Source organism: Chiloscyllium plagiosum, unplaced genomic scaffold (genome assembly GCF_037043375.1).
Source record: "Chiloscyllium plagiosum isolate Xiang-an unplaced genomic scaffold, Cpla_swu_hap1 HiC_scaffold_10, whole genome shotgun sequence".
Lineage (NCBI taxonomy): Eukaryota > Metazoa > Chordata > Chondrichthyes > Orectolobiformes > Hemiscylliidae > Chiloscyllium > Chiloscyllium plagiosum.
In genome coordinates, this window is record NW_028270148.1 from 63300372 (window position 1) to 63444550 (window position 144179).

General features: G+C 41.3%; 1 long non-coding RNA gene across 6 annotated transcripts; it reads right to left on the reverse strand.

Annotated features, from left to right (window-relative positions):
• Nucleotides 1-35576: 35576 nt before the first annotated feature.
• LOC122553226 (uncharacterized) lies at nt 35577-95732 on the reverse strand. Of its 6 annotated transcripts, XR_015758455.1 has the most exons (6): nt 53435-53493; nt 52635-52774; nt 46982-47059; nt 46129-46207; nt 44251-44311; nt 35577-40781 (listed from the first exon to the last, which is right to left on the reverse strand). It is a non-coding gene; the product is annotated as an uncharacterized LOC122553226 (long non-coding RNA). The 6 variants fall into 6 exon arrangements; XR_015758457.1 differs by lacking the exons at nt 35577-40781; nt 52635-52774; nt 53435-53493 and adding exons at nt 54233-54307; nt 95697-95732 and having other exon boundaries at nt 40797-44311; XR_015758456.1 differs by lacking the exons at nt 35577-40781; nt 52635-52774; nt 53435-53493 and adding exons at nt 54233-54307; nt 95340-95688 and having other exon boundaries at nt 40798-44311.
• Between the last annotated feature and the right edge of the window lie 48447 nt (nt 95733-144179).

Here is a 144179-nt window from a genome sequence, read left to right on the forward strand (position 1 = left end):
CACAAAAGGAACCATTTAGAATTCTATTAACCCTTGGACACTACAGTGGTTCCTTCTAAAGGTGTGAGTAATGAAATCTTCTGACAAAATCGGAGATTGGAAGGACACCACAGGAAATTTCAGGAGAATTAACACTTTTTAAAAAGTCATCCATGGAATGTGTGCATAGCTGGCCACGTCAACATTTACTACACATTTGCCTAGACAGTAGCAAAGTGTCAACTGCATGTGGGTCTGAAGTCACATGTAGGTCAGATCAGGTAATGATGGAAAAGATTCTTCCCTAAAGGACATAAGTGATCCTAATGGATTTTTATGATCCTTGATAGTGATTACATGTCTTCCATTTATTCCAAATTTTTCTTGAATTCATATTTTGCTAGCTGACATATTAGGATTCAAACTCTGTCCCCAGGGCATTAGTGCGGGATTCTGGATTATCGGTCCAGTGGCATTACCACTACATCACTGTCTTCCCCTATGGAACAAACCTCATCCAAGTTAATGTAGTGACAATCTTTGGTCAATTTAGAACTCAAAGAAGAACACTGCAAGACAACATCAGAGAGTGGGCTTCTCAGTCAAAAGGAGCATGAGGAGAAAGGGGAATCCACTGAGGGACTGCCGTACTGAACCAGGACACCAAGTACCACAACCTGCAACTCTGCAAAAGTGAAATAAAGGAGTCTGTGCTCTCTCTCAGAGTCCACCAGTAGAAAAAGTACCAACTAACCAACTATGTAGACAGGCAGGAAACTGGAAGAACACAACAAGCCAGGCAGCATCAGGAGGCGCAGAAGTTGACATTTCAGGTGTAACTCTTCTTCAGGACTGGGGGTGGGTGTTGCTGGGAGCTGCAGATACTAACCAACTATAGGAGCCATTACAGGTGCTGAATTCAGACTTCACATTTTTCACCCCTTCACCTCAGAAAGAGGCCTGCAATAATGACAAAGTATTTTTAATTGTTGTATCTGTTTTCTAGCTAATAACTGGATCACTTTTTGACTTTGTAACTTTCAGCAATAGGGTATAATAAACAAACATTTAAGTTGTTTAAGAACTTAAACAGTTTAAGAACTGTGGGCGGCACGGTGGCACAGTGGTTAGCACTGCTGCCTCACAGCGCCTGAGATCCGGGTTCAATTCCCGCCTCAGGCGACTGACTGTGTGGAGTTTGCATATTCTCCCCGTGTCTGCGCGGGTTTCCTCCGGGTGCTCCGGTTTCCTCCCACAGTCCAAAGATGTGCAGGTCAGGTGAATTGGCCATGCTAAATTGCCCGTAGTGTTAGGTAATGGGTAAATGTAGGGGTATGGGTGGGTTGCGCTTCGGCGGGTCGGTGTGGACTTGTTGGGCCGAAGGGCCTGTTTCCACACTGTAATGTAATCTAATCTAATCTAAAATAAAGCTTTGTTCCTGGTTAGCTTTGAGGTGGAACATTTGAGAAACTAAAACCGGCCTCAATGACCAACATAAATTCGTGGTTCATGGACCACTCTGCAGATGAACCTGATGTGGTCAGAGCCCTCGTTCAAGTGGTGATGGATGGCATTCCTGAAAGACTTGTTGCTCCTCTGAAAAATGCACAGTTTTTTTGGTAACTTGTTGCCCTGTCCCATGGGAACGGTTGGGCTGTGACTGCTGAACTGAAGCTGGGAAATAACCTGAGTAAACCCAGGATTAAGGAAAGAAGCTCTGTGGCCTCACCTTGCTGTTCTCAGGCACTCTAATGAAAACTACAGGATATCTCCTGGGGCTAACACAGATAATGATATGTTTACATAAACATACAATTACTGCCATCTTATTTGCAAATGAATTAATTGGGGATATTTCCATGACACCAGTTCTGTTGCTAAACATGCCATTTTCTGACATTAAAGTGATAGGCTGAATTTTGTTGACTACCTGGTAGACCCGTTTCCTGCTGGAGTCTAAAGCAGAAAATTGGGACCTGCGACAAGATATTGCTGGCAGTAATGGAGAAGCTCCATGGCTGCTATTCAAATAAAGATAGTGTAGTGATTGTAACAAGATCAGCCAGATGGACCTCATCGAATATGTGTTCCCTGATTGGGGCTGTTAATCTGGTCCAGACAGGGAGTACTGGCTGATGGATATAAACAGGAGTGTCAGAAGTTCTGCTCACTCTGAGAGCTGGCTGTGAGGGAGCCAGACTAGTGTCAAGTACTGTGCACATGTAAATAAATGGTGATTTGATGACAGGACACTGGCCTCTGTGGAGTTATTTCAGACAGGTATTAACAGGGCCACAACACACTGCAGCACACCAGAACTGCAAAAAGAGGAAGAGGAACACCTATACAAGGTATTCGCAAAAAATGGATATCCTCGCAATTTCATCAACAGATGCCTAAGGGAGAGACAACAGGACGAGGACATGCCGCAACCCAAAGGACTAGCCACACTACCATACGTCAAGAACATCTCTGAAATGACAGCCAGACTACTGCGACCACTAGGACTTATAACAGCACACAAACCAACAGCCACTCTCAGACAACAACTCACCAAAACGAAGGACCCGATACCCAGCATGAGCAAAACTAACGTAGTGTACAAAATCCCATGCAAGGACTGCAGAAAACACTATATAGGACAAACAGGAAGACAGCTAACGATCCGCATCCACGAACATCACCTAGCGACGAAACAACACGACCAGCTATCCCTAGTAGCCACACAAGCAGATGACAAGCAACATGAATTTGACTGGGACAACACTACCATTATAGGGCAAGCGAAACAAAGAATTCCTAGAAGCTTGGCACTCATCCACAAACTCCATCAACAAACACATAGATCTGGACCCAATGTACCGGCCACTACAGCGGACAGCTGAAACTGACAACCGGAAGTGGCAAGGACAGGCCACTATAAATGCCGGAGGAAACACCACAGAAGCGCTTCACAGGAGGATCCCAAGCACTGAGGATGTCACCTAGACAGGGGACGAAACGTTTGCAACAAAAACTTCCAGCTCGGCGAACAGAACCACAGCAGGTATTAACATTCTTTCTGGAGGATTGGATGGCCTTATGCAGGCTTGGGTGAAAGGGTAGACTCAAAAAATGAGCTTCATAAAAGTGGAGAGAACTGGTGACTTTGTTTGACTGACCTGTTGAAATGGCTGTAATAAATTGTTCATTCTGTGATTTATGTTGTTATTGTCTTCATGTTTATTTGCAAAAGATTAAGGTAGCTTAAAGCATTTGTCATTGATACATCAATATTCTATCTGATTGACACTTTTATTGGTTTTCAGAACAACAAGTTTATTTTTCAAAACAAGGTTTATGAATGGGTTTTTTTTTCTTTTCTGAGTCATACCACACATTTTATAGTTACTATCTGGTTAATTAGTTCTGTACATGGTGCACAATGGAGAATGGTCACGGGAGGATCATGAGCTTACATGGCTATGGGTGGGAGGTATAAGGAGTCAAGTTGATGGGTGTATGGCATAAGTTGACATCGGGACTATAAGGGGCCATGGGATTGTATAACGACATAAGTTGGAATGGAGGGTCTGGAGGTGGCACTAAGATTGCATGGGGGTTGAGGGAGTATGAAGGATGAAGACTGGAGGGTCTCAAAGCCCTTAGTACAACTGGAATGTTGTAGCTGACCTCAGCAATTGGCAGCCCCATGTTCCAAGCCTTGATACACCTCCCTTGAGTACATAGCACAACATTTGGGGATCTTTCCGTCAAACAGATGGTCTAACAAATCAGGGAAATTCCAAAATTGTATGACCCACTTTTGTGACAAAAGAAGTCAACACTTAAAAGTGGCCTGATGGAAATCTATAAAATTATAAATGGACTTTTCGGGGTAACCTTGGAGAGAATGTTTTCACTTCTGATTAATCCAAAACTAATGACCATCAATACCAGAAGGAAAATCCAATAAGGATGTACTCCTTCTTTACTCATGAGCATAGTTTGAAATCAGTTGGAAATTGTATTAGAGATGGGGGAAATATAAAGATAGGAACGAAGGCTTAGAAAAGGAACATGGAATGGGAGGTGACTCATATAGAGTATACACACCAGTACAAAGCAGTTATAGAGCAGTTGGACCGAATGGCTGGTTTCTGTGCTCTATTTTCTATTTAGAAACATAACTTAGTATTTAGAATTAATTATTATGAATTGAAATCTAAATACTTAAGTACAACTTTTGTTTGATTTCAATGACTGGTGTGTGTGGATGATTGGCAGCATTTTGCTCGTTTTATCTACTGTCATTTTATAACTTAACTGGAAAGGAAACAAATGCAAATACATGCTTTTGGGTGTTGAAGAATATGCATTTGTTCACTACGCACCACCCGCTATCTTAGTGTATAGGACCTACAACGTGAAAGAAGGCCCTGTGGCACAGATGCTTCTACAATCTTTCCAAGAGCCACACCGAAAATTTCTCTCCCAGACTACAGCTCCCAGGCAACGTTTGGATGAAATGTGAAAGAAATACTGTCAAGGCCAAAAAAAAAAGAAGTAAAACAAAGAAGCGATTGATCAAAAAAGTAACTTTTATGGCACTTGGAAAAATATTTGGATTGTAAACATAATGTAGGTTAAATGGTGGGAGATTAATTATGCATTCTCTACCTAACTGGTGATCTGCAAGCATATGCAAAAAATCCCAAAAAAAGTGGTCAATGTAATTTCTGAATGCTCAAGTTTCACTTTTTTTTTTCTGATTGAATGAGTGCAATATTGAAGTTGAATATAACATATTAAACACAATGGCAAGACAAGAATTTCAAGTAAGATAAATAGCATTTTAAAGGTCAGATTGCAGCCGCACTGTATATATATTATGTATTTATTTATGAATTTCATATTACGTTTGGGGAGAAATCACCCCAAGAATCTGGAAGGATGAATTATTCCTTATGGGATTACACTTAGGATGTCTGATAAGTGGTCCTATTCCAGGTCACCATCTATTTCCAGACTGCCATTGGTACTGCTAATGGTTGAAAGACACAAGACATTCAATGGAGTTTCCATAGAAAATACTGGGGACAATCTGCCTGTCTAGTTTCTCAGAAAGTTGAATTTAATGCCTGATCATGCTCCAACATATCCCCAAAATTACATTCAACTATCACTTCTGACATTGGCAATCTGTCAAGCGTAGGTGTCACAATTGTTAGTAAAACAAAATATTTACACAGTTTGGCTCCATGGTTTTACAAAATTATTTGCAATGTACTTGTACACTGATCCCCTGATACTGTGGTTACAGTACATTGAAGTGTTCATAACTACTGAATTTCATGAAGTGCTGTTCTCAGTATAGGGTCTTGTTTAATGGGACATACATCAGAGAATAGAATTAACTTTTAAATGATTAGTAATTGCAAAATTAGGAGGGATGCAAAAATAGGACCTTCATGCTTAATTCTTTAACTTATCCTCCAATTAAGCAGATGCACTCAGCTAGGTATCTCACCTAGGTTTAATATGTAGATTATACATTGTCCCTTTTCCTTGCATTGTGGGAGTTGGAACAATAGAACACTAGTCTTTTACCTGAGGTGTCTCTCCTAACTCTGATAACACTGTGGATGTGATGGATTCACTTCCTGTGCTTCTGCACACTTTAATGCTTGGTGCCTGAATTGTATGATGCCTTTCTGATCTCTATACTTCTTTCAATCAGAATTACTTCCTTTAAAGGTGCTCTACAGTAAAGTATACTTTTAATGAATAGCTTTGTGGATATTGATACAGTAATACTGACTCTTGTAGTAATATGGAGGCAGGTGACAAATGCTTCCAACTTTAAGAAGTCTTAAGCTCAATGTCACATCAGGTGTCAAGTTAAGGATGTGTGGTATGATTTTATAAGGGTTTTGCTTTTTCTGCAACATTATTGCATAGTGTCTTTTTTATTTTTCCAGTTACTCATTGCACAGTATATTTTTATTACTTTTCTTTTTGCAGAGTAAGTGGATATTTGAAACCGTAAAGTATTAGTCATAGTGTCTGTTGTGCTGACTATGTGGAGGTCCTGTGTGCTCAGGAGGGTACAGTGGTCTTTGAGGCATTTCTGTAACAGAGTAATAAGACATTTGCTTCTGACAGATATCCATCTGGAACATTCCCGATGCAGTAAGTCGCTGTGGTTTACAGTGATTTTGCTACTGAAATGTGTCAAAACCATAACACAGAATAAACGCCTTGGATGTGAGTCCAAATCTCACTGGAGCCAATGGGGGCTGCATTTACTTCTTGCTTGTATGTTTTTCCATAGACTTGAAGTTTCTTCGCATGTAAAGTTTGTAATCATTCACTTGTTAAATTGAATGACAATGCTCCAATTGTGGGCATCACAAGCCATCTGCTCAAATTAAGTGAATGTGTTCCAAATCTATACCAGGAATAACCCAACCCAAACATTTGTAAATTTAAATACTTAACCAAATATTCTTGCTGACGGTATTGGAATAAGTAACAGAGGATCTTATTGATGTGGATTTCTTCAGAAAAGTGTCGTCAATGTACAAAACTTGCAAAATGCACTTCTTTTGGTTAGCTATTAAATCTTATCAAGTAGCAGAGCACTTTACAGAGTAGTTTAACACAATTTTCATTCACTAATGGAAGAGATTTCGAGTTAGTAAGAAATGCTTCAATTCTGCTCAAAGGGAAAGAATGAATTGAACTGAAATCAACAGAAGGACATACAAAATAGGTATAGGAGTGGATCATATAGCTCCTCAAGCCTGTCAGCTGTTCAATACAATCATGGCTAACTCTGTGCCTGAATTTTATTTTCCCAACTATTCCCCTTATCCCTTGATTGAAAGAACAAATATCCATCCACCCAGCCTTTAATATATTCAATAGAACAGCCTGGTCATGTGGGACAGGGAATTGCAAAAATTCACGATTCTCTGATGAATCACAAACTTGATTGAGTTTTTTGAAGAAGTAACAACGAGGCTTGATGAGGGCAGAGCGGTGGATATGATCTATATGGACTTCAGTAAGGCTTTTGACAAGGTTCTCCATGGGAGACTAGTTAGCAAGGTTAAATCTCATGAAATACCGGGAGAACTAGCCATTTGGATACAGAACTGGCTCAAAAGTAGAAGACAGAGGATGGTGGTGGAGGGTTGTTTTTCAGACTGGAGGCCTGTGACCAGTGGAGTGCCACAAGGATCGGTGCTGGGTCCACTACTTTTCATCATTTATATAAATGATTTGGATGTGAGCATCGTTAGTAAGTTTGCAGATGACACCAAAATTGGAGGTGTAGTGGGCAGCAAAGAAGGTTACAATGGATCTTGATCAGATGGGCAAATGGGCTGAAGAGTGGCAAATGGATTTAATTCAGATAAATGTGAGGTGCTGCATTTTGGAAAGGCAAATCAAAGCAGAACTTAAACATTTAACAGTAAGGTCCTGGGGAGTGTAGCTGAACAAAGAGACCTTGAAGTGCAGGTTCACAATTCCTTGAAAGTGGAGTCATAGGTAGATAGGATAGTGAAGAAGGCATTTGGTATGCTTTTTCTTTATTGGTCAGAGTATTGAGTACAGAAGTTGGGAGGTCATGTTGCAGCTGTACAGGACATTGATTAGGCCACTGTTGGAACACTGCATGTAATTCTGGTCTCTTTCCTATCGGAAAGATGTTGTGAAACCTGAAAGGGTTCAAAAAAGATTTACAAGGATGTTGCCAAGGTTGGAGGATTTGAGCTATAGGGAGAGGTTGTATAGGCTAGGGCTGTTTTCCCTGGAGCTTCGGAGGCTGAGGGGTGACCTTATAGGGGTATATAAAATTATGAGGGGCATGGATAAATGGACAAAGTCTTTTCCTTGGGGTGGAGGAATCCAGAACTAGAGGGCATAGGTTTAGGGTGAGAGGGGAAAGATATAAAAGAGATCTAAGGGGCAACGTTTTCACGCAGAGAGTGGTATGTGTATGGAATGAGCTGCTAGAGGAAGTGGTGGAGGCTAGTACAATTGCAACATTTATAAGGCATCTGGATGGGTATATGAATAGAAAGAGATATGGGCCAGGTGCTGGCAGGGGGTCTAGATTGGATTGGGATATCTGGTCAGCATGGATGAGTTGGATCGAAGGGTCTGTTTCCGTGCTATACATCTCTATGACTCTAAGATATTTTCTTCATCTTAGTTCTAAATAATTGTTCTAAATAATTGACATTCAGGCAATGTCATTGTGGTCTAGATTCACAAACCTAGGCATTATCTACACTGTCAAACCCCTTTGATATCCTGCATGTTTCAATGTTTCAGGTAATTTCTCACTCCAGAGAATTTAGATTTTTTTTAGATAATTTTTTAGATAACACAGAAACAGACACCTTGCTCCAACCAGTCCATACTAACCATAATCCCAAATTAAACTAGCCCCACCTGCCTGTGCTTTGCCGATATACCTTCAAACATTTCTCATTCATGTACATATGTAGATGTCTTTTAAATGTTGTATCTATACCCGCAACCACCACTTCCTCTGGAAGTTCATTTCACACACAAACCACTTTGTCTGTAAAAACATTGCCCCTCACATCATTTTTAAAACTTTCTCCTCTCACCATAAAAATATGCCCCCTTGTTTTGAAATCCCCCACCTTCAGGAGAAGACACCCACCATTCACCTTATCTATACCCCTCATGATTTTATAAACTCTATAAGATCACCACTCAATCTCCAACATTCCAGTGAAAAAGGTCCCAGTGTACCCGACCTCTCCTTATAACTCAGGCCCTCCATTCCTGGCAACATCTTAGTAAAACATTTTTGAACAGGATGACCTAAAACTGGGCAGATGTATTCAACCTCTCAACATTGGGCAATCCTCTCAATATTGAAACATATTTGCTGAACCTTTGCTATACCAACTCCAGGCAATTGTATCTTAGAACTATCCTACTTTCCATATCCAATCTGTTATTATGAAGGCTCTTCCTCCTTTTCAACTTTGTTGTGTGCCTTGAAATATTTATTTCCCAACCTTTGTCACCTTGTAACATGTTTCTGTAATGGTAATTATATCAAACTTATTTATGTCTATTTATGTCACTAATTTCTTATCTTGTATAAATTCTTTGCACATTTGGGCAAAGTGGAAAGGCTGAGAGACTTGGGTCTGTTCTCATTGGAAAGGAGAAGGCTGAGGGGTATTTGATAAGGACATACATGATAATCAAAGGATTAGATAGCATAGACAGTGAAAGTCTTTCTCCTAGGATGATGATGTCAGCTTGTACTAGTGGGCATAACTACAAATTGAGGGCTGATAGATTTAGGACAGATGTGAGACACAGATTCTTCACTCAGAGAGTGGTAAGGGCGTGGAATGCCCTACCTGCCAATGTAGTTACCTCAGCCACATTAGGGAGATTTAAACAATCCTTGGGTAAGCACATGAATGATGATGGGGTAGTGTAGGGGGATGGGCTTAGAATAGTTCATAGGTCGGTCCAACATTGAGGGCCAAAGGGCCTGTTTTGCGCTGTATTGTTCTATGTGTCTTTAATTTTTTTTAACGTCTGTACATTGTAATTTGATGATGCCCTTTATTGCTCAATTCTTTGTTCTTTCCTGTCTGTCTTTGCTTGTCTTTACCCAACGTCACCGCTGTTATACTGTCTCATTAGTGAGAGATGACTGGTGGTGGTTTAACCTGAGGGTCCCCACATCTCAGGCGAAGGGACTGATTGAGACGGACGGTGCTTTGTGGTAACGTCAGCCAGTGTAGGAACTGAACCAATGTAGTTGGTATCACTCTGCATCACAAACCACCTGTCCAGCCAACTGAGCTAACCAACCCTTACAGTGATATACTGTCTCTATTTTTGTTTTTAGATTTATAAATCTACCTTTACATAACCCTCTCCATCCTTTTAGTTTACGGCCCTATTTACATTATTATTCTCATATCAAATTGTAGCTATATTCATTCATAAGAAGCACATTAGTCTAAACAGTAAAGTGAGTTTAGAGCCCTATGTATGGATGGTAACCATTAAAGGTATCACAATTCAGTGACAAGGATTCTGAAAGACTTAAAAAGTTTCACTTGGCTAAACACCCCTATATTAATTTTAATTGATGTTGACAGAAAAAGTATTCATTGAAAGTAAAACAAACCCAGAAATGTTCTGCCCAAATTGTTGAAAAGTGCAGTACTAATTATTCAGTTTGCTGTTAAATTTCAGATGTCCACAACATAGAAACATAGAACATTACAGCGCAGTACAGGCCCTTCGGCCCTCGATGTTGCGCCAATCTATGGAACCAATCTGAAGCCCATCTAACCTACACTATTCCAATTTTGTCCATATGCCTATCCAATGACCAGTTAAATGCCCTTAAAGTTGGCGAGTCTACTGCTGTTGCAGGCAGTGCGTTCCACACCCTACTACTCTGAGTAAAGAAACTACCTCTGACATCTGTCCTATATCTATCATCCCTCAATTTAAAGTTATGCCCCCACGTGCTAGCCATCACCATCTGAGGAAAAAGGCTCTCACTGTTCAACCTATCTAACCCTCTGATTTTCTTATATGTCTCAATTAAATCACCTCTCAACCTTTTTCTCTCTAATAAAAACAAAGTCCCTCAGCCTTTCCTTGTAAGAACTTCCCTCCATACCAGGCAACAGCCTAGTAAATCTCCTCTGCACCCTTTCCAAAACTTCCACATCCTGCCTATAATCCAATGACCAGAACTGTACACAATACTCCAAGTGTGGCCGCACCAGAGTTTTGTACAGTCGCAGCATGATCTGATGGTTCCGAAACTCAATGCCTCTACCAATGAAAGCTAACACACAGGATGCCCTCTTAACAACCCTATCAACTTTTTTGCAAGGTTTGTGAAGGTTTGTAGCTCAGGTTGAGGTTTCGGGTGTAAGTTTGGTTGCTGAGCTGTAGGTTTGATATCCAGACATTTCATTACCTGGCTAGGTAACATCATCAATGGCGACCTCCAAGTGAAGCGAAGCTGTTGTCTCCTGCTTTCTATTTATATCTTTCTCCTGGATGGGGTTCCTGGGGTTTGTGGTGATGTCATTTCCTGTTCGTTTTCTGAGGGGTTGATAGATGGCATCTAGATCTATGTGTTTGTTTATGGCATTGTGGTTGGAGTGCCAGGCCTCTAGGAATTCTCTGGCATGTCTTTGCTTAGCCTGTCCCAGGATAGATGTGTTGTCCCAGTCGAAATTGTTTTTTTTTCATCCGTGTGTAGGGCTACGAGGGAGAGAGGGTCATATCTTTTTGTGGCTAGCTGGTGTTCATGTATCCTGGTGGCTAACATCACCACAAATGCCAGGAACCCCATCCAGGAGAAAGATATAAATAAAAAGCAGGAGACAACAGCCTCGCTTCACTTGGAGGTCGCCACTGATGATGTTACCTAGCCAGGTAATGAAACGTCTGGATATCAAACCTACGGCTCAGCGAGCCAACCTACACCCTAAACCCTGTCAACCTGGGTGGCAACTTTCAAGGATCTAGGTACCTGGACACTGAGATCTCTGCTCATCTACACAAACAAGAATCTTAAAATGAGCCCAGTACTCTGCATTCCTGTTACTCCTTCCAAAGTGAATCACCTCACATTTTTCTGCATTAAACTCTAGTTGCCACCTCTCAGCCCAGATCTGCAGCTTATCTATATCCCTCTGTAACCTGCAAAATCCTATGTTACTATCCACAACTCTATTGACCTTAGTGTCATCTGCAAATTTACTAACCCATCCTTCTATGCCCTCATCCAGGTTGTTTATATAAATGACAAACAACAGTGGATCCAAAACAGATCCTTGTGGCACAACACCAGTAACTGAACTGCAGGATGAACATTTCCCATCACCACTACCCTTTGTCTTCTTTCAGCTAGCCAATTCCTGATCCAAACCGCTAAACCACTCCTAATCCCATGCCTCCGTATTTTGTGCAACAGCATACTGTAGATAACCTTATCAAATGCCTTACTGAAATCCATTTACACCATGTCAACCTCTTTACCTCCATCTACCTGTTTGGTCACCTTCTCAAAGAACTCAATAAGGTTTGTGAGGCACAACCTATCCCTAATCAACTTATTCTTCGCTAGATAATTATAAATCCTATCTCTTATAACCCTTTCCAACACTTAACCCACAACTCGAAGTAAGGCTCACAGGTCTATAATTTCCAGGATTGTCTCTACTCCCTCTCTTGAACAAGGGAACAACATTTGCTATCCTCCAGTTTTCTGGCACTATTCCTGTAGACAGTGATGACATAAAGATCAAAGCCAAAGGCTCAGCAATCTCTTCCCTGGCTTCCCAGAGAATTCTAGGATAAATCCCATCTGGCCCAGGGGACTTATCTACCTTTTACACTTTCCAGAATTGCTAACACCTCCTCCCTATGATCCTCAATCCCATCTAGTCCAGTAGCCTGTATTTCAGTATTCTCCTCCACAGCATTGTCTTTTTCTAATGTGAATACTGATGAAATATGATCATTTAGTACTTCCCCTATCCCCTCTGACTCCACACACAACTTTCCACTGCTATGCTTGATTGGCCCTAATCTTACTCTAGTCATTCTTTTACTCATTATATACATATAGAAAGCCTTAGGGTTTTCCTTGATCCTATCTGCCAATGATTTCTTATGTCCCCTCCTGGCTTTTCTTTGCTCTCTCGTTTGGTCTTTCCTGGCTAACTTGTAACTCTCAAGCACCTAAATTGAGCCATCACAACTCATCCGAACATAAGCCTTCTTCCTCTTGACAAGAGATTCGACTTACTTAGCAAACCACGGCTCCCGCCGTTGACAACTTCCTCCCTGCCTGACAGGGTCATATTTATCAAGGACCTGTAGTAGCTGATCATTGAATACACTCTACATTTCAATTGTGCCCATCCCTTGCAGTTAACTTCCCCATCCTCTGCACCCTAATTTTTGCCTAATCGCATCATAATTGCCTTTCCCCCAGCTATAACTCTTGCCCTGCGGTATATACCTATCCCTTTCCAGCATAAAAGTAAACATAACCGAATTGTGGTCACTATCAGCAAAATCTAACACCTGGTCGGGTTCATTACCCAGTACCAAATCCAATGTGGCCTCACCCCTTGTTGGCCTGTTTACATACTGTGCCAGGAAACCATCCTGCACACATTGGACAAAAACTGACCCATCTATAGTCCTTGAACTATTGCATTCCCAGCCAATATTTGAAAAGTTAAAGTCCCCATAACAACTACCCTGTCACTCTTGCTCTTATCGAGGATCATCTTTGATATCCTTTCTTCTACATCTCTGGAACTATTTGGAGGCCTAAAGAAAACTCCCAAAAGGGTGACCTCTCCTTTCCTGTTTCTAACCTCAGCCCATACTACCTCAGTAAACAAGTCCTCAAATGTCCTTTCTGACACATTTCAAACCAACCTCTTGCCTGCTGATGCCTTCTTGCGATCTTGAAATCTTAGTTCTGACTTCACCATTCTCATCCTCCCATATACTTGAACTACAAATTTGGTTGCCATTCCCCTGCTGAATTAGTTTAAACCCACTGAAGAGCATTAGCAAACCTCTCCCCCAAGGATATTGGTACCCGTCTGGTTCAGGTGAAGACCATTCTGTTTGTAGAGGTCCCACCTACCCCAGAAAGAGCCCCAATTATCCGGGAATCCAAAACCATCCCAGTAACCATGTGTTCAACTCCTCAAAAGAGAGAGATCCCAGTAAGATCTTATTCACATAAATCTGCAATACATTATTTCTTGGATTAAGTGATTGGAAACACGGTAATATTCCTGAATTGGTAATCCAGGGACAAAACCAGAAATTGCTGGAAAAACATGTCTGGCAGTAACTGTGGAGAGAAGTCAGAGTTAACATTTTGGGTTGAGTAACCTGTCCTCAAAAGGTCTGGATTGATACAATAGAAACATGAATTCAATCTCACTTGGGGAAGTTTAATGTTATCAAAAAAATTTAGAATAGAATGCCTCAATTTTAATGTTCGCATAAGAACTCATCGGTTCATTAATATATTTCAGGAGTGGAAATGCCAGAGGTAAAAACAATGACTGCAGATGCTGGAAACCAGATTCTGGGTTAGTGGTGCTGGAAGAGCACAGCAGTTCAGGCAGCATCCAAGGAGCAGTGAAATCGACGTTTCGGGCAAAAGCCCTTCATCAGGAATAAAAAGCAGAGAGCCTGAAGCGTGGAGAGATAAGCTAGAGGAGAGTGGGCTTAGGGAGAAAGTAGCATAGAGTACAATAGGTGAGGAGGGGAGGGGATGAAGGTGATAGGTCAGGGAGGAGAGGGTGGACTGGATAGGTGGAAAAGGAAATAGGCAGGTAGGACAAGTCCGGACAAGTCATGGGGACAGTGCTGAGCTGGAAGTTTGGAACTAGGGTGAGGAGGGGAAATGAGGAAACTGTTGAAGTCCACATTGATGCCCTGGGGTTGAAGTGTTCCGAGGCGAAAGATGAAGGTTTCTTCCTCCAGGAGTCTGGGGGTGAGGGAACAGCAGTGAAGGAGGCACAGGACCTCCAAGTCCTTGGCAGAGTGGGAGGGGGAGTTGAAATGTTGGGCCATGGGGCAGTGTGGTTGATTGGTTCGGGTGTCCCGGAGATGTTCCCTAAAGCGCTCTGCTAGGAGGTGCCCAGTCTCCCCAATGTAGAGGAGACTGCATCGGGAGCAACGGATACAATAAATGATATTAGTGGATGTGCAGGTAAAACTTTGATGGATGTGGAAGGCTCCTTTAGGGCCTTGGATAGAGGTGAGGGAGGAGGTGTGGGCGCAGGTTTTATAGTTCCTGCGGTGGCAGGGAAGGTGCCAGGATGGGAGAGTGGGTTGTAGGGGGGCATGGACCTGACCAGGTAGTCACGGAGGGAATGGTCTTTGCGGAAGGCGGAAAGGGGTGGGGAGGGAAATATATCCCTGGTGGTGGGGTCTTTATGGAGGTGGCGGAAATGTCGGTGGATGATTTGGTTTATGCGGAGGTTTGTAGGGTGGAAGGTGAGCACCAGGGGCGTTCTGTCCTTGTTACGTTTGCAGGGGTGGGGTCTGAGTGCAGAGGTGCAGGATGTGGACGAGATGCGTTGGAGGGCATCTTTAACCACGTGGGAAGGGAAATTGCGGTCTCTAAAGAAGGAGGCGCAACTGGTGGAACTGGTCCTCCTGGGAGCAGATACGGCGGAGGCGAAGGAATTGGGAATACGGGATGGCATTTTTGCAAGAAGTAGGGTGGGAAGAGGTGTAATCCAGGTAGCTGCGGGAGTCGATGGGTTTGTAAAAAATGTCAGTGTCAAGTCGGTCGTCATTAATGGAGATGGAGAGGTCCAGGAAGGGGTGGGAGGTGTCAGAGATGGTACAGGTAAATTTAAGGTCAGGGTGGAATGTGTTGGTGAAGTTGATGAATTGCTCAACCACCTCGTGGGAGCATGAGGTGGCGCCAATGCAGTCATCAATGTAGCGGAGGAAGAGGTGGGGAGTGGTGCGGGTGTAATTACGGAAGATCAACTGTTCTATGTAACCAACAAATAGACAGGCATAGCTGGGGCCCATACGTGTGCCCATGGCTACCCCTTTGGTCTGGAGGAAGTGGGAGGATTTGAAGGAGAAATTGTTAAGTGTGAGGACCAGTTCGGCCAAACGAATGAGAGTGTCGGTGGAAGGGTACAGTTGGGGATATCTGGAGATGAAAAAACGGAGGGCTTGGAGGCACTGGTCATAGCGGATGGAGGTGTAGAGGGATTGGATATGCATGATGAAGATGAGGCATTGGGAGCCGGGGAAACGGAAGTCTTGGAGGAGGTGGAGGGCGTGGGTGGTGTCTCGAACGTATGTGGGGAGTTCCTGGACTAGGGGGGATAGGACAGTGTCGAGGTAGGTAGAGATGAGTTCAGTGGGGCAGGAGCATGCTGAGACAATGGGTCGGCCAGGGTGGTCAGGCTTGTGGATCTTGGGAAGGAGTTAGAACCAGGCAGTGCGGGGTTCCCAGACTATGAGGTTGGAAGCTGTGGGTGGGAGATCTCCTGAGGTGATGAGGTTTTGTATGGTCTGGGAGATGATGGTTTGGTGATGGGGGTTGGGGTCATAGTCGATGGAGTGGTAGGAAGAGGTGTCCTCGCGTTGGTATTTGGCTTCAGCGGTGTAGAGGTCAGTGCGCCAGATACCACTGCGCCCCCTTTATCCGCTGGCTTGATGGTGAGGTTGGGATTGGAGCAGAGGGATTGGAGGGCTGTGCATTGTGAGGGTGAGAGGGAGTTGGGGAGGGGCTAGACAGGTTGAGGCGGTTAATGTCCCGGCGGCAGTTGGAAATAAAGAGGTTGAGGGCAGGTACTAGGCCAGCACGTGGTGTCCAGGTGGATGCAGTGTGTTGGAGGTGGGCGTAGGGGTCCTCGGAAGGTGGGCGTGAGTCCTGATTGTGAAAGTAAGCTTGCAGGCGGAGGCGACGGAAGAATTGTTCGACGTCACGGCGTGTATCAAATTCATTGATGTGTGGACGGAGGGGGATGAAGGTGAGTCCTTTGCTGAGGACTGATCGTTTGTCCTCAGTGAGGTGGAGGTCTGGAGGGATGGTGAAAACTTGGCAGGGCTGGGAGCTGGGATCTGGTGTGGGTGTGGAGCTGGGAGTGGGGGCGGAACCTGTAACTGGAGTGGGTGTGGTGGTGGGGGGAATGGGGGTGGAGTCATGAGCAGGGGTAGTGTTCCCCTCGGGGTTCTGGGGGTGGGGATAGTGACAGTGGGGTCTGTGGGGGGTGTGTCAGCAGAATGCTTTTGCCTGAAACGTTGATTTTGCCTGTCCTTGGATGCTGCCTGAACTGCTGTGCTCTTCCAGCACCACTAATCCAGAATCTGGTTTCCAGCATCTGCAGTCATTGTTTTTACCTCGTTGATTTTAACCCTACTGCGAATCCTCTTGCAAGGATGCCTGCCTTGAAGAAGTTTTCCTCCTCTCTCTACAAGAATCTCAGGGAGTCCCTCTCCCACTGCAACTCCCAGGTCATTTCCTCTGCCCTCAAGCTCTTCAACCATGTCGTGAAACAAACTCACTACCACAGCCACATTTGCTTCCTCAGTGCCTGCCTCCGTAACCAACTCATCCCACACGGACTCCGGACTACCTTTAAACCAGCAGAGTTCGGACCCGAACAGGACAAACAGTACAGACTACAGATTCAAAAACACCAGCAACGGTTTCCTTCAAGATCCTCCGCTCCACGCTCGCAGCAATGCGCCGGCACCTAACCTCTCTACAGTCAGCCCTGCCTCAGCTGAGGGCCACACTCTCTCAGAATTGCAAAGGACCCACTCTGTACTACATCCTCAGGAGAATTCATACTCTCAACAAACAGTATTTCAACTCCATCTCAAACATCAAAAACTGTAAGTACAACAAACTTTTATCTACCCACCTCCATAACCAGCGCTCCTCAAACATTCTAGAAGATTCCCCTGGCCTCGGAAACTACTCAGAAGTTATTAGCCATGCGGCTAATGCAGCTGCCACCCCCACGCTGATTGATGATGTCACTTCTGGCCCAATCATGGCCACTCCCACAACCACTTCCGCCCCTCACAATTCCTCATGCATCACACGTGACATAACCTCCGCCCCTCACATCATCGCTGATGTCACATGCTCAGTGACTTCCGCCACCCCTACTGCCGTGGTCACCACCGCTTCCGCCCCCACCAGGGCCACTCACCTGCATTCTGCTGACACACCCCCCACAGACCCCACTGTCACTATCCCCACCCCCCAGAACCCCGAGGGGAACACTACCCCTGCTCATGACTCCACCCTCATTCCCCCCACCACCACACCCACTCCAGTTACAGGTTCTGCCCCCTCCCAGCTCCACACCCACACCAGATCCCAGCTCCCAACCCTGCCGAGTTTTCACCATCCCTCCAGACCTCCACCTCACTGAGGACGAACGATCAGTCCTCAGCAAAAGACTCACCTTCATCCCCCTCTGTCCACGCATCAATGAATTTAATACACGCCGTGAGGTCGAACAATTCTTCCGTCGCCTCCGCCTCCGAGCTTACTTTCACAATCAGGATTCCCGCTCACCTTCCGAGGACCCCTTCACCTACCTCCAACACACTGCATCCACCTGGACACCCTACGCTGACCTATTACCTGCCCTCGACCTCTTCATTTCCAACTGCCGCCGGGACATTAACCGTGTCAACCTGTCTACCCCCATCCCCAACTCCAACCTCTCACTCTCACAATGCACAGCCCTCCAAACCCTCTGCTCCAATCCCAACCCCATCATCAAGCCAGCGGATAAAGGGGGTGCAGTGGTAGTCTGGCGCACTGACCTCTACACCGCTGAAGCCAAACACCAACTCGAGGACACCTCTTCCTACCACCCCCTCAACCATGACCCCAACCCCCATCACCAAACCATCATTTCCCAGCCCATTCAGAACCTCATCACCTCAAGAGATCTCCCACCCACAGCTTCCAACCTCATAGTCTGGGAACCCCGCACTGCCTGGTTCTAACTCCTTCCCAAGATCCACAAGCCTGACCACCCTGGCCGACCCATTGTCTCAGCATGCTCCTGCCCCACTGAACTCATCTCTACCTACCTCGACACTGTCCTATCCCCCTTGGTCCAGGAACTCCCCACATATGTTCGAGACACCACCCACGCCCTCCACCTCCTCCAAGACTTCCGTTTCCCCGGCCCCCAACGCCTCATCTTCACCATGGATATCCAATCCCTCTACACCTCCATCCGCCATGACCAGGGCCTCCAAGCCCTCCGTTTTTTCCTCTCCAGACGTCCCCAACAGTACCCTTCCACCGACACTCTCATTCGTTTGGCCGAACTGGTCCTCACCCTTAACGATTTCTCCTTCAAATCCTCCCACTTCCTCCAGACCAAAGGGGTAGCCATGGGCACACGTATGGGCCCCAGCTATGCCTGTCTCTTTGTTGGCTACATAGAACAGTTGATCTTCCGTAATTACACCCGCACCACTCCCCACCTCTTCCTCCGCTACATTGATGAGTGCATTGGCGCCACGTCGTGCTCCCGTGAGAAATTGAGCAATTCATCAACTTCACCAACACATTCCACCCTGACCTTAAATTTACCTGTACCATCTCTGACAGCTCCCTCCCCTTCCTGGACCTCTCCATCTCCATTAATGACGACTGACTTGACGCTGACATTTTTTATAAACCCACCGACTCCCACAGCTACCTGGATTACACCTCTTCCCATCCTACCTCTTGCAAAAATGCCATCCCATATTCCCAATTCCTCCGCCTCCGCCGTATCTGCTCCCAGGAGGATCAGTTCCACCAGTTGCGCCTCCTTCTTTAGAGACCACAATTTCCCTTCCCACGTAGTTAAAGATGCCCTCCAATGCATCTCTTCCACATCCTGCACCTCTGCCCTCAGACCCCATCCCTCCAACCGTAACAAGGACAGAACGCCCCTGGTGCTCACCTTCCACCCTACCAACCTTCGCATAAGCCAAATCATCCGCCGACATTTCCGCCACCTCCATAAAGACCCCACCACCAGGGATATATTTCCCTCCCCACCCCTTTCCGCCTTCCGCAAAGACCATTCTCTCCGTGACTACCTGGTCAGGTCCATGCCCCCCTACAACCCACTCTCCCATCCTGGCACCTTTCCTGCCACCGCAGGAACTGTAAAACCTGCGCCCACACCTCCTCCCTCACCTCTATCCAAGGCCCTAAAGGAGCCTTCCACATCCATCAAAGTTTTACCTGCACATCCACTAATATCATTTGTTGTATCTGTTGCTCCCGATGCAGTCTCCTCTACATTGGGGAGACTGGGCGCTTCCTAGCAGAGCGCTTTAGGGAACATCTCCGGGACACCCGCACCAATCAACCATACCTCCCCATGGCCCAACATTTCAACTCTCCCTCCCACTCTGCCTAGGACATGGAGGTCCTGGGTCTCCTTCACCGCCGCTCCTCACCCCCAGACGCCTGGAGGAAGAACACCTCATCTTCCACCTCGGAACACTTCAACCCCAGGGCATCAATGTGGACTTCAACAGTTTTCTTATTTCCCCTTCCCCCACCTCACCCTAGTTCCAAACTTCCAGCTCAGCACTGTCCCCATGACTTGTCCGGACTTGTCCTACCTGCCTATTTCCTTTTCCACCTATCCACTCCACCCTCTCCTCCCTGGCCTATTACTTTCATCCCCTCCCCCACTCACCTATTGTACTCTATGCTACTTTCTCCCCACCCCCACCCTCCTCTAGCTTATCTCTCCACGCTTCAGGCTCTCTGCCTTTTATTCCTGATGAAGGGCTTTTGCCCGAAATATCGATTTCGCTGCTCCTTGGATGCTGCCTGAACTGCTGTGCTCTTCCAGCACCACTAATCCAGAGTGAAAATGCCATCTTACTCAGTGGTACCTATAGAGGATTTGAGACCAATAGTATTCTGGATTGATTCTGAAAGAGCCTAGCAAGCTATACTCATGAATACTTGTTTAAAAGCATTTAGAGATAGGCAATACTGCTAGCCTTGTCCAGTAAGCACACATCCCAATGAATGATTGATAAAGAGAAAAGTGGGTGCAAACATGATGCTGCAACCGACTAGCAGAAATCTGCAAGGACTGATTCTGAAAAAACCTAGCAAGCTACTGATTTTAAAACTGCAGCATTTTAGATTTATATTTGTGTTCACTCACTATCTCTTACCTTTCTCATTGGAATTCTAATTTTCTCATTTCCAGTTCCATCTCCAACCTCCTCATTTTTGCTTCATGTAGAAATTGGAGCATAAACTTAATTGATTCAGTGCTTGTGGCCAAGCACAAGCTGAAAGTCTGCCTGTCCTTAGCAAAAGATGTCCAGCTGGTGAATTGTGACAGCACACATCTTAATCTGCTCATCTTCGAAAGGTTGGATGTCCTATAAATGTTTTCATTTTGCCTAGTGAGGTCAACCATTTCAGCCTAGGGCATCAGAAATGCCAGGTAATAACCAAGTCCAATAGGAGAGAATCTAACCATTATCCCTTAACATTCTGTAGTATTACTGTTGCTGAATCTCCCATTATCAATGTCCTTGAAATTAACATTGACCAAAAACTTGATTGCACCACTTTTATAAATGCTATGTCTACACAAGCATGTCAGAAGCTAAGAACCCTGACTCCCTACAAGGTACAAGTCATGAGTATGTTGGAATCATCTCCATTTGTTTGGATGGGTACAGCTCCAACAACAAGCAAAAAGTCACAGGAGAGGTACTGGAAGACTGAAGGATAGCAAAAGTGCTGAATTTGTTCAAGAAAGGTGGTTGGGATAAACCAGGGAACTATTGGCCAATGAATCTAACATCAGTGGTAGATAAACATTTTGGATCAAGGCCTGAGGGATAGAATTAATTTACACTTGGAGAGACAAGATTAATCAAGAATAATGAGCCTGGATTTATCAAGAAGAGTACATGGCTGACAGGTTTGAACAAGTGTTTCCGGAGGTTTCTAGGTGTGTAAAGATATGCTATTGATGTTGACTACCTGAGTGTTGCCTAACCAAATTTCATTCCCAAATGCCACATTAATGATTGAGATGGAGTTTTACAACAATTGATGATCGTATCACTTTTTACTGAGGCAAGATCTTAATTTCAGATCTAAAATTGAATTTGAATTTCACCAACAGCCATAGTGGGATTTGAACCCTTGCCCCAAAGCATCATTCTGGGCCTCAGGATTAGGAGGCTGACTCTTAATGGTATTGCCACTACACCACTATCATCCTACCAGTCCACCATTACGTCAAACTCACCTTTTCTCCCTGCCCCTCAACTCCTTCTCTCTAAGTAAATGGTTCGAAGTTGCCTCTGATCCCAGTTAAATTATCTTCTTTGCTAACCTTGCAGGTAATTATGTTAGAATTAACTTTTGTATGCACTGTTAAACTGAGTCCACATCTCATTATGTGATAGGTTTGCTGCCAGCATCCTGTTTAAGAGGAGAGATCTATATAGCCTTCTTGGTCCAGTGTGGTAGCACTTGTAGTAAGAGTAGCACTTAATGGTCTGGCTAGAAGATGATTTAGCGTTGAATGAGATATAGTTTATTGCATGTTACCAACAATTCCAGGTCACATTGATCTGATAGATACTGTTACAGAGACCATGAGGAGGATTTGGATCTTAAGTCTTACTCCTTTGAGAACTAAAGCTATTCTTCTATCAAGTCCATATGACATCTTCATTGTGTGGGTGGTGCTTAATGCACTCGTCAGTATGAATCCTTTTAGAAACTTACACTCCTAAACAACCTCTCTACCAATATAATTACATTTATCAAGATTTCATCTGCCCCCCAGACTTTACAAATGCAGGCATCTAGAGGATTGACTATTCTCCCAGAATGTGTTCTCTTTGAACTTGGAAGATTGATAGATCTCTGGGTTGAAGATTGTTGACTTTGGTTATTTTCCTGAAAGTATGAAATCTGAAAGTTTCATTTAATTGGAGGACCCTCTAATCTTCTGAATCTCCTTTGTGAAAGTGGTCTTTCCTGTTGAAGTAGGCAGTTGTCTTCATTTCAGCATCCTGGATCTTTGAACCAGGCAATTTCATTTTTGAAATACCTGAAACATTGCACATTGGCCATCCCTTCTCAGTGGTGGCATGTTTCACCCTGAGTAGGGTATCTTCATTCATTGTGGCAATGCTTGTTCTATTCTTCATAATGTAGGAAGCTAGGATATGGTAATGAAAGATCCAACAGCTATTTATTATAGCTCAATAGTGGATATACATATTTATATTCACAGGCATATCTATCTGTGGGTTAACATTCAGTTATAGAAAATAACATGCTTCCACCTGTCTAAGGAGCCTTGGTGAATTTCTGCAGAGCATTTTGTAGATGGTACATCCAGCTTCTTTTGAGCATCAGTGTAGAAGGGGTGGATATAGTGCCAATTAAGCAGGCTGCTTTATCTTGGATGGGGTGAAGCTCCTTGTTTTGTTGGAGCAAACACTTTGTGCTTCAACATTACATTAGCTTGGACTAACGTATTCATCCTCGGAAATTGCAACATCTCATTTTCACAGTTCTGCTAACTGAGGTCCGCTCCTGATTTGGTATGATCTCTGTTACCGTTACTGAGAATGCTTCCCAGAAGAAAAGAAAATGAAATTCTTTGCTTGAACTTGTCTCTTCTGAGTCACCTGAGTATCTAAAATCAGACTTGAATCTGTCATTATTATTTTTTAACCAATGTGTTGACCTCTGAGTTACATCAGTTAAAGATTCATTAGTTAGCTCATTGGTTGTCTCATTTTTGTGTGCTTCCTTCCAAACTTTGCTGATTCTTGCAGTCTGAACTCTGCTTAGTGTTGACATCAATGGAAAACATGTTTTTTTAATCCAGTATCATTGCAGGTTTCTATCTTGTTGACAGTATAAAACATATTTCTTATGATGACACAAAGCTCAATGGTTTCTGACTTCTGTTTGGGCTTCAGCATCTATCTTGGTAGCCCAATGAAATCTTCTTTCATTGGTCCTTTAGACACATTCTGCCATGACGGCACGGTGGCACAGTGGTTAGCACTGCTGCCTCATAGCGCCAGAGACCCAGGTTCAATTCCTCACCTCAGGTGACTGACTGTGTGGAGTTTGCACATTCTGCCCGTGTCTGCGTGGGTTTCCTCCGGGTGCTCCGGTTTCCTCCCACAGTCCAAAAATGTGCAGGTTAGGTGAATTGGCCATGCTAAAAATTGCCCGTAGTGTTAGGTGCAGCAGTAAATGTAGGGGATGGGTCTGGGTGGGTGCGCTTCGGCGAGTCGGTGTGGACTTGTTGGGCCGAAGGGCCTGTTTCCACACTGTAAGTAATCTAATCTAATCTAATCTAATCATGACTGGCTGCTCTTAACCCAGGTGTGCTTTTTTTAACTTTAGCTACTTTAACTTGTTCCTCCATTTGAAGAAGATTGAGGATAAGATACATATTCATACTCAAGAATGGGAATTCTTAATTATGAATGATGCATAGTTTTTTTTACTATTTGGCTTTACTTATGTCGGAGAGTTGGTTGGATCATACCTTTTATATTAAGTACTACATAGTTACACTGTTGATGTTTGTAGACAGTGGTGTCGTAAGCTTAGTTTACTGTCTGATCAAGATAGTGACACCAGTCCCAGTATTTACCTTGAAATATTCGAGAAGGCCAATGATATTGTTTATCTTCCCTTCATAAGATTTGTCTATACTTCTTTCAGACTTCTGCTTCCTTACCATCTGAATGGCTTTCTCTTGAGTCAAATTTCTTTGGGTTGTAATAAATTTAACTAAGGCTTATCAGCAATTATCTTATGAATTCTGACTTTAAACCACATTGCTGTATTTTTCCATTAATTTGTAGAGATCATTAATGAATCAATCTATAAACCCTTCTGCTCACTGAACTCATCTATTAGATCTTGCTGTGTCTTGAATTTCATTTGTTCTGAACTTTAAAAAAATCTCAAAGTCACTTCATATCTATTGTTTCTTTCTCACTTTAACAAGCTATAATGTAATCACCTTAACCCCCTATTATATATAAATGTCTATTTACTTGTTCAGCTATAGATTGAGTAACTAATTTGGAAGCTGTTTTGTATCCTAAGAATTGTTTTGTCCAAGATATCTACTTCTGTATTTTATTTGGCCCATCTTGGAAATTAAGACCTGCTGGCAATATTGCATTTGATGTTATGTCTTCCTAACGTGATTATTTGTTTTCCATAAAAAAAAAGCCTTTTTTTTGTAACAGGAGCGCAATTGTTACTTTGTGGTGCTGTTCTGGATTGTTTTTCTGACTTTGAGGTCAAAATGGAGGATTTCCACCTTATGCCCACTTTAATCATGGTTTTATGAAAAAATCCTGCTATCCATGACTTCAAGAAATGGCTTTATTTTGGGGGTGATTTTTGTTGTCAATGATTATAATAATGAATCATGTTGATTTCATCTTTCTTCCTAGATGATTGTTATTCACCCTTGATTCAAATTAAAGTTTACCATCTTCCCACCTTTGGCTGCCACCTTGCCTTAGTTGTTAGCACCGCTGCCTTACAGAACCAGAGACACCGGTTTGATACCAGCCTCAGGTGACTATGTGGAGTTTGCACATTTTCTCCGTGCCTATGTGGGTTTCCACTGGGTGGTCTGCTTTCCTCTCATAGTCCAATGATGTGCAAGTTGAGTAGATTGCACATAGTGTCCAGGTGGATTAGTGGTAAATGCAGGAATATGGGAAGACGGTTGGTGGGGGGGGGGGAGGGGCTTGGTCTGATTGAGATGCTCTTCAGAGGACAGATGTAGACTCAATGGGCTGAACAGCCTTTTTCCATACTGTAGGGCTTCTATAACAATTAAATGATGGATCTTTCTTGGGAGTGCTCTTTTAGACCTTGGCCAGATGACACAGCCTTGCTGCTTTGGTATAACTAATTCTTTATTTCCAGAAAGCTCCTAACTCTCATGCTGCATCACATCTCTAACCAGGTCAGAATCGCTTCACCACTTACTAGATTCTTGCTCCACAACAGCTTCCACTTTAAGATTCTTAAAGGTTTAGCTGTTTCCTAATGCTTAGTGCCTGCATGAAGACATCATATAAAGACACTAAAAAATCTACAACATGGTGGCATTTTGCACGAGTCTGCCAAATGAAATCCTCCCCACTGCTCACCATGTTGTACGTGCACTAAAACTGAGTCTGCACCTCACTATTTGGCAGGATGTTTTGGTTCATTCATTCATGGGAAGTGGGCATTGCTGGCTGGCCAACATTTATTGCCTGTCACTCGTTCCACTTGAGAAGGTGATGGTGACGTGCCTTCTTGAAACACTGCAGTCCACCTGCTATGGGTCATCCACAATGCTGCCAGAGAGGGCATTCCTGGATTTCGCTCCAGCGACAGTAAGGAAGGATGATGTATTTCCAAGTCAAAATGGTGACCAGCTTGGAGGGAAACTTGCAGTTGGTGGCGTTCCCATGTATCTGCCGCCCTTGTCCTTCCAGATGGAAGTGGTCATGAGTTTGGAAGGGGCTGTCTAAGGATGTTTGGTGGATTTCCATGGAGCATCTCATAAATAGTACAGACTACTGCTAGTGAGCTTTGGCAATGGGGGGAGTGGATGTTTGTGATATGTCACCAATCAAGCAAGCTGTCCTAGATAGTGTCAAGCTTCTTGAGTGCTGTTGGAATTGCACCTAGCCAGGCGAGTGAGGAGTATTTCATCACACTCCTGAAATGTGGATGATTGATCAGCTTTGGGGAGTCAGGATGTGAGTTATCAATACAGTATTCCTACACTCTGACTACTCTTGTAGCCATTGTATTTATGTGCTGGGTCCAGTTGAGCTTCTGGTCAACAGTAACCCCAAGATAGTGTGGGATTCAGTCATGGTAGCACCATTGAATGCCATGGAGAGGTGGTTAGGGTGTATCTTATTGGTGATGGTCATAACCTGGCATTTGCATGGCGTGAATGTTATTTGCCACTCATCAGCCCAAGCCTGGATATTGTTCAGGTCCTATTGCATTTGGATATGGACTGTTTCAGTATCTCAAATGGTGTTGAACACTGTGCAAGACTGGCAAACATCCCTACTTCTGACCTTATGATGGAGAGAAGGTTGCTGATGAAGCAGCTGAAGATGGTTGGGCCTAGGACACTACCCTGGGGAACTTCTGCAGAGATGTCCTGGAGCTGAGATGACTGACTTCTAATAACCATGACCATCTCTGTACATGCCAGGTATGACTTCAACCAGCAGGGAGTTTGCCCCAATACCTGTTGATTCCAATTTTGCTTGACTCCATCATGCCATACTCAGTTGAATTCGACCTTGATGTCAAGGGTTGTCACTCTCACCTCACCCCTGGAATTGAGCTTGATCCCCTGGTTTGGTGGCAATGGTTTAATGAGGGATATGCCAGGCCATGAGTTTACAGATTGTGCTGGAGTGCGATTCTGCTGCTGTTGATGGCCGAGAGCACCTCACAGATGTCCAGTCTTGAGTTGCTCGATCTATTCAAAGTCTGTCTCATTTCATATGTTGATAATGCTACACAACATGATGGAGGGTATTCTCAATGTGATGGACTGTGCTATGGTTACTCTTACTGATCACTGTTAAAGACAGATGCATCTGCAGCCAGCAGATTGATAAGCATGAGATCAAACATGTTTTTACCTCTTGTTGGTACCTTCGCTACCTGCTGCAGACCCAATCTAGCAGCTATGTCCTTTAGAACCCGACCAGCTTGATCAGTAATGTAGCTGCTGAACCACTCTTGGTGGTGGATATTGCAGACATTATGACAACAGATGAACAGACACTGCACAACAATCACCAGACAGGAATGTTCCCTCCCAGTCAGGGAACGCTTTAGTGGTCAAGGACATTCAGCCTCTGTAAGCATCCTAAAAGGTGATCTTTGAGATACACAACAACGCAGAATCACCAAGCAGAAACCGTTTGCTAAGTTTCGTATTCATGAGGGTGACCTCAACTGTGATCGTGGGTGCATGCCATGCTACATATAGCTCCACTATTCTGTGTTTGTAAATAATTCCTTATTGTTCTGTTTTGACCCGTTACCTGATAACTTGTGATTATCAATCTACCTTAATTATTTTGTAAAGTTTTTGATTACTTTTTATTTTGGTTAGGCCCTCAGCATGCGACTCTGATACTTACTCATGTTATTCCAGCCATTTGGTTTGTCTCTATGACCATCTTATTTTTGATTATTTGTAATTATTTCTCTGCCTTAATTAATTGGTTCATAGGTCATCCCTTTACTTGTTTATCAACTGTTGACACTTTACTCATGTTGTTTGACACTTGATCACCTTCAAAGACTTGCTATTCAGCCTGTCAACACTCCACTCACATTATTTGCACTCATCTGTTGACTATCTTAATTACCTGGAATTATCTTGCCATTATCTTTCTGCTTATATGTCCTGTACCCATGCCCCTTTGTCTACTTCACTTCAAGGTAAAATCTCTCCAAAAGTCTGTGATTTTAAATGAATCAGTCGGATTATAACCCAGTGTCATGTGACTTCTGACTTCCGATAGCTGTACAAGGTGTTGGTGAGACGACAACTAGAATTTTTCATGCAGTTTTGGTCTCCTTATCTGGGGAAGCATGTTCTTGTTATAGAGGGAGTAAAGCTAAGGGTTACCAGACTGGTTCCAGGGACGGTACGTCTGACATATGAGAAGAAATTGAATCTTTGGACAATTTTTTGGGTCTGACTTCCAATGCAGGATTCATCCTTTTATTTTCTCTTTTCTTGTTTTTTCCTATCTTCTATTTTATTTACTTACCTCTTGAACTCAGATGGCATTGGCAGTGGACCTTGCAGACCTTGTGTGAGCCCAGCGCAGACCATCTGTGAGCCCCGCATGGAAGGGAGTAGGCCTATCGCGAACATTGAGCATTTGTAAAACTGGAGCGTTGGAGACAACGGTAGCAATGGAGCCTGGCAGTGGCTTGGACCTAATGCAAGCCTGGGCAGTAGCAACTGGTGGCCAGTGGCAAAGGATGGTAGCAGCAGCGGTCGGCCACAAGAGATGGTGGCAGTGGCAACGTGATGGTTGGTGCTGAAGCCTTGTGAGTGGCAAAGCCTTGCGTTCCTGGGCAGGTGTTAGCCCAGCATGGGTAAAAGCACGCTCAGCATGGAGGCGAGTGAGACCTCTTGGGGAAGTCCAGCTTGGAGCATTTGCAGGCTCAAGATAGGACTGAAATGTTTGACATTTTAACTTTATTTCCTTATTTTTCTATTTTTATGCAAAGAAGACCGTAGTGCTGAACATTTTAACCTATTTCTTTACTTTTCTATTTCTGTAACTAAGGTATTGAAACTAAGGTTTTGTACCTAGGTACTTTGTACCTAAGGTGGCACCTTTTAGCGAGATTGTACATTTTCCACTGTACTTTTATACCCTGTACTTGAGTACATCTGACAATAAAACCTAAATCTTGATCTAAAATCTAACAGATGTGATATAGCAAATCATTGCAAGCAGCATCAAGTGAATCTATGCTCCATTTTTGTGGCCATAGCTGCTGCTGTATTCTGGCTGTTAAATTTAATAATCGCCAAGTCTCTTTGATAAGCTGCTGAGAGAGGATGAATGTATAGGCTAGGTGGGTGAGGGAGGAAGGTAGCAGGTGAGTAGGTGAAGGTGGCAAGGTGGCAGCTGGCCACAGCTAGTTATGGTCAGGGCAAAGGTCAGATGAAGTGGGGTGATTAGTGCCAGGAGAATTAGGCATCAGGAGTGAGAGGGCAAGTTGGTGGGCATGGTTAGGATAGCTTTGGAAGTGATTAATCTCTCTAATTTTGCCCAGGTCAGGTAAATAAGTTGGAACCATCAAAAGCCTTCAGCCCTTACTCAGTACTGGGAACTTTGGAGGGTTCTAAATGTCAGTAAATGACAATTTGAAGTTTAAAGTTTCCAGGTAGTCAGTGCATTGAATTTCAAATCAGCCTCCCAATGTATATCTCTCAGGGTACATTTGACCTCCAATTGTCAGGAGATGGTAATATCTGTTCCATGGCTTTACTCACCTGAAAGAATGGAAATAGTGGAAAATCCTGCAAAATCTTCTAAACGTTTTAATCAATGTTTAGGTTAGGCAAAGCTCTGAACCAACAAAACAACATGGGAACACCACCACCTGTAAGTTCCCCTCCAAGACACTCACCAATCTGACTTGGAAATATATCACCTTTCCTCCACTATCACTGGGTTAAAATCCTGGAACTCAACCAGCATTGTGGGTCTACCTACAGGAAATGGAATGTAATGGTTCAAGAAAGCAGCTCACAACAGCCTTGTCAAGGGCAGCTCGGTATAGACAATTAATGCTGGCCAAGTCAATATTGCTCGCATCACATGAATGATTTGTAACAAATAAATATTGCAAATTTTATTTTTGATGGACTGAGATATGGTTTCTTTCACAAAGCAAAGACTTGTTGTGACCATACCTGAATATTCCTTAAACCTCAAAATCAATCCTTTGCATGTTTTGTAATACAAATAAAATGTCCAATTCTGCATATTCAGAAAGTTGTTAATGTTAGTGCAGTGTGTTCTCACTTCACATATTTGGAATTAAAGGAATATATGGGGAAGAAAGTCACTGGACTCGAAACGTTAACTTTGTTTTTCTCTCAAAAGGTGCTGCCAGACCTGCTGAGTTTCTCCAGCATTCTCTGTTTTTGTGCTAGTTGAAGACTTAAATTCTCTCTAAACATTGCTATTTAACTTTTCAGTGTTCATCTTGTATATCTTGTACTTCATGGCATATAGCAAATCCAATTGATAATTGTCGCCATTGGTTAACAATCACCAATAGCAAATACTAAATTCCAGATTTTCACCATAAAGGAGATCATCTGCACCAGGGCAATATTGCTAGAAGATGTCAGAATCCTCAGACCTGCACCAAAATGGGCATTTCCTATTTTTGGGGAGCAAGATTGGGGGGTTGGCTGTGGTTCACACTTGCACTATTTAAATAGGCAGCTAGCCTTTTAATGATTGACTACCTCCATTTAAATTTGATTTGAGTTCCTGGTGTCTGGTACTTGGAATCTGGAGATTATGGAATATAGTGACTAGCTAAGAGTAAGTCTGTTCTTAGTGCATTGTTTTTGGATACCAAGAGTCCTCCTGTAAAGGGCTGAGGAATCCCCATGGATTTGGCTCTGGACTCAGAGATTCAGATAGTGCAGCAAAGACCCTTTGGCCCATTGGGTCTGCTCTGACATAACTATCACTAAAAGTGTAATAATCCCAATTTCCTGCACTTGTCCCATATCCTTGAATGTTATGATATTTAAAATACTCACCCAATTTTTTTGCAAGATTGTAAGGTTTCCAGCTTCCATCACCCTCCCAAACAGTGTATTCCAAATTCCCATCATCCCCTGAGTGAAAAAGCTTTTTCCTAAATCCCCTCTGAATCTTATGCCCCTTATCCTCAACCTATGCCCCCTCATGATTGACCCCTCAATCAAAGGGAACAGCTGTTCTCTCTTCACCCTGTTCTTACCCCTCATAATCCGAGACACCTCAATCATGTCCCCCTCATTCTTCTCTACTCTTAACAATAAAACAATCCAAGCCTTATAGTCTCTCCTTATAGCTCAATTTCTCCATCCCAGGCAACATCCAGGTGAAACTTCTCTGTACCTCCTCTATTGCTATCACATCCTTCCTGGACAACCTGAAGGCAGGGTCAGGTATCCTTTGGAACAGGGTGGGGTCAACATTTTTTGGAGGAGCATCATATGCCTTTTGAGATTATTAACTTTGGAGTAGAGTGTGCACAAAAGATGCATAAACCTCTTAGAACGAGCCTACGTGTCAAGAAGTGTCAAGCTGTCAAGAATTGTCAAGCGGCTTCAATCTTTCAAGAAATATTAAACTGTCATGAAGTGCGATAGGCATTTCTTGTGTCTGAAAATTGGTGAAGTTGCAGAGATTGTCCCAATTCTATCCTGAAGTTGCCTCAATTCCAATCAGAAATGGTCATAGATAGGCCAGGAAATCTGGTTCACAAGCGTAACAAATGAGATTGTTTCACAGTTTTGTAATCTCTTGAGACAAATTTCAGCTCTCAGGTCGGATAGAGTTCACACCAACCTATTAGACTAATATCTCTCACACCTTTATATTCCCATAAACAACAACAAACAGTTTCTCTGAGCAGATCTGTATCTTCCTCTGATCTGAAACTATTGTATGCTAAAAGACTAACACTGTTTTATTGTATGGGGGCTTTCACATTCAAGTTTGAACAGCTTTCTGTCATGGACTTTTTTAATTACAGAAGATGGAGAACTGTATACTACTATATCAGCATTTAGAATTTTAAATCAAATACATGTACACTAAATCTGAAGAACGACTTCCTGACTAACAGAACTTGTGATGCAAAATGTGGTGAGCATCTCCTGGACTTAATTGAATATTACAGCAGAGGAGAACACCAATTTTATGACCTTCACCAAAATGGCAAATAAGAATTGTGATTTTTACAAAGTGCTTCTCTGTCAAAGTGAAACACACCAACTGATTTTATATTAAATGTCCCCATTGGGCCATTGGTGACACAGTTAAAATAATGTCTGGGCTCTCCTGCCTTCATGTCTTGATGTTAAACAACTCTTTTGAGGAGGCAAAATAACACCCAGAAGAAAAATAAAAACAGAAAATGCTGTAAAACTTTATTTCAAACTTTTATTTCCAATCTCCAGTATCCACAGCTTTCGATATGGGAAATGGCGAGTCACTGAAACAAAAATGATCACGGGTCTGATGACATCATCAGTATTGACACCCTGGTTAAACAACTCTGCAGAAACCAAGAAGAGACCTAGAGGAGAAAGAGTCCCATTGCATGGCTGCATCCTGTACCAGCACCTTAGGTACACTCAAATTTGGGAGGAGAGAGGATTAACTTGCATAGATTTGAGTATTAATTGATCAATTTTACTGCTACTTATATAACCTTTATTCATAACCATTGATAAATGAGAGTTTTTTAAATTCATTATTTCTGTTTTATTTAGTGTTGCCGCATATTTTCTGTGAGTCCAATAACATTTTAAATCTTTTTTTACCCCAGGGATGAAAGCATTTGTTTGAAACTAATGACTGCTAACAAAGCAAACCAAAAATTAGCTAGTGTCACAGAGATGAATAATGTAGACTTGATCAATAATCAAACAAAATATTAAAGATGAATTCCTCAAAGTGTTAACCTTTACACATTATGAAGTGAGGAATAGAACTGTCATGAACAAATTGACTTTTCTCTTCTTGGACAGTTGGTTGAATCAGACATTCATAATTTGGCCACACAATGAATTGATGGAATATCATGTCTTAGGGTGATTCAATATTCAACAAATAATCTTTACTTATTAATTTTTGAATAAACTTATTAACAAAGTATATCATCGTGTTTTTATAAAAATGACAGCACACAAAAGCACAGTTGTCACAAAACCATTTCTGTTCTGTTTCGATTGTAATGTCTTCTGAAGAAATGAATAAATAATTACTGTCAACTGGAATTATTTGCCACAACTTTTTTGTCAGAGTCTCTCTTACATACATGCATGTCATTGCAAAACTTCCCAGTCTGAAGTCAGTGTTATTTTTTACGTACATCATACTTTAAAACACAGACCAATATTTCTACTAATTTAGAGGGAAGGTCAGGGTTGATAACTGTACAATTGCCTCTGCCGCTGCTTTTACTACACCAGTACAACTGTTGGAGCAGGATGCAAATGTTTTCCAATCAGCCCTTTCTTGCAGGAGATTTACAACAAAAGACTAGCCACAGTAAAATAGAAAAAAATCAGAGTCCCTTTGCACTGGTTCACTGATGCTTGTTTAGATGCTGAAGGCAATGCATTAAGAACTGATGGTGTCTGAATATTATCCAATCAGTTCCTGATGCAGTATCTGCGACATCAGAAAAACTGCTGTCACTGACTGAGGAGCTCAGAGTACTTTATATTTACCAGCTGATTCGAGTGCAATGATCTCTATTCAATCTCAACCAAATAATGTGTTTCACATCTTTTATGATAAGCATTACATTCTTTGCGTGCAAATGCTGAAAGAAACCTCAATTTACACATATCAGGATAATAACAGTGATAAATGTGAAATGAAATCCTTTATCTGCCTACTATTCATATGTATGAATTACAACAGGAAATCTACTGAGCAACTTACCCAGGAGTTTTTAAAGCTTCAGTACAATTGATCATCTGGAGCAAACTGCTCTAGAATTGCGAAATGTTTCACTTTTGGTCAAGATTCTATTCAAATGCATTGACATAACGCTGAATGTTAAATCTTTCATGCATCAATCTGATCGGCCTGCAACTTTTTAAACTTAAACATTCCATTAAAAAATTATTTGATATATTTAGTTGTGGTAATCCTGTGCATTTTTATCAACACAGCTGAAAGTGAGTTTAATCACCACAAGGTAAATATTTATAGTCAGCGTCTTGTCTACCAGCGATGATTAACACAATTTTAAAATAACAAAATAAACTTCAGTAAACTGTACAGAAACATTTCTTGGTTACTTTAGACAATAATCAGTTTTATAATAATTTTTAAAATGCATATTCAAAATGCACATTCAGATGAGTATGTATATCTGGGATTTTGGTTCAAAGTCAAGATTCAACCTATGTATCCTTTACAAGTTCAATTTTTGAGTTAATATCAGATTTAGACATTGACCTTGGGTAATGTGCTGCAGCTGCAGCGTGTAGGAGCTGCTGGACACCAAATTTATCCAGAGCCAAATCATCTGCAGTGTTCTCAGCTCAAGGAGCTTTGGAATTGAGTTGAGGAGCTGGATTCTGAACTGCAGATATTGTGTTACACCAGGAAAAGGGAAACATACGTGGATAGTTTGCTCCAGAAGGTAGTCACACATCTCAGTCTAGGTAATTCAACTTCAAATTAGTCCATGGTCACAGACAGGATGCTGTGACTGCAGTTGAGGATGCAAGGGGTCATATTGGAACAACCTCAGCCCCTACAATTGGTCAACAGTTACGTGATTCTTGCAAGTTGAGTGGATGAGAGTAGAGACTGTAGAGAGAATGAGTGAACTGACCATAGCAGTGTGACACAGAGAGCTATTCAAGTGGAGGGAGGAAACAGTAATGTTATAGTGGTATGGGACTGTGTAAATAGGGGAATAGATGCGGTTCTGTCCAGCATGAGCTCCAAAGATTGTGTTGCCTGCCTGGTGCCATAGTTAAGAATATCTCCTCCGAAAGGAGATAATCTTAGAGGGGGACAGGAGCAACCCAGTTGTTATCATCCACATTGATACCAACAACATAGATGGAACTAGAAAGAGGTTCCGCTGAAAGAATTTTAACAGTTAGGAGTTAAATTAAAATGCAGAACCTCTGGGGTAAAAATCTCAGGATAACGAGTTGAACCGGGGTAAACTGTCATGGAGAAAATAAAGTGCAGGAGTTAATCTCATGTTTCAGAGGTGTGGGTGGAATTGGTTTCAGTTTATTGGGCAATGGCACCAATATGGTAGAGTCATAGAGATGTACAGCATGGAAACAGACCCTTCGGTCCAACCCCTCCATGCTGACCAGATATCCCAACCCAATCTAGTCCCACCTGCCAGCACCCGGCCCATATCCCTCCAAATCCTTCTTATTCATATACCCATCCAAATACCTCTTAAATGTTGCAATTGTACCAGCCTCTACCACATCCTCTGGCAGCTCATTCTATACACATACCACCCTCTGCGTGAAAAAGTTGCCCCTTAGGTCTCTTTTATATATTTCCCCTCTCACCCTAAACCTATGCCCTCTAGTTCTGGACTCCCTGACCCCAGGGAAAAGACTTTGCCTATTTACCCTATTCATGCCCCTCATAATTTTGTAAACCTCTATAATGCCACCCTTCGGCCTCCAACGCTCGAGGGAAAACAGCCCCAGACTGTTCAGCCTCTCCCTATAGCACAAATCCTCCAACCCTGGCAACATCCTTGTAAGTCTTTTCTGAATCCTTTCAAGTTTCACAACATCTTTCCAATAGGAAGAAGACCAGAATTGCAAGCAATATTCCAACAGTGGCCTAACTAATGTCCTGTACAGCTGCAACATGACCTCCCAACTCCTGTACTCAATACTCTGACCAATAAAGGAAAGTATACCAAACGCCTTCTTCACTATCCTATCCTACCTGCAACACCACTTTCAAGGAGCTATGAACCTGCACTCCAAGGTCTCTTTGTTCAGCAACACTCCTGAGGACCTTACCATTAAGTGTATAAGTCCTGCTAAGATTTGCTTTCCCAAAATGCAGCACCTCACATTTATCTGAAATCCATCTGAACTCCATCTCAGCCCATTGGCCCATCTAGTCCAGATCCTGTTGTAATCTGAGGTAACCCTCTTCGCTGTCCACTACACTTCCAATTTTGGTGTCATCTGCAAACTTACTAACTGTACCTCTTATGCTCGCATCCAAATCATTTATGTAAATGACAAAAAGTAGAGGACCCAGCACTGATCCTTGTGGCACTCCACTGGTCACAGGTCTCCAGTCTGAAAAACAACCCTCCACCACCACCCTCTGTCTTCTACCTTTGAGCCAGTTGTGGATCCAAATGGCTAGTTCTCCCTGTATTCCATGAGATCTAACCTTGCTAATCAGTCTTCCATGGGGAACCTTGTCGAACGCCTTACTGAAGTCCATATAGATCACATTTAATGCTCTGCCCTCATCAATCTTCTTTGTTACGTCTTCAAAAAGCTCAATCAAGTTTGTGAGACATGATGTTCCAGTCAGATGGGTTTCACTTGAACTGTGCTGGAACCAGTACTGTTGCAAATCAAATAATGAGAGCTGTAGAGAGGGCTTTAAACTAGTTAAAAATGGTTGAGGAGGCTTGGAAGAGGGGCAATGCAGGATTACAAAGCACAAGGATATGGGAGCATGGAGTAAAAGATTCTATATGAAACAGTGATCATTAAATGATAGATTTTATTATTTTTTTGTAAGTGACAACTTAGGTTGGAAACAACTATACTAAAAACTTACACAAGTGTAATAATGAAGAAATGACAGCAGAGTTAGCGGGAGTAAAGTGGGAAAAGAAATGTAGCAAAAAAGCCCTTGGAGGAACAGTGGCAGGGATTTAAGAAAACAATTCATGACTCACAATCAAGATATATCCCAGTGAAGAAGAATGATTCTAGGAAAGGGATAAACCAAGTAAATGGATATCGGCCCCTTGGAACAGTTAAGTGAGTGGGCAACAACCTGGCAGATGGAATATAATGTGGGGAAAATGCGAGGTTGTGCTCTGTAGCAGAAAGAATAGAGGTGATGAATATTATTTATTAAAAGAGACTACAGAGAGCTACAGAGAAGGATTTGGGAGCTGTCATATATAAAGCACAAAAAGCTAGCACACAAGTTCAACAAGTAATAAGAAAGGCAAATGGAATGCTGGCTTCAATTTCAAAGGGAATGAAGTATAAAAATCAGAAAGTCTTGCTAATACTATGCAAGCCACTATTTAGACATGCCTAGGACACAGCAAAAGTTTTGGTTCCCATTATCTAGGGAAATATACACTGACATTGGAGGTAGTCCAAAGAAGGTTGATCCCCAGTTTGGAGATGTCTTCTTATGAGAAGATTGGGCCTGTATTTGTTGGCGTTGAGAAGAAGGAGAAATAATCATATTATAAAAAAAGAGATACTTAGGGGGCTTGACAGGGTAGATGATGATTTTGTGGGAGAGTCTTGGATCAAAGGGCATAATCTCATAGTAAAATGTTTCTCATTGAGGACAGAGATGAAGATGAATTTCTTTTAACGGGCCTTGTGAATCTGTGGAATTCTTCACTGCAGAGTGCTGTAGAAGTTGGGTCGTAAAGTGTGTTCAAGGCAGATAAATTTTTAATTAATAAAGGGAATCGAGTGTTATGGGAAAATGTAGGAAAGTGGAGTGGAGAGCTACCAGTGCAGCCATGATCTCATTGAATAGAAGAGCAGACGTGATGGGTGAAATAGTCTACTTCTGTTCCGATGTTTTATGACCTTATTGGCATCATGCACCGAAAGAAAAGGTTTAATTTAAGAGCCTTCCAGATGGTGAGAAGGGCCATAATTAGCCAAAACACAATAATTCACTCTTGATGTCTGGGCTATCAGAGACTAGGCTTAAAAATGAGGTGCGTATCAGAGTTCTGTAGAAATCATGAAATGTGGAAGTCCATGAGAATGACCCAAGACATTTCAACTTCTGATGGGCAATTCCCTTGTTCCTGGGAGTCAAAGTGAATATGTCTAGCTTTAAGTTACAGTTAGAGACTTGGGACTGAGCTACGTACATTAGAAACATTAGACAGATTAAAATTTAGTGTCTTGCCTGGGTAATTACACAGCTGTCCCAACTCAATCACTCACACTGACACATCCGCCTACCCTCCTGATCACCTTGATTCCTCTTCTGATCAGCAAGCCGGCCCCTGATATTATGACTACCCTCCCAAATCGGTGAGCGGGTAGGCTGAAAGTAACTCTATCCCTACTCATACCACCCAACTGCTCACTGTCTGACCACACAACTACCCTCTTGACCCAACCTAACTACCATCCTGAAATGAACTGATTGACTGTCTGTACACGCCTGCACACCCACCTACCCATTCATCCAACAACCTCAACCTTCCTCGAAAGTGGTATCGAAGGTAGACTGGACGGTGAAGAGGAATTTTGGCATATTTTCCTTCATCGGCCAGAGCATTGAGTATAGGATTAAATAAACTGAAAGAACTGCGAATACTGTAAATCAGAAATCCTTCTGAGGAAGGGTCACTGGACCCGAAACATTATTATCAATTTCTGTTCATAGCTGCTTCCAGACCTGCTGACTTTTTTCATCAATTTATGTTTTTGTTATTGAGCGTAGGAGTTGAGATATCATGTTATGGCTGCACAACTCACTGGTAAGGCCACATTCGGAGTACTGTGCCCAATTCTGGTTGCCCTGCCATATGAAGGATGTTATTAAACTGGAAAGGGTGCAAAACATATTTCCAAGGATGTTACCAAGACTGAAAAATTTGAGTTATAAGTAGAGGCTGGGACTTTTTTTCTGTGGAGCATAGGAGGCTGTGGAGTGACATTGTAAAGGTTTGTAAAATCATGAGGAGCATAGATAAAGTGAATAGCCAAAGTTAGTTCCCCAGTGGAGGGGAGTTCAAAGCTAAAGGGCAAAGATTGAAGGTGAGAGGGGAAGGATTTAAAAAGGGACTTGAGGGACAGAGAATGGTGTTTATATGGAACGAGCTACCAGAGGAAGTGGTAAAGGTGGGTAAGATTACAACATTTTGACAGGAAAATGGAGAGGAAAGGTTCAGAGGGAAATAGGCCTATGCAGGCAAATGGGCTGCTTCAGTTTGGGAAACCTGGTCGGCATAGATGAGTTTAGCAGAAGGTTTCCATTCTGTATGACTTTATGACACTGTCACTATGACACCCACTTATATTTGACTCCTAGTGTCATAGAAAGGGGATGGAGTTCTCCAAGGAACACTCTGTGCTATGTTTCTGGGACAGCTGGTTTTGGAAGAGCTTGGTAGAACAGCTTCTTCCTCGCTGTTATCAGAAACAATACTTTTCACTGTATCTCCACACGTGTCAATGATAAATCAAATTGAATCAAATGTGCAGTGTTGAGTTGGGGGAACTTTTGAGTGACACAGCAATTTTTGAGTGAGGATAATGATTGCCACCCATGGAAGTGGCAATTTCATTACATTACTAGATATTTGGTGTGTGAGAGGTATAAACTGTGCTTGAAATTCCTTTGTCCATTTTTATAGTTATTCATGGGATGTGACAGTTTCTGGATAGGCTAGTATTTATTGTTGTTCCCCAATTAACCTAGAGAAGGTGATGGGGAATTTCCCTCACAAACTGCTGCAGTCCTTAGGGTCTCGAAGTTACAGGTTTGAAGGGAGCCTTGGTAAGTTGTTGCGATATATCTTGTAAATCACCCATTGCTGCCACTGTCCATCAATGGTATAGGGAACAAAGCCATTAGATAGGGATACCAATTAAACAGATTGCTTTGTCTTTGTCCTAGATGACGTTGGGTGTCTTGGGTGTTGTTGGAGTTGTCCTCATTCAGGTAAGTTGGGAGTATTTCAGTGCACTCCTGCTTGTGCCTTGTAGATGGCAGACAGGCTTTTGGGAGTCAGAGTAAGTTAATTACTACAAAATTTTCAGCTTCTTACCTGTGTTTTTTTGCCACAGTATTTTTATGGATAGTCTAGTTCAGTTTATGGTCAATGGTAACCCCCAGAATGTTGAACATAGGCAACATAAATTTCACTGAGTTTGAAGGAGCACTGGTTAGATTCTCTAATGTTGAAGATGGTCATTGCCTGACACTTATGTGGTGCAAATGTTGCTTGCCCTTTAACCTCCCAAGTCTGAATGTTGTCTAGGTCTTGCTGCATTTGCCAATTAACTGCTGAAATATTTTTGAGTTGGGAGTGATGCTAACCATTGTACAATCATTAGCAAACATCCCTAGCACTGACATTGTGATGGAGGGAAAGTCATTGATGAAGGAGCTGAAGAGGGTTCAGATACCATCTTGAGGAACTGTCACAATAACATCCTTGGCTGACCTCCAACAACTATGACCATCTTCCATCATGCTACATTTGACTCCAACCAGTTGACAGTATTCATCCCGATTCCCGCTGACTCCAGTGTTGATAAGGGTCCTTGATCTTTGCTGGTTTGATCAATTCCAGAAGAATTGCACTGAAAATAACTGCAGTCTCTGTTATTTAACAATCATCATCATAGTTCTCTTGACACTATATAAATAAGTTACTGTACTTAGCATAATCCCAGTGACCACTGTGGGGGGACAATATTGGACACTCACAGTTGCCAGCTGAGATTAAGCCAACTTACAGCAATTGTTGTTAGTCTTGAAAAATAAAGTATCAAGTCAGTGGACTTCCACTTTTACATATGCCTGAAGTTCTGGCCATTCCCATATAGCACCATGCATATCCAGCAGATAATGGAGATTGTTGAGTAAAGGCTTCAGGATCCTGGAGCACCCTGGTGAAGATGTCAGAGTTGCATGTCACTGACCATAAATAACAGTGTGGGCAGATTTCTAAACTAGTAAAGAGCACTCTAGAATGAGTCAGATTCCTGATACACATGACCATGAATATATGAAGCTCAATTAGTCCTTACAAAATGTAACCATAAAGGTTAGAGCCTGGCATATCCTTAACAGTCAAAAAGTTGTTGAATCTTATTGGATGAAGCCATTTTGAGAAGGTCCTACCCACAAACCTTTGGATGTCCTCCAGACATTTTGGAAAAATAATGTCTTCATTCATCTCAATGAAGATGTCATTTGGTAAAGAAACTAAAACTTTACATTGAAAACAACACTTAAAACAGTAAAAACTTCAACAACTTTCAGCTTCAGTAATGCAACAAGAAGCTTTAAAACAAAGAATCTAGTTTTAAATCAACAAATAATTCAGCAAGGCAACAAAATGCATAATATAAGAAGATCAAAATCCTAACAATTAACATCCAAATCGCAAATAATATTGAAACTTCAAGTGCCTGTAAGGTCTCCATAGTCCCAGAAGCCCACAAAGCTGCTCTGTCAGGAGGAAGATGACTGGTGGTGGCTTGCATTGACTCAGAAACCACTGCCGCACATGGATCTGACAGGCAGCAGGAAAATGTAGCGGGAACATAGCTGAGGAAGTGTCAGCCATTTTGGCTATGTGCAATACTTAACACTTTTCTGTGGAAATTTCTACTGGCCATTATTCAATCAGCTTGGATGCCCATTTGGAATTTGAATTGCTTGTTTTGTTTCTACTTTCTTTCTTAGATTTCCTAAAGTCCAAGATGGCAACGGAGTAGTGACGCTGCATCCAAGGTCTTGGCCCAGGGCTTATCTGCTTCCGTCTGCTTTCTTTGTTTCTGCTTTTATTTTTTAACTTCTGCTTTTCACTTTTCCTTTTTTCTTTCATTTTATTTTGCTTTAATGCCTTTTCGGTGTCTTCAGCAAGGCTAGACCGGGCCCAGCCATTTGAGCATGTGCGGCAGCAGTGACAAGAGTCGGCTCCTTGGGGAGAGTGAGCTCTCAGAGAGATCTTGGCAGTAATTAGGGTGGGCCCAGCGGTGAGAGAATGGCACCGGAGAAAGCGACTTTGACGTTGATGGGCCCAGCGCAGGACTCGATGTGGTGGAAGCGGCACCGCCTTTCAAGAGTTTGGTGACAGCAGGGCACCTCTGTGGTCGAGGTCAGTCAACTGCAGTGATGTGGTTGGCCAGAGTCATTACTCCTGGTGGATTGACGGGACCAGCGATTGCAGCAGGGGTGATGTGGTAGGCCGGGTATGGTACACCTGGTGACACATCGCCGGCAGCCCCAGAGCGGGACTCCTGGAATGGACCGTGATGTGTTGGTGGGCCCGAACCCATTGTGGAGACACTCCTCCCTCCCACCAAATGTCAAGAACACAAGAAGGGAGGAAGAATTCTGTTGTAGTCATATTCTAGTTATATGTTAATATCTTCTGTACCTCAAAATGGTGCTGGGGTGTGACGACATACTTTTTACTGTATTTATTTATTAAATAAAAGTTCAATTCAAGTCAATTTGATTGGTATCTGATATAAATTTAATCTTTTTGCATTGGTAAAATTTCTGATTTCAAGAATAACATAAATTAGGAATAGTCATGATCCAATCATTGAACCTTGAGCCAACCCACTAAATGCTTTAACTCACTAACAATGTCACTCCTCTGTCATTCACATCTTGATTTCTACTTTCAGACCCTTTCTTATCCATTCCCATGGTTTACTCCAAATTCTTGGAATTTAACCGATAGACTTTAATGTAGCATGTTATCAAGCAGATTTTGGAATTCCATGTTGTAGGCTACTCCACATAAGAGAGTGAAGGGAAGTTATGCATACTTGTTTAAAAAATAATGATTGAACAATAAGTTTTAGATTGAATTAGCTAACACTACTGAAAATTACATGACTATGTATTCAATATAGTACAGAAAAGTTCAGCAGCCATTCTGGGTTGTATTTTCAGATGTTTCAAAATCTGTCAATGTCAGTGAAATTTTTTTTGCATGTTTTGGTTATATCTGCTAAACTAGGTGAATGTGATAAACGTTTCAATGAAGTAACTTAGACATGGCATTGAAGTGTAATGGATTACACTTAAGCATCTTATTATTTGATTATTTGATTCTATTTTACTCAGATCTACTGTGTGCAACATTTTGCATCAATTCACAGCATTACAGTTGGAACATGATGTAAATCTTCAAACTTAAGCAGAGAGGATGAAATGCTTAGTTTTCCCTCTAATTAAAATCTGATCTTGAAATTGGAATCTAAGAAATTGCCGATTTCAAATCTCAATGTTTCTGTGAATGTATCAGCTCTTTTATAATGGCATTCTCCCATTTTGTTTTTGAAAAAATATTATTACCTTTGCGGTTATTAAATTGCGGTTATTATTACCTTTGCGGTAGTTTAATAGGGTTATTCTCATTAAGAAGCTGTTAGTAGAGACAACAGACTACAGAATCTCTGTAGACCATTGTGAGATTGTGACAATACTTCACAGTTGCCTGCAGAGATTATCTAGTCTGCAGCTATCCAGCAGTTAGAGCGCACAACACATTCTTTTCCTTAGAAAAAAAAATTATGTCATTAAATTACATTCTGGAAGCAACCAACACATTCAATTTTGTTGTATTTTGCCAACCTCCTTTCAATCAGTGACACATTCTTGTACTGTTAAAATTTCATTGAAGAATGTGTGTTTTCAGAAAATTAAGGTTAAGTCTGCCTCCATTTAGCTAGATTGGCCCACAGCGGTTTACCAGCCATTGAGCCATTGATTGGCTCAGAGTTGAACTTTTCACCCCAACTGGGAGATGGACTCGGCTTCCAAAAGTTGCTGGCTATCATATGGCTGGCATCCCAATGGTGCCAAATGGGAGCAGTGGACACTAATGGGATAACAGATAGTCCTCAACATCCAGGAATCATGTTGCCATGCACTCAGGTAAATCCAGACATTCACCAGGTACAGGCTGACAGGTCCTGAGAGGGGCATGAGGCTCATGTACAATGGAGTGAGAGGGGTAACAAACAGAGGGGAAAATTACCAAAAGCATGAGCTCCAATTTGTACTGGGTGTGGACATTTCCATCTGCTGGTAAAATACCATGAATTAGCCATGATTGCTTGCCCCACCACCAATAAAAGTCCTGCACTGGCGGATAGGAAATAGACACTGCTCCACCATGGCAACTGAGTTAACACATTACAGCGGGTTCCAACGTTGCTCCATAATCAGAAGGTTGTGACATTAAATACGCTGTTAGACCCATGCGGGACTGAGAGACAGTTGCACATCAGATCCAGAGACGAAGCAAAGAGATTCAAATGAGTGCTGAAGACTCCAGTGCATTATAGTCAAAATTCCTCTCCCAAATCAACCTCACCAAAAACAAATTACCTCATTGTTCATTCCACGGCTGTTTTCAGAAATCGGTGTTCACAATGTCACTGATGTTTATCTGCAAACCAACAATGCCTGTATTTAAAAGGAATTCAGGAAGGTCTTAAGGACATTTCCGAAGCATTTAATAAAGTATTGCAGAAGTACATATTCTTTTAAGTTTTCTTTAACCAATATTTCCAAAACAAACACAGACAAATAAGTCTTTTCCAGTATAAACTAAATATATTATTAATTCCTGTTTTCTAGACTATATGCCACTTCAATTTAATGCAGCAGTTAATCTAAAAACTGGCTTGGGTTATTGCACTGACACTTTTGATGTACCCTTACAAGTTCAGGCTGCATAGTAATTACATTCTTATAATTTTAGATGCTGTCTATGTTAATGGTTGATGGTCATTAGAAGCCCTATTCCACTACACTCTTGCTGACTGAGCTGACCTCCCAGAATTTCAGCTTCTAAGGCTTCTTATTTACTTGTTTATTTTGTACAAATATTGCAAAAACTGTGGACCTGCTGCTGACCTTCATTATCACTGACTCGTTTCTACGTAATTCTTTTTCCGGGTTTAAAACAAAATTGGCAGGTCCTTCCTCTTGTTACAAAGAAACAATGATGCTAAATATTTAATTTAAACCTCATTGAACATCAAAGAAATCACTTGCAGGAGGGATCATCTCCTCCATTCACTCATGTTCTTTCAATTTTCACGAGGTAAATAAATAAGGAATGCTGATATAAGATGTAATTTTCAGCCTTTATAGACATATTTCACAGCTGGAGCATAACATGAAGCTAATGTTTTAACAGCATGGTAAATGTCATCTGTACATGGTTTGACATGTTCTGCCATCCATTTACATACATATCTGGATTATGGGGATTTATTATGGAGAAGTAATTACTCTCCTTATTAAGCCTCACAATGTAACCCAGTCCAGTGGACTGCTGGCTCATGCTAACCCACCACAATAGATTCTCTCTGACAGCTGGCACGTGTCTTTTCTTCACAAAGCCTCTCCAGGGTAACAGACCCCCACTGGTCAACCGTAACTGCTTTCCTGATGACAGTTAACCAGCACGTGTCTCATTGTTGCAGGGTCTTTCTGGTGAACCCTTATACCCTTGGGAGCTGTTCCTTTAAAATAAGGTCATGACCCTTGAACTTTCAGATGCTGCAACAAATTGAAAGATTAACACATTTGTTTTATAAAAATGGATTGTGTAAATCTTATTATGCTGTTTGGATGAAAAATAAAGGAGACAGCAAGACTCCTGTGTGGTGTTTAGTGCCCAGCTGCAGCTAATTGACATTTCTTAAGGACTGCAAAAGGTGCAGTGGACTGAAGAGAAATTTCCTTCATCACTTTTAATTCTTTTTAACAGGCAATCATTACTGAATAGTACTTAAAATTGAGCATCATTCTGACCAACATTATTTCAGTCTATTATTATAGCTAGCAGCTGCAAAATAAGCCATGCTTTAAGCAATTTCACCTATTCCCATATAGAACTATTTCTTGGCACCAATATTTGAAAATCTATTTTAATTTATTTCCACCATATTAGCCCTCCATACACTGTATGCAATGTAGCATGCACACCCTTTTGCAGTACCTGCCATTTCCTCTTACATAAATAAATCATTATACTTGTGCAACTCAGCTTTAGATTAAGCAAACTTTGTTAGTTTAAACTGAAGATTCTAAACCTTACCATATCCTTATTTCTGGTTAGCATTAATGCAGTAAAGTTGGTTCCAAAACAAACTGGCTCTTACAAGCTAAGTTAGAAAAAGGACAATTTATTTTCTCATTAATGATCCTACATTTTACGAAATGTAATGATTGTTAATAAGCCTATTCACTCACAGGAATGAATGTGTTGTACCTTTTGATTGTTACTGTTTGGAATATAGCCAAACTACTCAGGTGAAGATGTCTTCTGGGACTGCAATGAAATTATAAACCTTTTACACATTTACAAATTTGCTGCATAGTGAAAAACTTCCAGTAGAAACTTTAATTTCATATTCATAAACATTAAGAACGTATAAGCAATGAAAGTACTGTAGAAATGCTTTTTTTGGTAATACAGTTTAGCTTTAATGCAAAAGAAAACTTTAGGTGAATTGATTATTTTGAATAGTTCTAAAGTTAGGTTGTGACCTTTTCATGTTATTTCCATAAAATGTTGCTGCCTTGTTTTCTACTTTGGAGTGTACTTGAATAGCATACTTTTGCACCTTTTATTGAATGTTGACTATTATTTAATTGATTCACCTACTTATAAAAAGAAATGAGCTACTATAACTTATTAAAGTGTGCAATTATAAAATTGGCTACAGCATTAATTTCTTTACTACATTCACTTAGATAAACTATCACAACTCTGCATTGTGAGGACACAGAAACTTGAACACTCTCTTTAATAATACCAACACTTAGCAGTTGAAAGTTATATTATCTCATTGCCTGAGTTCTGATATACCATTTCTCAATCAAGACAGAACATTATAACATGATGATAATCTTTACATAATGAATGTAATTGAACTTTTGCTGACTGCTTCTTTATTATACTCAAGGCATGGAATATATCAGAGTTACTCACGAGGGGTCTGGCTCATCAACAATTAACTAATTGTTTTCAAAGGAAAGGTTTTTGTCAGCGGGGAGTTGCTAATCCACGGATCTAAGCCTAGCCTTTTCTTAGCTTGCTTACCTGTGTAACATCTCCAGCTCCATCCATTCCATCTTGCAGCAGTCAGTAAACTCTTTGCAGTGCAGACCTGTGTGCAGGCTACAGAAACAGATCGCAAGTTGTATTTAATACAAATGAAGAAAAGCTAAGAAAATGATATGTGGCAGACGGATTGTCGACATAGCCATTCCCCCAATAGCAGAAGTCCTTTTGATGGTCTGAACCCTCTAAGCTGTAGGCCCTGCTGAGCCCAGCAGGAGCCAAACACTGAGCACCATCTGCCAGGGCTTCACTGTTTTACTTAGTTTCCCCACATTTCCCCACCTCCACCTCCATCTTCATCACAAACTGATCTGAAAAGCTACAATGGAACAAAGAATTGGAGCTGATTGTATGGCAGAGTGAATACTTTTCAGCTGTGCTTGGTTAGTTTGGTTGCTTTGCTTCATGAACTAAGCCTTTTGTTCAGCTCCAGCTTTATAGCCACACTGGGGTGTGAGGAGGGAAAAATAAAAGCAATTATTTTTTTGTTATTCTGCAGAGCTTGTTTTGGAAGCAGAATTATCAGTTTTTTAAAAAAAGGCAACATAAACTTACACTTCATGATACACGAGATCTAATTCAAAATCATTTTCAAATTAGTGTAAGAAGAATAACAATACCTTGCATTTCTGTAGTGCCTTCAACATGGGAAGTATCTTGATATCTTTCACAGAAGTGTAACAGTACAAAAATAGAATCTGACCTAAAGACACAGATAGTAGGCAGAGTGACCGAAAACTTAGTTAATGGCAAAGGTTTGACAGAGAATAATAAAGGGGGAGGCCAGTGGAAGGTTTAGAAAGGGAATTCCATACAATGGAACCAGGGTATCTGAATCAGAGAGGAGTTGCAGCACAAAAGAGGCCAATCTACCTGTTAAGTCAGTGCTAGTTCTCTGAAAAAGCAATGCTGCTAGATCAACATCCTTCTCCATGATCCAACAAATTGTTTCATTTCAGATAATTATTAAGATTCAGTCATGGTTTTCACAAGAGAATTTAATAATTATAGAACATAGAACATGTACTGTTCTATGTTCTATGTTCTATAATTATTAAGTTCTTTTGAAAACCACGACTGAATCTTACCACACACTCAGTTAATGCACCCCAGGTCCTAACTACTTGCTATGTAATAATGTTTTACTCTATGTTGCCTTTGGTTAGTTTGTTATTCACTTTAAGTCTGTGTTTTTTTACACTTCTTGGCTGTGTAACCAGTGGGAACAGATTTTTTCTCTTAATGCTATCCACACTGCTCATGATTTTAAACACCTATATCAAATAGCGGTTAGCACTGCTGCCTCACAGCACCAGAGACCCGGGATCAATTCCCGCCTCAGGCAACTGTCTATGTGGAGTTTGCACATTCTCCCAGTGTCTGCATGGGTTTCCTCCGGGTGCTCCGGTTTCCTCCCACAGTCCAAAAATGTGCTGGTTAGGTGAATTGGCCATGCTAAATTGCCCGTAGTGTTAGGTGAAGGGGTAAATATAGGGGAATGGGTCTGGGAGGGTTGCTTTTCGGAGGGTCGGTTTGGACTTGTTGGGCCGAAGGGCCTGTTTCCACACTGTAAGTAATCTAAAAAATCTCTCAGCCTTCTGTAAGGAGAACAGTCCCAGTTTCTCCGGTCTATCTTCTCCTCATCCCTGGCACTGACTTTATGAATCTTTTCATCATTCTTTTGAAAGCCTCCACATCCTTCCAAATGTGGAATCCCAAATTGAGCATGACACTCCAGTTGAGGCTGAAAAAATGCCTCATATTCAATACCTTCATAGTCATATTTATTCATTTATATTGGTGGATACATGGATCACAGAGGTTAGTTTGTACATACAGCAAGTGATTAGGATGGAAATGGAATCTTATCATGTATTTCGAGAGGATTGTAACATAAAAGTAAGGAAGTGTTGCTTTGGCTGTACAGGACATTGGTGAGACCACATCTGGAAGTTTGTCATCATTACCGAACAAGATGGCAGCGGAGTAGCAGGGCTATGTAAGCGCTCCTGAGCTTGGGGACTTGTCAACTCCCATCTGTTTTCTTTCTATTAACTTTTGCTCTTTTTCTTCTTCTTTAATTTTTGTTTCTCAGTTTTCTTTTCTTCCAAACCTTTTGCAGCAGGTTAATTGGAATTGGCACAGCAGCAAGAGTGGAACGTGTGTGGAATGGCGGCAGCCTTCTGGCGGTTTGAGTAGTGGCAGCAGACATGGCTCCTCTGGGCGATTGGAGGCGGCAGCAAGGATATCCTCCTGGTGTTTGGGGCCAGCGGTGGTGGCGGTTGTGGCAGGCTGACTGAGACTTCAGGCCGTGGCTAGGCTTGGGTGCCTGTGTTGATCATTCCAAAAAGCTTTATGAAGATAAGACTTAGACTTTGAGATCTGAACATTTTTCTTACCTTTTGTTTTTTGTTTAATTCTGCTGTTTTTTTTGAGATTCTGGTTTTATAACCAAGGTGGTACTAGGGAACAGCAACTTGAAATTAGATTAGATTACTTACAGTGTGGAAACAGGCCCTTCGGCCCAACAAGTCCACACCGCCCCGCCGAAGCGCAACCCTACCCATACGTTTACCCCTTACCTAATACTACGGGCAATTTAGCCTGGCCAATTCACCTGACCTGCACATCTTTGGACTGTGGAAGGAAACCGGAGCACCCGGAGGAAACCCACGCAGACTCGGGGAGAATGTGCAAACTCCACATAGTTAGTCGCCCTGAGGCGGAAATTGAACCCTGGTCTCTGGCGCTGTGAGGCAGCGGTGCTAACCACTGTGCCACCGTGCCGCCCACGGTGTACACGTGTACACTTTTCACTGTACTCATGTATTCCTATACTTGAGCACACATGACGATAAAGTCTAATTCTAATTCCAATTCTAGTTCTAAAGTTTAGTCTTCTTCCTCAATAAAGGATACAATTGTATTAGAAGTGCAAAGACGGTTCAATGTACAGATTCTTTTGATGAAGGAGTTGTATAAGAAAAGATTAGATAGATTAGGCCTGGTTAGAAGAATGATTGGTTATTTAATCAAGATGGATGCTTAAAGGGTAAGGGAAAGATTTATAGGAGAGACTGGAACTAGGGACTGAATCTTACATTTTTTGACTTAAGTGTGAGTTGTATTGAGTTTTTGTGGAGGGACTTTCTCCATGAGGCTGTGCAAGTTTTTTCATTGTATCTTTTCAAAGCTGCCTCATTAAATGCCTACTCTGCCCCTGTGACATTTTGCAAAACATTAGCCCTGCGTGCTCTCTGCACTGCCTACTCACTTATCTGGGATGACCTTGTCACTTTTTGCCCAGCACCAGCATAAACACCAGTGCCGGGCACTTGAATCTCTCTCAATCCCTCCCTTTCTCTCATTACCAAAGAATACAACTGATGACAGGGAAGAGAAAGCCTGTACAAGTGGAGAGGTAGCTGACATTTGGGTCCTCGCCATCTTTGAGGCGAGAATCCAGGCCCAGAAACTTGAGATCACTCCTGCAGGATATTGAACCATTCATGGCTTGCTAATCGTATATGTACTGTGCTTCATTTCACTGGAAAATTTCACAGTAACCCCACAGAGTGTATCATTCATTACACACCACTTCTAACCACTGGCCCTATGGCCTTCTCTCTCTTTTGACTGGCAGGTACTTCCAGCTTTTTCACCACCTCCGCAGTGAAATGCCAGCACCTCCAGATGTCACTGCCTTAACCCAGCAGCCAAGAATGGAGACCCCAGAGGGAGCATTGACAAAGCTCCATCGTTTATCTCCCAAATGTCTCAGGCACTGATATGCAGGCGGGAATGTCAAGCTTAGAAAATTTGACAGCACAAACTAGTGGGTAGTTCAGAGAAGGTTCACCAGATTTATTTCAGGATGAAAGGGTTGTCGTATGAGGAGTGGTTGAATAACTTGGACTTTTGCTAGCTGGAATTCAGAAGAATGAGGGGCTCAGTGGTTAGCACTGCTGACTCATAGCGCCGGGATCTAGGTTCAATTCCACCCTTGGGCAACTGTCTGTGTGGAGTTTGCACATTCTCCTGGTGTCTGCATGGGTTTCCTCCAGTTTTCTCCCACAGTCCAAAACGTGCAGCTAGGTGGATTGGCTAAGAGAAATGCGGGGTTATAGGGTGGGGAGTTGGTCTGGGTGGGATGGTCTTTTGAAGGGTTGATCTGCACTTGATGGGATAAATGGCCTGCTCTTCCACACTCTTGGGATTCTCTGATCTGATTGAGGTATATAAAAGGGATTGACAAAGTGAACGTTGAACAGATGTTCCCCCTTGTGAGGCAGTCTTGAACATGAGCTCGTAGACAAAGAGTGAGAAGAGGTAGGTTAAAAACTGAGATGAGGAGAAACTAATTATCTCTGAGGTTTGTGAATCTGTGGAACTGCCTCAGAGTGCATTAGAGGCAGAATCAATCAACTGATTCAAGAACAAAATAGATATGTCTCTGATGAAAAGTGAAATAAAGGACTGTAGGGAGCAAATGGTAGACACCAGAATAAGATCAGTCATGATCATGTTAAATGCTGGAGCAGGTGTGAAGAGTTGAATTGACTACTCCCGCTCCTAATTTCATTGTTCCTATGTACCTCAGAGCTCTGAAAATAGCTGAGGAAGAAACACTGCAGATTGCTAACACTCAGAGGATTTTTAGAGACAAGGCACCTTCTTAGGTCCAGGTAGCAGAGGATCTGGTGGTGTCTGCAACCATGGACTTTGCCCACAGGTACAGGGAGGAAAAGCAGCAGGGGGCAGGGATGTGGGAGAGAATGGCCCTCATTGCCCAGAAGCTGTAGCAGTGCAGTGAGTCATGTCTCCATTGTCGGACTGGTGGTCACCATGGAGATACAGGCCCAGCTCCATCAGAGCCTGCTGGAGAGGTATACATACCTGCATCCCAGTGTTGCAACCATTGCCCCTCAGACCAAAGGCACAGCAACAGAGGGACAGGGATTGGCGAGCACTCCAGATGTCTGTTCCTCACCAGGAGGCAGGGCAGTGCCAGCAGGTACTCATTTGGAGGAAGAACCACACACAGCCCCTTCAGATATCTCCATTCAGGACACTCAACAAGTGGCTGAGCCCTTCACTCACAACCTTCCTAACCCCCACCAACATTTGGAAATCATGCTGAGCAAAGTCCACTTGCATCTTGCAAGAAGACTCCTGGCATGCCTGACCCCATCTTGACACAAGCAGCCCCCAAGATCATTGAATTAAACCTCAAAGACCAATGGGCTTCACTGCTGAGCAGGCTTCCTCTATTCCAGCTGCAAAACTAGACAGTGTCCTTCAGACACAGTGAGAGGGAATAGAAAAAGACATCACATTGAGGCCATTCAGCAGCATGGGCAGCAATGCATTGTATGTTATTTGGCACTTTTAAAATAAATGGCTCTACAATGACCTTACATCTTTCTTTTTGTCTCTCTGTGTAGCTCCAAAGGTTATTGTTCCAACATAAGACAAAATTTCATTGCCGTATAAAATGTACCATGGATCGATGGCTGTGGTGAGAGCTTGCTATAGTATTCAGAAGCAAGAGGATCAATGTATACAGATATCCTCTGCTTTTCAAACATTCACTTTACGCAATTTCACTTTTACAAAAGAGCTACATTAGTACCTGTTTTTGCAAATCCGAAGAGGATTTTTGCTTTTACGAGAAACAGCAATACTTTTTCCCATATGCACCTTTGCTTAACACCATTTTCGGCCTGCGAAAGATTTCCTGGGAATGCTCTACTTCGGATGGTGGGGGGCTACCTGTATGTGGACAATAGGTGTTACTGACATGATTACCCCACCCCAGCCCCCATTGTACAACAACTCTATTCTTTCCTGAGTCTATACATCCAGAACTGTTGATGCGTGAATGAGTTGGATAGCGGTGTCTGCATCAGGGAGGTGTGTAGCAAACAGGGGGCAATGCATGAGGATGTCTCAGGATTAGGGATGCCACAGGTTTGTGTTCGGGACAGTGCACGGGTTGGTGTGTGATATTCCTTCTCTTTAAATGCCCTCATGTTGGTGGGTCCTGTGGCCCTCTCACTCACAGCTTGACACTCACCCTGCTCACTCCGACTGTGATCGTAGATGTTTTCTTCTCCTTTGCGCATTTTTGATTTCCAGTATGATAGAAGATGTGAGTGAGTGTTCCTTAGCCAGTGGTTTCCCATTCATGCCCCTACCTGTCTGTGAATCAGTGATGGTGAAGTGGGCATGTCACTGCACCAGTAATCTGGAACCTCTAATGTTCTTGGGTCATAGGTTTGCCATGACTGATGGGGAAATTTGAATTCTATAAAAGGTTCACCTGATGTAAAACATGTAACCACTGGTCATTGGCATATCATCCCATCTGAACCATTAATAGTTTTCCGCCTAACAGTTTTTAAGGAGGAAAATCTGCTGTCCTTAACTGACCTGGCCTATATGTGACTCCACATCCACAGCAATGTGCTGGCTTTAGCAACCGGGATGAGCAATATGTGCTGCCTTAACATCCTATGAACAAATAATAAAAACAAACAATTCCACAATATAGCAACTTGGCTTAATATTCTTGCCAATTTAAATTCAAGGAAAATATATATGGGCTGGTTAGCAACTAAATTCTTGTTCTTTTTTTCCCCTTACTTCTATAAACTGATTTACCTTTAGTCAGAGGGAAGATAAATGCATCAGGGAAAGGAACAAGCTTTTTGGTTTCATCGATATCCTCTCAGGAATGGTTGTACAGCAGGATCACAGTTTACTCTTTGCCGTTTACCACTTGACAATATCTTATCTGTAACGATTGCTGAGTGTCTCATGATTTTTGAATCTTTCTTGCAGTGTTGCAAATCAGGACTCCAGCTGGGGATCAGGGAAGGAGATATTTTAAAAATATTTAACTCATTTTCTGAATGTGTTGAAGCTTCTAACTTAATAGTCATGAGTCACTGTATTTATATAAACGTGAATTTTGACAGAATTGCTTCTGGGGCAAAATATAGAAGAGGGAGAACAGATAGAAGGTAGAACAGATAGATGAAACCGGTATTAAGTATGCAAATAAACAATAGCATATGTGGTGTAAACATAAATTTACAAACCATGTTTATGGTTAATAAAAATCTGTGCCAAGTCCTTACACATTTTGGTCCAATTGCCTACACAGTCTGTCCCATTTACAGGGAAACATTCCCACAATTCAGAGCTGTTTTTCTGGTGGATACTGACCTGTTTGACAACCTCATCTGACTGGGTTCAGATTGATCTAGTTGCATCTGTGACGTAATTCTTCAACATCTTCACCTGATGAAAATATTTTAAAAATTAAAAAGGAATAACAAGAGTGGATTCAACAGAGAGAAAATAAAAAGGAATTTAACAGAGATACTCAATGGAATTCTAACCACAGCTAGAACATTGCTGGTCAGTATTTAGTTCCATTCTTGCTACACTCCCTCATCTGTAGCAATCCCCTTCAAACTTCTCCCCACATCATCCGTCTCTTTGACTATTCTCCCTTGCCCTGGGACATCCCCATGTTATGTCTAATGTCCTTTAACAACATCATGGAGATGTCAGAGTCTAGACTGAGAGCAGCTTCTCAGTGATACCTTCTTGTAGGCTCTCCTTTTGGTCAAAGCAGCCTGGATGGATTGCACGGAGGCAGTGAGTCTATAGAAGCACCTCGGGCATTACGGGAAACAGGTAAACAGCCAGCTATATCTATGAGTGGATGACTATACCAGGAAGGTGACTGTGAATACAATACCACATGGCTGCTGAGGCTAGATTATATGAACATTAAATTACTAACTTTGGATACAATGTGCACAATATGCACACACCATATTTTTCTGTGTGATGGGAGGAGTATTACATGACAGCTTTAAGAGTGATCCTCATCCCATCTACCAATGACTTCATTAGCTCCAGCAGGCAAGTGCAGTGCAGGAGATCCCAAGTAAGATGAAGCCTTTAAGGCCCATTCCCTCTTCAGGATGTGTAACGTGATCATCCGAGACAACTAGCAAGTGTGTGTGACAATGTTCTGGTCCCCTGATTGTTATAGAGGTTTAGAGGTTGCTGCACAAGGAAAAATGGTTTGGGTAGATCTACATTCCAAGAAACATAGAAATTAGGAGCAGGTGTAGGCCATTCAGCCTTTCGAGCCTGCACCATCACCCAATATGATCACAGCTAATCAACAAATCCAGTACAGTCAGTTCTTCTGTAAAGCAATGATTGGATTCTTGTGCAATGCTGGTTGTAGAAAAATCATGCTGTAGAAACAACACTTAAAGTGTGGGTGATGTAATCGTGTTGCATCCAACAAACATTTTAAAAGTTTGCATTTTAGAAACAGCATCCCAAATTCATCAATTGCGTTACAGTGAATTCACATTAACGAAACACATGTTATAACAGAATGACCAGGACCCTGTTCCAGCTTTCTCCCCATGCCTATTGATCCCTTTAGTCCTAGGAACTGTATCTAACTCCTTCTTGAAGACATTCAATATTTTTGCCTCAGTGTTTTGTGACATAGAATTCCCCAGGCTCACCACTCTTTGGATGAAGAAATTTCTCATCACAGTTCTAAAAGGCATACCCCATTGTGCACTACACAAAAATATTAGTTAGACTTCTGTAATAGTATAGTGTTCAACTTTAGTACTGACTCTCAAAAACATGACAAGGCCTTTGAGAGGATGCAGAGGATATTTGCTTGAATGGTAATGGGGGAGATGATTTCCAAAGTGTGGAGAAGCTGGGAGTATTCTTCATTTGGGGGCGGGGGAGGGGTGGAGGTGAGGTGTTGGTAATAGAGCCGGCATAGTGCTAATGCTACTGGACAACTGATCCAAAGGCCCATGCTGACAGTCCGGGTTCAATTCCACCGTAACAATTGGGGAATTTTCAATTTGATAAATGAATCTGGAAAAGAAGGTTGTGTTTGCTGACACCAGTACACACACCATTCAAATGTAAGCAAACCATTTCAAGGGATGTGTCCCGAGATCAGCGAGCATGGCTGGGTGGAAGCATGGGAGTATGGAATTGAAACCCAATATCAGAACTCAGGAGAGATGGTGGGTGATCAGAACTTGAAGGTGGGGGAAATAGGAACCTGGGAGATGGATGGAGTTTGGAACGTGAAGTTGGCGGATGTGGGGAATGGGGGACCCTCCCCCTTCCTCACTCTCCCCCTCTTTCGATTCTCACTGCCACCCATCCCCTGCCCCCCCCCACCCCACCCACCCCGCGCCCGTTGCCTTATTTCACATCCCGATACTCCAGTGCTGAATTCCATGTTAAAAATACACTTCAGTGTACACGTGCATTGTGGTACTTGTGTATGACATCTTATGTGAATCCTACATGACGCTGTAATATTTAGAATTGTGTACTTATGTGCTTTTGGATTAGCTGACAGTTGTGGCATCAGCAAAAAAAGCCAGAAAATAAAGCTTGTCTTAGTAAAAGTGACTATGGCAGCTGTTAGCCATTGTTGAAAAACCCATTTGGTTCACTGAGGTTCTTTAATGAAGGAAATCTGCCCTCCTCACCCAATCTGGTCTTCATGGGACCTCAAGCCCACAGCAATGTGATTAAGGATTAACTGTCCTCTGCAATTTCCAAGCAGTTCAAAGCTAATTAGCAATGGGCAATTAAGGCTAGTCTTGCCAATCCTGTGCATATTCCATGAAAGAATAATATAAAAGTAAAGATTCAAAGAGCTTGTGATAGTGGTTTTCAAAATTATGAGCAGTTTTAAAAAGAGTAAATAAGGAGACACAATCTCAAGTGACAGAAATATTGGTAATCAAAGGACACAGACCTGAGATATTGACAAAAGAACCAGCAACAATTGGAGATTTATTTTCATGCAGTGATTACACTTCCTGAAATATAGAGTGAAGCAATTCAATTGTAACTTTCGAAAGAAGTTGGATAAATATATAAAGAGCAATGGATAAGGAATAGGGAACAGGAACCAATTAAATTGTTACATTTAAGAGCCAGCAAAGTTGTGATGGGTCAAATGGACTTCTGTGCCCTGTACTTTCATGATTCTATGACTTCACTATTCCTGTAGTGTGAAGTAAACTTTATTGGAACAATATAGGAAGTCAAAGACAGAGAGGTCAGCCAGAGAGGCTATGCAATGTAACCGTTTACCACAATGTCAATGTTTAGCTCCTGTCACCCAATAGCCACTTGATTGTTTGTCTTGGGGGCTTAAATGCTGAGATTCCAGTAGTAAGGCATTATGACTGCTGCCAGGATATAAAGTCTTGACTTAGCTTCATGCCCTGTTATGTATGCTCATACACAAGCAGGACTTTAATGGATTAGAATCCCGTTGGGTCATGGTTCATCAGAGTTGACATGTGACATCCACAACATGATGTGTGCAGTCAGTGGCATCCTGCCGCATGAGGAAACGTGTAATTCTTGTGAAGACATCTGCTCAGTCTGCCTGCTTCTTTCTGCCAAAAGAAGACTGGAATGCATCAGACACATTAACGTTTACAGTTTCAGTCACATTGATATTGCAGTCCTCACATTGCTTTGAAGCCTGAGGTCTAGCTCCAGGCGGTAGGTTTCAGTAAGAATCTTGATGGTGAATCAAACATCTGACACACCATTCCTCATCTGAGAACCCATCTCTGCCTTCTCCTCCTTCCTCTTCCAGCTGTGAATCTGCTGCATGTCACCTTCTCTTGTTCTTCCAATCATGTAGTGTTCCAAGGTGGATAAAAACTGCTAGTCAGATGTTAGATTAGTTACAGTGTGGAAACAGGCCCTTCGGCCCAACAAGTCCACACCGACCCGCCATCCACCCAGACTCCATTCTCCTACATTTACCCCTTCACCTAACACTATGGGCAATTAAGCTCAGCCAATTCACCTAACCTGAACATTTTTGGACTGTAGGAGGAAACCGGAGCACCCGGAGGAAACCCACGTAGAGAATGTGCAAACTCCACACAGTCAGTCACCTGAGGCGGGAATTGAACCCGGGTCTCTGGCGCTGTGAGGCAGCAGTGCTAACCACTGTGCCACCGTCCACCCATTATGTGTTGGACATAACTAATTTGTGGGGAATCCTCAAAATTGGGACCAAGTCCTTCAGCACCTTCTGCACCACTCTGTATAAGTTTGAGAGGCTTTAAATGTCTCTAGCATCCAGAAGCTAATCTATGAGTGGTTTATGGTCCTTTTAAATTACAGTGATGATGTAGAGGGGGGTTGTGGTTGGTCCCTCCTGCTGGTGATACATGGTCAGCTGTGAGAAGTTCAGACAAGCTTTGAATGGCAAAATAAATCTGTACTAGCATCATACATCTGGATTAGTGTTGCTATCTGTGTACACTGTATAGTTATAGCATTTCTTCCCTGTTTCCGTGTTTGTGTTTGTATGTATGCACCAATGCTTTCATTAGTATAGCACAAAGCAGAACAGTAAAAGTATTGTGCATTGTTGATATCATTCTGAAGGCAAAATGATTGCAAAGTGAAATTGGGGAATGTGTATTTGAGTATTGCAGCATACGTGTGTTTTGGTTCATCTTCTTTGTCAAAGATAAGGGTCATTGCTTGCTCAGCTCAGATGGCCAATGGAGGGTCCTATGCTGTTTTGTCTCTTCAATATCCACAAATCGCAGTGCAAGGTTCACAGAAACAAAACCCTGCTTGTAACTGTCTGTATAAAGTATGGTTAGCACTGTTCATTCATAACTGAATGCAAAATCTAGGTTATCAGATAAAGGAGCCACATTAGGCCCTTTGACCCATAAGCTCTGCTCCACCATTTCATCATGGCTGATGAATTTCTCAAGCCTATTCTCCTGCCTTCACCCTGTAACACTGATCTCCTTATTAATCAAGAATCTATCCACTTCTGTCTTAAAGACACTCAATGACTTGGCCTCAACAGCCTTCTGTGGCAATGAGTTCCTCGGATTCACTGCCCTCTGGCTGAAGAAATTACTCCTCAGGTCTTCACTCGAAGGCTTTGTCCTCAGGTCCTAGTTTCTCCAGTTGGTGTAAACATCTTCTCCAGGCCTCTCAATATTTTGTACATTTCAATGAGATTCCCTCTTCATCCTTCTGAACTCTATTGATGACAGATCCATTCTGCAGCTGCATATCATATGGCAACACCTATTGGAAAGATGTTGTGAAACTTGAAAGGGTTCAGAAAAGGATGTTGCCAGGGTTGGAGGATCTGAGCTACAGGGAGAGGCCGAACAGGCTGGGGCTGTTTTCCCTGGAGCGTCGGAGGCTGAGGGGTGACCTTATAGAGGTTTACAAAATTATGAGGGGCATGGATAGGATAAATAGACAAAGTATTTTCCCTGGGGTCGGGGAGTCCAGAACTACAGGGCATAGATTTAGAGTGAGAGGGGAAATATATAAAAGAGACCTAAGGGGCAACTTTTTCATGTAGAGGGTGGTACGTGTATGGAATGAGCTGCCAGAGGATTTGGTGGAGTCTGGTACAATTGCAACATTTAAGAGGCATTTGGATGGGTATATGAATAGGAAGGGTTTGGAGGGATATGGGCCGGGTCCTGGCAGGTGGGATTAGATTGGGTTGGGATATCTGGTCGGCATGGACGGGTTGGACCGAAGGGTCTGTTTCCATGCTATACATCTCTATGACTCTATGATCTTGTGACAAGCCTGGATCATTCTTGTAAACCTCCCCTGAATCCCTTCCAAAGCCAGCACATCCTTTCTTGGATAAGGGAATCAAAGTTGCTCACAATATTCTAAATGGGGGTCTGACCAGAGCCTTATACAGCTCACAATGCACCTCTGCTCTTGTATTCTAGCATTCTTTGATTTCATTTGATTCATTGTAGTATCATGTACCTAAGTACAGTGAAAAGCTTTGTTGTGAGCAGTACAGATAGGTCATAGCAAACAAGGACATACAGATCACAGGGTTCTTAGACAGACTGAGGCATACAAGGTCACAGCTGCACTGGAGGTGCACAATACAAGATCAACATTACTTGAAGTTAGTGAGTTCAATCAGCAGTCTAATAACAGCTGGAAAGAAGGTGTTCTTGAACCTGCTGGTGCATGTGTTCAAGCTTCTGTATCTTCTGCCTGATGGACGAGGTTGGGAGGGGCCTGTGATGATGTTAGCAGCTTTTCTGTGGCAACAGGAAGTGTAGATGAAGTCCATGGATGGGAGGTTGGCTTCCATAATGGCCTGGGCTGTGCACACAACTTTCTATAGTTTCTTACAGTCCTGGGCAGAGCAGTTGCTGTACCAGGCCATTCTGCGCTCAGATAGAATGCTTTCTATGGTGTATCTGTAAAAGTTGGTCCGTATGGATGTGTTGAATTTCCTTAGCCTCCTGAGGAAGAAGAGGCATTATTATGCCATCTTGACTGTCACAACTACGTGGGAAGTCCAGGACAGATTGTTGGTTATTGTCACTCCTAGGAACTTGACACTCTCAATCCTCTCCACCTCAGTTTGAAATGAGTAATAACATTGTATTTGCCTTCCTAACTGCAACCTTAGGATAATCCTGAACTAGGAATCCTAAATCTTTTTGTGCTTCAGATTTCTGAAGCTTTTCCCCATTTAGAAAATAGTTTACACCTGTATTCATCTTACTAAAATGCATAACCTCACACTTTCGTACATTTTATTCCATCTGCCACTTTGCCCACTCTCCTAGCCTGTCCAAGTGCTTCTGCAGTCTCCCAACTTCCTCAACACTACCTATTCCTCCTCTTATCTTTGTGTCATCTGCAAATTTAGCAGTAATGCCTTCAGTTTCTTCGTCCAGATCGTTAATGTTTAACATGAATAGTTGTGGTTCCAACACTGAGGCCTGTGGAACTCCACTAGTTACCAGCTGCCATCCTGAAAAAGGCCCCATTTATCCCAACTCTCTGTCTTCTGCCATCCATGCCAGTATCTTATTGCTCACACCATCACCTCTTACTTAGCAGCCTTCTGTGTGGCACCTGTCAAAGGCCTTCTGGAAATCCAAATAGATCATGTCCATTAGCTCTCCTTTGTTTAACCTGCTCATTATTCTCTCAAAGAATTCTAACAGATTTGTCAGGTAAGACCTCCCCTTGACAAAGCCATGCTGACTCAGCCTTATTTTTACCATGGAATTCCAAGTACTCTGCAACCTCATCCTTAGCAATGGACTCGGAAATCTTACTAACAACCGAAGTCAGGCGAACTGGCCTATAATTTTTCATCTTCTGCCTCCGTCCTTTCTTAAACTGGGTTGTTATCTTAGATATTTTCTAATCCTCTGAAACTCTCCATGACTCCAGTGACTCTTGAAAGATCACCACCAATGCCTGCACAATCTCCTCAGCTATCTCCTTCAGAAATCTGGGGTGTAGTCTATCTGGTCTGGTGATTTATCAACATTTTGACCTTACAGCTTCCCCAGCACCTTCTCCTTAGTAATTGTCAGTAACTCACCTCTGCCCTCTGAATCTCTTGACATTCTGGTATGCTGTTGGTGCCTTCCACTGTGAAAGCTGATGTAACATACCTATTCAGTTCCTCTGCCTGTTGCTACTTCTCCAGCCTTATTTTCCAGTATTCCAAAGTCCATTCCTGCCTCCACCTTACCTTTCATATATTTAAAAAAAACTCTTGCAGACTTCTGTTATTTTACTAGCTAACTTACCCTCATATTTCATCTTTTCTGCCCTGATTGCTTTCTATCCTGTTCGTTATTAAAAGCTTCCCAATCTTCTTGTTTCTCATGAATCTTCATCATTGTATGTACTGTATATGTCCATATTTAAATAGCTTGCCTCTCAATGACATGCATATCCATGCTGCTGCCTCCTCCAAAGTTGGCTATTCAAATACACTGCCACTTTAATTCCCTTTGGCAGGAGCTTCAGTTCATTCCATCTTTATTTGTCTGCTCACCAGTCATCCCTGTTCTCATTGACCTACGTGAGCTCCTCATTTCCCAGTACTTCATCCTCATTTTTAATTCCCTTCATAGACATCTTCTTCCAATCCCTGTCAAATCTTCCATTCTACACCCCACCCTACCAATATTTTAATTCCTCTAACACTAGCTGGCTGTGAATCCCTGCTTTGCATTGCTTTGGAACTGAAGCTGTGTCTTTAGCCACCTCGACACTACTCTCCCCACACCTCACCCCTCCACCTCCCTCAGATTTTGTAAAACTTCTCTTAATGTATACCTCATTGATCATGCTTTTGGTCATCCCTCTCACCACCTCAGAATCCATATTCAGATTATGTGTCTGCAAAGTTCTTTGGGGTGTTATACTCAGCTAAAGATGCTGCATAAAAGCAATAATTCGGGCATACACAAGGTATTTTATTACCTGCGCTTTATGTTATCCAGTTTAGGAGGGTGACATTTGTGTGCTGTTCTTTGAATTCACAACCTGATTGAAGGCAAACATCTGGAACTGACTCCCCATTTAAATTGCTCAAACTGGTTTCCATAAGCCAACTGCAGATCAATATTTTCCTCTTGACCGTCCATTCCTGGAATCCAGGCTTAGTCAGCCTGCAGGTCTGTGCCTTTATGGTTGCCTGCACTCAGACATTGCAAAAGTGCCAGGGTTATCAGAGCTGAAGTGACATTTGCCAGCACTGCACAGGAAAGGAAATAGCTGTTCGCTCTCGTACCTCTCTGATCACCATCCCTCCCTTCTCATCCCCCACAGCCTGACAAAGACAATGTCAGGCAGTCACCTGCTGCTAGCTTGCTCATGCTGTTTCTTGCTGGCTGTTGCTGCTGTTGCTGATCCCCATGAGAGTTGCAGGTCGTTATGTTTGTACAATGAGGGCTGGGAGTGTGGCTGTTGTAGGAATTGCAAATGCAGATGTTCAGTTTCTCAACAAAGCTGTCCCAAGGTTTTTAAGCATGACCACAAGTTTCAAATCACAGTAAAGGCTTTGTTAAAAGCACTTTGTCACCTTGGTTTATTTTCTTTGTGGTCAAAATTTCCTTTCTTCATGTTCCATACGCTATTACTAACTATCTGACTGGCTGCAGGTCTGTTCATGTTCAATATGCTTTAAAAGATTGCTGAACAGTCAGAAAGAAGGGGTGGAATTTTCTCATTTTCAGTTAAAGTGTTCTGTTGAGGTTGCTGATGCTGTGTCCACCATCTCTAAGTCTTTTTTCACATAATCTTCTGCTCGTCACTTTATTAACTATGCGATGGGGCTCTTAAACGCTTTTCCCATGGCATCACTCAGCTGGAGAGGTGAAAGCGCTCATTCCGCTGTGACCTCCCTGTGTTCAAGTCTTTGGCACTGTACTTTATGGCCAGCTGTACACCACTGCAGATTCAGGAAGTGGTGCTCCCACTGTGCTACTCAATCATTACATTGTGAACATGGCCCTGAGGAAAGGGTGGCTCGCTCCCTATTTTGTGGAGAGGGTTATGCAAGAGTTGGTGGATGAGTGTGTCAAAGAGGGACAGCCCTTACACCAGCTGGCCGTGCCACCAGAAATAGCCAGCCTGGGACAAGTTGTAGTTGGGTTAGTGCTGTGTCCTGAGTTGACAGGAACAGCCAGCAGTATAGGAAGGATGGTGATGATCTTCTCCTCTGTTCAAAGGTGAGAGCCACCAACTTCTCACTGCTTCCACACAGTCAAGGGGTGAGCACTTACTCCAACTCACCACTTCACAGGCATCTGACCAAGGCTCATGAATTGCAACACTTACTATTGCACACATTGTGTTCATTCAATGGTTCTCATCCTCCCAAGCTACTAAACTTCCCTGCCCTCTGTGCTTCTTGCTCACTTATGGGGACACCTCGTGCCTAAATTCATAGAATCCCTACAATGTGGAAGCAGGCCATTCAGTCCATTCAGTTGACACCAACTCTCTGAACAAAGAACAAAAAAAATTACAACACAAGAACAGACCATTCGGTCCTCCAAGCCTGTGCTGATCCATTTCCTCTATCTATACCTGTTGCCTATTTTCTAAGGATCTGTATCCCTCTGCTCCCTGCCCATTCATGTATCTGTCCAGATATATCTTAAATGATGCTATCGTGCCCACCTCTACCACCTCTGCTGGCAGTGCATTCCAGGCACTCACCACACTCTGCGTAAAGAACTTTCCATGCATATCTTCCTTAAACTTTTCCCCTCTCACCTTGAACTTGTGACTCCTAGTAATTGAGTCCCCACTCTGGGAAAAGTTTCTTGCTATCCACCCGGTCTATACCTCTCATGATAATGTAGACCTCAGTCAGGTCCCTCCTCACCCTCCATCTTTCTAATGAAAATAATCCTAATCTACTCAACTTCTCCTCATAGCTAGCACCCTCCATACCAGCCAACATCCTGGTGAACTTCCTCTGCAACCTCTCCAAAGTATCCAGATCCTTTTGGTAATGTGGCAACCAGAACTGTACCCAGTATTCCAAATGTGGCCAAACCAATGTCCTATACAACTGTAACATGACTTGCCAACTCTTGTACTCAATACCCCGTCCAATGAAGGAAAGCATGCCGTACGCCTTTTTGGCCACTCAATCGACATGCATTGCCACTTTCAGGGTACAATGGACCTGAACATCCAGATCTCTCTGTACACCAATTTTCCCCAGGGCTTTTCCATTTACCGTATTGTTTGCTCTTGAATTGGATCTTCCAAAATGCATCACCTTGCATTTGCCCGGATTGAATGCCATTTGCCATTTCTCTGCCCAACTCCTCAATCTATCTATATTCTGCTGCAACCTTCAGTCCCCTTCACTATCTGCAACTCCACTAATCTTAGTGTCATCTGCAAACTTGCTAATCAGACCGCCTATACCTTCCTTCAGATCATTTACGTATATCACAAACAAAAGTAGTCCCAACATGATCCCTGTAGAACACCACTAATCACAGTTCTCCATTTTGAGAAACTCCCTCCCACTACTATTCTGTCTCTCGCTACCCAGTCAGTTCTCTATCCACGTAGTTAGTACACTCTAGACCCCATGTGGCTTCACTTTCTCCATCAACCTACTATGGGGAACCTTATCAAAAGCATTACTGAAGTCTATGTATATGATATCCACAGCCCTTCCCACATCAATCAACTTTGTCATTTCCTCAAAGAATTCTATTAAGTTGGTAAGACATGACCTTCCTTGCACAAAACCATGATGCCTATCACTGATAGGCCCATTTTCTTCCAATTGTGAGTAGATCCTAATCCTCAGTTTCTTCTCCAGCACCTTTCCTACAACTGATGTCAGGCCCACTGGTCTATAATTACCTGGATTATCCCTGCTATCCTTCTGAAATGATTTGGAGATGCCGGTGTTGGACTGGGGTGTACACAGTTAAAAATCACACAACACCAGGTTATAGTCCAACAGGTTTAATTGGAAGCACACTAGCTTTCGGTGATCACCTGATGAAGGAGCGTCGCTCTGAAAGCTAGTGTGCTTCCAATTAAACCTGCTGGACTATAACCTGGTGTTGTGTGATTTTTAACTTTGTACATCCTTCTTAAACAAAGGGACAACATTAGCAATTCTCCAGTCTACTGGGACCTCATCCGTATTTAAGGATGCTGCAAAGATATCTGCTAAGGCCCCAGCTATTTCCTCTCTCACTTCCCTCAGTAATCTGGGATAGATCCCATCTGGACCTGGGGACTTGTTCACCTTAATGTCTTATTGAATACCCAACACTTCCTCCCTCCTTATGCTGATTTGACCTAAAGTAGTCAAACATCTATCTCTAATCTCAGCATCTATCATGTCCCTCTCCTTGGTGAATACTGATGCTAAATACCCATTAAGAATCTCACCCATTTTCTCTGACTTCACGCATAACTTTCCTCCTTTGTCCTTGAGTGGGCCAACCCTTTCTCTCATTACTTCTTGCTCTGTATATATGAATAAAAGGCTTTGGGATTTTCCTTAACCCTGCTTGCTAAAGATGTCTTGAAATGGTTAAAGGTGGATAAATCCCCAGGACCTGATCAGGTGTACCCGAGAACTCTATGGAAAGCTAGAGAATTGATTGCTGGGCCTCTTGCTGAGATATTTGTATCATCGATAGTCACAGGTGAGGTGCCGGAAGACTGGAAGTTGGCAAACGTGGTGCCACTGTTTAAGAAGGGCGGTAAAGACAAGCCAGGGAACTATAGACCAGTGAGCCTGACCTCAGTGGTGGGCAAGTTGTTGGAGGGAATCCTGAGGGACAGGATGTACATGTATTTGGAAAGGCAAGGACTGATTAGGGATAGTCAACATGGCTTTGTGCGTGGGAAATCATGTCACACAAACTTGATTGAGTTTTCTGAAGAAGTAACAAAGAAGATTGATGAGGGCAGAGCAGTAGATGAGATCTATATGGACTTTAGTAAGGCGTTCGACAAGGTTCCCCATGGGAGACTGATTAGCAAGGTTAGATCTCATGGAATACAGGAAGGACTAGCCATTTGGATACAGAACTGGCTCAAAGGTAGAAGATAGAGGGTAATGGTGGAGGGTTGTTTTTCCGACTGGAGGCCTGTGACCAGTGGAGTGCCATAAGGATCAGTGCTGAGCCCTCTACTTTTTGTCATTTACATAAATGATTTGGATGCGAGCATAAGAGGTACAGTTAGTAAGTTTGCAGATGACACCAAAATTGGAGGTGTAGTGGACAGCGAAGAGGGTTACCTCAGATTACAACAGGATCTGGACCAGATGGGCCAATGGGCTGAGAAGTGGCAGATGGAGTTTAATTCAGATAAATACGAGGTGCTGCATTTTGGGAAAGCAAATCTTAGCAGGACTTATACACTTAATGGTAAGGTCCTCAGGAGTGTTGCTGAAAAAAGAGACCTTGGAGTGCAGGTTCATAGCTCCTTGAAAGTAGAGTCGCAGGTAGATAGGATAGTGAAGATGGCATTTGGTATGCTTTCTTTTATTGGTCAGAGTTTTGAGTACAGGAGTTGGGAGGTCATGTTGCGACTGTACAGGACATTGGTTAGGCCACGGTTGGAATATTGCATGCAATTCTGGTTTCCTTCCTATCGGAAAGATGTTGTGAAACTTGAAAGGGTTCAGAAAAGATTTACAAAGATGTTGCCAAGGTTGGAGGATTTGCGCTACAGGGAGAGGCTGAACAGTATGGGGCTGTTTTCCCTGGAGCGTCGGAGGCTGAGGGGTGACCTTATAGAGGTTTACAAAATTATAAGGGACATGGATAGGATAAATAGACAAAGTCTTTTCCCTGGGGTCAGGGAGTCCAGAACTAGAGGGCATAGGTTTAGGGTGAGAGGGGAAAGATATGAAAGAGACCTAAGGGGCAACTTTTTCAGGCAGAGGGTGGTACGTGTATGGAATGAGCTGCCAGAGGATGTGGTGGAGTCTGTTACAATTGTAACATTTAAGAGGCGTTTGGATAGGTATATGAATAGGAAGGATTTGGAGGGATATGGGCCGGATGCTGGCAGGTGGGATTAGATTGGGTTGGGATGTCCGGTCGGCATGGACGGGTTGGACTGAAGGGTCTGTTTCCATGCTGTACATCTCTAGGCTCTATGACTCTATATTTCATGACCCCTTTTAGCCCTCTTAATTCCTAATTTCAGATTGGTCCTACTTTCTTGGTATTCTTCCAAAGCCTTATCAGTTTTCAATTACCTAGACTTTATTTATGCTTCTTCTTTCCTCTCAGCTAGTCTCACAATTTCACCTGTCATCCATGGTTCCCTAATCTTGCTATTTCTAGCCCTCATTTCCACAGGGACATGTCTGTCCTGCACTTTAATAAACCTCTCTTTAAAAGCCTCCCACATATCAAATGTGGATTTACCTTCAAACAGCTGCTCCCAATCCACATTTCCCATTTGTTTGGTATGGTTGGCCTTCTCCCAATTTAGAACATAGAACATAGAACATAGAAGAATACAGCGCAGTACAGGCCCTTCGGCCCTCGATGTTGCGCCGATCCAAGCCCACCTAACCTACACTAGCCCACTATCCTCCATATGCCTATCCAATGCCTGCTTAAATGCCCATAATGAGGGAGAGTCCACCACTGCTACTAGCAGGACATTCCATGAACTCATGACTCGCTGAGTAAAGAACCTACCCCTAACATCTGTCCTATACCTACCACCCCTTAATTTAAAGCTATGCCCCCTTGTAATAGCTGACTCCATATGTGGAAAAAGATTCTCACTGTCGACCCTATCTAAACCCCTAATCATCTTGTACACCTCTATCAAGTCACCCATAAACCTTCTTTTCTCCAATGAAAACAGCCCCAAGTGCATCAGCCTTTCCTCATACAATCTTCCTTCCATACCAGGCAACATCCTGGTAAACCTCCTCTGCACCCGTTCCAGTGCCTCCACATCCTTCCTATAGTATGGCGACCAAAACTGCACACAATACTCCAGATGTGGCCGCACCAGAGTCTTATACAATTGCAACATGACCTCAGGACTCCGGAACTCAATTCCTCTACCAATAAAAGCCAGTACGCCATATGCCTTCTTCACCGCACTATTTACCTGGGTGGCAACTTTCAAATATCTGTGTACATGGACACCAAGATCCCTCTGCTCATCCACACTACCAAGTATCCGACCATTAGCCCAGTACCCCATCTTTTAGCACTCTTCCTTTTGGACCATTCTCGTCTTTGTTCATGCACATTCTAAAGCTTATGGAATTATGATCACTATTCCCAAAGTAACCCCTACTGAAACTTCAATCACCTGGCCCAGTTCATTCCCCACCACCAGGTCCTGTATCGCCCCTTCCCAAGTTGGACTATTTACATATTGCTCTAGAAAGCCCTTCTGGATGCTCCTTACAAATTCTGCTGCATCTCAACCTCCAATACAAAGTGAATCCCAGTAAATGTTGGGAAAACTAAAATCTCCTATTACCACCACGCTGATGCTCCTGCATCTTTCCATAATCTGTTTAATATTTGTACTTCTACCTCATGCTCGCTGTTAGGAGGCCCATAATACAGCCCCAATATTGTTACTATGCCCTTTCTATTTCTGAGCTCTGCCCATATTGCCTCACTGCTTGAGTCTCCCCATTGTACTCTCCTTCAGCACAGTTGTGATATCCTCTCTGACCAGTAATGCAATTCCTCCACCCCTTTTATCTCCCTCTCTATCTTGCCTGAAGCATTGATATCCTGGGATATTTGGATGCCAATCATGCCCTTCCCTCTGTAATAACAATAACATCATATTCCCAGGTACTAATCCAAGTCCTAACTTCATCTGCCTTACCTACTACATTTTCATGTTAAAACAAATGCACCTTAGACCACCTGTCCTTTTGCATTCATCATCTGCTCCCTGCCTATTCTTCCCTTTAGTCACACTGACTTCATTATCTAGTTCCTTACAGGCTTTAGTTACTACCTCCTTATTGTCCACTAACCTCCTCATTTGGTTCCCATCCCCCTGCCACATTAGTTTAAACCCTCCCCAACAGTGTTAGCAAAAACACCCCCAAGGACATTGGTTCCGGTCTGGTTCAGGTGTAGACCATCCAATTTGTAATCGTCCCACCTCCCCCAGAACCAGTCCCAATGTCCCAAACATTTGAACCCCTTTCTCCTACACCATCCCTCAAGCCATGCATTCGTCCTGTTTATTCTATTATTCCTACTCTGACTAGCATGTGGCACCAGTAGCAATCTTGAGATTACTACCTCTGAGGTCCTACTTTTTAACTTGGCTCCTAACTTGCTAAATTCTGCTTGTAGAACCTCATCCTGTTTTTTTTACCTATATCATTGGTACCTATATGCAGTTCACCCTCCCCCTTCAGAGTGTTCTGAGCCAATCTGAGACATCCCTGACCTGTGCACCTGGGAGGCAACATATTATTCGGGAGTCTCATTTTCGACCACAGAACCGCCTATCTACCCTTTTCAATTGAATCCCCAATAACTATAGCTCTGAAAAGCATCCCACCCAGACCCCACCCTATTCCTGTAACCCTGCATTTCCCACGGTCAATCGACCTAACCTGGTCTTTGGACTGTGGGAAGAAACCAGAGCACCCAGAAGAAACCTATGCAGACATTGGGAGAATGTGCCATCTCCACACAGACAGTCACCCAAGGCAGAAATCCAACCTGGGTCCCTGGCACCGTGAGGCAGCAATGGTAACCACTGAGCCACCTGTCTTACTACTGAGTGCTCTTCTATTCACTTCCATCAGACTCAATCCAAGAAAAGGACACAAAGTGACCTGACAGAAGCAATGAAAGTCAGAACTGCTCCCAAACCTCCAAAGTAACGTGCTGAAGGTTTGAAGTGGTGTTTGAGTTGGTTTCAGGGTAAGCATCATGATATGGTAAAGCTGGTTGTTTATTCCTTACTAATCTGAATCCATAAACTCTTGAAAAAAAAGTTAAATCCTTGATAGTCTAAATTTTTATTAACATCTAGAAAAAAAGGTTAAATCCTTGATATTCTAAATTTTTATTAACATCTAGAATCAGTTTCTTTTGATTTTTGTTATATTTTCCAACTTTCTCGCCATTACTCATGTCACACAAGCAGGAAAAAAATTGACACATTCTCATGCTTAGTGATGTTTGTGATACTTGAATAAGGGGAGGGTTTTTGCAAATTGATAGTTTCTACTTTACAACTATTGTGTCATATTTCTTGATTTTCTGAGCTAAGATCCTTTCTCTCGACTGTCTTTATCCCATTCCAAAGCAATGGCCTTAACCACACAGAAGGACAAGGGCAGCAGATGCATGGGAAAATCGCTACCTCCAAGTTCCTCTCCAACAAATCAGACATACGGATTTTAATTTGGAACTTTATTATAGGGTCAAAATCTTAGATCTCCTCTCCGAACAAATGTTTCCTAACAATGAGTATACTTGTACCACATGGGCTGTAATGGATCAAGAAGACAGTTTGACATCAACTTGTCAAAGGCACAGTAGAAATATCACTGAACTATGAAAACAAAGGCCCAAGCTAATGTTTTGGGGACACAGGTTCAAATCTTACTAAAGCAGCTGGTGCTATTTAAATTCAATTAATACATCTGGAATCGATCGCTAGCCTCAGGAATAGTGATCTTGAAATTGCCATTCATAGTAAAAGCCAATCCAGTTCATTCACTAATATTATTTCGGGACTAACATCTGCTAACCTTATCCAGTTTGGCTACATGTGACTCCAGACACACAACAAGGTGATTGGCTATGATCTGTCCTCTCAAGAGGTCACTCAGTTCAAGGGGGAGTTTCTTACTGTTATTTTAATCTTATTTATTTCAAATGCTTCACACATGCAAACTCTATACTTTGAACTTTGACAATTGCTGAATTTTTATGAACTAACTTTGGGCTCTAATATCTTAATATCTTTGTTCTTTCCACTGCTCCTCCCAATCTGCTCTGTGTATTTTTTTCCCAAACACTGCACTGCTCCATCCTTTCCTGAATTCTTTCTCTACCTACATCCACTCCAAACCTCTTTGTAAAATAAGGCTGTATCTATTGCCCTGGTCATTTCATTCATCTGCTATTGGTTCCAGCCAGATTTAAGTGGAACCAATCCCAACAAAAGAGTCAGCCGTATGTTTAATCCTCTCAAGACTGGGCATCCATGAGGTGCAGTATGCCATCAACAATATTCAATTCTGGGCAGTTACTAGACCCCAGTCAGAACTAGAGAAGATATGGCACTTGCTGCAAGCCCACAAGGGAGCGTTATTATGAAACTGTGTGCTCTATGATAACTCAAGACTGAACAAGCCTTGAAACTGGTTGATGCTGGAAAAGCGCTGTGCTTTTCCAGCAACACATTTTCAGCTCTGATGTCCAGCAGCTGCAGTCCTCACTTTCTCCTTGAAACTGGTTGATGACTCACCAGTGCTCACATGACTCACTCCTTAAAGGAACAGTGTCCCAGTATAGTATATCCCAAATATAATACAAAACTGACAACTGCAAAATTGTCTTCAATTACAATCTACAACCTCACGGCTTGGCATATCACCCGCTGTATCATTAGCAGAAATCAGGAGATCAGCACTGCTTCAATGGAGAATGCAGGAGGGCATGTCAGGAGCAGCACTTATTATACCTAAAGATGAATCCTTAACCTTTTAGAACAATCACACAGGACTATTTGCATGCAGAATGTGAAATACGCAGCAAAGGAGTAACACAACGAATGGATCAGATTCGAGCTCTGCAGTACTGCCACATTCAGTCATAAATGGTAGTGAACAATTGAACCAAGAACAAGTGTAGGAGGCTCAATAAATAGCTTCATTTTCAACATCTCAGCACATGATTGACAATGCCATCAAATGGCTCTCACTCAGCAATAATCCACCAGCTGATGTTCAATTTGTATTCCAACAAATGCTGGCCCAGCCCACAACGCTCACACCTTTGTATAACTTTTTAAAAAAAAATCTATAAGACCATATGAAATAGAAGCAGAATTAGGCCATTTGGTCCATTTCTCCTTCACCATGAGATCATGGCTGATATGTTTCTCAACCCTATTCTCATGCCTTCTCTCCATAACCCTTGATTCCCTAACTAATCAAGAAACAATCTCTCTCTGTCTTAAATACACTCAATGAAGTGGCCACCACTGCCTTCTGTGGAAATCAGTTACACAGTTACACCACTCTTCAGCTGAAGAAATTCCTCCTCATCTCTGTTCTAAAGGGTTGTTTCTTCACTTTAAAGCTGTACCCTGGGTCCTGCTCTCTAATACAAGTGAAAACATCTTCTCCATGTCTACTCTATCCTGGCCTCTCAGTATTCTGTTAAGTTTCAATCAGATCCTCCCTGACATTTCTAAATTCTATCAAGTACAGAGCTATAATCCTCAACTGTGTCTCATATGACAAGCCCTTCATCACAGGATCATTCTCCTCTGAATTCCCTCCCAGGGCAGCATTTCCTTCTTTAGAGATGGGGACAAAAACTGTTCACAATATTGAATTGAATTTAATTGAATTTATTGTCACGTGTACCGAGGTACAGTGAAAAGCTTTGTCTTGCAAGCAATACAGGCAGATCACAGAGTTAATAACGTAGATAAGTAAATAATTGGTAAACACCGGCAAAAACCAAAACATAGGTATAGGCGAATGCTAGGAGTTTGTGAGTCCATTCAGTATTCTAACAACAGTAGGGTAGAAACTGTTTTGAAACCAGCTGGTGCGTGTGTTCAGGCTTCTGTACCTTCTCCCCGAAGGTAGAGGTTGTAGAAAAGCATTGCCAGGGTGGGATGGATCATAGAGAATGCTGGCCTTTACTTGACAGTGGGCCTGGTAGATGGATTCTATAGAAGGGGGGTTGGCCTTTGTGATTGCCCGAGCTGAGTTCAGCACTCCAAATGCAGCTTGGCTGGGGCCTTATACAGTCTCACCAGTACATCTCCTCTCTTGTATTCTAGCCCTCTTGAAATTAATGCATTTGCCTTCCTAACTGCCAGCTGAACCTGCATGTTAACATTAAGAGAATCCTGAACTAGAACTCCAAAGTCCCTTTGTGCTTCAGATGTCTGAAACCTTTCCCCATTTTGAAAATAGTCTACGTCTGAACCTCACATTTGCCCATATTGCATTCCATTTGCCACTTCTTTGCACAGTCTCCTAGCCTATCCAAGTGCTTCTGCAGCTTTCTGAGCTCCTCAATACCATCTGTCCTTCCACTTATTTTTGTATCATCTACAACTTAACAACAATGTTCAGATCATTAATGTGTAACATGAATAGTTGTAGTTCCAACACTAAGCCCTGTGGAACTCCACTAATCACCAACTGCCATCCATGAAAAAGACCTCTTTATTTCCACTCTTTGCATTCTGCCAGTCAGCCAATCCTCTACTTATACCAGTTCCTGCCCTGAACAGTCTTATCTTAGCAATCTTGTTTGTGGCACCATGTCAATGACCTTCTGGAAATCTAGATAGATCACATCCACTGGGTCTCCTTTGTCTAACCTGCTCATTACCTGTTCAAAGAATCTGAACAAATTTGTTAGGAATGACCTCCTCCTGATGAAGCTTGCTGACTCAGCCCTATCTTACCATGTACTTCCAAGTACTCTGCAATCCCGTTCTTCATAACTGACTCTAAAATCTTCCGAATCACCAGGCTAACTGGCCTATAGTCTCCTGTTTTCTGTGCCCCTCACTTCTTAACTAAGGGTGTTCATTAGCCATGCAGTTCCTGAACATACTGCTGGTAGTTGTGACAATCCAAGATGATTTCTCTCTCTCTTTAGATGTTTAATTTGGTGAGGTCAGTTGTTATGTATATTTTCCCTCCATTATCCCATGCAATTAAAATCCTGAAATATTCAATAAATCACCATTGCTCAGTGATTCTGAACATTTTCATTCCTTTGCCACTGACTATTACAACACCCATTGGCCAACATACTGAAATAACAGACACTGCAAAAAAAAATTCAAAGCAACTTAATGATATTTCCAATACTATGTACTAAACTGAAATATTGACCCTTGTGTATTCCAAATGCTTATTTGTAAATAAAGAAATGTTATTAAAAAAAGAAAAATTAAAATGAATACAAAGTAAGACAAAAGAATACTTATAGGAATGAAGTCTCAATATGTTTCTGTGGTATGCCATTGGGATCTGTTGTTAGAGTTTGTTCTTGCTGAAGTGAAGAGCTTAACACTTGAAGCTAGACCCAGCAGCTGTGGTGGCTTCTGTGGATGAATAGTTGGGGCTTTCTTGCACAGATGGGCTCAGCAGGACATCAGATTTTGGGAGAGAATGAAGATTCCTGGTTTCTAATTCTACAGGCCTGGCATTGTAAGCTGCCTAGTTGCTTTACAGCAGTGCACTGTTTCAAAATGTCTCTTTCTGTCTCTCTGATCAGGGGAGGCATTTCTTCCAGATTCTTCAATGTGGCATTTCTTTCTGTATCAGAAGCCCAGTTGCCTTTCTGGGTATTCTTAGATAGCGAGCTAAAGTAGTTGCCCTTACCACAGGACTTAGGCAAACAAAACTGACTAATGTACCATTTAATGCTCCGGTACTTTGAAAACAAAATCCGTTTTTCAACTGTGGTTCTTAACATCCTAATATCGAATTTACGTTCTCACAATGGGGTGTACTTGAAACTTCAATATCTGTTGGACAAGACTGCAGTGAAACATAATTATATTGAGGTCTATCAAGTGGAGACTCAGTTTGAAATGCACAATTCTGACAGGGCCTGGGCCCATTTTGAAACAGCAAAGGATATTTATTCCCCAAGAAAGAGGAAAAATGGGAGAGATTCAACAGTTCTTTTAAAATTTACTGGATCATAACAACACAGTTGTGACACAGGTCAGTACAGGGAAGTTTTTCTTTTGAAACACATCCAATCCCGAATCTTTGATCACATGCACTGTGTTGCTTACCAAGATGACACTGTCAATACCCAATCTATCACATTTTGTGATTCAGGGCTGTCATCTCTGTTTCCACATCGGCAGAAGTGACTGCGATGTTTTGAAGGCAATGTGTAATTGCAGATGAGAGAAAGGAATAGGCCTTACCTCTTCACTGTAGAGATGGTGAATTAGGAGATATCTCTGAGACAGAGTCACTGAAGTTGAGGCAACCCGCACTAATTACCACACTTCAAACTCAACCCCTGTGAACATTATCATCCCTTAACACTTGCAAAACAACATTGGCAGTTTCAAAAAAAGATATGCGATTTGTCCAAGCAGTGTTTCTGCTGTAGCATCATTTACCCACCCCAGGCAGTATCCACTACTGACATGTGGTAAAGATTGGGGAAAGCAACCACTTTGCTGGTGTTTGTCATTCATCAGACAACACAACTGCAATGACCGATCCCTCATGCCACATACATATATCACAGCGAAAGGGTGAGGGATTGAGTGACCCCTGTGCTCTCTTTTGGACACAGCAAGCAGCCACAATTTACAAATACCACTGTTGACTGTTGGATATAGATGCTGTCATTGTTACAAGAGCATTTATCAAAGTTAACCTTCATGGCTGCCCTGTCCTCTTCAAACCAGGGAAACCAAAAATGTTCCCTTCCAACAGTGACAAACCGCTGAAGCTTCTTGGAATATTTGCAACTCCAATCTCATTCAAAGAATGAATACTATGTACTGTGTCATTCCTGGACAATGTAACACATTTATCAGTATCCATGGGCAATAGATCTGACCACATTGAAAACTTATTCAATAAAAATGCGATAATTGTTTAATATGAACAGTCAATAAAGTAGAAATATCAAAGCTTATTCCTATACAAACCCCCAAATCAAACATGTGAAAAGAAAATACAAAATCTGTGACATTTCAGGAAACCAGAAACAAGCACAGATTTCTCTGCAGAGTTTGGTTTTCTGAAAATAAAACACATTGCTCAGTGGATTATTCTTGAATGTAAAAGGATAAACGTTTAAGATGCTGTGGAGTTGTTGCTCTGATAACAGCCCTGCACATGCTTCCAAATAAATTCCTCAAGGACTTCCCTGAAGGTTTGAATGAAATTTGCTGCAGCCAGCACAGGTTCATTGACCAAAAGAGTTTTCAACTTCTCAAAAAATTGCTTGCCCTTCCTGACCACACCATCTTGACGTTTTTTAAGCAAGCCCATTATTGGATCAGTTATAGTGTTTATATTTTGTGCAAACTTGCGGTAAGAGTCAGACATTCCCCCAGAAATCTCACTATTTCTCAAGTAGTTTAAGAGCATGAAATTCCAATAATGTTTGTACTTTTGGTAGTCTTCTGCTTGCCTTAGGATTTTCCCAAAATAGATTACTTGCACCTTTGCAAATTTCCCTTTGGGCAAGTTAATCATCAAGTTAACCAATTGTAGTTTCCCAAACAAGGCTTTCAGTTGTTCTAAGGGATCCTCCCAAGTGGATCACTGTATAGCACTACACCATTGAGGTAAATTGCACAATTTGGAACACTGGCTATCACTTGATTGTTTAGTCTTTGGAAAGTTGCTGCTACATTTTGCTTTTAGCCCAAATGACATCATTCAGTATTGGAAAAGATCATCTGTTGTGACAAGGCTGATATTCCTTTACCTCTGGATGTTAAAAGGACATTCCAATCCCTTTTTAACAAATCTATTTTGGTATGAAATCTGGCACTGCCAACCCTATCAATTCAGTCTTTCAACTGATGAATAGACAGGTGTCTGTCTTTGAGACTGCATTGACTTTTCTGTTGTCAGTGCAGAATCTGGCTAATCCATAAAGTTTAGGTATTAATACATCTCAGGAACTCCAGTGTCTTTAACTGGGTTCATTTCTGTAGCTTTCCAACCTGTATTAGATTTCTGCTTTTACCAAAGCTTCTTTCTCTGGAATGCCAATTTATAGGAGAGGATTCTCCTACATCCATATCATATATTGTAAAAATCGTACACTCAAATAAAAACAAAATACCACGGATGCTGGAAAACTGGAATAAAAGGAGAAAGTGCTGGAGAAACTCAGATACCTGGCAGCATCTGTGTAGAGAGAAACAGAATTAACATTTTGAGTGTGATATGACTCTTCGTCAAAACTTTAAAAAGTTAAATCAGACTTGCAACATTAACTCTATTTTACTGTCTCCACAGATGCTGCTGGCTTTGCTGAGTCTCTCAGCACTTTCTGCTTTTAGGTTATGGTGGCCAGGTCATCGAATATATTTAAGACTCAGCTGGATAGATTCTTTAATATCGAAAGGATCAAGGGTTACAGGGAGGAAGTAGAAGAATAGAGTTGAGAAACTTATCAGGCATGATTGAATGGTGGAGTAGATTCAATGGGCTGAATGGCCTAGTTTCTGCTCCTTTGTTTTATGGTCTTATGGTCTTTCTTTTTGCAAACGGTACATACCCTGATTTGGCCAGATAGAATCCTTTAAATTTTGGGAGTAACATTGTTATGTCATTTTGTTCTTTTATGGTTAAATATGAAAGCCTGATCTATTATCTTCCTAATAGTTCAATGTTAGCTAACCAGACAGTAATGGTTTGATATGGGAATGGTTTAGGCCTCCTATATCATCCTCACTATCTTCTTCACCCTCAATTGTGCTTATTGCCTGCACTTGCTTATCCTCCTCCTGACAATTATTATCTTTGAAGATATTAATGTAGCACAGCAAATTCTGGGGGTATCAATTAGATACTTACCAACTCCTTAGAGTTCTCTACATGGACCATTGAACCAAGTTTTGAATAGTTCACTCTGTGAAGGAAGTAATCTTAACACTTCACTCCCTGACTGAAATGCTTCGGATTTGGCCTTATGCTTGGCTTTTTGTTTCATGGTTGTTTCTAATGCTCCAAAGAGTTTTTAAGTTACTCCGCAGGCTCTATTGAGCTGTTCCCCATGCACAAATATATAGTCTAATGTGGATGATTCATCCTTCATATGAAAAACATTTCCTTAATTACTGTCAAAGGTCCCCTACCTCATTGCCATAAACTTATTCCAACGGATTAAAACCAGCGACCTCATTGGGTGAATTCCAGGTGACAATCGAAGAACATTCCAGTACTTTGTTACAACCGTGGAGGTATTCATCACCATGTGCCCTGATTGTCACTTTGAAGATTTGGTGAAACTGTCCTCAAGACCCTTGTGTCTGTGAGTGATACTATAGAAACCCTGCAGTGTGGAAGCAGGCCATTTGGCTCATTGGGTTCACACCGGCCTCCTGAAGAACCTCCTATCCAAACCCACCTCTTTACCCTCTCACTGTATTTCCCATGTCTATTCCACCTAACCTACATCCCTGGATATTATGGGCTAGTTAGCCCAATCCACCTAACCTGCATATCTTTGGATTATGGGAGGAAACTGGAGCACCTGGAGGAAACCCCAGGCATGGGGAGAAAGTGAAAACTCCACATAGCCAGTCACTTAAGGGCAGAATCAAACCCAGGACCCTGGTGCTGTGAGGCATGCCATGAGAAATTGAAAATTTTAAAATAATTATACTCAGACTATTCACTTCTTTTTGAAACATGTTAGACATTAAATTGGAATCTTGATCAGAATAGATCTCCATCAATAATCTGTATCAAGGGAAGAACTGAGTTAATGTCTCCATCACCACCTAACCAATGGATGTATGGATATGTCTCTGGGACCTGGATGGAACAGCTGTCACCTTTGTCACACACAGTGAAAGTAAAAGGCCAGATGGACTATTACAACCAAAGGCACCGCAGAGTCTGCTTCTGACTTGCAGGCGGCTGATCAGGAGGAAGTGAACACACAACCTAAACAAATCATACATCAGCCATCAGACGCAGAGATCCACAACAACTCAGCAAATGAAATAGAACACCAATGACTACCACAGCACCAATAAATGACACAGAAACAACAATCCGTAGTGAAAAAAAAGCCCAGATTAACAGCAATGACACCGAATATGCATGCATTTTGGCATGTTAAGTGGCCAACAATAGTTAAGGATTACTTGTTCAATAACGAAAATGATAGACTGTTAAGGTGTGAGAACAGTCATGCATACAGTTGGGTAACCTGGAAAACTGAAAGGTACATGATAGTGCATGCCATGTTTTCTTCTTTTTTTGTATCAAATAGGGGATGCTTGTGTGGAGATGCAATCATGTACAAATGTCTGTCATGGTTTGCCATCGTAATGTGGCACACACCCTGTGGATAGACATCTTAAGACTCCCTTCACTAAAGTCCTCGTGTTGAACAAATTGCTGTGTTGTAAATTGAAACAGTTATGATACGATAGGGCAGCTCAGTGATGTGGAATGGCTGTCCTATGGAATGTGTGGAGTCATGGACGCTTCTGGTGAACATGTCGAACCCACCAGCAGGAAGTGTCACCGTTACATAAGCTTGAGCTCTGGATTTCAGAGCTTGAACAGCAACTTGAGTCAACAAAGTGCATCTGCGAGGCAGAGGCCCACATGAATAGAATGGTTTGCACACTGCAAACTAGGGACAAACAGATAGACAGGGAATGTATGACCACCAAGCAATTCATGGGAAAAAGCAGGTAGGGAAGGAGTGACTGCTCACTGACTGGCTTTCTGTTCTGCACACTGGAGAATGTGATGAATGCTTGGAGGAATGCCACAAGACCCAAGCCCTTGGCATCACAGAGTGATCCAGCAGCGCAGGAGTGAAGAAGAGATGAGTCTTTAGGTTGGGGAACACAAAGATATTTCTTGGGCTGTCAACATGACTCCAGAATGTTATGCTGCCCCCTGTGGGGGGACAAGGATGTCACAAAATTGTTACAGGACACACTTTTGGCTGAAGGCAAACAGGTAGAGACCATGGTCAATGACATCAGTAGGAAGTTAAAAATTACACAACACCAGATTATAGTCCGACAGAGCTGACAAAGGAGCAGCGCTCCAAAAGCTTGTACTTCCAAATAAACCTGTTGGACTATAACTTGGAGCTGTGTAATTTTTAACTCTGTCCTTCCCAGTCCAACATCGGCGCCTACACATCATTGATACGAAGAGGAATGTTGTCCTGAAATTAGAAACGAGGGAGTTAGGTAGAAAATTAGCAAGCAGAACGTCAAAAGTAGCAATTTCAAAATTACTCCAAGGCCACGTGCAAGTGAATACAGAAATTGAAAGATAAGACAGATGACAGCATGGCTGAAAATTTAGTGCAACAAGGAGGGCTATAGAGTCCTTGGATTGGCACCTGGATGGCTAGTGGGGAGGTTAGTCACACTAACTCAGCAGCAGTGTGGGAACCAGGAGATACTATTAGGTTGCATGGAGAGGCTGAAAACACTGGAATAGAGATATTAGTCAGTGGAGTCAGCGTAAGGGAGAAAGAAATGAATTCTAAATGAGCATTACACTGCCTGTATGTGAATGGACAGAGTTTAATTAATAGAATTGAGGAGTTACAGGCACAGGTTGCCGTGTTGAGATTATGATGTGGTGATAATGGAGACATGGCTCAAGGAAGGGCAGGCCTGTGTTTTAAATATTCCTGGCCCCAGGATGTTCAGAAAAGATAGGATAGGAAAAGAAAAAGTGAGGAGGGGTGGTGTTTTTGATTAAGGACAATCTTGCAACACTGGAGAAAATGGATGTTTCAGAGTTCAAGGACAGAATAAATTTGTAGGAATAAGAAAGATACAGTGACATTGTTTGGTGTAATCTAATGACCACCACGAAGTGGGAAGAATAAACAGCATTGAAGAATAAACAGAATAAACAGAGGAATAAACAGCATTGAAATTCAGAAAGGTGCAAACATCGTAGACTGGTTATAATGGGAGACTTTAATTACTCAAATATAGATCGGGATAATTGCAGTGGGGGATAAGTGTTCTAGATTGCATCCAGGAGAATTTACAACAGTATTATGTGTCCAGTCCAACAAGAAAAGGAGACATTGCCAGACCTGGTTCTTAGAAATGATGTGGGCCAAATCAATCAAGTGAAAGTGCAAGAACATTTGGGGAAAGTGATCATTGTATCATAAGGTGATAGTAGAAAACAATATTGGTCAATCCAGAGAAAGAATAATCCGCTGACAGAAAGCTGGCCTCAGTGTAGCAAGAACAAAGTTGAGTCAGATAGACTGGAAGTGAAGATTGGTGGGGGATAAAAAATAATAGTTGAATATATGTTATATTCAAAGAGGTTTGTAGTGGAGATCCCCAGCTGATATTATTATCTAAGTCCTGGCATGTGGGATTCTGGGGGAGGCAGTTTCAAAGTCTGTGAATGATATGAAACTTGGATAATTATAAACAATGAGCAGGATAATATAAAACTTCAAAACCAAATTGCCAAGTTTATAGATAGCCAATGTGGTTCAGTGCAGAAAAGTTTCAAGTGATGTACTTTGGTCCAAAGAACATGGAAAGACACTTTAAAATAAAGGGGCTATTCTGAAAGGAGTGCAGGAGCATAGAAACCTGGGTGTATATGTGCATGGGTCATTAAAGGTGGCAAGGGCTGTGGAAAAAAACAAAGTATTCTAGACTTCATAACCAGGAGTTTAACTTACAAGAGCAGGGAGATTATGTTAAAGTTATATCAGATATTGGTTAGACCTCAGCTGGAATACTGTGTACAGTTCTGGATGCCACATTTTAGGAAGGATATAATTGCATTGGAGCGAGTACACTGGAGGTTGACAAGACTAGTTCCAGGGATGAGAAACATCAGTTATGAGGTTAGATTGGAAAGGTTGGCACTGTTTATCTTGGAGAGACGAAGACTGAGGAGAGATTTCAGAGACGTTTTTATAATTACGAAGGGTCTGTACAATATAGATTGGGAGAAAATGTCTCTACTCATAAAAGAATCAAGAACCTGAGGTGCAGTTTTAAATGTTTAGCAAATGTGTGGTGAGAAAAGCTTTTTCACACAGAGAGCTGTTTGGATTTAGAATGCACAGCCTAGGTGTGTGGTGATGACAAGCTCATTTGAGGCGTTCAAGGGGTTTTTGGTGATTATTTAAATAGAAACAATTGGCAGAATCTAATAGGGGCCTAGATGTGGCATGACCAGAGCCTTATACTGCCTCAAAGCTATATTTCTGCTTTTGTATTCTAGAGGTCTTGAAATGAATGCTAACATTGCATTTGCCTTCCCAACTACCAATTCAATCTGCATGTTAACCTTAACAGAATCCTGAACTAGCTCCTTCCCAACCACAACCTATCTATCTCAGTCTTAAATACACTCAATTACTTGACCTCCATAGCCTTCCGCGGCAATGAGTTTCACAGATTCACCACCACCTGCCGAAAGAAATTCCTCCATATCTCAGTTCTAAAGGGTCTTCCTTCAAACTGTCGCTGTGCTCTTGTGTTCTAGTCTCTCCGAGTAGTGGAAAAATTTTCTCCACACCCACTCTATGCAGTCCTGACAGTATTCGGTAAGTTTCAATGAGATCTCATTCTTCTAAACTCCATTGAGTACAGACCCAGAGTCCTCAACTGCTCCTCATATGACAAGCCCTTCATCACTGGGATCATTCTTATAAACCTCCTCTAGATCCCCTCCAACGCTAATGCATCCTTCCTTAAATGTGGGACCCAAAACTGCTCACAATATTCAAAGCTTGGTCTGACCAGACACTTATACAACCCCAGCAATACATTTCTGTTCTTGGAGAATGCAATCATTATATTTACCTTCCTAAAATGAACTTGCATGTTTACTTTAAGAGAATCCTGAACTGGGACTCCTAAGTCCCTTTGTGCTTTAGATTTCGGAAGCCTTTCCCCATTTAGAAAATAGTCTATATTTATATGATCACTACCAAACACAGTTCACAAATCATCCTTGAGCAAAATCGTCTATCTTACTCAAGTGATTATTGCCTCAACTTACTATTTTTAGTTGGTGAATAATCTTTCATCTTACTATACATGACTGAATGTGTTGTTTAATGACACAGAAGATAAAATGTGTAATATTATTTCTGTGAAGTTGAACACTAAAATTAAATTTAAGTCTACTGTTTACACTTCTGAAAATAAACTATTGAAATATGCTGTGCCTCTCAATTATGAATAAGGAAAGGGCTGTAATGTATTGAAAATTGCATTGTGTACTTTGTCCACTTTAGGTTACTATACAACAGAAAAGGGAGTCTGGAAAGAGAGTAAAGAAATCCAGTACTTTAGCAGTATCAACAATTCTGCTTCTTACTAAGTTTCCATCCTATAAACTTTGTTATAATACAAAAGTTTGAGATAATAAACACATTTGCCTGAATGCGTCAACAGGAATAGGGGGTTTACTGGGACTGTGAAAATGATCATGTTTAATGATAAACATTTTTGTCCTGGGAGTTTATTCACACACAGCCTGGAGGGGGCAGGGAAGGTGAAGGAGTTTTGCTCATATTTTCCATAATGCAATGTGGTAACTGCTTGAAAAAATAGGTATTATGATTTGGATTTTAACAACTTTCAAGGTGTGCTAGGTGCTTGACTTTATCCAGTACTGCAATCAGGCTTTTGAAAGTTTTAATGAAAACATGATTGTTTATTTTCTGCATGAAAGGAATGCACCTAAAACTCAAAACAGCATAGCTTTTTATGTATAAGGTAGAGAAAGTTAATACATAGAACAATATAATTGATGGATTACAATTGGAATGTTCATATATTCATTTATTTTGATGCAAGTCTCTTCAGATTTCTCTTCTATTGGTTTAAGTGTTTTCATAAATATCTAAGCTGCACATTGAAAGTTTGCTTAAAAATATCTCTGCTGGTTTCTTTTTGTTCTCATATTTAGCCCAGCAGTTCTTTTATAATTGGTTAACATGGAGAGGTTTGGCATCAAAGAAACCGCTGGCATCACAAACATGCTTCTGTTTAAAAATGATAAGCAATGTCTCCGTGAATAGAGGTTCAATTCTTGCTTTGTGCTGTACTGGCTGATCTCAGAACTGGCTAATTGTTGGAGAGAAAAGATATACACTATTGATTCTTAGTATGTAGTGACACCTGGTGGAAAGAGTTTGTCATTGAATGGCCAATAAATGCTGGCCCAGCCAACAACACCCATATCTCATGAATGATTAATAAAAAAGATAGTTAGAACAAAATAGTAAAACCAAAATGTTATGAACATCATGCATGTTTACCATGTTGTAACTTAATATAGTTCACAGTGTCTCCTTTTAATTTGAATGATTCAAGCCATAGCAGACTAACTTTTGTTTAAACAGGTTAAAGACAAAAGAATATTTACAAGAAGAAAGTCCCAGGAAGTCTTTACTGTTTATAGTTGGGGCCCATTGCTTGAATTTCTTGCTGTTAGCACAAACACAAGTCAGATCTACCATTTGTGATGGTTTCTGCAGTTGAAGAGTTAATGTTATCTTGTTTATGCTGACCAGCAGGGCAGATAATCTAGGAGAGAGATAAACGTCCTCGTTCTTCACCAGTTCTATGATTTTGGCAATTTCACATTCCCTGACTTTGCTTCAACAGAACAACATTTGGATTTTGGATATCTTTTCCCTCTGTCCTCTGTCATGCAAAGCTCCCCAACGAGGGATGGTTACATGTGAACATGTGAATTAAAAGCAGGGGACAACCCTTGAGTTCCAGAAGCTTGCTCTGCCATCCAGGCTGACCTGACGATGGATTGAGGATTGGTTAAAAAAAACTGCCTTGTCTCTATCTGACTTGACAGACCTTTTGTTTTTTATTGAAAAGAAAAATGTTTTTGGGTTTTTTTTTACAAATTTACAACATTAATATAAAATAGTGTAACCACTTTACAGTATAATAACAGCATCGATATAAATAAAGAAAACAAACTACTAATCTACTCAACAAACTACCAAAACACAAAGCAAGATATAAGAAAATAAGAACTCTGTATTAAAAAACTACAATACAGTACGTAACTTACAAAAAAAGAAGATAAATAAATAAATAAGCATTCAAAATAAAATTCTATCAATTCATAACAAGAGCTGTATTTATATGGGATTCTTCCTCCCAGGGGCCCCAAAACCAACAAACGTCATCCTCTCGGCTAAACAAGGGCCCTAGATAGTATGGCCGATACATCTGCATTGGTGTAGCTCAAGAAGGACTGCCATGTTCTATAAACAATTCCGTTTTTTAGTGCACCATGTTCGTAAGGAAGTCCAGGGGAAAATGTTCCATAGCTATCCAAGCAAATTCGAAAGTCCTGGAGGATTTTTCTGATACCCAGCTTGCTAAAATGTTTTTCCTCGCGCAAAAGGAAAGGATAGTACCTAGCTTCTTCCCGTATGCATGTAGAGAAGGAAGAATTGGAAGGCCCAAGAGGAGAGACACCAGGTCTAACCCAATCTCCGTTCCCAAAATCTTTGCCAAGGCATTCGCTACACTGTGCCAGTATCTATGGATCTTATGGCATGTCCACAGACAATGAGTGAGGGTACCAACTTCTATATTACATTTAGGGCACACTGGGGACACTCCTGCCTTAAACTTTGCAAGCCGCTCTGGTGCTATATGGACCCTATGAAGTATCTTCAATTGAATAACTTGAGTCCTATTACAGATACACATCTTCTTTGCATTTTCCCAGACATCCTCCCTCATCTCTAAGGAGATTTCCATCCCTCATTCTTGAGTCCAGGTTTTATATAACCGTTCCATGTCCTTCGATACCTTATTACTGATCGAGTGATAGAGTACTGACTGAGGGTGTGCCCATCTTTTTTTGAATGAAGGTCCTTGCTGGGCAACCTGAACTTCTGACGTAACTGTTCGAAGGACATCATGACCTCCCCATCTAATCGATCTTCCAAACAGGAGATACCTCTGGACACCAAACTTTAAATCCAGCATCTATCGAACCTGGCTGAAATCCCAACATTCCCACTATCGGAGTAAAGGGGGAGTTTTTTTTGTAGATTATCCTCACCCTGTCGAATCATCCTCCAAGCTTTGATTGTGTTTAGAACAATCGGGCTTTTACAATGATCCATGACAGTTCTCATCTTACCCATAAATAATAAATTGGTGAGGGGGCATTTTGCTTGGGAAACCTTGGATATCCAGCCAAATTGATTGCGGAACGCGAGAGGCCCAATCAGCCGCATATGATAGCAGCAAGCCTAGTTGGTATTTCCTAAAATCCGAGAAATCTAGACCTCCCCTTTCTTGTGGGAGCTGCAATTTATCTAATTTAATAAGGGGCCATCTATGATTCCAAACAAAGGAACTGAGCAAACCATAAAGCTTACACAATGCCTGTCTCAGCAACATCAAAGGTAGGATTCTCATAGGGTATAATAGGTGAGGGAGAACATTCATCTTGACCAGAGCTATTCTTCCTAACCAGGATATCGGGAGATCTTCCCAGTGTTGAAGGTCCTGCCTTATTTTCTCTAATGGATGCGTATAGTTAGCTTTACATAGCTGACCAAATACCGGGGTGACCTTTTGTTTTTAAACAGTGACCTCACCCCTACCCTGGTTCTCGATTCTTCCACAAGAAGAAATATCCTTTCCATATCAACCCTGTCAAAACACTTCAGGGTCTTCTATGCTTCACCTGTTCAACCGTTCCTCATAAGTCAACCTGCTCATTCCAGGTATATATCTGGTAAACCTTTTCAGAACTGTATCCAATGCAATTATATCTTCATAACTGAGGATACCAACTCTGAACACAGTACTCTAGACGTGGTCTCACCCATGATCTGTGCAACTGAAGCAGAACTTCCACATATTACCTTGTTCCCCTCTTAATAAATTATCACATTTTATCAGCTTTCTTATATGCTGTATCTACATTCTAACTTTTCGATAGCCATGTGCCAGAACATGTAAATCCCTCTACACCTGAGCTCTGCAATTTCTCACCCTTTAGATGATATGCTTCTTGTTATTTTTAATGTCAAAAACGGCAATTTCGCATTTTCCTACATTATACTCCATTTGCTACATCTTTGCCTACTCACTGTCTATATCCTTTTGCAACCTCCTTTTGTCTCTTCACACTTATTTTCCAATCGATCTTTGTGTCATCAGCAAATTTCTCAATCAAACCTTTTCATAAATTGTAAAATGTTGAGTCTCCAGCATTGAAACCTATGCTTTAACATGCATTACTTTGTGAAGTTCTGTACAGTTACATTTCAAAACAGTGATACGTTAAATTTGAGAAGTCAACTGTTCCTCAAAGTAAAAGAAGTCAACTATGCTGAGTCCCTTTTGACGTTCTTCTTGCTGTTTGCTGTTCCTCTCCAAAACTTCAATTCTCACATCTCCACTCTCTTTGCAAACTCCTGGCTTTTCAAGAGTTCTTACATGTCTGGTCATGTTACTTTGCAATCACTCAGAACTTGTTAGCAGTACAGTCAGATCACTTGTCAGATTTTTAAAAAAATATATTATTTTGCCTGCTTAGATTCAAATTATTACTTTACCACAATCTGTATGTTATAATTGCTTTGCCCAGACAAATATTAAAGATGTAAAATCTCACAAATTTGTAGGCATAATGAAAAATGGAGCAAAAGTAGACTAAATGAGAAATAGGCTGTTGAAACAATTTCTAGATTGTGATCTAAATGATGTAATTTATGAATTTTTCAATACCGTTTATTTGCAAGTTTGGATTCTTTTTAGGTTTGCAATATAGGTTTTCTGTGTGTCTGAAGTTAATAATTAATTTCTATGTACTTCTGCATCCATGGTGATTTCTTTTAAAGTAGATTTTGAGGATTCATGTTAGAATTAATGTTTGTTTTTTGGACAGAGCTAATGGATTGTTGTTACTTTAGATTTTTTTTTGACCCAGCGTAACTATAGGTCGATTAGTCTGACCTCAGTCTCTGGTAAGATTTTAGAGTTCATTATTAAGGAACAAATTGCAGAGTACTTGAAAGTGCTTGGTAAAATAGGGCTAAATCAGCATGGCTTCATCAAGGGAGGTTATGCCTGAAAAATCTGTTAGAATTCTTGAAATAATAAACATGTTAGACAAAGGAGAGCCAGTGGGTGTGATCTATTTGGATTTCCAGAAGATCTTTGACAAGGTGCTGCATGGGAGTCTGCTAAAAAAACATTAGAACCCATGGTGTTCAGGGCAAGGTGCTGGGATGGATAAAGAATTGGCTGACTGGCAGAAGGCAAAGAGTGGGGATAAAGGAGTCTTTTTCAGGATGGCAGCAAGTGACAAGTGGAGTTCTGCAGTGATCAGTGCTGAGACCACAGCCACTCATGTTATACATTAACGATCTAGATGACGGAGCTGAGGGCACTGTTGCTATGTTTGCAGATAACACAAAGATAGTTGGAGGGACAAGCAGCGTTGAGGAAATAGAAAGGATGCAGAAAGATGAGGAGAGACAAGGAGAGTGGGAAATGAAGTGGCAGATGGAATACAACGTGGGAAAGTGTAAGATTATGCATTTGGTAGTAAGAACAGTGATGTAGACTATTTTCTAAATGGTGAAAAGCTTTAGAAATTGGAAGGACAAAAAGGCTTGGGAGTTCTAGTTCAGGATTCTCTTAAGGTTAACATACAAGTTCAGTTGGCAGTACGAAAGGCAAATGCAATGATTGTAGTTATTTTGAGAGGCTTGAATACAAGAGCAGAGATGTACTGCTGAGGTATTATAAGGCTCTGGTCAGACTGCATTTGAAATATTGTGAGCAGTTTTGGGCTCTGTATCTAAGGAAGGATGTGCTGCCATTGGAAGGGTTACAAGAATGATGCTGGACCTGGAGGACGTGTCATATGAGGAATGGTTGAGGACTCTAGGTCTGTACTTGATGGAGTTTAGAAGGATGACAGGGGGATCTGATTGAAACCTTACCGTATACTGTGAGGCCTAGATAGAGAGGAACATGGAGAACATATTTCCACTAGTAGGAGAGACTAGGACCGAGGACATAGCTTCAGACTGAAGGGGTAACTCTTTAGAACTGAGGTGAGGAATTTCTTCCACCAGAGGGTGGTGAATCTACAAAACCCATTGCTGCAGAGGGCTGTGGAGGCTAAGGTAATGAGTGTATTTAAGACAGAGATCGGTTCTCCATTGATAAGGGGATCAAGGATTATAGGGAGAAGGCAGAGGTTGAGAAACTATCAGACATAAGTGAATGGCGGAGCAGACTCAATGGACCAAAAGGTCTAATTCTACCCCTTTATCTTATGGTTGTATAACATTGTAAATAACAGGGTGACTAGGTCTGAAAGAGATTTATGCAATTTCTTTTAAGGCTAAGGGAAACACCCTTGAAAAGAGAAACTCTTTTTTTTAATGGTTTGCTTTGTCTTTTGAGCAGCTCTGTAAAGTCCTTGGATGAAAATAGCTGCATAAATCCATGTCCCTGAGAAAGGAATGATATAGTGAACTGGGATAATGTAGAGAGGAGAATTAGTGTTAGTCCCAGACCAGTAATATTGAGATAAAACCCTGAAGAGGTTACTTAAAACTAAATATGTCTTAAACTCAATTGTGTAATAGTTCCAGAAAGAAGTGATGTGATGTTCCAGTTAAACACAACTGACTTAAACTTATTGAAGTGTTAGTGATATGGATTTTGGTGTGAGTATTGTATGAGTGGTGTTTTGGGGTATTATGTAAGATGTGTTTTTGATTACCGAAACAGTGTATGTTTTAAGCACTATACTAAAACTATTTTACCTTCATATTTCAATTTATATAGGAGTGCTTTGTGTTAGTGAATACTTTACCTATGTGTTTAAAACCTATGAATTTGTGTTATAAGTTGATGGTTTGATTTATTCTGCATTTCCTTTGCTAATAAACTTCTGTTTTATTGTTAAAATAAAATCTGCAACATTACATGCTTATGGTTCATGAAAAGACCACTTTGTTAAAATCGAAACAAAACGAATCATGATCTATTAAGCCAGGTTTCAAACTGGGGTCTGACTTATTCAGTAATAACATCAGTGGGGACTGTAACAAAATTTGAAAGCAAACATATTTGAAAATTCAAAGCAGTAGCCATCAATGCCTTTCAAGACTTAACAACATTAAATGGATAAGTGGTGGATAGGATGCTGTGAGATATCAGTGCATAATATTAAATTATTTATTGCAAAGTACAAAAATGACATTCTAGACAATAAATAGTGATGGCAATGTTAGTTTAGATTTTCAAATATGAATGTATCATAACATAGTACCTTTCATGTTGCTTGATTCAAAATAATGATGGGGGAAGTATCCAGTTGATTTAAATCATAAAGCAACAATGCACATGTTAAATTGTTACATTTTGTAGAGATTAGCACTGTTAATTAACCTCACACTGAGTGAAGTGAATACAAATGCTATTCTCTAAAGATGTCAGGCCAAATGAGCATTTATCACAAGTTGGTGCTTATATGGATAACTTAAACACTTAAAAAGTGATGTTTCCTCATACCACCATACAGATTGGATGTGTAAAATTAAACTTCCATGCACCACTTTATTCTAAAGGAATAATTTGGACATTTAGATAAATCTGTAGCTCATACAGATCAAACCACAATTATCTTCTGAAAACTGCTGGTTATATAAATGATAAGAATAAGGGAAGACCTATCAGAAGAAAAATTGTTTCATATAACTCAACATTCTAAGTTTTTCAGGTGAAGTCAGAAATAATATGAACTATTAGTATTTATCCAATATTATTACCGTGAAAAAAATGCAAAGGTAAAAAACAGAGAGGGCAGAAAAAGCTAAATGAAATTGATAAGCAAACAGATATCAAGTCTTAAAGTGAGAGATTAAGAGGAGTGACCAAACGTACAATGAGAGAAATGTGCTTTGGAAGATTTCTAAATTTAAGGAGGAGGGGTAGAGAAGTTTCAATGAATAGGAAAACCATGATTGCAGACTGTGCCACCAAGGGTATTGTAAAGGGATGGGGTTAGGCATATGATTGCTGAAAGGAAATTGATGAGATAACATAGGCTGAGCTCACTCAAGGTTGAGGGCCTAAAGTTGAGCATTTCAGATTTAATGTGATTGTGAGTCTCAGAGCCAGTATGGGCCAATAAAGAAGTGAGGAGGAGTGGAGATTTGGCAAGTGGTATTTTGTACAGATGGGATATGGGTTGTTAAATTTAGGCACAGCTGGAGTTTATGACAGGAAAGCAACATAACATCATTAAAGTTGCTGGTTTGGAATTTCTAGTGCCCTTCTTTCTGGTATGAAGGCAGTGGAGTAGAAACAGGACTGAACATTGCCTTAAGATGCAGGGTCCATCCCAGATTTCAAATAGAAGGCCATTTATATACCTCTGATAGGCTGCTAGAGCTTCAAGGGCCATTAACAGCATTCATTCCAATTTGAAGTGGTTGTAAAACCAATTTTTAAAAAAGGCTCCAGATCCCAATGGGAAATTGGTAATCTCTTCCATGATTAGTTATTCAATTTTACTAAAGGTTTTAAGCCTTCCGAATGCTTTAAAGGATTTCTGCCTGGTCTCAACTGTTATTCAGGAGTTTAGGATAGTTCAAGACCAGTAGCTGAATGGATAAATGTGAATCAATGCCTTTCTGAAATAATGTGCAATACTACTTTTACTAATTTATATTTCTAACTTTTCCCAATTCCAATGAAGAGTCAAGGTCTGAAACATAAATGGTTTCTTTCCCCATAGATGCGGCCAAACTGTTGTGTATTTCCAACATGTTCTTTTTAAGATTTCCAGCACATGTACTATTTTGATTTTGTGTTCGTGTTTAATTCACTGTCAGTTAGCTTTCAGGAAAGCCCGCTCTGAAGCGATTTTGCTTTCTTCCCTGATGGGTTTTCCTTTGGACTCTTCCACCATATTTATCTTCTTTATTTCTTTTTTATTTCTTGCCTTTGATCTACCAAAACTCACTTTCATTGCCATATTTTCTTCTTGAATAACTATTCCCAGTTCCAAATACTCCCTAGCATGTTCCAAATGAAATTTTACTCTCTTTTCTAGATCCAGTCACTAATACATATTGATTCTATCTACCATATTTACTGACTCAATTTCTCTCTCTACAGATACTGACAGATTTGTTGAGTAATATCAATATTTTCTTACTAAATATGAGACACAAAAAAAACACTTAATTGTATTATTAACCAGGATATCCAGGTTCTGAACACACACACACACACACTCATTATTCTGTTGTACAGATAGTAAGCTTAATGAACAATTGCTGAGGTTGATTTTTGATTTCAAAACATTTTTAATATTTTGTTTCTCTTTGTAGGACATTATGCTACACCTGTTTTCACACTGGCCTGATGGGTTCCATCAATGTTCTGCTTGAATAACATCTTTATATTTGAGGAGCATTTTTACCAACCAACCAGCTGTGAATAATTTCATGTACATGGACCAAGGATCTCAAGTTACCTCATTTACCTGTCACATTTGAATTATTTCAATTACTCTCTGATAGAGACCCCTGACTGATGAAGGTGGTAAATGTAGATGCTGCCTATTGCAATAAATTGCAATCACATTTGGTGCACAAGTGCATTTATTTTATGTTGTCTCAATTCCCACAGGCCATACTGTCACAATCCCCTCGGCCATTGTCTCAAACGTTAGAAGTCTTTTTTTTCTGAACAAAACCCCATGTTCTATTAAAGATTTGCAGTTTGTCAGTGGAATAACTGTACACTCATTCAGCATCATTACTGCACCCATTCTCTGAAATAAATTTGTCTCCTGCCCCTTTCTTCAGTCCTCCATTTTATGTACATTTTAAATTTTTGTATGAACGTTACATTTGAATCAGTTTCCATCAGCTTTTCAAACAATACAATCTGGATCATAACAGTTTGCTGAGGAAATAAACATTTAATCTTTCCCAGGGTTTTTTTTTGCCATTTGTTTTAAACATGTCCCTTAAGGTGATGATCCCACTGCCAGTGGAAATAGTTTATTTGTATTGACTCTATTTGAATCCTTCAACATTTTTACCTTCTCTCTTAAAACTTCCCTAAAATTTAGTTGCTCTCAGGGGAAAAATCTCAGTTTCTCTAGTTTCCCTACATGATCAAGTCCGCTCATCCTTGGTTTTATTCCATTAAATGGCCTTTTCACCCTTTCTGAAGTGAAGTACGAAGAACTAAAATTTCAGACCCTTTAGCTAATGTTTAAACTATGATTTATAAAAGCTTGCCATAACTTCCTTGATTATATACATACCTCTAATTATAACGCCAATGATCCAGATGCTTTGTACCAATTCTATCAAGCTACCTTGCCACCTTCACAGAATGTGAAAGCCCAGGCTTTTCCATTTCTGCATCTCCTTCAAAATGTTACAATTTAATTTATATCACCTCTTGTTACTTTTACTTCCAACTGCAAAATTTCAACATCCCTCTGCATTTACTTTCAACTTGGGCCTGCTGATTTCACCTGTCTGATCTGAAGAATGCTAAATTCCTTCAGAATTGTACTTCATACACCCAAATCTAAACTATTTTTAAAAAAATTCACTCTTGGATGTGGGCATCACTGTATGGGTCAGCATTAGTTGATTTTTGACAGAATTGAATGGCTTGAGAGGCTATTTCAGAGAACAGTTAACAGACAACCACACTGCTGCGGTCTGGAGTCACACGTCAGCCAGATTAGGTAAGGATTGCCATTTCCTTCCTTAAACTACATTCATCAGCAGATGTGTCATGTGACTTCTTAAATGCTCTTAATTTCAGTTCATTTGAATTCCACCATCTGTTGTGGTGGGGTTTGAACCCAGGTCCTCAGAACATGAGCTGGATTCCTAGATTATTAGCTGATTGACAATATTGCTAGGCCATTGCCTCCCCCAACATATACATTGTACATTAAAAAGAGGAACCTGAAACAGTTGTTCATCTCTCTGTTAACTATCTTTTAGCCAATGTCATTTCCATACAGCCTTTGTTCCTTTAATTTCATGGGCTTCAATTTTATTAACAAGCCTATTGTATGGCACTTTATAAGTCCATTTGCACAAAATTAGCTGCACTGTCTTCATCAGTCTGCTCCAGTATTTTATTGAAATAGTCAATCTGGCTCAACAAATATGCAGTCTATTTTTTATATTTTTCCAAGTGACAATTCATTCTGTCTCAGAGCATTGTTTTTCTGGAAGCTTCTCCACCACGGACTGGCCAATAATTACTTGGTCTACCTTGCTGTGTTTTTGATGATGAATTTTTTTATTAAAGCTATAGTACATGTTTCTCTAGGTCTCAGATACAGTATTTATCAGAATTTGTTTGTTACTTAGTTTGGTACAATAGCAAATTGCTGTACCAACAACTTATGCTGTGCCTAGAAACTAAAACACCATAGCATGTAATTCTAAAATTAATGAAATAATATTTCTCCTTCAGAAATCTCCACAGCAGTATTTATTATCAAATTGCTTTACTGTCTGAGTAATTTATCCACATTCTTCCCATGAACTGGATCTAAATGGCAAAAGGAGATGCTGTATGATTAAACTTGAGTTTTTTTTTTATAGATACCACTAAAGCTATTACAGTGATTTAAATTTGAACTATATTACCATGCAATTGACTACAATTCTATTGGGTTCAGATAAAATTGCTGACCTTTTCAATGTTCATTTTGCCACATCTTGCTAAGCAATCAATGCAAGCCTCATCATTTTTAAAGTTTTATGGCGTTGATCCCATAAAGTCACAAATACGGGCGACTGGCCTCTTGTTACGGTTAAATTCTACTTCATTAGCTGCACTGTAATAGCATACGTTCAATCGAGTTAATAAAAATCTTTAGAAACTGTGAGTAGATGCATGCTATTTTCAAACTGTTAATACAGCAGTAGCTTACCTCTCAAAACAAATTAGCTCTTGGTGCCACTCACATCTTCAATCAAGAACGTCATTTGTATTAAAAAAGAATACACAAGGCTTTGGGTTACTTTACACATGTCGTGTTTGCCCTCAGATGGTACTAGCACCAGTCTCACTTCTTCAGTTCACTGTAGTCGAGGTTTCAGGGCCATGCAGTCTCAATATCTGCCCATTGCAAGGTCAGTACCTCCTTTTAACCTGACATTCCCTTCCTGTCTCACTTTATTGGTCCAATAAATTAGAAAAGTCTGTTTTAATGGCTTCACTTCTTAATTTGGCTGCTTAACTGAATTTTAAAAATAGAACAATATTAAATTTCAGGGCTCTTCCTAACCTCTTAAAAAGCAGATAATGATCCAATCAGTGTCTTAGTCCATTGCACGGTAATTTGTATTACCATTTAGCCCAGAGACTCCACTTTGACGTCGGATAGATTCTTGCAACTTTTATTATCAGAACTGAAATACACTATGATTTACCCAGCTGTTTTCTTTCCCAACGGTGAGTGGCTTATGCATAGTGTCTCTCTTGTGTTCCATAGAATTGTAATCTTCAAGGCCCCCGTTTGATGTCCAAATTTCCCAGCTTAGAACCAGCTGTTATTTTCAATGTTAATTATAGATTGGACAAACATTTTCCTTATCTAACGTTAAAAACAAAGCCAACTAATTCAAAATATGCCCAGATTAGATTGATTACCCACAACCTCCAGCATGTAAAACACACACATACACACACACACACACACAGTCATGTACTTTGGTGCACATTGGAAAAGGAAAAGTGTTCTATCTACAGTTTGTTTTCCAACTATTTTCTCCAGTTGCCCTCTGAATTATATCTTTAATCGGTACAATTTGAAATAGAAGTGATTCCATTAACCCGTGGTTTATGTATCTTTCCTGTAAAATTTCAGAACAGCCTTTCTCAAAGGAATGTAGCCTCCTAGTAGACAGGGAGCAGGTGAAGCAGGGGCTTGATCTGTTTCAGCTTTGGACAATGTCATTTTTAAACACAAGGAAGTTGAAGCACAATTTTGTGGTAAGGTTTACATATGTTCAGCCTGTAATGCTAAATAACTGAACATTATAACAATATGAATGTTCAAATTTAAAGCAGCAGAAATTAGGAATAACTGCACATTTAGCGGCTTAAGAGAAATCTCAGCAACCACCAGCAAAGATGTCCAGCATTTCCCTTGCACACATCCTGTCTGATCAACACCGTTATTTCTCATTTATATGGTCTGTGATGGTGTCTTGTTCAAGTGCAGGTATTGATTTTTGGTGCCAAAATGTAACATGTTCTGAGAGTAAACAATACTCAGGGCATACGAATTGCACTGTGAAGGGAGAAGGTGACACATTAAGGTCCATCCAATAATCTTGCACTCTGTGGTTGTATTTGTTCACTTAGACCATGGCTCCCTGCTAGCTTACCAAGTCTCTTTCCAACTATTTCTTGTTGGAATTTTGTTTTTCAGTCTCTTGCACATCTTTTTCAGATATAGTTTGACATTGTTTATCATGATGACAGTTCACCTTCTTGTTATTGCTCTTATAGTTGCACAGATCCTCGGGGACTTATTTGTATTAATACATTAATGCTGAGGTCTGTTTGGTGTTTGTCAGCTAGAATGTATAAATTATTTGCTCTTGCAAGAAAGACATGATTTACAATTTTTTTTTTGCTGTCCATTTAAAATATCACAGCAATACAACTTGTTGTGCATTTTGGGTATGTAGCAGCATTGGAAAGAAAAAGTGAATATTGCTTTAGGATACACAATATATTTGTAAGGAGTAATCATTCAGAAACACTGGAAATTCTGTGAAGTACAGAAAAATATTAATGCCCAGGGCAGTAATTAAGCTAGATGCAATTTTGAGATTACACAGGACACATGAATTGATAATCTCCAGTGTTAGGAGACAGTGAGGTCTGCAGACGCTGGAGATCAGAGCTAAGAGTGTGTTGCTGGAAAAGCACAGCAGGTCAGGCAGCATCCCAGTCCTGACCAGTGTTGTGCTGAGATTACAGAACAGCCAGTCAAGCTGATTGATTGACAGCTCTTGGAGGTGGGATATGCTTCTTAGTGAGGACTACAAGAGCTACCCCAGCCAATTAACACTCTCCCAAGCACTAATTAGCTGAGCAGCTGCTGCAATCAATAGGATTGCATTCTCCATTGACTATGGGGAGGCAGATCACAAACGTCATGACCTGAATAATCCTATTCATTCTGATTTGTAGTGATTGTAATAATGTCACTAAATGGACCTCATAGAATATGAATTCTCTGATTGGGGCTGTTAACCTGGTCCAATCAGGGAGTCCTGGCTCATAGATAGAAGCAAAAGAGTTGCCTGCCCCTCTTCCGCGGTTACGTTAGGTCCCGGGAGAGGTGGGCGCCGCAGGGATTGGAGTCTTTCACTGTGTCTCACACCTGCACACACACAACATGGGTGCTGGGGAAAAAATAAGCACTACCGCACTTAGGTGGTAGTGTGGGGGTTAAATTTAAAAAAAAAGAAAAAAGAAAAAATATATATAGCTAGGAGATAAAAAAAACAAAAAAAAAATATATAAACAGGAGATTGCTCTCTACGCGGGAGTCCCCCCCCTTTCTCTCGGGGATCTGGGGTGGAGGGTGCTGCATGCAGCAGTCTCCTGCAACCGCAGATTGCGGTGGTTCACGGACTCCCAGCTCAACTGCTTGTTCTGTGGCGCTGTGGAGTCCGTGGACCATGTATATATTGGGTGTGGGTGTTTGCACTCCCTTTTTGATTTTCTGAAAAACCTCCTCCTCTGCTTTTGGTTGCACTTCAGTCCCACGCTCCTGATCCCGGTACGGAGGAAGGAGGGCAGGTCTGAAGACCTCCTCGTGGGTCTGCTCTGGGCCTGGCCAAACTGGCCATCAACAGGTCGAGGCAGCGGGCCGTGGAGGGGGTCGTTAGGGCCGACTGCCTGCCCCTCTTCCGCGGTTACGTTAGGGCCCGGGTGTCCTTGGAGAAGGAGCATGCAGTGTCGACCAACACCCTGGAGTTGTTCAGGGAGAGGTGGGCGCCGCAGGGATTGGAGTGCATTATTTCCCCCTCCAACTCTATTTTGATTTAGTCCCTACCCTCCCCTTCACTGTTTTGATCACACAGCACTGCCCTTTGATGTGAAGGGCAGTGTTTGTCACTGGCCACCCGGGTGTTTTCCTATCTTCCTGGTGGTGGAATTTGAATAAAGATTCGTGCACTTTGTGTCTTTCACTGTGTCTCACACGTATACACACACACCATTGTTGCTGGGGAAAAAATAAGCACTACCCAGAGAAAAAAGAAAGAAGAAAAAAGGAAACAGAAGAGTCAGAGGTTCTGTTCTCCTTAAGTAGGTTCAGCAGGGGTTTGTGGACCATTATTATGACAAACTTACAACTGTAAAGGTATTGGAACTTCCTGACTCTGAATATGACCACCAAATCTTCTTTCTCCGTCTGCACATAATTTTGCTCTGCAGTAGCCATTGTCCTGGACGCGTACTCTATTGGCTGTTCCTCTCCATTGGGCTATCAATTAGCTAATACTACCCCAATGCTGCATGGGGAGGTGTGTCAATATCAGATCTCATTTAGGATGATAGTGTGTGAACACCTTAGAGGTTGACAGCTGCTTCTTCACATCCCTGAAAGCTATGGCTTGGCTACTCAACCATTTCTCAGGCTAATCCTTTTTAAGAGTTAATGCAAAGGTGACAGGATGGAGACCAGCTTATGTATGAATTTTCCTTATTAATTTACCAGCTCAAGGAAAGACCTAAAGTTCTAGTGCAGACGTGAGATTCAGGGTAATTTGATTGCGCTCACTTTATCTTCCAGCAGGTGTAACCCGTTGTTGACTCTGTCGCACAAGTAGGTCACTTAGGGTGCCTGAAACACACATTTTTCCCTTCTAATGCTTACAAGTGTCTGGGAGAATCAGCTAAGGACTATGTCAAAGTTCTCTAAGTGCTCCTTATTGGTCTTCTTTGTTATTAGCACATCATCTAGATAAATGATGACCGGGGGTAGACTTTGTACAATGTTCTCTGTTGTCCACTGAAAAATTTCACAAGCTGATGATACCCCAAATGGCGCTCATTTTTATTGGTACAAACTCTTAGGGGTATTGATTGTAGCATATTTCTGGTAATCCTCAAATAACTGCATGCCTCTTTGCTAAGGGCAGCACCCCTGCTAGCTTTGCTTTTAAACAAGGGATTGGGTATTTATCTAGCTGCAAAAAGCACTTTGCTGTCTGTTTAAAACACCCACAAAAGTGAACCAAACCATCAGGCTTCACAATTGATATAACTGGTGTTGCCCATTCTGCAAACTGGATTGGGTTGATAATTCCTTCCCTTTTTAGGTTTCTGATTTCTGTCTCTACTTTTTCCCATAAGGTGAATGACACTGGGCAGACCTTGCAAAATCATGAAATTGCTTCCTGCAATTCAATATGCAAGATGGTCAAGGTTCTCTTGATAGTCCCGAGACCTTCCTGAAAACTTCCAGGTATTTAATTAGGACTTCATTCAGGCAGTCATTCTCTAACTGAAAAACACGGAGCCAATCTAGGTGAATCTTTCTCAACCAATTTTGCCTCATCAAGCCTGTGTCGAGCCTTTTCCTACAATCAGTGGTAACTGAACCAGCTGCTTCTCATAAAAGACCAGAAGCAAAGGCGTACCCTTCATTTGTAAAGCTTCCCTGGTATAGGTTCTCAGTTTGGCTGAGGTCTTACGCAAACTGCACGGTTGGAGTCCAGAGATAATTTTTTAAAAGACCGCTTCTGTGATCACTAAAATGGCTGTGAAGGTATCGACCTCCATTAGAACTGGGTGACCATTTAACCAGATGTTTATTTTGATTGGTCCTAATTTGGATGTTGCTAGGCAATTTAACTGATCCAAACCAGACGTAGGTGGACTTTCCAGGATGTGCACTCTCTTCGATACTGGCCTATGAATTCTCGTACTCAATTTAGACCTTGTGGGACTCTTTTGCTGCCTCGAGTCCGCATATCAGCAGCAACTACAATGGCTTGCTGGGCTGGATCCTGAAGAATGTTTTAACCCTTTGGCCAAGGCTTGGCTTTGTTTTGGGATTTTGATGTGGGCTGACCTAGAGTCCCTCTGTTCAGGATATGCCCTGACTGATGCTAAGTAACTGCCTTCATTCAAATGGTGTTTCCCAAGTTGAGTTAGACTGGTGAGGGTGTCCACTTGCATTGAAGTACCCTGCAAACTCTCAAATGGTGCGGGAGCAGAACATGCCCAGGCCCTTGATTACTTTCTGACTGTTACGGAACCCTTGCATGCTCCCTTGCCATCAAGCATTGAAGAAACTTTAGAATCTGAGATGAACACAGCAGATGTCGCTGCCTCAACGCCTTTGCTGCCAGAAGAGGAGAATCAATTTCTTTCGAGATGGTCCCGATGCAAGAGGCAAGCTATTGTGTGTTACGCGCAACCCATATCAGTGGCAGAGTTACAAAAGCAAAAAAACCAGCCTATGTCCTCGTTCTCTGGGGTGGAGCGATATAGTGATTGTTACAAAGTTAGTCTGATTAAGAAAAAAGCCCCTATCAGGGAGCCATGGCTGACAGAGAATAACAGGAGTGTCAGAGGTTCTGTTCATTCTAAGCACTGGATCAGCGTCAAGGACTCTGCACAGGTTAATAAAGGGTGACTTGGTGATGAGGTTATTGGCCTCTGTGGAGTTATTTCATGGCTATTTGCCTGGATCTGAAAATATTCAAATAACAAGTGGATAATGAAACTTCACTCATTGTTTTTCCTGACTTCACCTGACGAAGGAGCAGCACTCCGAAGGCTTGTGATTTCAAATAAACCGTTTGGATTATAACCTTACTTCTGACTTTGTCCACCCCAGTCCAACACCGGCACTTCAATGTGGATATTGTCACAAATGAAATCAGGCAGAATAATGTACCGAATGCAACACAAAGCAGATGTTATTTTCTTGGCAGGGGTTATTCAGGTTTTCCACCCTGTCACCTGAAATACATATTGGGGCTTATATCACCATTGGTCACAGCAGTCCCGAAGTCAATCTGTCCAAGGAGCATTAATTAGCTGGAGATGGGACTTCATTATTCAGGACAGAATCTAATGGGCCTCTGTAATCCCAATCGAGCCAATAATATCAGTGGAACAACATTTGGTTCTCAGACCATTTGTCTTGAAATCCAGGACTTGATGGATGTGATGCCTCCATTGTGCCTGGGGCTTGAGCCGAAAAATCTGACAGGGATAATCCCTACCTCAGAATGCTTCCCACCTGCCTCACACTTGAAGCCAGGAGGGAAGCAGCCCTTGGCCATTTAACAGCCTCAATTCCCTACTCCTGTCAGATTGGAACAGGGAGAGGTTTTGGGAAAACCACAGTGGGGCGTTTGCAGGCCCCAGCCTGCAAACACATTGATGGGGAAGTGTAATCTCACTTCCAAGAACATTTGCAGACATAGAGTTAAGTAGAACAGATTAATCTGTCCAGAATGCCTCGGACCAGAGAGAATCACATACCTAAAAACAATACTGTTTTTGTTCACACATTGACTAAAATGGAAGATAATCAAAACTGAATCATAGCAAGTCCATTTGACTTTCTGTGTCTGTGCTGTTCTTTGCTTCAGGGGCCATATTTAGTCCCACATTTCAACTATTTTTGTGTAACCTTGTAAGTTCCTCTTGTCAAATGTCCATTGAAACTTATTCATAGGATAAGCATCCATGGCCTTTTCAGGACATTCCAGATCCCTGATAATTCTTTGAGTTGAAAGAAATCTGTTCTCATTTTCAGTAGTTCTTTTCTAGTAGTTTTGACTCTCTTCTAGGGAAGATACCTCTCCAGAGACCTCCTCTGAGAGTGATGCAAATATCTCACTAGCTCTACCTATGAACTTTGTTTGGATCAACAAAACCCAGTGGTCACTGGCCACTTCATTTGTTCAGCCACTTTCTCAAATAAAATGATTGAGGCTTCTAGATCCTTGCATTTATCAATGCTTGGACATGTTTAAACAGAACCCCACTAGGCCTTCGGCTATGAAGGATTTGCTCATCATCACTACTCTCCTCACAAAGCCTGCCTTCTACCTTCATCTCCATCCATTTAAATCAACTTTCCTCTCCAATTTCCAACTTCTGACATGCAAACTCTCTCTTTTCTGCTTTTCTTTTCTCTCTTTCTTCTGCTGGGGCCTCCCTCTCCTTTTTCCTCTGCTTTTGATTGTAATTCAAACTGCTTCATTTCCTTATTCATGTTCTAACTGCTTCATCTGCAATTGAATTTTAGCCATTTCCGAAGATTCCAATGGCATCTCCAATTATTTTAAACATTGAGCTATTGTTCCAATTGCTTCTCCTTTTCTTGCAGCCACAGGCAACTTCAACTCCAGCTTGTCTGCCAATTCCAACAGCTTTGCCTTGCTCACTTTTGTATAATTCCCAAAGTCACTTCTTCTACACCCAGAAAACTCTTAGCGACTGACAGAGCCATTATTACACCCTGTTTAAACCAACCAAATTCAACACCTGAAACAAAAGACACCAACACACACCATTCCCCACCTTTGAATCTAACAATCCTGAATCCAATTTTGAATCATAAATTTTGATCCCGACATAGACTCCAATTTGTTATGGATCAGACCAGACTCTCCTTAAATATTTTAACAAGGTAGCCTAAACCCTAATTTTTTCTTATTTTAAAGGTAGATGTGAAGTGTGGTGTTCCAGTTGTGATGTGACTGATCAAACTACTCGATGTTAAGCAAAACACAATTTATTTAAACACTATAGTTAAAATACAAACAAAAGAACAAGGAATTTAGAATGACTTAACTATTGGAAACTTTAACAAAATAATAGATACAGTAGCTATTGCTAATTAACTGTTCAATATAGTAACATCCCATAAACACACCCCTTGGCAAAAATGGTAAATTTAGACACAGATTCTTACATGCGATTTTCCAATCCAGGAGGAAAAAGCATCAAGAGAAAGTTCAGAGAGAATAGCAGCTAGGAATCCTTCCCTAAAGCTTCCAACTCTTTTTAGACTCCAAAGGCTTCTGATGCTACTGAAAGAACCAAAACTCAGAAATCTGGATTGGTGACAGCTGGCCACACCCATTCAGGCTGCTGCTTTTGTTCCAACTTCTAAAAGAAAACAAGGCCTCATAAGCTGCTCACTTAAGTTCAGTTCAGTAGCCAGTTCATTTTCTCTGCCTTATAACCTCACTTCAAAAAAATCTTTTAAAATGAGAACATCATCACAGTATGGTAATCTTGAATAGGCTGATAATGAAATAAAATTATCAATTGTTGAAGTTGTCTCTAGTCTAGTGAAACAAAATTCAAATATATAGAATGCTATCAGAACTGTTGCATCTAGCAAAATTAGAGTTGGCGTTAACTCCAGTGATGATTATTTTTGATGTGCAAAAGAACTATCATTGAAGCATCAACAACAATAATCTCCCAGACAGAGCTGCGACTTGTCCAAACAATGTTTCCAGTGTTTCCCCACAATAAACAGAGTATCCTGCTGCAGGGAAATAGTGCAAAATCCGTAGTAAACCTAACAACTTTGCTCATGTCTATTCTTCATTAGCATTGAGGCAGCTGAATGTGAAAATAACTTCCGTGCTGTCCTTTAGACATAGCAAACAGCCATGTGTGACGTTGGCCATAGGCTGCCCAGATATAGATGCTCACATAGATTCAGGTGCATGTTAATGAATTTGGAGCTAAAACATAAAGGAACTTCAGGATTGCCCCATTCTCTTAAAATCTAGGGATAAGTAAACTTTTTCATATAACATAATAAAACACTGAAAATTCTCAATCTTAGAGTAATAGAGTCATTGAGATGTACAGCATGGAAACAGACCCCTCGGTCCAACCTATCCATGCCGACAGATATCCCAACCCAATCTAGTCCCACCTGCCAGCACCTGGTCCATATCCCTCCAAACTCTTCCTATTCATATACTCATCCAAATGCCTTTTAAATGTTGCGATGGTACCAGCCCCCACCACTTCCTCTGGCAGCTCATTCCATACACGTACCACCCTCTGAATGAAAAAGTTGCCCCTTAGGTCTCTTTTATATCTTTCCCCTCTCACCCTAAACCTATGCCCTCTAGTTCTGGACTCCCCAACCCCAGGGAAAAGACTTTGTCTATTTATCCTATCCATGCCCCTCCGACGCTCCAGGGAAAACAGCCCTAGCCTGTTCAGCCTCTCCCCTGGCAACATCCTTGTAAATCTTTTCTGAACCCTTTCAAGTTTCACAACATCTTTCCAATAGGAAGGAGACCAGAATTGCATGCAATATTCCAACAGTGGCCTAACCAATGTCCTATACAGCTGCAACATGACCTCCCAACTCCTGTACTCAATACTCTGACCAATAAAGGAAAGCATACCAAATGCCTTCTTCACTATCCTATCTTGTTGAAATGCAAGTCACATTCAAAGACACAAGAACTTCCTCTGGCAGCTCATTCCATGTGACTTGCTTATCAATTTCTACACAACCACATAAATGCCCATGATTGTGGTTATGTACAAAATATCCACCCATATCATTCTCAAGAAAGCATGTTATTCACTTCATCGTTATTGGCAATCTGAAAGGTGTTCCAAACAAGCTGCATTTAGAGTCCAATATGCCCCCAATTGTGCATCACTAACAATGGATACTGTTTCATGTTAGGGAGCAAATGAAAAGAAATTTCAACCTCCACTTGATCTTGACGTTATTTGAAAGTTAGCAATGGAAGTTGGGACTCAGCTATACAAGTTGCCAAGAAACCCAAAAGTGAGAACCAAAATGGAACAGTGTTGACATGCAGTAATGGTAACTGATTGGAAAGGTACAGTGTAGGATCAATACTGACACACAGTGACTTTACTTCCTACTAAATAATACATAGCTATAATTTTTCTTAAAATAAATGATAATCAAAGTACTGAGGATCGGGGTATAATTTTATCTTGAGGTGGAAGTGATCACAAGAAACTACAGCAAGTGTAAATAATTGGCCCCTCAATGTGTTCTGTCATTTAAAAATGTGATGGTTGATCTCATTTCCTCATAACCTTTGGCCTTTTTGTTGTATGAATGTCTGTGATGTGGAGGTTGGACTGAGAGGATAAAGTCAGAAGTCACATGACACCAGATGAAAGTCTAACAAGTTTATTTGAAATCACAACCTTTCAGAGCGCGTTTCCTTCGTCACTTCACTTGTATGAATATCTGGTTAACACAGTCTTGAAAATATTCAATAATCTACCCTCCACTGCTCTCTTCCTAGGCTATTGATTGAGGGTGGAATCAAACCTGGGTTCCTGGTGTTGTGAGGCAGCAATGCTATTGATTAGTTTCATTCTATTAAAGTTATAGTATTAATAACTAAATTGTTAATTTTTGTTATAAACCTGATGTCTGATATATTTTATTCTTAAAGTCTAGCTAGGAACCATTGGGGCAATTTTGAGTGTCATTGAATGTTTTCCATTTATTATAGTATGAATTTGGAGATAGGGAGGCTGATTGATTTGGCTTGCTGTTCCCATGTCATGACATTGTGGACTCCTAACGGTCCTCAGTGAAATGGAAATTCTTAACAAATAGATTTATTTAATCAGCTTTATAGATATGGAACATCAACCAGGCAACAGTCTCCTGGAAATGCAATGAAATTGTAATTATGTTGAGTGAATACAACATGTTGGAGGTACACACTCTCCTGACAGTTCACTTTAATTGTGTCTTGCTGTTGGCATTTTGTTATACATGTAAAAGGACACCCAGATCTCTCTTTACGATAGCATTTTGCAATTTTTCTCCATTTAAATAACATTCTGTTTTTCCTTTCTTCTCTTTATTTGTATTCTTTTAACTTGTGGTACTTGGATGGGTTGGGCTTGATAGTAGCCACTAAACAGAGGAAAAAAGTTCCATGGGAAGGCAAGATCTCAATGGTGAATGAGCAATGGGCAATTGCATCACTGTCCAGCCAGCTAGAACACAGCAGAGTTCTGTACCCAGTTAAAGAAGCTAAAGGCATCTATGTTGCATAGATGTAATTGGAAAAGAGATAGAAGTATTATCATTCCCATTTCCCTATTCCATCAAGGAAACACAAACTGAAAAAAAAACTGATTTTCTTTTAACAATTTTTGCTCACCTTTAAGCGCTTAACCTATTTTAATGACAGGAATTCAAAGGAATTAAGAAGTAAATGCAGATATTTCCATTGTATATAGCATGTTTAAATGTCAAAACAATGTTTAGGAATCATCAACCTTCCATCAAAATTTCAAATAGTTTACATTTATTTATTTAACATGTGTGAAGTTAACAATGTTGAGTTATGCACTGAAGTCCTGGGAAGGGCCATTCAAGTTGGTTATGAGTTAGTTGGGGAAGGACTAGTGTTGAGGGGGGGTGGTGATGGGGGAACTGAGGACGGATGGAGACAAAGAGATATGTAATTGGTGAATGATCAAGATTCCTGGTACATTCCTGTTCTTTCTACTCCATACGACATAACTTCCTGAAATTGGCAGCAGTAGGGAGCACTTTAGGTTCTCTGGCAGGGTAGACCTGACACATTCACTGCTCATCACAGGCTAAATTATTGCTGGGGTCCTTTAATAGGTTTCAGGTCTCTAACATGTAGATTTAAAGGATTTAATATCTGTTGTAAAATAAGGTCCACATAAATGTAGACCAAATCTTGCTCAGGTCAGTGACTGATATCAAGTAGAGACAGTTGGGTCGGTAAATTGTTTTGAGTCCATTTAATGAGCAAACAATGTCAACATTTGATCATTTCTGCCCCAGTAAATTCTTTACCAATTGCTTAACATTCTGACCATATGGTGAAGTACATTTTGTAAATTTATGGACTAGATATCTGATGCAGCTGTGAAATATTGTGACACGATAATTTTTCCGATATGTTTCTGAATCAATGAAATACTTATGAAGTGTGGTCATTGTCATTAAGTAGACAAATGCAACAGTTAATTTGTGCAAACAAGCAGGGTCTGGAAGAACACAACAAGCAAGGCAGCATCAGGAGGTGGAGATGTCAACGTTTCTGGGCATAACCCTCCTTCAGGAGGGGTTGGGGTAAGGGAGCCACAGATAAAGAGAGGGAATGGAGCGGTTATGGGTGGGAAGATGGGCGGACTGGTGAGGTAGTGATAGGTGAACACAGGTAGAGGGCACAGACTTGTTTGTTGATGGGAGGAATGAACCTGGTTGGTAGCTGGAAGGAAGGCTCGTTCAGAGGAATGGACTGGAGGAGGCTGCCTCTCCTCCATCGTAGTTTACTGAATACAGTGTTCCTGATGTGGCCTTTTCTACATTGGTGAAATCAAATGTAAACTAAGGGAATGTTTCACCGAGCATCTCAGCTGTGCCTGTAAGCACCGACCTGATCTCCTGGTCACAGCCCATATCAATTCCCCATCCCACTCCCTCTCCGACATGTCCATCCTTGGCCTCCTCCATTTCCACTGCGAATCTGACCACAAATTGGAGGAACACCATCTCATCTTCTGCCTGGACAGCCTGCAGCCTATAGGACTCAACATTGAGTTCTCCACTTTAAAAAACATCCCTTCCCATCCCCCACTCCCTTTCCAGCCCCTCTCCCTCCCTTCCCTTCCTCTGACAAACCTTTCCAGCTACCAAACGGATTCATTCCTCTTATTGACCAACCTGGGGCTGTGCTCTCTACCTGTGTTCACCTATCATTACCATACTATTCCGCCCCTCTCCCCATCCATAAACCTTCCCCCCAATTTTTATCTGCATCTCCCTCTACCTCTACCCTCAGTCCTGAAGAAGAGTTATACCCGAAACGTTGAACTTCTTCACCTCCTGATACTGCCTGGCTTTCTGTGTTCTTCCAGCCTCCTGTTGTCTACTTTGGATTCCAGCGTCTGCAATTCTTTTTATCTCTAAATTAACTTGTGCAAGCAAGGTCCAACTCCATATGCTCCATGACGCCTCCATGTTCCAATATCCACCACCATTAATATCTATCCCATGTGCCTATACCATTTTCATGCCCCAATACTCCCATGTATCTACATACCCTCATATCCCTTGCTACCACTATGGCCTCCATACACCTTATCCTTCCCCTATGTCCCTGAAGCCAAGTTAAAAGCCATTCACATAGTGAAAACTATGACCAGAGAACAGCAGATCCAAGTTAATGATGTTGTGAAAATAAAAGGATTTCATATTAACACAAATAGCATCTAAACATTGGCTGTACTTTGATATCTGTTGAACAAAATACCCAAACCCCAATATCATGTCTTGGCCTCTCAAATTGTTACAAACCATAACTATATTGAAGAGTGGTAGTTCCAGTTGAGATGTGTTTATAATATTTACCAATTAACTAGCATTGCTAAAACTGTTGACCACATTGATAATTATGGGAAAATGTTATGTGTAAATTGGCTGCTTCATCACTGCATTGTGTTAGTATCTATACTTCAAAAGTACTTTCTTGACTTTAAAGGATTGCGAAAGATGCTATATAAATGTAAATCTCTCTTGCTGTCTGCTTCTAGAGCACCAGTGCACTGTGCAGTTTTATCCAAACTGTCTGACCACTTGGATTAGACACTGGAGAGCTGGATGGATGCACACATTTCAGCATAAAACTACTGCCTGCAGAAGAGTGAAGAGTATTGGAGAAAACTTGAAGAAGAAAGGGTACTAAAATTGTAAGCATAAATGATTTGGGCATTCAGGAAAATTTTGTTCAGAATTTTAATGTGCATAGAACCATAGAGATGGAAGCCAGTAAAGTCTGAATGGACTGAACCAGATTTATTTCAGGGTCCAGCAATTCTCATATATCATTTCTTTCACAAAAAATTATATGATCATGACCTCAACTGCAAAAGGCCATAATAACTTGCTCACAAGTGCTTCGGGACGTATTTTTTTCTTCCATTGGTGAAATATTATCGTAGTTCAGTGCAAATTGATTTAAGGGCGAAATAATAGAACCATATCAGAAGAGCACTTTTCCAATTTCCTGCAAGCTTTATAATGAGCTTGTTATGGCTACCTAGTTGCTGCCCTCAACACTTAAATTGTTTCAATTAATAACTGTTCTCATTTTAAATGCAGGTCATTCTGTTAAAACGTGCGTTTCATCAATGCAAATTCGCTGTAATGCGATTGACGAATTGGGGATGCTGCTTCTGCAGTGTGAACTTCTAAAATGTGTGTTGGCTGTAATGTGATTACAGCACTAACACATTAACTACTGTTTCTAAAGTGCTATTTTTCTATAATGTGGGGTTGCACAAAAACGCAACCATTGTGCTACAGAAGAACTGACTGTACACAGAAAGAAAGCAGTTTACTGTTTAGTTTAAACTAAATGGAAAAGTAAAGATTTTTGAGAAAAAAAAATCAAAATATATTAGCAGCCATGGCAACTTACGTAGTAAATTCAAGCTATATGTTTAGTATTCATTATATTTTTAATTGTGATGATATTACAAAATCTGCTCTTTTATAATTTATTCAAACACCCATAGAACGTTCAGAAAATACATTACCTCAGGACAATGCTATGCCACTTGTTACCTGTAGGGATGTTGTACCTTGAGTGACTACCTCACAATGCCCTGGAATGCTACATCTTGCATGCACCTGTCAACTTGTACACTCGGGTCAAGGAGGCCTCTGGTAAAGGTAAATGCCAGCTAAGTTCTATAATGTATTCAATGAGCTTAAAACAGAGTTACAAATATTTAGGTCCCATGAGAGGCTTCTACTCGCAAATCAGATCTTTATGTTAGACGGTCTATAGTTACTTTGGTCTTTTCTATTAGCTGCTTGTAATTAGTTGAATGCTTCATTGCTGTTGTCAGAGAAAAGAAATTGCCAGAAGTTAATTGAAGCCTTACTGAACATGTTATTTATGCCAGTTTCTTAGGGATTGGACATTTTCTTCAGGTTTGGTGTCCCCCTTCATGTTTTCATGTTTTGGGGGAGAAATTGAAAGATCAGAGGAGACATAATACCTGGATGTCTTTTCACATCAGGAGATGAGTTCAGAGCTGTACTTACAAGGTGAATGTAACACCATACCCAGCCTTTCACTTAAGGACATGCAAATGAATCCTATAGATGGGAACTATAATTTCCTGATATGGTTGTCACTGGAATTTTCGCACAGCCAGGCATGCACTCCATCTACACAAAATGGTTCACTGTGTCATTCAATGGCATTAGCCTTGATGCTTTAGAATAATTTCAATCAACAACATGTAACTCCTGTGTTCCTGGAATAACAACTGAATGTATTTTAATTTAGCTCATAGCCAAAGAACTATCAGAAAATGAAACATTTTTATAGATCACTAATTGTTATGGATCCTAATGGTATATAGTAAAATGCTTTGACATTGATATTCTCTGGTGTTTGCTGTATGTGTACCTTGATACATATGATAGTTCACCATTGAGGAATCCATGTGCTGTGTGTATACAATGTTGTGAATCTGCCTGGCAGTTAGTCTGCTGTAAATTTGCAAGAGCGCATACAGAAATTATTTAGTTTGCTGCAATATCTATTTCATAACTTACAGTATTTTTCTGTTTTAGATAAACTAACCACACCATTATTCATTTCTTAACACTTGATTGATTATTAGACCATTATTATTAACATGACATTGTTTACTATTTACTATTTGGAAAATTGTATGGAGCATTGTTGCCATTCCCTGTTCTTTCCCTAGGCCTACAGGTGAAACGACAATAACAACTTTGTCATAACTGCTGGTCCTCACGTCCTGTCTTGTGGTCATTCACTAACTAAATTCCCTGTGAATAGAGATACAGTCGAGTGGACTGATCTTGAATTATCGTGCAACTATGGGTCAGCTTGTTTCATTGCTGGCACAAGCAGTCCCTGACAAGCAGATAACTTGGCACTCAGACTATCTTTTGGCCTCCATAGTTTCTCACAAACATTTATCATATTTCCAGCTCCCTCTGAGCAATGACACAAGTGATCTACCAACATATTTAAATTGTCTTTAATCTCATTTTCTGTTTTGGAATCTCCTCCTACTGCTACATAGAATTATTGCGAAGTCTTGCATATCTCAGTTAAATTAGAGTACCCATGACCCTATCACTAAATTAGATTATGACAAAATGTTATACTTATGGTATCCATCTAACTGTAATTAAAATAAGTATGTTTTTTTTCAATTACGTAAAATAAAACAGTAAAGAAACAACTACTCAACTTGGATCAAAAATTATAAATATGTTCCTAATAGTATCATGGCATCATAATAAATTCTATAACATTTTGTAAATTTTTAAATTTAAGATCTATTTTGTAGATTTAACAAATCATGATGTTGTGCACTGCAGTTGTACAGATGTCAGCTTTTCATCTTCAATACAATTTTTTATGGTCAAGCAGATGAAGACAATTACTAGTGATGATATTAATTTGCAGTAATCTTTCTTCATGTGAATCATGGTTTTCCAAAGGATGTTGGATGATTTTGAGCTGAAAGATTTTGAAAGAAACTGTAGGAAAAGGTCATGGGAATTGGAGTAGCTGAGTTACTTATGCAGAGAGCAAGTAAAAACGTAATAAGCCAAATAGCCTTATCAGGACTGCATTATCATGTAAGACTCTGGCAATGGTAAACCAGAAGTCAATGTATAAAAATACATGGCAAACACGACCAGAACAGAAAGACATTTCCCTATATTGGTCTTTGACTATTGGTTACTACCAGGAGACATAGCTGAGCAATAATTTTTTTTTTGTTAAAAATCACTCAATATTCCATTGTAAAATGTGTTTAAAAATCTTACACTGTAATAACCCAGTAGGAACTCATAATAAAAGTTTCAACAGTCAAGTGCATATCTATGATGCCTGGAGATGTGGCAGTTGGTTTAAAAAAGTGATAAATGTGACATAATGTTTGTTGCTAAAAATTAGCAGCTGTGTAAAAGCTCAGGAAACTAATACTAAAGAAATTCTGAGATTCTGTACACAGTAAGCTGTTTTGGCCACTGCATGTCACTATAGAGCATTTGTTTCGAGCAGACTGGTACAGGGAAATAAATCAGGTAACTGATAAGTGTTGTAAATAAATCTGGTTTTGTAGTTTTTCTTTGCCCTCTGTCATCTCTTCACCCCTTTGAGATTTTTGACTTTGCCTGCTCTCACTTTCTGAACAGTCATCTATCCCACAGACTTTTAAATGCTAGAAAACCAGATTCCCAGCCTTGGGAATGGCCCTTGTCTTTTCAGTCAAGCCCCATCCCCATATGGCCTCCAACATCTCCAAGGGGACTGGACACCTCTTCAACTCACCCCTCTGTTGTGCAGCATCTTTTGTCCTGCCACTCGCTAATCACTGAATATTGAATGCTATGAAATTCCACTCTCCTACTCCCAGAACTTACGTCAGCTGCAGCAGCCTGATATTCAACAACTTATTAAGGCATTGGCATCTTCTCTAAGTAATATAAATGAGGCTTGAAATCAAATTTCAAGACAGATCTGCCAAAAAATGTTTTGGCTCTAACATTCTAGACTTAAACCTTGCAATATTTACTTTGTAATATCTAGTTTCATAACCAGTAAATGCTGGAACAGGGAATATAGGTGGTGTGGCAGTGATGTAGGTGGGAGAGCTGGAATTCTGCAATGTGTGCTTTATGAATTGGACAGGTCACTTGCCTGCAATTTGGTCTGATTAAGAGAGTTGCTTTCCAGACACTCAGGAAGACTCCAGGGTAGGTTGCAGGAACAGGTATGGAGCAGCACCAGGGGACACTCCTGCTCCCGCTCCTGCTGTTGAACAAATTGCGTTTTAAAGACATTGAGCTCCTCACTAAAGTTGTGCTCACCTCTTGTGAAGTGTTGGGTTTCTGAAATCCAGAACCTAGTTGGTTCTCAGAAACTATCAACCTTCATAAAATAACTAGATCTATCTTCTGGTAACAGCCCCTTATCCCACTTCCACTAATTTGTCAGGTGGGTTGGACTCAGGTTTCAGTCTTTAAACATTTGACCATCTGTTCCTATTGGGGCTTTAAAATCAAGCTGTATGTTTGCAAGTCCCTTCAGTAGTTTCAGACTGCCTTAACTGTTGAACTGAAGCATCCTTTTCCATGCTGTATGACTCTATGACATGCTCTTCAGGCCCTATTTGCTCTCTCAATGCACATTAGCAGACCATGGCAATATTTTGAAGAGACCATTGGGTTATCCCTAGGGGAGCACTTTTGCCCAAAACGTTGATTTTACTGCTCCTCGGATGCTGCTTAAACTGCTGTGCTTTTCCAGCACCACTCTACTCCAGAATCTGGTTTCCAGCATCTGCAGTCATTGTTTTTACCTGGTTATCCCTAGGGTCCTACAAGTATTTATGTCTTAGTATATGTCACAAAAATGGATTATTGGATCATAATGAAATTGCAGTTTTTGGGGAATTTTCTGTGCACTCACTGGCTGTCACCTTTCCTGCTTTACACCAGTGGCTACAATTTGGAAGTTCTTCACTGACTGTAAAGCACTTTGGTCTCATGCAGTCATAGAAGTCAGCTATAGAAATGTAAGTCTTATTGTCATTCATACTATAATTTGCCTCTGTGAGTCTAAGTTACAGAGAAGAAAATTGACACAAAGTTCCCACTGCTGAGTTCTGGAAGTGCACGCATGGGCTTCAAGTAGGGATCATATTAGACTCAATGATGATACCTGCTACAGTCAAACAGTCTGTGAATACGCACTGTCAAAATATTGACATGAAGAATATTACATGTGCTATTTACCATAAGATACACAGTGCCTTTGAAGTCTATCAAAATTTACAGCTCTAGTTACATTCTTGGAGAAGTCCAGTAGATTTATCAAGCATGATTTTCCCTTTGTAAATCCATGCTGACTGTATCTGATTCTGCCACTACATTCTCTGCTATAGAAGTGAAGTATGAACTTAGTTCGTCAGACATTTCGTTGTTCCCAATTTTAAATTCCCGAATTTCTGACTGTAAGGGACCTACATTAGTTTTCACCAAACATTTTCGCTTTGCAAAAGCCTTTGGGAGTGAAGGAGAAGAAATTTGGCAAAGGAAATTAATGAGATAAATATCTTAACTTTAAAGAAATCATTTGCTTTTTTTCTATGATGAACTTGTGCAGAAAAGTAGGGTAAAGTTGGCTGACACATGATTTTTGACATGAGGCAGATGTAATGATATTAAAAGTTTATGAGAATTTTTTTTGAAGTTTTCATTATGGGAGAGTTACATGTAAACCAGGTGATATAACTGATGCTATTTTATAAGACAATCCCACCGTTTTGATTTACTGATGGAAAGGATAGTTTCACTGAGAGTCGGCATACAAGAACTCCTAATTTGACACCAGGCTTGTTTGTTATTACCAGATAAAAATTTGTATACTAATTTCTAAGCCTCAAAAATATTAATTTATGCACTTGAAGCCCCAACAAAATAGCAGATGCCAGGCAGGTAAGCTGAAACCCAAGTTTGAAAGTGCATTGAGATATTTAAAGAAGGTTAGGACTGACAATTTTTTTTTATCCTATTAAGGGTAAAGAGGAAAACTGGCTCCTGGAGAGCTGGGTTCAGAAATTTTTCATTTTACATACCCATCTGTGTCCATCTCCCATCGATCAATCTTTTCCTCTAAATTTTATCTTCTGCTCTTCAAGTTCAGCTGATTCTAGCAGTGAGTGTCATTTTAGCCTGCAACACTTAGTTTAAACATAGAAGGTATGAGCAGGAGGAGGCCATTCAGCCCCTCGAGCCGGCTCCATCATTCATTATGATCTCACCTTCCCCTCACACCCTTTGATCCCTTTAGCTGCAAGAGTTATACTGACCTCCTTTGTAAAAACACACAATGTTATGGCCTCAACCAATTTCTGTGGTAATGAATTCCAGAGGCTCACCACTCTCCACATTATGTTGCAACTGCCATGCATTTGCCCATTCACTTAGCCTGTCCAAATCATACTGAATCATCTCTGCATTCTCCATCATATCTCACCCTCCATTAACCCTTGCGTCATCTGCAAATTTTGAGATAACACATTTAGTTCCATCATTTAAATCATTAACATATATATTGTGGGGTCCTAGTACCAATCCCTGCAGTAACCAACTAGTCATTGCCTGCCATTCAGAAACAGACTCATTTATTTTGTTAGCAGACAGGAAACAACTTTTCAACCCATCTCAATACATTACTCCCAAACCTATGTGCTTTAATTTTATAACCCAATATCTTATATGGGGCTTTGTTAAAAATCTTCTGGAAGCCCAAATAAACTGCATCCACTGGTTTCCCATTATCAACTCTACTGATTACTTCTCCGGAGAATTCCAGTAGTTTTATCAAGCATGATTTTCCTTTTGTAAGTCCATGCTGACTGTATTTTATTCTACTGCTGTTTTCTAAGTGCTTTGCTTAAAAGACAAAAGTGAAATGTGAATTTAGTTCATCAGCCATTTCTTCATTCCCAATTACAAATTCCCCCATTTCTGACTATAAGGGACCTACAATAGCGTTCACCAATCTTTTTCTCTTGATATATTTATAGAAGCCTTTACAGTCAGTTCTTACGTTCCTTTTTCCAATGTTATGGCCTCAACCACCTTCACCACTCTCCACATTATACTGCAACTGCCATGCATTTGCCCATTCACTTAGCCTGTCGAAATCGCACTGAATCATCTCTGCATCCTCCATCACAGCTCACCTTCCATTAAGCCTTGCGTCATTTGCAAAGTTTGAGATAATACATTTAGTTCCATCATCTAAATCATTAACATATATATTGTGGGGTCCTAGTACCAATCCCTGCAGCACCCCACTTGTTTTTTTCTCTTTACAAGCTTATTGATGCTTTTATATAGTCAGTTCATATGTTCCCTGCAAGCTTGTTCTTCTATTGTTTTCCTTTTCTTAATCAATCTTTTTATCCTCATTTGCTGACTTCTAAAGTGTTTCATTTTCAATTATCAATTTCTCTTGGGCCCTTCTTTCCTGCTCCCTGTTAGTACAGGATATAGTCCTGAGACTCAATATACCACAAAATGATTTTACAAAGTATAAATGATAAAAGTTGTAAATATTTACCTGACCTTACCTACTAACCAGCTATTTTACCAGACCTACTAACTAATAAGCTGTCTCCCTTTAATCTACTCCAGGGTAATACCACTCTGGTTTTCTTGTGGTGTCATTTTTTATTTCTTCTCAGTACGTAGGTCATAGAGTCATAGAGTCATCGAGTCATGCAGATGTACAGCATGGAAACAGATCCTTCCATGCCGACCAGATATCCCAACCCAATCTAGTCCCACCTGCCAGCACCCTGCCCATATCCCTCCAAACCCTTCTTATTTATATACCCATCCAGATGCCTTTTAAATGTTGCAATTGTACCAGCCTCCACCACTTCCTCTAGCAGCTTATTCCTTACACGTACTACCCTCTGCATGAAAAAGTTGCCCCTTAGGTCCCTTTTATATCTTTCCCCTCTCACCCTAAACCTATGCCCTCTAGTCCTGGATTCCCCCTTGCGTAGAAAGTGAGGACTGCAGATGCTGGAGATCAGAGCTGAAAATGTGTTGCTGGAAAAGCGCAGCAGGTCAGGCAGCATCCAAGGAACAGGAGAATCAGGAAGGGCTTATGCCTGAAACGTCGATTCTCCTGTTCCTTGGATGCTGCCTGACCTGCTGCGCTTTTCCAGCAACACATTTTCAGCTTCCCCCTTGTGTATCAAGGATCTATACATAGCTTCATGCAGTCACATATAAAGCTGGCCATCAGGATGAGGCCGTCATGGCCTTGATCAAAACCTGGTTGAGGGGTGATGACATAATTTCCCTTAATAAAGTATCCCCCCAGGTGATATCACCTATCATTTGCCCAGCCCAGCCCAGCCTATTACCAAAGTGTACTATGGCCTGACTCCCAGGAGCTAGTGTTTTTCCCTTAATTCAAGTATATCATCTGATATGACACTTTCATCTCTCATTCAAAATTCTCATTCACTACCAGTCTGCCAAGTTGACTTATTTTCTCAATCTTAACAATGTCTCATCATTGATGTTTTCAACCTCCATCTGAACTCATCCTTTCTGCCCTCACAGTTCACTATTCGCTTACTGTCCCTAAATATGTTCCTCTTTGTAAACTTTATAAACCATATTTTCAGCAACATCCTTGACTTTATGCCTCTTGTTGTATTTTCTAGTCCCATCCAATCTTTTAGAGGTAAATGAATCCCCGATCACTTCCTTATATCCTTCTTGTCCCCAACAAACCTACTGTTCCTGAATCTACACTTGAGAAAAACTATTTCCCAAGTAGCTTGCACTTTTTAAATCCCAGCATTTAACCTTTGTCCATCTGTTCAGCACTTCAGTCTGCAACTAGTGATTTGCTCAAATTCACACTCGCCTCTACATTTTTGACGGTGTAGTCCCTAATCAAACAATAAGATCTCTCAGCCCGGCTACAACTCCTGGTACAGCCTGCAACTCTGCTCCCTTAAGTCATAGGGATGTGAGCACATTCTCCAAAACTGTTCACCATTCCAGGATCATCCTGGAAAACAAAGATTAAGTTCAAGTTTCTTAACTGTACTGTAAACCATCTTCTTAAACACCTCTTCCTATCCCTCAATTCCAATAAAAGAGCAAGGTACACAGTCACCAAGCTCATGACCACCTGATCAGTTGCCTTTGTCACTTTCTTTTCTTCCATTCACCCATCAGGTCAAATACTCTCCAAAGCCCATGTTCGGAATTAGATTTCTGATTCATCTATGATCTCCTCATACTGCCCCGAGCTCTGCTTGTCCCTGAACCCCATTCCAATACTCATGAGACTCTATTCCTGCTAATTGCTGACTACCAACGTCCCCTTACCATCCCATTTTAGCCAATATTGTTGGTGGTTCTCTGCCTTTAAATCACCACTCCCTTCAAAAAAAATTAACACTGATTTCACCTTTCTGGTAGATAACTGCCCCATTTCAAAGCTCCCTTTCTTTCCAAATTCCTTAATGATGATGTTTCCTCTCAAATCTGTGCATATCCTTCACAGAATCCCATGTTCAAATGCCTCCACAGATTTCTACTCCTCCTAAAGTACTAGAAATGACTCTTCCCTAAATCACAAGTGTCATCATAAGTGACTGTGAAGAGTGACTGTGCATAACATGAGTTTACATATATCCTAACGACACCCAGTTCTCGCTCATCACCACCTCGCTCAGTTATTTCAGCCTTGCTAACTAATCAAATGTTTATCAAATGTGAAGATACTTTCTCCAAATAAATACCAGGCTGAAGCTGTTGCTTTCAATCCAAATTCCATTTTCTAGCTACCGATGTCATACCTCACCTGGCAATAGTCTGCGATGAAACAACTTTGCTGAAATATTTGGCACTGAAATGAGCATCTGATCACATATTTATGCAATAAATACTCCCATCTCTGTCACATCACCTAGATTTGCCATAGCACATCTGGATCAGAAACTTTTCATCATGTCTGGTCTCGATTGTTTCAATACACCTATACCTGGTCTTCCACATTCAACCCTTTGTAAACTTGAGGATATCCGAAACAATCCTCTTAAATTGCAGCAAGTCCCATTTCCCTACTGACCTTGTTCCCGCCAAACTTCATTGGCTCCCAGCCAAGCAGCAGCTTATTTTTAAAATTTTCATCCTCATTGTATTATTCCTTCTTCTCTTTGTAATTTCTCCAGTCCCACACAACTCTATGAAAAAACAATGTTCCTCTAACTCTGGTATCTTGCACAGCCATCGTTTTAATCATTTCCATTATTAATGGCTATGTCTTCAGTTGTTAAGTTTCCAAATTCTACAATATCTTCTGTATGTCTGTCCACTTCTCTACCTCACATCCCTTCTTTAAATCACTCCTTCAAAACTACCTGTTTGATTAACTTTTTAGTCATCTGTCCTAATGTGTCTTTTTATGTCTTGGTTCCATATTTTACTTTACAATATTTCCACAAAGTGCCTCGTACTATATTTTAGATGCTATAAAAATATAAGATGTCGTTGCCATAAACAAATGTGGTGCTTGAAGATTAACTGCCTATCGGTAAGCACTGAATTGTGCCCAAAAATTTCATATTCAGCCCATCACTTAAATTAGTTGCATGCCTACACAGACAGAGCAGGGGAATGGCTCTACAGAAACAGGATTGCTCTACAAGAGAGCTGGCATGGATTCAATGGGCTGAATGATGTTCTTTAGTGCCAACATGACTCTCTGGCTGCCAGTTTTAGCTCAATGCTCCTTTACATTATCACTTCTTCTTCCAGTGTTGCAAAACCTTCATTTGTGCTTTTTTTAACTGATATTTTGTGGGTGACACTTATACCTGGCACCTTATAGTTGGCACTTTGACAGGAAATCTACATGACACTTTATTTGTACCCAAAGTATACCAGTACACTCCCTACAATGACAATCAGTTGTCTAAAAAGCCAGATCAGAATATAAATATTATGGTTTGGCTATAACATTCAGAGAAAAATATTAGCTCACATGTAATATTGTTAAATTTTCAGACACCATTTGTGTATTTTAGAGCACTTTGTGAGCGTTAGAGTAACCTTGAGCCACTAGAATGAGTTTTAAAATAGAAATCCTAATCTTATTCAAAACTAATCCTCTATAGCTACTCTTCCAATGTTAGTGATGATATGAGTAACAGTTGAACTTCTTGTTAATTAAGCTTTCATTTCCTCATGCAAATGCGAATAACAAAATTTTCCTTGTACCAAACCTTACGGAATAAAACTGAATTGAAGTGAACTCTTTTCGAAGAAAGACCTTTTGAAAGCCTCTCTATAAATTGTGATTTGAAATATAGATTGTAATATCATATCCTTTTCACGGTACCTTTTTCTCAATGTAAGATCGGCTATGTTTGAGAACATCAGCTGTTATGTTTGATTTTGCTTTCCAATTGCTTTTAGTCTTGGATAAGTAAGAATAAATGAAAAGAATTAAATGAGGAGTAGCAAACTACTGCATAAAAACATTTGAAGTGCTATCAATTTACCAAAATAATTATATTTGTGTCATTCAAAATACAAAGGAAACTCGGTATTCAGAAGGTTAACCCTGCATTGGAGCATTTTGTATGACTGCACTTCCAAAGATCAAGAGGAAATTATTTTTTGGTTCCAGAACACCCAAACCAAGGTTCACAAAAGGAGATCAAGAATTAATAGCTGACCACAGTATGACTACTTGCCCAGTTGTTAACCTAAACCGACTAAAGAAGGGAGCAGGGACATGACTGCAGGATTATCTAGAGAAAAGCATTCTGCTGGCACACTGCAATACTACTGCGGTGTCAGCATTGTCAAGCACAAGAGTGGCCTGAAAGTGATCATTATTAATAATGTCAAATTGATTGAAAGTCTGCAAGTGAAGTAAGCTGGGTGAATTGAAATTAGCCTGCAGCATTGGCCCACAGAAAGAAAGTTGACACAAATTAGACACTGTCTTTCCTGGCTGATACTATCAGCACTTGTATAGTGATGACAGAATTTGACAGATGAATTGTTTTTCATATAAACATATGTTCTTTCCTACCACCCAGTATTCCATGTAAAACTAAACTTCAATATTGCTTCCTACTCTTGTTGGCCATCAGCATTTTGAATCTATACACTAGCTATTTGCCCAGCTAGAGTGTTTAGCCTTGCTGATTATCTGTTATCTGAATATGGTCTCACCTTCCATCATTTTTTTACCTTGGGCTTGTTGCCAAGTCTGTTTCTTTAATCCCTCTCTACTCTGCAATGGCTGAGCTCTATGGTAATCCAAATGGAGCAAAGATTGGATAGAATCTGGAGAGGAAGAGAAAAGATTGTTGTTCATGTCACAGTGACAGACTGGCTTACAATAAAGTATGGCTTCATCAGAAATCTGGTTACGTGTCAAAGACAATATCATCCTCATCAGCAGTTGCTGTCCGATAAAAAAAATTGCAATCAATTAGCACTTGCCAGTGTCTGAACTGATACGTGGATTAATCTTATAAACTGCTCTAATGTTAATACATGAGAGTGGGCATCTCTGTAGGTGCAGAGGATACAGACAAAACAATACATATTCTATATTTATGCTTATGAACTTAAATAGAAAAATAATTACGTTAAAAGTTGTCATCACTTCACCTCATTTTTTTTATTCGTAACAATTAATCTATTCAACCTAAAGAAACAAGAAGAATTATTAGGTAATCAGAACAAATAGTTAAAAGGTAATTGTTACTTGTGGCTTTTACCACAATATTATGTCAGTCATAAATACTTTCAAATAGAAGTTATTTTGAAAAGGAAAATCACAATTTTACCACAGTTATGAGTAAATAGACTAGAATTACCTTGACAGTTAAAGATTGCTTTCTTTCCTTACTCTTCTTTCAGTTGTCACCTAGTTCAAGCTAATTTCTCGATGGGAACAATTCCTATATTCTTCCTGTGTAAGACGCTTGCCTCTATGTGTTCACAGTGTACATGCTGAGCTTTGATTCCAGCAGTGACTGGACTCTTCGAGTGAGGCTGTCCCTCTGACTGGCCTTTGGTTGGGAGGAGGTGGTGGGGCAAAGAGAGAAGAGAGGTCGAATGACGTGTGCTGTAGATCAAGAATCCATCTCTTCTCATGCTGTTAATTTTAATGTAGCCCCATTAATCTCATGAATACAGACCTGAGTCAAATCAACTGATATTCTGCAACCTATTTTGCTCTGTCTTTAGCTGCTGGAGGGGGATTATCACAGCAGAATAAATTGTGACCATTAGAAATAATTACTGCAGTCCAGTTCACCCCCACACCTCTCTGCTCAGGGCCCCAGCTGATTCAAGCTGCATCCGTCCATACATAAATCATTCCCTTATTCCATTGGCTACAACCTACATGGCAAGTATTGATTTTTCTCTCTCCTTATTTCCAGGGAACCTGTGGTGTTTGTTTTCAAAAAATTCTGGAAACATGATTTTCTTCGGGGAGTTTTATTGAAATGACTAAAATAGTAAAATATGTAGTGACACCCGATGCCACAGGTATTGGCTGAGATTAGGCTTCGTAGTTACCTGCTTTATAAGCCTGTGGATATTATTGAGTTCTTCACTGTCTCAGAGTGGCCATGAACACGACTGATGCTAACAGCTCTGTTGTAAAAAGCTTGTGCCCTATAACCTCTGCTATCAGTATCCTTCTCCTCAATCCTGAGAGGGAGCAGCTGGCTTTCAGTCCTGTGTGCAAGTTACCCGGAAGCACTCCTTCATATCTTCCCTTGATACTCTCTTATCTTGCACATTTCTTTCATAAGAAAAATAACCTTTTGGTTTCCATTATTTAACGAGAACCTGTGTGTTGTGCAGTTAACATCAAGACAGCTCTATTCTCCAGAAAATTTTCCACCTGATAATCAGAGCCAAGGTTTTCTATATCTTACATATTAACTGAAAGTAACAATTTGGACTTTTAATCTACACATGTTTACATATTTGTTGGAAAATAATACAGTGTAAAAGACAGCTTCAAATGCATTTTTGATCAGTATTTTATATATAAAATACTGATCAAAAATGCAATTGAAGCTGTCTTTTACACTGTATTATTTTCCAACAAATATGTAAGCATGTGTAGATTAAAAGTCCAAATATATATATATATATAAAATACACACACATCATAATGATTGTGCCCATTAACTCCACAATAATGTGGACACAATAATATTGTCATCTTAAACCTCTGGCGTACTTTTATTCAGCTTGAATATTCATGGTCCTCTGGTGTTGTTTTAATGTGTATGCACAGGGAGAACTCTATTTCAGTTTCCCAATAGCTGCTTATTTTTCTTGCTTTGTCTGCTCTGTGAAACCAATGTAGGTCACATATGATGGTAAACAAGGCTTGCTGTTATCTAAATTAGATCTAATTTTACCAGCGTGCACCCTTTCTAATTACTGCAAGATAACCTAGATTCCTTATAGCCAAGTCCAGTATTAGATGACGTCAGTAGACAGGAATACTACTTATGATTCAGCATGACAGAAAGATTCAGAATTGATTCATATTGATCTGATGGAAACCTTGAGGCCATTATTTTTAACTTCAATGACTTTTAGGCAGCCAGTGAATGTGAAATGTATTGGCTGGCCTAGGTATGAGTCCCTGGGATTTTATCTTCCAGGCCTTATCAATAGAAATTTGACTACTAGAATTGGATGGAAGGTAGCAACTGACTCGGAGGAGAAGGGGGAGAACTTGGGAAGTGGGTAAGTCACAGAGAGGGTGGGGTTGTTGGGGTGATACTTTGTGTGGGTCCTGTGGGAAAAGAGAAGTGGCCTCCATGCCAAAGCACATCACAACTTTTCTTAAGGGGTCCAGAGAAGCCTAACTACTGCTTGCTTGAGGCTGAAGGTTTTACATTGGCCTTAAAGGTTCCTTGTGTCTCCAGATTTGACACATACATGCTTTAATCCATTTGGAAAACTTCAGCTATATCATTGTCAGTCTTCTTTTAAAGTGCAGTTGGGTTCCTTTTGATGTAATAGGACCTTAATTTCCAGAAAGCCATGCCTCATTTACTTGCAGTACTCAGCAGCTTAAAATGAGCAATGTTGGGGAAGTCTAGGTAAGAGTTGGAAAGTCATCATCTTATCCTGCAGATTACACACACAACTTATCCTGTGCAATTCCTCTTGTATTGGTATAGCCACGACAAAAGATCACAAAACTTTGAGTCCAAATTTCCTCAATCTTTTGTGATATTTTGGAAAACATCAGGCTAGAAACAGATGCCCAGGGTCATGTCACCCATATGAATGATTCAACATTGGCAGTTTCTGCTAGGTCTGCCTGATTACATGATTATGGGCCATGGTGTACTTTGTGGCAGAATTCTTTCTCAATGTCAGGTGCATCTCACTCCATCTTACATGCTTTTTCCACGTGGTGTGACGAGTTTCTGACTAGGCAACAGAGAATTGCCAATTAAGGGTGATTATTGCTTGTTAAATACATTATTGATGATGAAACTTGCCTCAATATTCAACTTCCTGTCTTAGCAAGTTAGATGTTGAGAAACTGCAACATGTTAGAGTGAATACCTGACAAGTTCAATTCATCACTCGCTATGAGGAGCCTTCATGTTGAACAGCACTAAACAGCATCTCAGGGTACAATTGATGGGCACCAGGCGTGCACCCCTCAACCCTTGGTAAAAACAATGACTGCAGATGCTGGAAACCAGATTCTGGATCAGTGGTGCTGAAAGAGCACAGCAATTCAGGCAGCATCTGAGAACAGGCAAAATCCGAGGACAGGCAAAATCAACGTTTCGGACAAAAGCCCTTCATCAGGAATAAAGGCAGAGAGCCTGAAGCGTGGAGAGATAAGCTAGAGGAGGGTGGGGGTGGGGAGAGAGTAGCATAGAGTACAATAGGTCAGTGGGGGAGGAGATGAAGGTGATAGGTCAGGGAGAGGGTGGAGTGGATAGGTGGAAAAGGAGCTGGGCAGGTCGGACAAGTCCGGACAAGACAAGGGGACAGTGTTGAGCTGGAGGTTAGAAACTAGGATGAGGTGGAGGAAAGGGAAATGAGGAAGCTGTTGAAGTCCATATTGATGCCCTGGGGTTGAAGTGTTCCGAGGCGGAAGATGAGGCATTCTTCTTCCATGCGTCTGGTGGTGAGGGAGCGGCGGTGGAGGAGGCCCAGCACCTCCATATCCTCGGCAGAGTGGGAGGGGGAGTTGAAATGTTGGGCCACGGGGCGGTTTGGTTGATTGGTGCGGGTGTCTCGGAGATGTTCCCTAAAGCGCTCTGCTAGGAGGCACCCAGTCTCCCCGATGTAGAGGAGACTGCATCGGGAGCAATGGATACAATAAATGATATTGGTGGATGCGCAGGTAAAACTTTGATGGATGTGGAAGGCTCCTTTAGGGCCTTGGATGGAGGTGAGGGAGGAGGTGTGGGCACAGGTTTTACAGTTCCTGCGGTGGCAGGGGAAAGTGCCAGGATGGGAGGGTGGATCGTAGGGGGGCGTGGACCTGACCAGGTAGTCACGGAGGGAACGGTCTTTGTGGAAGGCGGAGAGGGGTGGGGAGGGAAATATATCTCTGGGGTCTGTTTGGAGGTGGCGGAAATGTCGGCGGATGATTTGGTTTATGCGAAGGTTGGTAGGGTGGAAGGTGAGCACCAGGGGCGTTCTGTCCTTGTTGCAGTTGGAGGGGTGGGGTCTGAGGGCGGAGGTGCGGGATGTGGACGAGATGCATTGGAGGGCATCTTAACCACGTGGGAAGGGAAATTGCGGTCTCTGAAGAAGGAGGACATCTGGTGTGTTCTATGGTGGAACTGGTCCTCCTGGGAGGAGATACGGCGGAGGCGGAGGAATTGGGAATACGGCATGGCATTTTTGCAAGAGATAGGGTGGGAAGAGGTGTAATCCAGGTAGCTGTGGGAGTCGGTGGGTTTGTAGAAAATGTCAGTGTCAAGTCGGTCGTCACTGATGGAGATGGAGAGGTCCAGGAAGGGGAGGGAGGTGTCAGAGATGGTCCAGGTAAATTTAAGGTCAGGGTGGAATGTGCTGGTGAAGTGGATGAATTGCTCAACCTCTTCGCGGGAGCATGAGGTGGCGCCAATGCAGTCATCAATGTAGCGGAGGAAGAGGTGGGGAGTGGTGCCGGTGTAATTACAGAAGATCAACTGTTCTACGTGGCCCAACATTTCAACTCCCCCTCCCACTCTGCCGAGGACATGGAGGTCCTGAGTCTCCTCCACCGCCGCTCCCTCACCACCAGACGCATGGAAGAAGAACGCCTCATCTTCCGCCTCGGAACACTTCAACCCCAGGGCATCAATGTGGACTTCAACAGCTTCCTCATTTCCCTTTCCCCCACCTCATCCTAGTTTCTAACCTCCAGCTCAACACTGTCCCCTTGACTTGTCCAGACTTGTCCAATCTGCCCAGCTCCTTTTCCACCTATCCACTCTACCCTCTCCCTGACCTATCACCTTCATCTCCTCCCCCACTGACCTATTGTACTCTATGCTACTCTCTCCCCACCCCCACCCTCCTCTAGCTTATCTCTCCACGCTTCAGGCTCTCTGCCTTTATTCCTGATGAAGGGCTTTTGCCCGAAACGTTGATTTTGCCTGTCCTCGGATTTTGCCTGTCCTCGGATGCTGCCTGAATTGCTGTGCTCTTCCAGCACCACTGATCCAGAATTTACCAAACCCTCGCAACTACTGTGACTTTTTCCCAATCCAGTTGCAGGCTGCCTAAGAATCACAGACTCATATTGTCAGGCACATTGGCAAGTAGGGTTAACAGATTGCAGCAGGAATACTTTGTGCACACAGAGAGGAACAGATGTGTATGTGCCTGTGTGTGTATTTGTGTGTCTGTATGTGTGTACCTTGTCTCTGTGTCTGAGTGTTTGTATTGGTATATGTATATGTAGTTTCTGTCTGTCTATGTCTGTGTGTATGGGTGCATGTGCCTGGATGGGGGGGTGTGTGCAATTGCAAGTCTATGTATCAATTTGCGTGTGCATGTCTGTGAGTGGGGCTTTGTGCGTCTATATGTGTTCGTCTGTGTCTCAGAGTTTCTGTTTATAGGTGTGTGAATGTTTCTGTCTGTGTGTGTGTGTGTGTCTCTGTGTCTGTATGGGTCTATGTGTGTGTATGTGTGTCCTTGTATCTGTGAGTGAAACCATGTTTTCTGTTAAACTGGATCTATCCAACAGGTAAGCTGCGGACTTTGTGCACTTTGAGAAAGTTTGTAACTGTGTGAAAACTGCGGGAATAAAAGGGCTTGATTTCCAGTGTGACATTACATGGTTCAGAAGACCACTATTGACAGTAAAGACCAAGATGCCAGTGCTTGGTTTTGCATTGCAGGTGTGAACATGGCTGTTCTTTGTGCTCCATTTTGCTGGCTATCATTAAAAACTCAGCTTAGGACTTGTCCGAATGCTTGCCTGCAAGTAATTGTCCCTACTGGACAATGCTTAAAAATGTGTTGCTGGAAAAGCGCAGCAGGTCAGGCAGCATCAAAGGAGAAGGAGAATCGACGTTTCGGGCATAAACCCTTAAGATGCAGGTAACACTTGACTTTGGGGAAAGAGTTGTGGGGACTTGGTGAGGTTCTTCAATCAGGGTGTACCAAAGGACAGGTAAAGATTGTGGCATATGGTTAAACAGTGAGTGGCATGAGAAAATGGGATTGCATTTGCAAAGGAGTATGGCAGACTAATTACTAAAGTTAGATCACATGGCATTCAGGGAGAGTTTGCCAATTGGATACAATGTTGGCTTGACAATAGGAGACAGAGGATGGTGGTGAAGGGCTGTTTTTCGGATTGGAGGCCTGTGATCAGCAGTGTTCCACAGAGATCATACTAAGTCCACTTTAGTTTGTAATATATATAAATGATTTGGATGAGAATTTAGGAAGCATGGCTAGTAAGTTTGCAGATGACACCAAAATTGGTGGTAAAGTGGACAGTGAAGAAGGTTATATAAGATTACAAAGGGGTCTTGATCCCTTGGGTCAATGGGCTGAGGAGTGGCAGATGGAGTTTAATTTGGATAAATGTGAGGCATTGCATTTTGGTAATGCACACACAGGCAGGACTTATCCAGTAAATACAAGAGCTCTTGGTGGTGTTGCCAAACAGAGAGACCGACAGGCTCGAGTAAATAGATCTTTGAAAGTTGCATAACAGATAGACAGGATGGTTAAGAAGGCATTTAGCATGTTTAGCCTTAATTGCTCAGACCATTGAGTATAGTCACTGGGACATTATGTTGAGGTTGTAAAAGACGCAGGTGAGGCCACTTCTGGAGTGTTGTGTATAGTTCTGGTCATTCTGTTATAGGGTGTGTGTGTGTTCATTATTAAATTGGTGAGAGTTCAGAAAAGATTTACCAACATGTTGCTGGGAATGGAGGGTTTGAGTTATAAGGATAGGCTGGGTAGGTTGGGACTTTGTTAACTGGAGCATAGAGGTTGAAGGATGACTTTCGAGAAGGTTCTAAAATCATGAGGGGCATAGCTAAGGTGAATAGCAAAAGTCTTTTCCCTAGAGTGGGTGAGTTCAAAACTAGGGGTCATATTTTAAAGTGAAAGGAGAAAGATTTAAAAGGGGCTGGAGGGGCAACTTTTTCACAAAGAGCGTGGGTCGTATGTGGAATGAATTGCCAGAGGAAGTGATTGGTGTATTGTTATAACATTAAAAAGGTGTTTGGAATGGTACATGAATAGGAAAGGTTTAGAGGGACATGGGCCAACCGCAGGCAAGAGGGACTAGTTTAGTTGAGGAAACTTGGTTGGTGTGGTCGACTTGGATCAAGGGATCTGTTTCCATGCTGTATAACTCTATGAGTTTCAGTCATACCAGCTATTTTCTATGTGCAGCATGGCATTGTGGCTACTACGCCATTATGCTGCTGGTAAAGGCCAACACTAGATTGCTAACACTTGTCCAGTCTCACTACAACCTCCAAAGATGGTACAGGCATAAAGAAGTGCTAGTCTTTTGGCAATATCTGCTAATTGGCAAGCAGTTTGATATGTGAATAGTGTGTGGTAAGTTGGCATTCATGATAGGGGTGGAGTAGGTAGTTAATGGGGTGCCTTCGGTAAAATACAGTGAAAAATCTCAGTCTTGTGGTAAGAATCCCACCAAAAGCTTGGCAACCCTAAGTGGCATATTTTGTAAGGTTTAGATTTGTATTAATTTGCTAAGGAACTGATGTCTGTGCTCCATTTTAATTTGAAGATAGATTTTTAAAAATATTCTGCTCAGTAATTTAAAACCAGATTACCCAGAGGCTTGATAGCATGATTTATAATTCATATTTCTACTGATAAACCCATTTTCAGCTGTTAATCAAATCCTATTAATCTATCATACATTAATTCGATAGTTTCATTTTTTTTTCCTTTTTAGTAATAAACTTCTGTTCATTATTGAAGAAAATCTGTATCTGTGTTTGCTTTTGTTTCAGTGAATGACTACCACGTTAAAATGAAAAAAAAAAGTAAGCTAGGTTTCTGGCATCTGACTTGTCCAGTATTAACATGAGCTGGGATCATAACAATATATTCTGGAGTGTTACATTGTTCTTCAGCACACGACTGCAGTGCAGCAATGTATCAGTCTACCAGTCACATGTGGAACATAAAGAAATGCACTCAATAAAATCTAAATCCTGGACCTTCAAAGTGTCACTGCTACTAATTTACATGAGCCAGAGAAAAATAACATGATGGCAACAGTGTTCTGAGTAAAAATGCAACCGTTTTCAACAAATTTAATGCTGAATTAAACTGAAACATCAACTAAAATTAATGACAGAAAGAGAGAGAAAACACAAGTGAATCAAATGAAAATAAAGTGATCACTGCAGCTATGGTGAATTGAGAGGATGAGACTATTATACAGGCCTTTGAGAGGTTCAAACAAAAGTGCAAAACCACATTCACTGCCTTTCTAAGAGGCATGAATGAAGAGAAAAGCTATGACTATTTGTGGACAATGGAGAAGGGGCTGAATGTATTTTATAGCTGAAAGCTGGATAACGATGGCAGCAAAAAATCCCAGAATTATTTTGAAAAGTTTAGTTCGTATCTCTAGCTGATGTCAAATAATTGAATCTACCACAACAAATTTCAAGGCCTGAAGCAGGAATTAGGTGAGCATTTTGATAATTTCACAAGTTTGAAAAATGCAGTTAGTAACTCTAAATTAAGGATACAGATTAAAGGCTGCCAGACCAACCCATTTGAGGCTCTACATATTCTTATACACAATAACAATTTACTGGAAAGAGCATACTCAAAATATGATAGGCTGTACGCACTGGCGGAGTACATGAAGACACAAAATTGCCGAAGAAACTGGCTGCCCAAAAAACTTTATAAAATCATGAGGGGATTGGATAAGGTGAATAGCAAGGTCTTTTCATTTCCCAGGGTAGGGGAGTCCAAATCTAGAGGGAATTGGTTTAAGGTGAGAGGGGAAAGCTATAATAGAGACCCAAGGATCAACTTTATCACACAGAGAATGGTGCATGTATAGAATGAGCTGCCAGAGGAAATAGTGGAGATTGGTACAATTACAAAGCTTAAAAGGCATCTGGATGGGTATGTGAATTGGAAGGGTTTTGGGATATGATCCAAAACTGGTAAATGGGACGAGATTTATTTAGGATATCTGGTTGGCATGGACAAGTTGGACCAAAGAATCTATTTCCGTGTTGTATATCTCTATAACTCGTTGACTCTAACTAGCCTTCAGCTCAGTGAAAAGATAGACAGGCCTGATGGTGTGATCCAGAATAATGTGCAACAGACAGAGAGAGTAACGTGCAGGTATTGTAGGTGATGACATGAGTTCCTAGACAGACGTCTCTGTACTACATCTGGACCAAATGTAGAGTGTGGAAAGCCAAATCACTGGGTTAAAAAAATGTGCAGAATAACAAAAAAGTTGATAAATGGTATATGAGTTGGCAGACTTAGAGCAACAGAGTGAACAGGAATGAAAAGAAACTGAAAAACATCCACATCCTTGACACCAGATGACAGAGTAACATTGTCCTGCTCAAACTACACCAGAAGATTATTGTTGAAAATTTGAAAGCAAAGGAGGTATCTGACCAGCATAAGGACGGCACCAGTTCAAGAAGAAAGCTCATCATCACCTTCCCGAGGGCAGTTAGGGATGGGCAATAAATATTGGCCTCGCCAGCAATGTCCAGGCCCCATGAGTAAATAGAAAAAAAGAAAAGTTCAGTGAAAGTGAGCAATCTTATGCAAAGGAAATTGTTTTAGCTTTATATTCTACATTACTGAAATAGATGGTCCTCCTATCGGTCTGTTGAACAATTGAAAGGAACTGCAGTCTACTCACAGTAATAAGATGAAGGAAGCAACACTGAGGGCTGAAGGAAGCACATCCATTGACCACCAACCTCTGATCAGAATCTAGGAAGATCTAGTCCAAATGTATCTAAAGTGTTTTGATGAGATAGTGGAATATTTTGAAGGTTTTGAGTATTATCACTATTCGTGCAGAGGAGAAATGTGAAGTAATGGAAACTAAAAAAAAGTGTAAAAGAGAGTACCAAGAGATTGAAGAAACAAAGGTGATCACTGGAGCCATACGATCTATGATTCGTAGAATCATTGAATCCCTGCAATGTGGAAGGAGGCCATTTGGCGTATCGAGTCTACACCGACCTTCCAAAGAGCATCATACCCAGACACAACCCCCTACCCTATCTCCATACAGTATTAACAATGGCTAATCCACCTAACCTGCACGTCTCCAGGACCGATGGGTATTTTACAATGGCCAATCCACCTAACCTACATATCTTTTGACTGTGGATTGGGTAAATTCCATTTTGGTGAGAGGGAAGCCAAATAGATGGTTAAGGACTTACCTAGGTGCAAGAAATCAACCAATAAAATCACTTACTACTCTATTTCAACACTGGATGATATCCCACCAGCATTGATCAGCACAAATGTTTATGGCAAGATTGATGCAGAAAAGGCTTCTACAGTGGGAAGCTTGACAAGGAATCTATACTGTTAATAGCATTCAACACATGCTTTAGTCAGTACAAATTCCTGCATCTGCCTTCTGGTTTTAAGGAGAGCCTGGCTGTGTTCCAGCAACAAGCAGATGAGACACAGTTGTCATAGCTGATGACATCCAATATCTTTAGTGAAGATACAAAAGGTCATCACAATAATCTACATGAAGCCATGGAGTTGCCTGGAAAGCTGGAATCAAATTAAAGGCAACCAGATGCACTGTGAATGTCAGAATGGGAACACACCTGATGGAGTAAATCTGAGTCCTGACAAAGCTGTCTCTGAGCTGGATGAAACAAGACAAAGTTGAGAAATTTCCTTGGTTTGATTCAGTGCATGAGTTTGTTCATACTTCACCTGTCAGAACACACAGTAAACCTATGAAAGCCAATGAAAGAAGACTTTGAATGTCAATGTTCAGAGTCACATGACAGACATTGCAACAAGCTGTAAGAAGTAGTCTGCACGATGTAAGTAGGTGCTCCTACAGTTTCCTCATTTCCCCTCCCACCACCCTGTCTCAGTCAAATCCATCAAATTCAGCACCGCCTTCCTAACCTGAGATCTTCTTCCCGACCTCTCCGCCCCCACCCCAGTCTGACCTATCACCCTCACCTTGACCTCTTTCCACCTATCACATTTCCGACGCCCCTCTCCCAAGTCCCTCCTCCCTACCTTTTATCTTAGCCTGCTGGACAAACTTTCCCCATTCCTGAAGAAGGGCTTATGCCTGAAACGTCGATTCTCCTGTTCCCTGGATGCTGCCTGACCTGCTGCGCTTTTCCAGCAACACATTTCCAGCTCCTACAGAAGGACTGGCAGCAGCCTGGTTCAAGAAGGAAAACCAATTACATTCGCACCCAAAGCTCGAACAGCAGCTGAGACCAGATATGTCAGCACAGGACAAAAAAATGGCAGTCTTATAGAAATAGGAGAATTTCCATAAATATCTCGACAGGAGAAAGTTCATAGTGGAGTGTGATCATTGTTCATTGAAGCAAATCTACACAAACAATTCCAGAAAGTATACAAAGGTTACTCTTGAGGCTTCATACTTATGATTTAACATTGAAGCATAAAGCCAGGAAAAAAAACTGATGCTGGTACTTACCCTAGCTTGGTTGTCAAAAAAGGCGATAAAAAAGACCTATGTATAAAGATACCTCCCCTAGCGAATTAATGCTACCAAAATGGAACCAAATTATAGAGATAGACCAGCAAAGATGAAGAGTTGCAGATGCTTGGGATCTTGGGATCGATTGATAAAATACAGTGAAAGAGTGCAGCAGGATTACTTTGTCAGAGATGATATCTGACTGGAAGACAGTGCGCTGCTAGCCAAATCCAGAGTGATACAGAAAGAACTTTTCCAACAGATGTAGGAAGGTCACATGTGAATGGAGAAGTGTAAACCCAGAAACAGATCTACTGTGAACTGGATAGGGATCTACACAGACATCAAAAGAATGTCGCCTAAATGTAATATCCGACACAAGTACAGAACCATGCAGCAGAAAGAGGAGATGATAGCTGCTGAAGTGCACCTCAGTCCGTGGTATAGTGTGGGTACAGATTTATTCATGTACAATCACAAATGTCATCTGAGATTGTTGTAGATGACTACTAAAGTTCCTTTCATTTGAACGATGGAGGATTTGAGACCCACAACAATCACCTCAGCAGTATGGACTCTGTTTGCTGAGCAAGAAATTCCTGAAAGAGTAATATGTGAAAATGGCACCCAATTCACATCCAGAGAATTAAAAGGATTTACTGATACAATGGGTTCATCTCATCACTGTGTTACCAAAGGAGACAAGTGTTTGTAGAAAGGTACATCTAGACTATCATTAGAGTCCTCACAAAGTGCCAAGAGATAAAGGACAAAACTTTATTATCAACACCTCTCAAAGCTGACATGAAATCACTGCAGAGCTATTTAATTGAAGAAGCAAGCAAGATCACACACACACACACACACACACACACACACACACACACACACACACACACACACACACACACAACCACCAGGCGGACATAAGGTAACAAATGATTGATGCACAGATGGATGGAAAAAAAATCAACACTACACCAAGTCTGCTGAATCACTACCTGAGCTCTTGAGAGGATACACGATACATTTACAGGGACAAAACATGAAAATCTAGAACTCAGCAAACGTTGTTCATGGAGTTGAGATTCTAAGGCCATTGAGATTCAATGAGAAGGAACAGAGTTGATATTTACAAATTCATAGAATTATAATAGAGTTGATGTCCTTTCAGTCCATCATGTCTACACCAGTTCTCCAAATGAGCATTATGACTTAGTGTAATTGTCCTGCTGTTTCCCCAAAACCCACTCTTTATTTCTATTTAAACAATTTAATAGCCTAATTTAATTTGATTTACATTTGAGTTAGACAAGCAGAAAAGATCATCAACACCACAGCAACATGAGTGAGACCACATTAATAATATCACTAACAAAAGGTGCAATATCAACAAGGTTACCAGCAAGTGACATAACATTAGCAACATCAAGCATGATTCCTTAAACACCTTGAGCAAATGGCAAAATCTGCCTGTGTCATTGCCCAGCTTACCACTGACAGCAACAAATGTCAAATTCACAGGATGAAGGCACAACATTCCATCACCACAAACACAATGAATAACATTTTTCAGAGAAAAAAGAAACAAACAATAAAAGACTTATAACTGTCAATTTGTAAAATTGTTAATTGTCAAAACGTTGATGGTTGAAACAGTTAAATTGATAGTGGTATTGTGCTTATTTTAAAAAGAAAGAAGAATTTTATGTAGGCAAATTATTCATAAAGAACTAGGAAGTAAATGTTATGTGAATATCTATCTGGAGTGCTCCCTCAAACAATGGGCAATAGAGGGGCTAGAGTGCATTAGATTCCCCCAAAATAACATTTCTGATACGTTTTCGGTGATTTGTGGTAGAACACCCTTTTAAGGCTGTAAAGAGTTAATTCAACGGTTACTTGATTCTTCAAAATGCGTGCGCATGGATAGGATAAATAGACAAAGTCCAGAACTAGAGTGTATAGGTTTAGGATGAGAGGTGAAATATATAAAAGAGACCTAAGGGGCAACTTTTTCACGCAGTGGGTGGTGCATGTATGGAATGAGTTGCCAGAGAAAGTGGTGGAGGCTGGTACAATTGCAACATTTAAAAGGCATCTGGATGGGTATATGAATAGGAAGGGTTCAGAGGGATATGGGCCAAGTGCTGGCAAATGGGACTAGATTAGGTTGGGATATCTGGTCGGTATGTACAAGTTGGACTGAAGGGTCTGTTTCTGTGCTGTACATCTCTGACTCTATGACTGTATAAAATGGCATAATGTGAGGCTTCACATTCATTGTCATACTCTAGTCCAGTGTTAAAGGGCACAGTCTGCAAGCTACATGGAAAAATATACGTGATTAAATTGGTCCATTTTGAGTTTGAAAGTGTGATTAGTTTTAATTTTGGGGAATTGGAAAATGTCATTTCTGTCCTCTGATTTCCTCTCTGTCAGTAGTTCAGCAATGAATAGTTCACCAATACTCAATTTGGATTTCTTGAATTCAAAATATCCTTGTTCAATTATAGACCAAAGGGCTGGATTTAAGACATGAGGTGAAAATGATTGCCCTTGATGTTAAAGCAGCATTGGACTGAATGTGGCATCGTGCAATCTGAGCAAAACTAAATTCATGGGATTTAAAGTAAAGCTGCCTATTGATTGGAGTAACACCCATCACAAAGAAAGATGGTTGTGGCAATCAGAGGCCAATCTAATTGGCCAGAGTTCATTACTGCAGGAGCTCCTCAGGTCCGAGGAGCAATCATTTTCAGCCGGTTCATTTATGACTTTCCCTTCCTCCTAAAACCAGAGCTTTATTTTGGATTGCACAATGCTCGGTACTGATGCTGAATCCTAAAATAGCTGAGACAGTATATACTCTCTTTCACAAAATCCTGGGAGCAAGTGAGGACTGCAGATGCTGCAGAGTCAGAGTCGAAAAGTGTGGCACTGGAAAAGCACAGCAGATCATGCAGCATCCAAAAAGCAGAAGATTTGACGTTTCGGGCATAAGCCCTTCATCAGGAATGATGCCAAAAATGTTTACTCTTCTGTTCCTTAGATCTGCTGTGCTTTTCCAGTGCCACACTTTCCGACTCCTCAGAAACCTGGACAACATTCAGATTGGGTTGATATAATGTTTTTGTCAGACATTCATAGAGTCATAAAGCACAGAAATAAACTCTTCACTCCAACTTGTCCATGCTGATCATCCTGAAGAAGGGCTTATGCCCGAAACGTCGATTTTCCTGTTCCCTGGATGCTACCTGACCTGCTGCGCTTTTCCAGCAACACATTTCCATGCTGATCATCATCCCAAATTAAACTAGTCCCCTGTGCCTGCACTTGGCCCATATCCCTCCAATCATTTCATGTTCATGTACTTATCTAAATGTTTTTTTTAGATTACTTACAGTATGGAAACAGGCCCTTCGGCCCAACAAGTCCACACCGACCCGCCGAAGCGTAACCCACCCATACCCCTACATTTACCCCTTTACCTAACACTATGGGCAATTTAGCATGGCCAATTCACCTGACTTGCACATCTTTGGACTGTGGGAGGAAACCGGAGCCCCCGGAGGAAACCCACGCAGACACGGGGAGAACGTGCAAACTCCACACAGTCAGTCGCCTGAGTCGGGAATTGAACCCGGGTCTCTGGCGCTGCGAGGCAGCAGTGCTAACCACTGTGCCACCGTGCCGCCCACCGTGTTGTTTGAATGTTGCAACAGTACTGTCATCCACTACTTCCTTTGGAAGTCCATTCCACACAGGAACCATTCAATGTTCCCCTCATGTCTTTTTAAATCATTTGAATCTTTCTCCTCTCACCTTAAAAATATGCCCCTTAGTTTTGAAATCCCCAATCTTGGGCAAAAGACTTATCTATAACTCTCAGGATTTCATAAACCTCTGAAGGGTCACCCCTCAATTTCCTGCACTCTTGTGAAAAAAGATCCAGCCAATCCAGCCTCTCTTTATAATTCAACCTCTTCATTTCATTCAATTATATAATTACTAATATTCTGAGAGGGCGCACACAGCTGATCAAAAAAACTTAACTGGAGAAACCACAGAAATGTTATGGCTGCAAGAGTAGGTCAGACTATGTGTTCTATAATGCATAACTCATGTTAGATTGTCCATCATCTACAAGTTGGCGAAAATGAGGACTGCAGATGTTGAAGATCAGAGTCAAGATTAGAGTGGTTCTGGAAAAGCACAGCAGGTCAGGCAGCATCCAAGGAACAGGAAAATTGATGGGCAAAAGCCCTTCATCAGGAATGAGGCAGGGAGCCTCCTAGGTGGAGAGATAGATGGGAGGGGGAGTAGGGCTGGGGAGAAGGTAACCAAGAGTACAATAGGTGGATGGAGGTGGAGATGAAGGTGATAGGTCGGAGAGGAGGGTGGAGCAAATAGGTGGGAAGGAAGATTGGCAGGTAGGACAGGTCATGAGGATGGTGCTGAGTGGAAGGTTGGAACTGGGGTAAGGTGGGGTTGAGGGGGAATGAGGAAACTAGTGAAGTCCACATTGGTGCCATGGGGTTGGAGTCTTCCGGGGTGCAAGATGAGGCATTCTTCCTCCAGGTGTCAGATGGTGAGGGAGTTTCAGTGGAGAAGGCCCAGGATCTGCATGTACTCGACAGAGTGGGTGGGAGAGTTGAAACGCTTGGCCACGGGGCGGTGGAGTTGATTGGTGCAAGTGTCCTGGAGATGTTCCCTAAAGCGCTCTGCGAGATGGCATCCAGTCCCCCCAATGTAAAGAAGACCGCATCGGGAGCAACGGATACAATAAATGATGTTGGTGGATGTGCAGGTGAAACTTTGATGGATGTGGAAGGCTCCTTTGGGGCCTTGGATGGAGGTGAGATACAAGATACAAGTCAGGAGTGTTAAGACGGACCCAGAGGGTCCCGTCTTTGCGTGTTCTTTTGGAAGGAGAGACTCACACTGGCAACTATGATTAGACGCAGACAGCAGTTTATTCACAGAATCCTAACTGATACAACGAATCAACAGGCATGCATTCGTTGGAGAAGGCGTTCTGCCTTCCCGTTCAAAGTTGACACAATTATACTTCGCGCTGCCTGGAGTCCCCGGTCAGTTCGCCTTCCCCATTGGTCCATTCATCTGCGCGCGCTGGGGATCCGTCCTCCTATTGGCCGCATCGAAGTGCCTGTCCAGCTCCTGCTGTGCTTGACAATGGCTCAGCCATCCCTGGGAGCGGTTCCGATCCCGTATTCAATAGTCCATTGTGTCAAGGAATTACTATGCGTCTGACAGGCTAGCCATTTTCAATAGTTTTAGTTTAACTAAATTGTCAATTACACTTATCAACTTTAGACTTAAATAGAGCCATTCACACTCACTAGTTACAGGTTCCAATAGAGCAATTCACACTTGTCTAACAGTTACAGATTCCGATCAGTTTCTTTATTAATACCGAGTTTCGATGGGGCAATTGATACTGGCTGGTATTTACAGGCTCCAAGATTTAATTAACATTATGCATATCCCTTACAAGCTCCAGCAGTCATGCAATCGCCTGCAGCAGCTCGCTTGGCTGTTGTTAACCATTTCAGGGCTGGAAGTGTCACCCTCCCTAGCCCTACATTAAACACCGCAGTGAAATCTCCCCAACAGGAGTATGATCGAATAATTCCCCACTTGCCTGGATGAGTGCAGTTTCAACAACACTGGAAGTTCAACACTATCAAGGACAAAGCAGCCTGTTCAGTTGGCATGCTGTCCACCCCCTTACATTATTGCTCCTTCTATCTATGGTGCAAAGAGATGGTATAATAACTGCAAGATTCACTGCAAGAACTTGCCAAGATTGCTTTGACAATATTTCTCTAAACCACCATTTGTGCCACCCAGAAAGACAAGTAGAGCAGACACATGGAGCACTAAAACATGTAAGTTTCTGTCCAAGTCCCACATGATCTTGATCTCGAAGTGTGTAGGCATTCATTCAGTGTCACTGGCTTAAAGCAGGCAGTGCCCTGTGTGGCTGTTGGCTTGGGCACTTAAGTATTTAAATATTCAATGAATTAAGGCTTCAGGCCAGAACTCTGGCTGTGACAGTCAGTGAATGTATTTTTTCCCAGCTGTTTGGACCTTGCTTGCATCAACGGGCGAGAACACAGCACGGAGGCCGTGGAGAAATGAAAGGACAGGCTGGAAAACCTTTGAAGCCTGAAACTAAATCGCTTCTTGCCAGCTCAGCAGAAAGGCTTGTGCTCACAAGTCCTATTCTTAGAGGCAAACCTCATTGTTTCATTGGGAATTTCCAAGATTTTGAAAATCACTTTCTTTAATTCAGTTGTGAGCATGTCCTTTAAGATTCTGGAGGGAGTGTTGCCTTCCTCGTTGTTTATTGGAACTGAACAGACAGTTTGCTTTTGTGTTTGGTGAGTTCTATCCTTATTTAGTAAAATACAGACAGTACATTTCTAAGCCTAGCTTTTCCCTCATTTCTGCACCACCAGCAATGAGTTCTTAAGGTGCCTCCAGAGGTGATACCAAATACTTTCCTTAAAATCTTTGACTGTGAGATTAGTGTACTCTAAGATAGTCCATTTTTTCCTGCTGCTCCAAATTCTATTCTTTTGTAATGCCATCCAGAGGCACTGGGTTAGCTTAACGTGCTTGCTGAGAAGACCACTTTATCTGTCCATCACTGCTCTTGACACCTTCCTCTGAGCATTTCAATGTCAGCCCACATTAATGTTGACCCAGACCGTGGGTCCAGGACCTTCCTTAGCATCTTCACTGCTGAAATGCACATCCATGTATTAGTCACTTATAGAGTCAATTATTCCAATGCTGTTTTTGCTGGGCTCCCATTCTTCATATTCTGCACTGATAAAAACCTCAGCAACCCATATCCTGTCTTACATTATTTCTTGCTCACCTACTGTCCACTTCACACTGATCCACATCATCTCCTTTGATATATCTATCAGTTTCTCAGGCCACTTTTAAAAGCCCTAAAATTCATTTATTCAACCATCCATATTCCCTCTTAACCCCTCCATATGGTTGGATGTCCAAATTCTTACCTATTTCAATTTGTGAGCTGTGAGGTTTGGGCAGTTTTAATGTTAAAGCTGCTCTGTATGTATTGAATTTGTGTGTACATCCCAAATTATACATCATTACTCCTTGCACATCCTGGCACACCGACTCTGGTAACAGCCAGAAAGTCTGAACTTCTGACAGGCAATCCCCTGGCTCCCTAGCACCAGTCTGCCCTGCCTCACCCATATGCACCCATCGCTGAATGAACTTACCAGAATACAGCAGCTAATGCCTTAATGAAATAAAGCATGGCTTGGCTTCCCCCAGTAAGCCAATGCTACAAAGAAGTGGTTCGATTTAGGGAACACCCTGCAATTCTAAAGAACTGATCGTGGAAGAACTGGCAAGGAACTCAGTTGAGGCACGGATTGCACCTCCTCAAAAGATTTGGGCCATTATTTTTATATGAGAAGAAGTTGTTAGAAAATTAAAATTATTAGAATGCATTGACTGTGTCCATGTGCACAGAACAGTTAAGCTGCATTAGTTACTGGCAATAAAAACAAGTTTAATCCGAAGCATCAGCATGAATTTGTGGTTTAAAGTAAATTCTAACATACCTATGCAGCAGCAGTGCACACGATCACTCTGATGCTGATTTTTTTTTTCAATTAATACTCTGAATCTAAACAACAGCATCTAATAACAATCGTACTGATTGGCTGTGATCTGAATATGATCCAGTACTTTAGAGGCCATCGATATAAGATAATCATGAAGAACCTAGTCGTGAATACAGAAGAAACTTCAAGCTTAAAGAATGGTAAAAATATAGATGTTACTATAAAAGGAAGTGGTTGAAACGCGTTGACAGGAATAGACTAGAATAGAAACAAAGTGAAATAGAGAGTTACAATGATACATTTAAACAAGAAATAGTAGGATAAGGCTCAAGTGAAGCAAAGACACTGGCACGGACTAGTTGTCCCGAATGGAATGTTTCTGTGTTGTTTATCCTGTGTTCCTACGTAGCCACCCTTCTTAGACTCACCATTATTTTTTATTCTCTTCCAGCTCTGTTGCTTTTTTTTCAGCTTGCTGATGTCTCTGTTGGAGTGGTGGCTGGTCCAGGGCATCTTCTCAACAGTCCTTCACATCTAAGGCTTTCTTGTCAGGTTTGAGGTCTGTTGTGAGTGCCTCTGCTGAAATACTGGCTACTGTATGGTTGTTTCCGCAGTAAGTGTTACAGAGCACAGAGTACAAACAAGGGAGATAGCATTGAATGCCAAACACCTGACCTGATTTAGTACGCTGCTCTTTAGGCCTGGCCAATGGACAGAGTACCAAAAAGTTCAGGAAATGGGGAGCATTGCGAAAAGTTTTAAACATTAATGTTTTCTCTATAGCAATTCTCAGTTTCACAGCTGCCAGTTTCCTTCCCCATGATTTTATGGGTGTTTGAACGTAGGCAGAACAAATAGTGTAGCTGCAGCAGCCTGAAGCCAGTTCATCTGATGCTTGAGCTTACAAAGATCATGTCATTATTGGAGAAAGTAAATGCCATGCTGTCCTCTCGCCCTTGCCTACCTCATGGGAGCCACTTACATAAAGCACTGTGAGACAGCAAACACAACGGTGGAAAAAGTTAGGATGATAATGAGATATTGAAATGCAGTGAATGTTTTTGATCCAGATAATTTATGCATAGAATATGTTCAATGGGCAGGCAATGTGAACACCAGAGGAAGAGGGTGATGACTTGCAGTTAGGTTTCTGTAAAATGGGTCATGCATTTAAGAGATCTTATCAATGAATGTTAGCTCGAATTCTCATAAATGCTTTACATTAGATAGCTGAGCAGAAGGATTTGAAAGATTGTAAACAGTCAGGAGATTAACTCCACAATGAGTGCTAGATTTATTGCCCAGTAGTGAAGCAACAGCATTTGCTGGAGACCTGCTAACTCGCTAATATTAAACCAGATTCATGGTGTCTCTTTCACCTTTCGGCACGGTGGCACAGTGGTTAGCACTGCTGCCTCACAGCGCCAGAGACCTGGGTTCAATTCCCGACTCAGGCGACTGACTGTGTGGAGTTTGCACATTCTCCCCGTGTCTGCGTGGGTTTCCTCCGGGTGCTCTGGTTTCCTCCCACAGTCACAAAGATGTGCAGGTTAGGTGAATTGGCCATGCTAAATTGCCCGTAGTGTTAGGTTAAAGGGGTGAATGTAGGGGTATGGGTGGGTTGCGCTTCGGCGGGTCGGTGTGGACTTGTTGGGCCGAAGGGCCTGTTTCCACACTGTAAGTAATCTAATCTAATCTAATCTAATCTAATCTTTCCCAACAATAGTTCAATTCTCATGCCATCTTTAGGAGCTTGTTGGCATACAGCAACAATGATGTCATTAAGCAGGACAAGCATCTAATCACTTCAAAGAATTCCCACAGGCAGCAATCCAGGAAGTAACAAAGTGACATTTTCAGTGAACTCTCGGTATCATTTTACAGAAAGCATAACAAAGATTAAGACTTACACATGGGATGAAAGGAAAGCTGAAATGCCACCAAAATATTCTTTTAAAAACACCTTAATTTTTAAACAATTTTTTTTATTACCAAAAGAAAATACTAGTTATTCCAAAATTTAAAATTAGTTTTTCAGGGTGAAAGAGGTTGTAGTCATGATTTAGTATGCTGCTAAAAACCCAGTTACGTCTCACTTTTCAACTCATCGCATTTTAAATCTTTTTTTCACAGCAAGAATATTAGTACAAAGTGTGACTGTTCAGGTCAATCAGTCTGTGAGTTCCATCTGTGAGGAGTTAATAATACACCCTGCGGAGGAACAGGGAATAAGTGGCATTAAGTTCTAGATTTCTTATCTTTACTGCGCTTATGCTGGAAGTTGTTGTTAGTTTCACTGAGCAATGATGGCAAATACTGTCAATTTTGCCATCGTTACAACAACAAAATGCAGGCCAATGTCATAGAGTCATAGAGATGTACAGCACGGAAACAGACCCTTCGGTCCAACTCATTCATGCCGACCAGATATCCTAAATTAATCTCGTCCTATTTGCCAGCACTTGGCCCATATCCCTGTGAACCCTCCCTATTCATATACCATCCAGATGCCTTTTAAACATTGTCATTGTACCAGCCTCCACCACCTTCTCTGGCAGTAAATTCCATGCATGCACTACCCTCTGTGTGAAAAGGTGGCCCCTCAGGTCCCTTTTAAATCTTTCCTCTCTCACCCTAAATCTATGCTCTCCAGTTCTGGACTCCTCCACCCCAGGAAATGACCTTGTCTATTTATCCTATCCATGCCCCTCATGATTTTATAAACCTCTATGAGGTCACCCCTCAGCTTCAGGGAAAACAGCCCCAGCCTATTCAGCCTCTCCCTGTAGCTCAAACCCTCCAATCCTCCCAACATCCTAATAAATCTTTTCTGAACTCTTTGGTTCCTCTTTATCAGCATTGTCATCTGTTGAGCTGTCATGTTCCTCTGCTCTATTACTTCTACCCTTTTTAAAAGATCAGAGAGGATATAACAGGCTTCTTTGATCCTGAAGATCTTTCCCAGATTGTATTGCAGGGCTGCCCTGAACAACAGGACTGATGCATCAATATGTCATTCTCAATATTGAGAATGAGAATCATTACCCTCTGCTCCACAGTAATAGATAGTGAATGCTGAAATGTCAGCAGCCATGGCAACAATGGTGGAATGTTGGATGGACAAAAGTTAGGTAGAACTTGGCATCATCTACATTTTGTACTGGTGATCACAAATTAAGTGAAACCTCTTACAATTTATCTGTGGGGATTTCTATCTGTTGGAGATCTCAGAATCACTGAGGCAGC